Source organism: Cavia porcellus, unplaced genomic scaffold (genome assembly GCF_034190915.1).
Source record: "Cavia porcellus strain 051 isolate PalLab524CR breed Dunkin Hartley unplaced genomic scaffold, mCavPor4.1 scaffold_18, whole genome shotgun sequence".
NCBI classification, from domain to species: domain Eukaryota; kingdom Metazoa; phylum Chordata; class Mammalia; order Rodentia; family Caviidae; genus Cavia; species Cavia porcellus.
Window position 1 is genome coordinate 53,595,433 of NW_026947501.1, and position 114,924 is coordinate 53,710,356.

General features: G+C 50.1%; 5 protein-coding genes and 2 pseudogenes across 11 annotated transcripts; 5 read left to right on the plus strand and 2 right to left on the minus strand.

Moving 5' to 3' along the window:
- The first annotated feature begins 2,249 nt into the window (after window positions 1-2,249).
- On the plus strand, window positions 2,250-28,177 carry Snrnp200 (small nuclear ribonucleoprotein U5 subunit 200). The gene is made up of 45 exons (XM_003471745.5): window positions 2,250-2,440; window positions 2,916-3,079; window positions 4,084-4,255; window positions 5,259-5,451; window positions 5,997-6,052; window positions 7,346-7,444; window positions 7,959-8,111; window positions 8,218-8,317; window positions 8,467-8,603; window positions 9,089-9,172; window positions 9,265-9,438; window positions 9,730-9,867; window positions 10,080-10,235; window positions 10,799-10,969; window positions 12,651-12,844; window positions 13,086-13,209; window positions 14,234-14,383; window positions 14,619-14,729; window positions 15,260-15,391; window positions 15,555-15,743; window positions 16,002-16,199; window positions 16,507-16,659; window positions 16,769-16,849; window positions 17,158-17,241; window positions 17,599-17,705; window positions 18,002-18,120; window positions 18,411-18,565; window positions 18,650-18,839; window positions 19,018-19,191; window positions 20,367-20,527; window positions 21,036-21,263; window positions 21,536-21,727; window positions 21,810-21,988; window positions 22,142-22,293; window positions 23,189-23,297; window positions 24,080-24,188; window positions 24,626-24,815; window positions 24,905-25,069; window positions 25,222-25,343; window positions 25,515-25,658; window positions 25,739-25,915; window positions 26,141-26,301; window positions 26,387-26,468; window positions 27,559-27,651; window positions 27,747-28,177. The coding sequence occupies exons 1-45, from the start codon at window positions 2,396-2,398 to the stop codon at window positions 27,888-27,890; spliced, it is 6,411 nt and encodes a 2,136-aa protein (XP_003471793.1). The 5' UTR covers window positions 2,250-2,395; the 3' UTR covers window positions 27,891-28,177.
- A 1,806-nt stretch (window positions 28,178-29,983) lies between these two features.
- Ciao1 (cytosolic iron-sulfur assembly component 1) lies at window positions 29,984-33,964 on the minus strand. The gene is made up of 7 exons (XM_003471494.5): window positions 33,683-33,964; window positions 33,103-33,251; window positions 32,776-32,887; window positions 32,597-32,685; window positions 32,157-32,358; window positions 31,542-31,629; window positions 29,984-30,646 (listed from the first exon to the last, which is right to left on the minus strand). Exons 1-7 carry the CDS (start codon window positions 33,819-33,821, stop codon window positions 30,415-30,417), a joined length of 1,011 nt encoding a protein of 336 aa, XP_003471542.1. The 5' UTR covers window positions 33,822-33,964; the 3' UTR covers window positions 29,984-30,414.
- Window positions 33,965-34,142: 178 nt separating this feature from the next.
- Tmem127 (transmembrane protein 127) lies at window positions 34,143-52,342 on the plus strand. 5 transcript variants are annotated; one of them, XR_010040790.1, is made up of 6 exons: window positions 34,143-34,302; window positions 34,695-34,985; window positions 48,949-49,113; window positions 50,104-50,198; window positions 50,299-50,779; window positions 51,980-52,342. XR_010040790.1 is itself a non-coding variant. In XM_063229945.1 (6 exons), exons 3-6 carry the CDS (start codon window positions 34,742-34,744, stop codon window positions 50,563-50,565), a joined length of 771 nt encoding a protein of 256 aa, XP_063086015.1. In that variant the 5' UTR covers window positions 34,164-34,192; window positions 34,345-34,441; window positions 34,695-34,741; the 3' UTR covers window positions 50,566-52,342. The 5 variants fall into 5 exon arrangements, 4 of the variants coding, with proteins under 4 accessions (XP_013009738.2, XP_063086016.1, XP_063086015.1 ...); XM_063229945.1 differs by adding an exon at window positions 34,345-34,441 and having other exon boundaries at window positions 34,164-34,192; window positions 50,299-52,342; XM_013154284.3 differs by having other exon boundaries at window positions 50,299-52,342.
- Window positions 49,097-67,298, minus strand: LOC134471364 (uncharacterized). Of its 3 annotated transcripts, none has more exons than XM_063229949.1 (3): window positions 67,110-67,298; window positions 64,122-64,323; window positions 49,097-49,279 (listed from the first exon to the last, which is right to left on the minus strand). In XM_063229949.1, the coding sequence occupies exons 1-3, from the start codon at window positions 67,223-67,225 to the stop codon at window positions 49,187-49,189; spliced, it is 411 nt and encodes a 136-aa protein (XP_063086019.1). In that variant the 5' UTR covers window positions 67,226-67,298; the 3' UTR covers window positions 49,097-49,186. The 3 variants fall into 3 exon arrangements, with proteins under 3 accessions (XP_063086019.1, XP_063086020.1, XP_063086018.1); XM_063229950.1 differs by lacking the exon at window positions 49,097-49,279 and adding an exon at window positions 55,860-58,130; XM_063229948.1 differs by lacking the exon at window positions 49,097-49,279 and adding an exon at window positions 63,502-63,951.
- A 688-nt stretch (window positions 67,299-67,986) lies between these two features.
- Stard7 (StAR related lipid transfer domain containing 7) lies at window positions 67,987-84,581 on the plus strand. The gene is made up of 8 exons (XM_003471507.5): window positions 67,987-68,276; window positions 74,565-74,773; window positions 75,044-75,093; window positions 76,556-76,666; window positions 76,745-76,827; window positions 77,600-77,699; window positions 81,612-81,696; window positions 82,929-84,581. Exons 1-8 carry the CDS (start codon window positions 67,987-67,989, stop codon window positions 83,111-83,113), a joined length of 1,113 nt encoding a protein of 370 aa, XP_003471555.2. The 3' UTR covers window positions 83,114-84,581.
- Window positions 84,582-92,007: 7,426 nt separating this feature from the next.
- On the plus strand, window positions 92,008-93,909 carry LOC106028021 (nucleolin-like; annotated as a pseudogene).
- Window positions 92,801-93,909, plus strand: LOC111757309 (nucleolin-like; annotated as a pseudogene).
- Window positions 93,910-114,924: the final 21,015 nt, after the last annotated feature.

Here is a 114,924-nt window from a genome sequence, read left to right on the forward strand (position 1 = left end):
CTGCCCTTCCTGTCCCTGGTTCCCCCACTTTGCTATGAAAAGAAACTCTTATTAAGAGTCACTTACTTCCTCTCTCTCCTCATCTGCCACCTAGATGACCACTAACCTACTTTCTCTCTTGCCTACTTTGTACATTTCATATACACAGACAAAATCATATTCCATGTGGTCTTTTGTGACTCACCTTATTCATTTGTTATTTATTTTTGGGTAGCCTTGGGGATTGAATCCAGGACATTTGCACTGGGTTATATCCCTAGCACATTTTTTTGGTACTAAGACTTGAACTCAGGACCTTGGGCTTACCAGGCACGTGCTGTGCCTCTGAGCTATATCCCAGTCCCCTGTTTTCACTTTTGCAAGAGGGTCTTGGTAAATCACTATGTTGCCCAGGTTGGGTTCAGACTTAGGAGCCTCCTGCCTCAGCCTCCCAGAGTGCTGGTGTTTATGGATGGTGCAGTGTTCAGTGGTTCCAGGTTCTAGTCCCATTCAAAGAATTGGAGACAACTTATGAACATAGCAGGGTTTTTTTTTTTTTTTTTTTTTTTTTGTCTTTTTCCTTTTTATCGGTACTGGGGATCGAACTCACAACTGCCTGCTTGCAAGGCAGGCGCTTATGCCAGCTGAGCTAAATCCCCAGTCCCAAAAATAGTTTTATGTAGGAAATACATAGCAGGAAATGAGAGAGAAACAGAAGAAGAAAAAAAGAGGAAAAGAAGAAAAAGAAAAGACACGGATGAGTCATCGCCAGCCTCATATCATCTTTTGACATTAGATCTGAGCAGTCCCACACAGAGCTCTGAAGCTGCTCTACGCGTGCAGCTTGGTTATGATTTTTTTGTCTTTTTCCTTTTTATCGGTACCGGGGACCGAACTCACGACTGCCTGCTTGCAAGGCAAGCGCTTATGCCGCTGAGCTAAATCTCCAGCCCCTTGGTTATGATTTGACAGCTTTCCATGACTGATAGGTCACTAGGATTGTAGGCAAGTGACCATGTCCAGCTCTGCTTGATGTCTGGAGATTAGTCCGCACTGTATCATGTATCAGTGCTTCATACTTTATTGGCGTTTGTGCTGAAAATTACTGCATGGGGTGTGAAGGCCACATTTCATTTGCTCACTCATCAGTCAATGGACATTTGTGCTCCACGCTTTGGCTATTGTGAACAGTGCTGTTATCCTGTGCTGTTTTTTTTTTGTCTTTTTCCTTTTTATCGGTACCAGGGATCCAACTCACGACTGCCTGCTTGCAAGGCAGGCGCTTATGGGCTCTCAGCAGGGGAAGAAGTGACGTCACCGTCCTGCAGGATTTGGCCCTGCCAGGGCAGCAGTCTGCACGAAAGTTCTCCAAGTGCGGGGAAGGACTTGGCATGGGATGCATCTGACAGCTGGGGACAAATAGGGCGTCCCTCCCCTGCCGCAGAGAACCCGGATCTTGCGAACTTGGGTTTGAGATGGGTCGAGCGAGGCTAGTTCTTTGTAATTATTCAAGACAAAGAAGAAGCCCGAAAGAAGAGCCCACACACAGACAGCGGAAGGGCGAAGGGGCGCGGGAGGGAGAGACAGTGACACAGATTACGACAGAGCAAGAGCCGACGCGCACACACTTACACACACCGAATTGCTCCTTGTTTCTGAAAGAGTTTTGGCCTAGACAGGATACTGTTAGCTGGTAAAGCCCCAGGCGGAACCAAGGAGCTCCATCTCCCCACCCCTAGGAATTTACCTGTGACTCTATCTTCCCCACCCCTAGGAATTTATCTCTGGCGCCAAAAGAATACCAATGGGCTACCTGTGTATTCCTAATCCCTCTCAGACACCACCCTAACCTAAGCTACATGTATGCCTCCACTCCACGTGTTCCAAGGAGAGATCGCCGACCCTGAGGGGAGATGCCGCGCCCCAGGGGATAGGGGGTGTCTCTCCCCGCATTCTCAAAATAAAGGTCATTTATATTTCATACTTCTTATCTTTTCAGCCGCCACCGGTCCCCCACAGTTCTATCAGTTTCCTCCTCCAGAAATGGTGCTAACCCTCCTAGAGTTTGGGGAAAAAGCGGCAGAAAAAGGTTTTTTCGTTCTAACATAAAGTCTCGGTGCTTACGTCTTAAGTATACCAGTAAGCCATCGGAACCAGAGGGCTGGAGGGTGTGAGTCCGAGGACAGTTCCTGAGAGCACAGTCAAGCCCCGCCCACTCAACCCAGAAGGCCACAGGGGAGCGGGGGCCCGCTCACCGGAAATACGCGCTTTCCTCGCGCGACCCGGAAGCGGAAGGATCTATCTTTTTTTCCTCTAGTTCAGCGCGTTCCTACTGCGTTGTTCCTCCCTGACGGGATCGGTTCGCAGCGGCAGTTAGTAGTGTGCGGTGCTGTGAGGGTCCGGAGCAGCCGCAGCCATGGCGGATGTCACTGCCCGTAGCCTGCAGTATGAGTACAAGGCGGTGCGTGTGCTCTTGGGGGAGGATTCCGGATGGCGGGCAATGGGGGATGGGGAGGCTGTGCAAGGGGTTTTCAGTGTGAAGGCCTGCGACTGGGTCGCGGAAGCAAGGGGGCATCGGAAGAAAGTGCGATTACGTGACGTCCGAATAACTCCACTGAAGTTTGGCACAGGTGGAACAGACTTAAGGCTTTCTTTTGGTGCCAAACCTGCCTCCTTCCACTTGTTACACTTTTCCCAACTAGGGTTATTGTGGGCACTAATAGGAGCAAGAATTATTCAATTCTTCGGCGGCCCCTGGGACTTAGCCCTATGTTCATGCATGGCGTTAAATGATGCTACATCTTTGCAAGAAAAACCTTTTATTCTGATTAGTGATGGTTGTCACTTAGTTGTAAGGATTCTTCCATCTGGTGTCAGTGCGATGTAGGGATTTGCTCTACTCGTGGTGAAGCTGTGATAACGTATGATCTTTACAGAACTCGAATCTTGTGCTTCAAGCTGACCGCTCTCTCATCGACCGTACTCGCCGGGATGAACCCACAGGAGAGGTGCTGTCGCTGGTCGGGAAGTTGGAAGGGACTCGAATGGGCGATAAGGCCCAGCGGACCAAACCGCAGATGCAGGAGGAAAGAAGAGCCAAGTAGGTGTAGGGGGATACTGTGTTCTCTTCCATCCCAGAATTCCTCTTCTCTTTAGCATTTTTGCTGAAATACGTGGCGGCACATAAAACATTGGTTGCCTTAAAAGAGCATACTAAAGTTCAAAATATTTTAGAATTTAGTAGAACATGAGAATTTAAAAAGTCTTTGATTTTAACAAGAGCGTCTAAAAACTTAATGGTACTTTTTCTAACATGTGGCTCTGATTCATAGTCAGATCTTAATTTTCTTCCAGATGTTTACAGGACTTTGCTGTTCCCTTCCCTCTTCATTATTAGCTTCCCAGAATTACTGTTTATTCTTGTCCACTTCCTGTTTATTTATTATTACAAGCTAACTCAAGCAGCCACAGTATGAAAGTTTTTTTGTTATTTTACTTTATTTTTTACTTCTTGAGAGAAATATTTCAAAAGTTACATAATTGTTGAACTTCACTACCCCATTATCTTTTGAGATTGAGTCTTCTTCCATCTCCTGCAGTGAAGTCACAAAAATTCCAAGGCACAGATTAAGTAGTTATATTTGAAAGGAGTTTATGCAACATCCATCCTCCACTTTGTAAAATATAACTTCTTTTCTAATTTTGCTGTAATTTGTTAGGAGTCAGGAGAGTTTGGAGTGGAGGTTTAGTTTCTCTGGCTAGAAGAAGGTAGTGCATCTGAGAGGTGAAAAACTAATTAAAATCCTATTGTATAAATTTGTTATACAAAGTATAAAGGATTGTCTTTTAAAATTAAATAGGTGCATGTCACAGTTTAATATCTGGTACATTTGGTGAGAGATTTATTTTCTTCCTGTCAGTGTCCCATAACAACATGACCCTGTCAATGATTAAGCCTAAGTGGGGATCTTAAGGGAGTAGAGCTTTCAGTTCCCAACTATTAGCTGTGTGCAGGGAAGCTGAGAAGGAAAGGGAGTGGGTGTGGCCAGTGTTCCTTCAGCCAGGACAGATTCCTCCTTCAGCAGTGTACCCTGTGTCTGTCAGGCGAAGGAAGCGAGATGAGGACCGGCATGACATCAACAAGATGAAGGGTTACACTCTGCTGTCAGAGGGCATTGACGAGATGGTTGGCATCATCTACAAGCCCAAAACCAAGGAGACCCGGGAGACCTATGAGGTGCTGCTCAGCTTCATCCAGGCTGCTCTGGGGGATCAGGTGAGGCCGTCTGTTTGGGGTGGGGTAAGACGAGGACATTAAAAGAACCAAAATGCATTGTGTAATGTGTACCAGTTCCCCACAACAAATGTAATCATCATGTATTGCAAATATGTACTAATAAAAACCAAAGTTAAAAAAAAAAACCAACTTGGAGACACCAGAAGGACCTCATCTCTGGATTTTCCTGTGTATTAACTTCTGGTACTGATTTGCAAAAGTGGCCATTACTTACAGAACTGTTAGTTTATGTGGAAGTTCACATGGACTCTGTGATTGGGTGCTATGAATGTGCATTTTCCTTTTTACAGAAGAAAGATGTGAACCCGTAGAATAAGTAATTACTCCCAAGTCAGAGGTTGTATTTGGCAGGATATGAATCCAGGTAGTTTGTCTCCAGAATCTTTGCTTTAAACCTGTATATGTAGAAGATTACGTCGGGCCTCATGAGCCTTGGATTCTGTGGTGAAGTGGGTGCTAGAGGAAGTGTGCACGTAAAATAACAAAACTATAGCCTGATGGAGGGAGGTGGCTAAGGGCCCCTTCTACCTGGAAACATGAAGCAAACTGTTGCAGAGGCTGTGTCCTATCTCAAAAGCCACCTAATCTTTTTGTTTTTGTGCTAGGGATTCAGTCCAGGTTCTTAGGCATACCAAGCACAGAGTCTACCATTGAGCTATATCCCCAGTCCTCCTAATTTTTTTCCCCAGCCCTGGGCCAGTTTTGGTTTTTGTAATGTATTCTATCCTTGCCCACATAGGTATGTAACTTCACACAGCTGTATTGTGTGTGTACCATCATACTATTTGACCTCTTTTCTCATCTTAAAAATGGGTTTTCTTTCAATTATGTGACTGGGCGGCATTCTTTATCAGCATTAATGGAAGCAGTCAGAGCCTGGGATGCTGCCTTTTGAACGGGGTGGCCCTTTATGCGCTGCCTTCACCTAGAGCTGCTCAGTGATTTTCTGGCTGTGGTTCTGAAATGTGTATTTTGTCACCAGCCACGTGATATCCTTTGTGGGGCAGCTGATGAAGTTCTGGCTGTCCTGAAGAATGAGAAGCTGCGAGACAAGGAAAGGCGAAAAGAGATTGACCTGCTTCTGGGTCAGACAGATGATACCAGATACCACGTGCTAGTAAACTTGGGCAAAAAGATCACTGACTACGGTGGAGACAAGGAAATCCAGAATATGGGTAAGTGAGTGCTCTGTGTCCTGACCATATTAACTGGTTTTTTTTTTTTTTGTTTGGTCTTTTTCCTTTGTATCGGTACTGGGGATCGAACTCATGACTGCCTGCTTGCAAGGCAGGCGCTTATGCCGCTGAGCTAAATCCCCAGCCCCCTATTAACTGGTTTTTGTTTTAGTCACTAAGTCTCATTCATTTAAAGATGTGAGTGTCAGTGAGTTCCCATCACCTGTTTTGTGTTTTGTTTAGAGCTGTGACTGGTGGATACCTAATGTCCATCACTGATTTCTTGCTGAGACTCTTTTGTGTAGCATGGGAGAAAATCTGGGCAGTGCCTGGGGTCAAGTCAGCAGAGTAGGGCTGGGCCCAGGGTTGGCAGCTTGGAGAATGCCATGGAGTGGCAACACAAGTGGCTTTGTTACACTGATCATTTAAACCCTTCCGTGTCCATGGACCCTGACCTGAGGGGAAGCAGGTGGGATGCATGGGGAAGCAGTCGGCTCAGTACCTCTCCTGTTGCTAACCATTCACTGCCTTCTCCAACTTCTCAGATGACAACATCGATGAGACCTACGGGGTGAATGTGCAGTTTGAATCTGATGAGGAGGTGAGCAGTAAGCAGATGGAGCCTGTCTGTCTCCGCTTTAAGAACTGTTAAAGGTGACAGGGCTCCTTCAGATGTAGAGAAGTTCCCTTGCTTTTAAACTGCATAAATTTTATGGTGTTTCATGAGTGTCAAACTTAGAAATTTAGCGTTATTTTGCTAAAGAAAATTACTAATTATCTTTAGGTTTTCTAAAGCAAATTTAAACTAATATCAATTAAAAAGATGTAGATCAGAAGAAAGTAAAGTAGATCAAAAGGAAGCAAGTAGATCAAAAGAAAGAGTACAGTATATAGCTTGCCCTAAAATGAACCTCAGTGTGTATGACAGCGTTTTAAACTTATTGCAGTAATTTCCTACTTCTCACTGTGTGTTGCCCTTGGTTTCTGAGGAAAGCACGTTTGCTGAGGGGCATGGGCTGAGGCTCTGCATGGTTGATGCAGTGACAATTGCAGCAATCACTGAGGCTGCACCCACCAACGTTTATCATGATTTCTAGATCGTAAATAGGCGTGAGCGGGGCACTTAAAAACACTTTAAAGGGGCCAATTTGCTGCCAGAGATTTATAACAGGACAGGAAGTTGGGTCTCACTAAACTGAGAGCTAAAACTTCTGAATTTTGTATCTTGGGCAGGTCATTTAGTCTCCCACTCCCTTGTGTAGGATGTGAACTCAGGACCTTACACTTGCCAGGCAGGCACTGTGCTGCTGAGCTATATCCCTAGCCCAGGTGATTTAGTCGTGGTTTCTTTTTCCATAAAACGAGATGAATTGAGAGAGAGGATTACTCAGCTCCCCCATACAATATAGTTAATTGGACTTCATAGTTTTAAAAGCAACAAACCAATAGGAAAGTTGCGCATAGCGGTTCATTTGACAAGTGAACCTGGCAGCGTTCTGCGTGCACCCTGCAATGTGAGTGCGTACAGCGGTGAGCAAGCCGAGTGCAGCCTCTGCGTTTCTACAGCACCACCTGCTTTTCCACACCTGCTTTCACACAGTGTACAGCTGTCGCCTGTCAGCTACAGGGCTGTGTGCAGGTACAGTGTGTTTAGAGAGAGGCCGATGCAGGTGATGGCCAGTGTGCTGGCCAAGGTGAGAAGCAAAGGCAAGAGCGGGTGCATCTGAGAACCTGTGCAGATGGCCCCTTCATTAATGTAGGGGTTCTAGCAAGCAGGTGGCTTCACCCCAAATCTGTTGCTGTAACCTGAGCCCATTCGGATGACTTAGAGGAGGAGTTCTGTGGTGACACCGATGAGTTCCACATCATGGTAAGGTTGGGGCTGTTTCCACAGGAAGGTGATGAAGATGTGTACGGGGAGGTTCGAGAGGAGGCATCTGACGATGACATGGAAGGGGATGAGGCTGTCGTGCGCTGCACTCTGTCTGCTAATGTAAGTGCAAGTCTCCTGTTGCCACAAGCCTGTGCTGTTTCTGGTTGTAGTACTTCTTGCTTATGTCTCTGTTCTCTTAGTGATCACTTCCTGAGCCATATTTTGATAGCTTCTTAAGTTGCAGTGCTAGAAATCAAGCCCAGGCTCTTGTCATGCTAAGCAAGTGCTCTGCCACTGAGCTACATCCTAGCCCTTTAACTATACCTCTGAGATAGTTCTCACGAACTCAGCCGGAGTGGCTTTGAATTTGGTTTGAAGTCCTGCCACAAGTCCCCTGAGTAGCTGGAATTACCGATGTGCACCACTGAGCCCAGCCATCCTAAGGGTCCTGATTTGCTCAGTGTCAGAAGCGAAATGGGTTCGCTTCTGAACCCAGCGTAGCGGACTTCTTTCTCTTTGGAAACGAGTGGGGAAAGCCCGCTGCAGAATGGCGGGTGGTGGTGTTGCAGGCAGCTGCGGAAGCTGTTGAGGGGAAGCTGAGAGCCCGGTGAGCTGAGTGCTCCTCTGCTTTCAGCTTGTGGCCTCTGGGGAGCTGATGAGTTCCAAGAAGAAGGATCTGCACCCTCGGGACATCGATGCGTTCTGGCTGCAGCGGCAGCTCAGTCGTTTCTATGATGATGCCATCGTCTCACAGAAGAAGGCAGACGAGGTGCTGGAGATTTTGAAGGTATGGCCAAGATGGCATTGCTGTTCACGGCACTGTAGCAGATGGGACCGTGTCTGAAACAGCAGATGTCTGTATCCTTAATGGTGGTGTTATCTTCTCTCTCCAGACGGCCAGCGATGACCGGGAGTGTGAGAACCAGCTGGTCTTGCTCTTGGGTTTTAACACATTTGATTTCATTAAAGTGCTGCGGCAGCACCGGATGATGAGTGAGTAGAGGGTGAATGTGGGTGTGCACACGTGCAAGTGGCAAGGGTTTTGTCCGGCCCGTGTTATTTTTCCTCCTATCCAAGACTGAGGATGGTTCTGTCTCATCCCCTCTTGTTCACCTTCCCTTTCTTCTCCTTGTCCCTGGCAGTTTTATACTGCACCTTGCTGGCCAGTGCTCAGAGTGAACCTGAAAAGGAAAGGATCATGGGAAAAATGGAGGCTGATCCAGAGCTGTCCAAATTCCTCTACCAGCTCCATGAAACTGAGAAGGAGGATCTGATCCGAGTAAGGAGGGCCGGGGTGGTTTTGCACCTTGTCCCTCAGCAAGTGTTTTGCTTGTTTGCTTCGAAGAAGGGACCTTGGCTAGAAGCCTGCAGCACAGAAGCAGAATTTCTGCTGAAAGCGAACGTTGAAGTAGTGAAGCATTTGTCTGGAGTCTTCAGGGAATGTTAGCGGGTAGATTGGAATCAGCGCATCACATTAGGGGGTCCAGGGTCCTGATAGATTTTCACAGGAAAAGTGTGGTGTTTAGAGTTAGGCAGCTGTTGATGCCGACTTCCTGACAGCCCTGCTCGGTGCGCTTTGCTCTCTCACGGCTTCCTTTGCTCTTTCCGATGGTCCTTGTGGCAGGTGTTGGCCTGTAAAGTACTGTCTTTGTGTTGACAACTCAGTAGTCAGCATCTGTGTGCCCAGGGCAGCTAAGCAAGAACTGAAAGAACAGAAAGCCAAGACAGTGGTGGAGTGTTGTGCTTTGTATCTTTTCCCTGCAGGAGGAAAGGTCCCGGAGAGAGCGAGTTCGTCAGTCCCGCATGGACACGGATCTGGAGACCATGGATCTGGACCAGGGTGGAGAGGTGGGTACCAGGTCATTACACAGGCTGCAAGAGGACAGCTCTTTGCCCGGCGGGCTCACTTCCTGCATATGGCTGTTTTTTCACTTTCCCAGGCCCTGGCTCCACGGCAGGTTCTGGACTTGGAGGACCTGGTTTTTACCCAGGGCAGTCACTTCATGGCCAACAAACGCTGTCAGCTTCCCGATGGCTCCTTCCGTCGCCAGCGTAAGGGCTATGAAGAGGTTCATGTGCCTGCCCTGAAGCCCAAGCCCTTTGGCTCGGAAGAAGTGAGTGAATTATTCTCAGCTCTCTGCTCAGGTCACCTCCTTTCCTGTGTGATTTTGACCATTGACCAAAGCATAGTTTTGTCTTGTGGATAGTATATTCCAGAAACAAAACTGCTTCAGGGTTTTCCTGTTCTGGTTTTGTGTCTTCATGACAACATTGCTCTCTAAACTGGTCTTTAGTGGAGAGCTGTGCAGGAGATTGCCAAGAAGCAAAATCCTACAATTTCACAAAAAAGCCAGTGTGATCAAGGATGTTGTGAGCATGATGTATTTGATGTTTCTTCTTTCCAGCAATTGCTTCCAGTAGAGAAGCTGCCGAAGTACGCGCAGGCTGGATTTGAGGGCTTCAAAACACTGAACCGAATTCAGAGTAAACTCTACCATGCCGCGCTGGAGACGGATGAGAACCTGCTGCTGTGCGCGCCTACCGTATGTGCTGCCCTGCCTGCCTTTTCTTGTTGTTCTTTGGTGGAATATGGTCTAGTCTTCCGTTCACAAGGTGGTTCTTCGTCTGTACCCGTAACTCCATGGTTCTTTATTCTTTGGTGGGAGACATGAGAAGTACTCAGGACATGCATCATCCTTCAGGGCAGTGACTATGACCGGTTGAGCAGGTTGTCTGTCTCTGACTTCCCTCTCAGGGTGCAGGGAAGACCAACGTGGCCCTGATGTGCATGCTCCGTGAGATAGGGAAGCACATCAACATGGATGGCACCATCAATGTTGATGACTTCAAGATCATCTACATCGCGCCCATGCGCTCCTTGGTGCAGGAGATGGTGGGCAGCTTTGGAAAGGTAAGGCTGAGGACTTCGCTGTGCAAGCAGCTGGCTGCCACTCGAAGCACTGGGAGCGGGCCTGGGCATTGTTCCTGCTCCTCTGAGTGTCTCCTGGGCCATGTTTTCGCATTCCAAGCTGGACCTGGACTCTGGTAGTGGTACCAGAGTTTGAGAAGCAGGAATGGCTTGTACCTTCCTGCACAAGGCCTCAGGTCCTCTGTTTGGCAGTGATTGTCTGCATTTTGTCTGTGGACCACCCCATGGGCATAGTTGATGGGGACCCTGGAAGTGGTAGCCCAAGTTTGTTATCTGCGTTTCTATTTTCTTGATCTTACGGACTACGTCCTTCTTAGACGCGATTTGTTTTCCTGAGCAGAACAGGAATTTCTTTCTGGAGTGTGTGTTTGTCTGTTGGATGTGCCTGATGCTTGCCTGCTCCCGGTGCCCACAGGAAGGCCACTGTGTTTCCTCTTGCTCCCCCTGCAGTGGAGCTCAGGGTGTGATGCATGCCAGGCTGGAACCGTGCCCTGAGCTGCACTGTGCCCTCGGGTGCTCTTGCCTCACGAGCTCCTCCTCCCCAGCGCCTGGCCACATACGGCATCACCGTTGCAGAGCTGACTGGGGACCACCAGCTGTGCAAGGAGGAGATCAGCGCCACGCAAATCATTGTGTGCACCCCTGAGAAGTGGGACATCATCACCCGTAAGGGTGGAGAGCGCACCTACACCCAGCTGGTGCGGCTCGTTATCCTGGTAAATGGGGAGCACTGGGGTGTGCGTGGTGATGGGGTGGCTGGGTTCACAGCACGAGTTTCTTCATGACTACTGCAGGCAACTCTGCTATTCCATTAATTAAGATTCCAGAGAAAAACTTCCCAGTCAGCTCGTGGTGTTTGCCATACTTCACACATCTTCATTCACATCTGAGATGGTGTGAAGTGTATGTAAACACCAAGGAAAAGTGCTTTCTCAGAACACTGAGGGGCTTTACAAATCAGGGATCAAGCGGGGTGAAATAAAATAGGTGATCACTTCTCAGAAGCAGTAGTTAGGACTCAGGACAGTGGAGGATACTGTGTTCCCCCAAGGACACAGGAGGACTTTCTAGTCTGGGTTTCCTTTTTTTTTCTAATTTGCTGATCAATTCATTTATTCAGCAACACTGAGCACCTGTATTGTCAGCCATTGTTCTGGTCACAGGCCCACAGAGGCAAGACCAAGTCCTACTCTATCATTCCTTCTGAGGGTTCCATTTCATTCTCCCTCCTAATCTATTTTATTTCAAGGAGAAAAAAGGGAAAATAAACCTAAAAATTTCAAAACACATCACTTAGGGGGCAACGATGGTATGTACACTGCACACTGTCATCCCCAAATCAGAGCACAAGACATCCACATTCAGTTGTCTGAACAGTACTGGCACAATTGTTTGGGCTTTTATTGGGTCTGTAGTCCAGGCTAGCATTACACTTGGATTTGGAATCCTGCTGCCTCAGCCACCAGTGCTGGGATCACAGGCTTGTACTGTAACATCAGATGTCATCTCTCTGGGGTGTCTGGGAGCGTGAGACCACGCTGGTGTTTAGAGTCCAGAGCACAAGGTGGCATCTGTGGCTACTGCTTTTGTTTTACCGGAACACAGCTGTGCCTGTTTATTTATTGTTTGCAGTTGCTTTTGTGCTAAATATTTGTAAATAATAAAAAGGTTTATAAATATATGTAAGGTATCAGTAAATAATAACAGGGCCCATATGTCAAAACATGATTTTTAGCCTAAAATGCTATCTGACTCTTTAAAAAAAATTTAGCGGGGCCGGGGATTTAGCTTAGCCTGCTTGGCAAACCTGAGGTCATGAGTTCAATCCCCAGCACCAAAATAAAAAAGAAAAACTTTGCAAACCTGTTTTCAAGCCTTCCTACTCAAAATCTTAATGAGCAGCAACCTAGAATAGGAGCTTGTTAGGATTCACTCCACACCTCTGGCCACGTGCATGGTACCAAGCCCCCCAGGGCCTCTTGTCCCAAGCTGAAGACTGAGAGGCACTGCTGTAATCTGTGAACTGCCAGCAGACTTTCCTATCTAAAGTGTTCTAAGCCCCCAAGCATGGTGGCACTCGCCTGTAATCTCAGCACTGGCTGAGAAGGCTGAAGCAGGAGGAGTGCCATGGGTTTGAGGCCAGCCTGAACTGTGTAGCTAGACCCTGTTGTAAAAGTATAAATACTTAAATTGTTATAAGCAAATTAACTCAGAACTCACAGTGTGCTGTTTCCATGCAATGCTGTCTTCATCCTGAGTCTCTTTGACTTGAGATTCCTTCCTTTTTTTCTTTATTAGGCATCTTAGGTTACAGATATATAACTGGACGAGTCCCAGGAAAGCAGGCTGTGTATGCTCAGGTCCTGGAGGTAATTTGCTGTCCTCTCATTTTCTTAGGATGAGATCCATCTTCTCCATGATGACAGAGGTCCTGTCCTAGAAGCTTTGGTGGCCAGGGCCATTCGAAACATTGAGATGACCCAAGAGGACGTCCGACTGATTGGCCTCAGTGCCACCCTCCCCAATTATGAAGATGTGGCCACCTTTTTGCGTGTCGACCCAGCTAAGGGCCTCTTCTACTTCGACAACAGGTACAAGTAAAGACTGGGATACCCAGTGGCGCAGGAAAAAGACTGCCGGAAATAAAGCTGTAGCCATCAGCGTACCCACCCATTTCCAAAGAGTACTGCTGTGCTGTTTTAGAAAAACCTTTGCGTTTCAGTGTATGAATCCAAAAGGAGGAATAGTGCTCCCAGTGTTCCCAGTGGGAGACTCTTTGTTCCTGCACTGTTCCTTGCCAGAAGCCTCATATGTTGAATTGTTAACTTTTAGCTTCCGCCCGGTGCCTCTGGAGCAGACATATGTGGGCATCACAGAGAAAAAAGCTATAAAGCGATTCCAGATCATGAATGAAATCGTCTATGAGAAAATCATGGAACATGCTGGAAAAAATCAGGTGTGTTCATGGTCTGCTCAATTTTCAACTTTCTGGTAATATGGCACAACTGACAGAAGATAGAGTGCAAACACCAGAATTAGGAATGAGATAAATGGGTGACTTGATACCCCTCAGTCTAGGAGGTTGGGGATGCAGTCGGTGGTAGAACATATGCGTTGTGTGTGAGGCCCTGCAAAAAAACCCAGAGAGTACTCAAGAAATATTATAAACAACTTCACACTCCTAAATGGCCCAACTTAGAAGAAATGGACTGACTCCTTGACCACAGCTGAGTACTAACATGGCCTCAATAAAATGGATAATAATAGTCATCCTGCAACCACGAAGGATGATGCGTAGGTGGTTTTTAAAAATCCTGGAAAAGAAACCCCTGGGCCTGAAAATTCATTTCATCTACACTATCAAGGATCTTTAGAGAAAAGATGCAAAGTATCTAACACCTAATACACAAAACGGTAAAAATAGGGATTAAAATTAAAAACTAGTGAAAGGTGTTCTACTAGGAAGCTGGCATGATAAGGGAACTAAGCATAAGGGAAGGGCCAAGGTGTGCATTTATTTGTGTCTGATAAAGAGCCTGTAAATTTATATGAAGAGAAGTCTCGGTACACATACTGGGAGGACTTTTATTTCTTGCCGTGAGATACTGATGATCTCAGACTTCCTTTCTGTGTTCTGATGAGTAGTATATTACGCCAGCTGTTAGCTTGCAGTTTATCTGCATGTGGCCTGGCCTCTTGTGAGGACCCTGAACCCAGCGTTCACAGTAAATTAAACTCACTTTCTGCTGGAAGGTCCTGGGGTCCCAGCTATGAGACTGTCTTGTGCTTGGTGGGCACCTTCCTCTGGGTCTTACAGGTCCTGGTTAGGTCTCTCTCTGCCAGACCAGCACGCATTCTTCTCATTGCTCCTTTGTCTGTGACCTTCACTTCTGGTTATAATGGTACAGTCTGCGCTGCCTCCTGCTGATGCCTGTGGCCTTGAGAGAGGCTGTCCGTGGTCAGCTGTGTGTTCTCCTTAGGTGCTGGTGTTTGTCCACTCCAGGAAGGAGACTGGGAAGACGGCCCGGGCCATCCGGGACATGTGCCTGGAGAAGGACAGCCTAGGTCTGTTTCTCAGAGAAGGCTCAGCCTCCACGGAGGTTCTGCGGACAGAAGCGGATCAGTGCAAGGTGAGGGGACATGGCCTATTCTCTTGTTCCTGCCTTGCAGCTACTTCTGTGTTACCAGTCCGGCCATGAACAGCTCATAGGGGACCGCGCCAGGCTGCTGCTGTTTGCCATGTGTTACAGTGGTTGTCTTGGGTGTGGCCAGGGTGAGGAGTGAGGAGCCTCATGGGAGGTTCCCTTCCTGTCTGAGATCCCATAGGAAACCTCATTCTGCGCCCTGGTCTTTCTCTATTCACAGAACTTGGAGCTGAAGGACCTGCTTCCCTACGGCTTTGCTATTCATCATGCAGGCATGACCAGAGTGGACCGGACGCTGGTGGAGGATCTCTTTGCTGATAAACACATTCAGGTGAGGGCAGGCAGAGCCTGAGGGAGCAGGTGCCGCAGGCTTCAGAAGACCTGAGGGTTCAGCAGCGATGCCATAGGTGTGCTTCTGACACCGCTGGCCCCGTCAGAGGGCGGGTACAGTAAGCACAACTCCGCGCTGTTCTCTCGGGTTCTGCACATTGCAGGAGGGAGGATGGTGAGGTCAGGAAGGCGCTGAGGGTGAGAAAGCAGGCACTTCAGTGAGTCCTTGAGGTCAGGACTCATTCATTCCTGCTTCACGATAGCAGGGATTCTCTTGGAACTTCACGTAGATTATTTGTATAGGTCTGTACTTCAAATAATTGGTTGTCTCTGGAACATTGGAATGTTAATTCTTGAGCAAATAAGGAACTTGGAAAACCTTTCCTCACCTTCTGGTGTCACATGGACCAATCCTGGGGTATCTCTTTTGCCACCGCCTGTTCCACTAGAAGCTCTGGGGTGGAAGAAGCCCAGTGTTCGCCCTCTGGTGGCAGTGTCTGTTTTCCTCAGTACCTTGCTTTGCTTCCATAGGTTTTAGTTTCCACAGCAACTCTGGCCTGGGGCGTGAACCTTCCCGCCCATACAGTCATCATCAAAGGCACCCAGGTGTACAGTCCGGAGAAGGGGCGCTGGACAGAACTGGGAGCGCTGGATATCCTGCAGGTGCTAAGCTTTCGAGTTTGTCCCTGCGTGTCGGTGGCCTGGGCCAGCAGGGCACGGAGGCTGGCCAGGCCCCAGGGCAGGGCTGAGGCTGCACTGGGAAGGCCCAGAGTCAAAGGTGGGAGCGCCCCTGCCGCAGCCATTCTCGTTGCCATCCCTGATGCAGATGCTGGGCCGTGCCGGCCGCCCGCAGTACGACACCAAGGGCGAGGGCATACTCATCACGTCCCACGGGGAGCTGCAGTATTACCTGTCCCTCCTCAACCAGCAGCTGCCAATTGAGAGCCAGATGGTGTCGAAGCTGCCTGACATGCTCAATGCAGAGATCGTGCTGGGCAATGTCCAGAACGCAAAGGTAGGGAAGGGCAGGCGCATAGTGCCTTCCCATGGTGCCATGAGGGGCCCGTAGGTCAGCTAGGGCCCTCCATGCTCCACTCGTTCATCTCCCAGATCTTTGGAGCCATTGTTCTATTAGTGAAATATGAAGAACACTCAGAAGGTGATGTGATACAAACCCTTGCAGTTGGGAGTTAGTTTCTAGCTCTTTCTGAGGGAGCTTTGCACTGGACATCAGTACTTCCCCTTGCCAGGAACCATAAGGTGTGTCTTGTAGGATGCAGTGAACTGGCTGGGCTATGCCTACCTGTATATCCGGATGCTCCGGTCCCCAACCCTCTATGGCATCTCTCACGATGATCTCAAGGGAGATCCCTTGCTGGACCAGCGCCGACTAGATCTGGTTCACACCGCTGCCTTGATGTTGGACAAGAACAATCTGGTCAAGTACGATAAGAAGACAGGCAACTTCCAGGTGGGTGGCGTGAGGGCTCTGGAGCTGTTCTCAGCAAAGCTGGTAGGCCCAGTGAAACATTTCAGATTGCCCTGCACCTGTGAGCTTCTGAACCGCTAAATGGCCTTTCTGTCTTTGTGGTGTGGGTAGGGGTGGGTCTCACAGGTGTTCTGTGTGTGTGTGGACAGCAGATCTTCATAGGTCAGTTCATTGCATTGTCCTTTACGTGCTGAGTCGCATGTTACTGTTACTGTTAGGACAGTAACCCGTGCAGGTTAGAGGTTGGAACTCCTCAGGGCCAGCACTGATTACATGGAATCTTCTCTAGGTGACAGAACTGGGCCGTATCGCCAGCCACTACTACATCACCAATGACACGGTGCAGACCTACAACCAGCTGCTGAAGCCCACCCTCAGTGAGATCGAGCTCTTCCGAGTTTTCTCGTTGTCCTCAGAGTTCAAGAACATCACCGTGAGGGAGGTGCGCCTGCATGGCTTGCCAGAACGGGAGTTGGTATCCCTGGCCAGACTGCTAGATGGCTTCTTTCCATGGCCACTTGGCTCTTCCTGACCTGTCCCCTTTGTGGCAGGAGGAGAAGCTTGAGCTGCAGAAGTTGCTGGAGAGGGTGCCCATCCCGGTGAAGGAGAGCATTGAGGAACCCAGCGCCAAGGTGAGCCCCTTTCCTCTGCGCTCTAGAGTGTTCGTAGTCACCTGGAAGGAGCGCCTGGGCTCTGGGCTCTTCACATGTCATTCCTGAGCTTCCTCCATGGCAGGGCAGTTTGCTTGGGATTGCAAGCAGAGCCTTGCAACATGGTTGGGATGCTGTACCACCCCTGGCCACACCCCACTCCTGGCTCCTCTCCTCCTTCTCATGTGTCCTGTTACATGCTGTAATGGGTGTAAAGAAGAGCTGTGGGTGATCTTCGTGGCATAGGTGTCTGTGGGCCTTCTTTGGGCTGACCATGCTTCTTATTCCAGATCAACGTGCTTCTCCAAGCCTTCATCTCCCAGCTGAAATTAGAGGGCTTTGCGCTCATGGCCGACATGGTGTATGTGACACAGGTGAGGGTTCGGCCTTGTCGGGTGTGCTGTGTGTGTCTTGGAGAAAGGAGCCCTGGTCCTAGCAGGGCAGGGACTTCGGTGCCCGTGTGCTCAGCTGCTGTGCCATGTCATTCCTGAGCCTGTGTGAAAGGCAGGCCTCAGGGACACTGGGAGGTCGCTGGACCAAGAAGCAATGTCCCACTGTGCCTGCAGGGCTCACGGATCCAGAGATGGCAGAGGGTTCTGTTTTTAGCTCTCTGGTTCCACCTGCAAGCATGGGGGACAGGACTGACTGTGGAAGGGACTTGCCTTAGGGTTGCGCTGATTAAATCAAGCATAGACAGCCTGGGGCTCACAGCAGACCCCGTCTTTTCTCAGTCGGCTGGCCGGTTGATGCGTGCAATCTTTGAAATTGTCCTAAACCGAGGTTGGGCACAGCTCACAGACAAAACCCTGAACCTCTGCAAGATGATTGACAAGCGCATGTAAGCATGGGCCCAGTCAGCTGGCCTTGTCTGGGGTCCCCATGTAAGGGTGTGGTGGGAAAGCCTCCCGATGCATCTGAAGTGTGATGTGAAGCTGAGTGAGAGCTGCGAAGCCACTGGTGGCACTGGGAGTTGGGGGCCGGCCTCTATGGACGCTCTGGCCTCACTGCCAGCCTTGCTTCCAACACGTCCTCTTGTAACCTTATCTTGTGTGATCATGGCTGACCTGTCAGAAGCCATGATAAAGGCAGTGTGTTACAGTGGCACAAAGGACCAACAGCAGTGTCTTCTGACAGGTGGCAGTCCATGTGTCCCCTGCGCCAGTTCCGCAAACTCCCTGAGGAGGTAGTGAAGAAGATTGAGAAGAAGAACTTCCCCTTCGAGCGTCTGTATGACCTAAACCATAATGAGATAGGTGTGTGCAAAGCCCTGGTCTGGCCCAATGGCCCAAGGGTCTGCCTCAGCCACCGGGCTCTCCGGGTCCTAGGCCTGGTGCGCCAGTAGCCTGTGTCACCTCACATGTCTCCCCCTAAAGCACAGGCTCACCTGGGCCTCAGAACCTGAGTCCCCAGGGCTCCACTGCAGGACTGCAGGAAGGAGCTGCCTGTGGGGTGGGTTCTGCTCCTTTCCTATGGTGGCCCAGATCCCAATGGCAGCTGTGCTGGCTGTATGGGTGCAGCCCCACGCCCTCTGGTGTCCTCCTAGGGGAGCTCATCCGAATGCCGAAGATGGGGAAGACCATCCACAAGTATGTCCACCTGTTCCCCAAGCTGGAGCTGTCCGTGCACCTGCAGCCCATCACGCGCTCCACCCTGAAGGTGGAGCTGACCATCACACCGGACTTCCAGTGGGACGAGAAGGTCAGGCTGTTCTGGGCAGCGGGTTCCAGTGGGAGTGTTGGTGCCATGCGGGCTCACGCTGTGCTCCCTGTGCTTGGCTGGCAGGTACATGGCTCCTCAGAGGCCTTCTGGATCCTGGTGGAGGATGTGGACAGTGAGGTGATCTTGCACCACGAGTACTTTCTGCTCAAGGCCAAGTATGCCCAGGACGAGCACCTCATTACGTTCTTTGTGCCCGTCTTTGAGCCGCTGCCCCCTCAGTACTTCATCCGAGTGGTGTCTGACCGCTGGCTCTGTGAGTGTCTCCTCTCAGGGTCCCCTGGGGCAGGCTGATGGGGACAGGGGAGGCACCGTCCGTGTGTGGCTTTGTGGAGGGAGCTGTAGTGCTTCGGGTGCTGCCTGCCTGGTTTCCAGCGAGCATGCAGTGGCACTCAGACGCAGGCGTGCTTCCTACTCTGTTTCTTTCCTGACAGCTTGTGAGACACAGCTGCCCGTCTCCTTCCGCCACCTGATCCTCCCGGAGAAGTACCCGCCTCCTACCGAGCTGCTGGACCTGCAGCCCTTGCCCGTGTCTGCACTGAGGAACAGCGCCTTCGAGAGCCTTTACCAGGATAAATTTCCCTTCTTCAATCCTATCCAGACACAAGGTGGGCCTTCAATTCCCTCTGGAGCCTCTATCAGCAGGCAGGGGTGCTCTGGGACTCACTTGGTGGGCCTGGAGCTCCTCAGCCTGGCCCCTGGCCCAGGGCAATTTGCTCTTGGAAATTGCTGCCTCCTGCAAGGAGCTTTGGCTGCCCTGCAGCTCTCCCTGAGGTGGCCTCTCACCAGAAGAGCAAGATCCTCTGTCATGTGTGGTCCTTTCTCAGGCTTCAGGTGCCTGTCCTGTGTTCCTGTGCACCAGGGGCTCACTGGCATGTGTGCCATCAGTGGCAGCCTCTCCCACTGTCACTGTAAATCGTGGCTGTTGGTAGAGCAGGAACTGTACCCTGAGTACAGCTCCGACACTGTCCTTCTTGTTCCTCCTGCCAGTCTTTTGAGGGGTTGCTGTTGACCTAGACATGGTGGCGCAGATCTGTCATTCCAGCACTCTGGAGGCTGAGACACAATAATTACTGCAAGTTTGAGACCAGTCTGGGTTACAAAATGAGCTCAAAACCAGCCTGAACTGCATAGTGAGACCTTGTCTCTAAAAGACCAAAAAAAAAAAAAAAAAAAGGAAAAAATTGAAGGTTGCTGTTGGGATGTTACAATCATTGTAGGCAGTGCCTGCCCTCTTTTGCAGTACTGGGGACCAATCTAGAATCTGCACTGACTTACATCTGCACATTTATTTATTCATTCATTTGGAGACAAGAGTCTTGCTAAGTTGCCCAGACTGGGTTTAAACTTGTGATCCTCCTGCCTCAGCTTCCCATAGTGCTGGGATTAGAGGCATATGCCACCATGCCCAGCTAGTGTCCCACTTTATACTTGGGGAAAATTGGGCATACAGAGGTGCCCAATTGAAACAGCTGATTAGCGGCAAAACTTGGATTTTCACGGTCTCGGTGCTGGGGTTTGGGCTCTTGCTGTTTTGGTTAAACTGTTTGGGAAACACAGCCAGATGCTGCAGCAGTGGGGAAAGGCGTCTTGTTCTGCAGCCCAGTGCCTGCTCGTGGCAAGTGTGGTTGCCCCACCAACCGCCAGGGGCCCTGTGAGGTGGGCTCCGAAGCTGTGTTCCTGGCTTCAGGCACCTGACTGTGTCCCCTGCTGCCCTCCCTGCCGAGTGCTGCCATCTCCTGGTCGGTCTCCCTGGCCTCATGCTGCTCCCCTTGGTCTCCAGTGTTCAACACGGTGTATAACAGTGATGACAACGTGTTCGTGGGTGCCCCCACGGGCAGTGGGAAGACCATCTGCGCGGAGTTCGCCATCCTGCGGATGCTGCTGCAGAACTCAGAGGGGCGCTGTGTCTACATCACTCCCATGGAGGCCCTGGCAGAGCAGGTGTGGGATGTGTCACGGTCCGGGGCTCCCGAGGCTGTTTCCCTGGGGATTCCAGATGAGGGGTTTTCGTTGTTACCGGTTTGAGACAGGCCTCACTGTGTAGTCCTGGCTGGCCTGAAGCAGTGGTGGTCCTCCTGCCTCAGCCTCCAGCTGCATTACTACACCCCACCAGGCTGTTTTCTAAACCCTCGCATTTTCACAGTCCTTGATAAAGAGAAACTTGCCCATTACTAGAAGGCTGGTGTGGAATTAAATGTGACACAAGCTGGACTTGGCGAGGGGCAAGTCCTCCGCTGGACTTGGTGATCTCCGCTCCTGGGGAGGCTGAGGTGGAAAGATAGTTTGAGCCCAGATGTTCGGCACCAGTTTGTGCAGTACGGAAACCCTGTCTCCAGAGAACAAAAGTGTAGGCCCTGCAGGGCAGCAGGGCTATCTGCCCTGGGTTTCTCTGTGACAAGGGAACGACGCCTGGCGTGGCTGCCGTCCTTAGGCCCTGCCTTCCCACCAGGTGTACATGGACTGGTACGAGAAGTTCCAGGACCGGCTCAACAAGAAGGTGGTGCTCCTGACAGGCGAGACCAGCACGGACCTGAAGCTCCTAGGCAAGGGCAACATCATCATCAGCACGCCCGAGAAGTGGGACATCCTGTCCCGGCGTTGGAAGCAGCGCAAGAACGTACAGAACATCAACCTCTTTGTGGTGGACGAGGTGCACCTCATCGGTGGCGAGAATGGGGTAGGTGGGACTACGTGAGACCTCGGGCTGGCACTGGGCCAGAGACTGGGCTTCTCTGTTGAGGGTGCTGCCTGCTGCCCTATTCCACAGGGTGGCAGGGGCTTTTAGTAGAAGGCTTGTAAGCCAGCACTGTCCCAGGGAGGTTGAGCACGTTGGGTGCTGGCACCCTAATGGAAGAATTGGCACCTTTCAAGGCCACCGGGCAGTTGACACTGAAGAGGGGGGCTGGAGGCGGGGTCTCGTGACTTAAGTGACACCCTCCCCCTCCCCAGCCCGTCTTAGAGGTGATCTGCTCCCGGATGCGCTACATCTCCTCCCAGATCGAGCGACCCATCCGCATTGTGGCCCTCAGCTCCTCACTGTCCAACGCCAAGGATGTGGCCCACTGGCTGGGTTGTAGTGCCACCTCCACCTTCAACTTCCACCCCAACGTGCGCCCCGTGCCCTTGGAGCTGCACATCCAGGTGTGGTCCGCGCTCCCTGTGCTGTGCGACCTGAGGTGCAGTGACCCAGGTCAGCAGCCTTGGCGTCTCCCTTGGTCTCCAGGGTTTCAACATCAGCCACACACAGACGCGCCTGCTGTCCATGGCCAAGCCTGTGTACCATGCCATCACTAAGCACTCGCCCAAGAAGCCCGTCATCGTTTTCGTCCCATCCCGCAAGCAGACCCGCCTGACCGCCATTGACATCCTCACCACCTGTGCAGCCGACATCCAACGGCAGAGGTGGGGCCTGGTTCTGGGTGGGCGGGGTGGGATCAGGTCAGGAGGCCATGAAGGGCATCCCACTGATGAGCCAGGCGAGCCACGTGGGGCTCAGAATGTGGGGTCCCTGCAGGGGCACAGAACCCTGCACTGAGCTCGCACCCATGCTGCCAGGTTCCTGCACTGCACAGAGAAGGATCTGATCCCGTACCTGGAGAAGCTGAGTGACAGCACGCTCAAGGAGACACTGCTGAATGGTGTGGGCTACCTGCACGAGGGCCTCAGCCCCATGGAGCGGCGCCTGGTGGAGCAGCTCTTCAGCTCTGGTAAGGGCCTTGGTGCTGGAGCAGAGTCCAAGGCCTTCAGACGGGGCGCCCTCTCCCTGCAGAGTATCAGTCTTCTTCCCTGCTGTTTAGCGCCAATTCATTACCTTACTTGACCCCCCAAGACTTGTGATGTAGGTCTACAAACCTTAGCTCAGCTGGTAGGTGAGTGAACAGGCAGGCATTCGGGCCAATGCTGTTTCAGAACCTGATTTTCTTAAACAGGTATGCTAGCACATTCCTGTAATCCTGGCCATTGCGGGGCTGAGGCAGGAGGATCATCTTGAGTTTGAGGCCACCCTGGGCTACACAGTGCAAGGCCAGCCTGACTAGATAGTAAGACTTTGTCTTAAAAAAAAAAAACAACAAAGCCTAGGGGTGTTTGGCCACTGCCCAGGTTGTGTGGACACCAGACTCGTAGGGTAGGTAGCTTGTTGGTACTTAGTTCAGAGGAAAGGTCTGAGCTCCCTCAGGCTGGCCCATGGCTCTCTGTCCCTTGGTGACCCATGGTATTTCCTGCAGCGTGGTAACCGCTCTGACACTGTTTGTGGGAGCCTGAGTGTGGATGCTCCCCGAAACCTGCCTGCACCCACTGCTGGATTTGAGGCTGCCTGGCACAGGGTGTGGTCATGGCAGGCTCAGTTTTGCTGCCATGTGGAGGCTGCTGGCGATGCTGGGTGACTTTCGTTCTCCCTTTCAGTGCCAATTTGCAGGTTTTGAATTCCACCACAGGAGAGGCCCTGAACCAGGCGCCCATAGTATGTAGTGGCCTCCACTGTTCTCAGTCCCGGCAGTCCTGTTCCCAGCATGCCTTGCTGAGCTGTGAAAGGGTCCCTCTGGCCCCCCACGGAGGCCATGACCTGCCTCGCTCAGTGTGCCTCTCCTTTCTGCTGCCCAGGGGCCATCCAGGTGGTGGTGGCTTCTCGAAGTCTCTGTTGGGGCATGAACGTGGCTGCCCACCTGGTGATCATCATGGACACACAGTACTACAACGGCAAGATCCACGCGTGAGTGTCAAAAGCGCAGTGGCAGCACAGCCCTCCCTCCATCTGCAAGTCAGCAGGGGCAGTACATGCAGCTAGGGCGCCGCGTGGCCAGGTCTGGGCTTTGCAGTCAGCATCTCTCCCAGCTGAGCGGGGCGCACGGGTAGGAGGTGAGACCCAGAAGGGACGGCAGTGACTGAGTTGTGAACCTGTCTGTTTCACAGGTTGGGAAAAGCGAGTTGGTCACTGCGTGGTGACAGATGTCCAGTCCTTCTCAGGAAAAGCCTCAGTAATTTAACTCCTGATGCTTCCCTGCGATGCAGAGGCTTTAGTCATGAATTTGGGTTCATTTCTAATGTCCAGGCCTGCTTCTTGGTTTTCCTTTAAGTTAGGCGACAACCTGGCACACACAGCTCCTTTGGCCACGCTTGGTCTGCACATTCGCCCTTTTCTTTTGGGTCTTTTTCCTTTTTATCGGTACCAGGGATCGAACTCACGACTGCCTGCTTGCAACGCAGGCGCTTTATGCCGCTGAGCTAAATCCCCAGCCCACACATTCACCCCTTTAATGGGAGTTACCTCGCTCTCAGCTCAGGTGGATCAGTAGTTTTGGTTCCAGAGCCTTGGAATAAACCCGAGACCCTTTCCCATGAAAACTAACCTGATGTGTCGGTCTCGAGTGGCAGGGGTTGGTAGCTGTTTTGCTGTAACCTGATGGTGTGTGTCATTTCTATACCTCTTCTCCCTTGGGCGCGTGAGGCCATCCTGCGTCCTGAGTATGCCATCTCTTCCTCCTCCTCCTCCAGCTACGTGGACTACCCCATCTACGACGTGCTGCAGATGGTGGGCCACGCCAACCGCCCCCTGCAGGACGACGAGGGCCGCTGCGTCATCATGTGTCAAGGCTCCAAGAAGGTCAGTCTCGGGGCTGTGACACTGATGTCCTGAGCCTCCATGGGTTCCTGTCTTTTTTGATAGATGCCTTTAAAACCTTTCAGTCTTTTTCAACTTCTGCTACTTTGATTTTGATTTGCCTTTTTGCAATATTTTGTGCTTGATTTTTTTTTTTAAGGGCATAAAAAAAAAGACAATAACTCTTGCAAAAACAAGACAGTAGGAGATCCGCAGTAGTTACTGTATTGCATGTTGTTATTCTCTAAATAGATGCTTGAGACTAAGGGCTTTAGGCCTGCAAAGCCAACCAAGCAGCACAAGCATGAAGTCCTTCACTTCAGTCACTGTCATCTCAGCCTGGGTTCTTTCAGATCGGCCAAGTGCTAGACGGGAGAGTGCTGCTGCTTCCTCTGTCCTTAATTCTTTATTTCTATCTTCTCCCAACCCCCAATCCACAGGATTTCTTCAAAAAGTTTTTGTATGAGCCATTGCCAGTAGAATCTCACCTGGACCACTGCATGCATGACCACTTCAATGCCGAGATTGTCACCAAGACCATCGAGAACAAACAGGACGCTGTGGACTACCTCACCTGGACCTTCCTGTACCGCCGGATGACACAGAATCCTAATTACTACAACCTGCAGGGTTGGTGGGCTCGGGAGCCCGGGCCCTGTGGTTCTCGGCGTTCCTGCTGGCTGTCTGCCTGAGCAACCTGCTGCTTCTCATCCCCACAGGTATTTCCCATCGCCACTTGTCTGACCACTTGTCAGAGCTGGTGGAGCAGACGCTGAGTGACCTGGAGCAGTCCAAGTGCATCAGCATCGAGGACGAGATGGACGTGGCACCTCTGAACCTGGGCATGATCGCTGCCTACTATTACATCAACTACACCACCATTGGTGAGCACGGGCCCACAGCTGCTGATCTCCCTGCCTGCTGGGGCAGAAGCTGCTCTCTGGTGGGGGTCGGGTTCTCAAGAGCCCCCATGTGTCCTAGGGATGGTACTGCAGGAGCGCTGCACTGCCGAAGTGCTCATTGTCTTCCCCTGCAGAGCTCTTCAGCATGTCGCTGAACGCCAAGACCAAGGTGCGTGGGCTTATCGAGATCATCTCCAACGCGGCGGAGTATGAGAACATTCCCATCCGGCACCACGAGGACAACCTCTTGCGCCAGGTGAGGCTGTCCCCTTGATGGGGCCCTGGCCTCCATGTCAGCACCCCCACAGCTCCTCCCCCTGCATCCTTGTCTCTCCCCACCTCCCTGTCCCTGGGGAGCCTGGCTGTGCGGGGCTGCCACGGTCTTGGACAGGGTTCCTTCGCATCACCAGCTTCTCCTCCCACTCAGTTGGCTCAGAAGGTCCCCCACAAGCTGAACAACCCGAAGTTCAATGACCCACATGTGAAGACCAACCTGCTACTGCAGGCTCACCTGTCCCGCATGCAACTGAGCGCCGAGCTGCAGTCGGACACGGAGGAGATTCTCAGCAAGGTAGGCAGGGCTCAGGCCGGGGGGCAGAGGCAGCCGGGGAGGACTCGTCTGAGCCGCCTGCTCTCCTCTGCACCTCGCAGGCAATCCGGCTCATTCAGGCCTGCGTGGATGTGCTCTCTAGCAACGGCTGGCTCAGCCCTGCCCTGGCAGCCATGGAGCTGGCCCAGATGGTCACCCAGGCCATGTGGTCCAAGGACTCCTACCTAAAGCAGCTGCCACACTTCACCTCAGAGCATATCAAGCGCTGCACAGACAAGGTGAGCTGGGTGGACTCCATGCTGGGTGGGGATGCCTGGGAGCTGAGGCTGCTAGACACCAACAAGGGCCTGGGAGAGATGCCGACAGGCGGCTGGATGTGAACAGTGTGCTCCTTGGAGCTGCCTTTTGTGAGGTGACCTGGTAGTGGTGGAAGAGGTATTAGCAGCTTTTCAGAGCCGGGCCACTTGCCAGCTTTCTGTCCTGACTCTGTCTGCCCACTGCAGGGAGTGGAGAGCGTCTTTGACATTATGGAGATGGAGGACGAGGAACGGAACGCACTGCTTCAGCTCACGGACAGCCAGATTGCAGATGTGGCCCGCTTCTGCAACCGCTACCCCAACATCGAGCTGTCCTACGAAGTGGTGGATAAGGACAGCATCCGCAGGTGAGCCGGGCGCCGGCAGGGGCAGTGCGAGGCTGTGCCGAGCGCAGCGGCCACTTCCCTCACGGCTGTCCTGCTTTCCCCACAGCGGGGGCCCGGTCGTGGTGCTGGTGCAGCTCGAGCGAGAGGAGGAGGTCACAGGCCCCGTCATTGCGCCGCTCTTCCCTCAGGTACAGCCTGGAGCCTGGCTTTCCCAGGCTCCTTGGGGCCACCCCCTGGCTAGGTCCCTGGTACCTGGTGCATTTCCTGTGGCGGGAGGGAATTTGAGTCATAATTAATCGTGAGGCTGTGAATTCTTTTTTTTTTTCTGCTTATTATTAGATAATTTGTTGTTGGTCTGAGCGACTGTTATAGCACATATGTCTTGAAATAGGTCCAGGGCTCCGGCTTTTCTAGTTGGTGTGTTTGCGCAGTCTCCTTGGTCAGGTACACTGTACCGAGCTTTGGGCTGGGGAATGTTTATCACCAGCAGGGAAATCTGAGCTGACTCATTGCAGGCTGGCAGCAGATACTGTGATGCTATAAACTGGGTTCTGTGGGTCTGAAGAGCGTGCGCTAGGCCAGCACACATGGGCATTGTGGCAGTGGAGTGGCCAGCAGAGGAGGCCTCTTACAGACAGGGTTTCAGCAGCCTCGTTGGGCCTGCTTGGGCCCTGCTGCTGGCTCTGGCTGTTACAGTTTACTCAGCTGGCCTGTGTGCCTTCTGGGCCCCAAAGGTTAGCTCTCTAGGGTGACAGGGACTGAATGATAGGGACCTTGGGACAAGGAATGAGCCACAAACAAGTTAAGGTTAAATCTAGGGCGCCTGGGATTTAGCTCAGTGGCTTAAGTGCTTATCTGGTGAGTGCAAGGTCGTGAGTTCGATCCCCGGTACCAAAAAAAAAAAAAAAAGATTAAATCTATTGAAATACTTTTGACAACTTCAGAATCTTAATATCAAGTTGTGTTTCCGGGAGGAACATGGGAGAAGCTTCCTGACCTCTGCTGTCCTATATGACCATGCTCACAGTCGCCTATGGCGTCGGGCTTTGTATGTTTTTTTTTTTTTTGTCTTTTTGAGACAAGGTCTCTGTATGCATTTCAGCTGGCCTTGAGCTCACTTTGTAGCCCAGGCTGGCCTCGAACTCACAATGATCCTCCTGCTTCAGCCTCCTGAGTGCTGGGATTACAGGCGTGAGCCACCATGCCCGGCTTTTTAATTTTTTGTTTTTTTTTGTCTTTTTGAGAGTATGCTGATATTTTTATCTTTGGCCACTGCAGAAACGTGAAGAGGGCTGGTGGGTGGTGATTGGAGACGCCAAGTCCAACAGCCTTATCTCCATCAAGCGGCTGACCCTGCAGCAGAAGGCCAAGGTGAGCATCACGGCCCTGTAGCTGTCCCTGGCGGGGCCGGGTGATGGTGCAGTCCCAGGCTCCGAACTGCCCTGACTCTTGCCTGCTCCCTCCAGGTCAAGCTGGACTTCGTGGCGCCAGCCACCGGTGCCCACAATTACACCCTGTACTTCATGAGTGACGCGTACATGGGCTGTGACCAGGAGTACAAATTCAGCGTGGACGTGAAGGAAGCCGAGACAGACAGTGATTCAGATTGAGTCCCAGCCTGGTCAGAAGTGGGTTGGTCTGGAATTGGGAATGAGTGCAGCTGAGGGACGCTGGTTACGGGAGACGTGTCTGTTGGCCCAGGACCCAGCTTCCTCCGCTCTGTCTTGGTGGTGCACGGCCTGGGTCCAGCACCCGTGGGCGACCAGCAGACATAACTCTGTATTGCATCCCTAGGCAGGTTCTTTGTAGCTCCTTGTACCAGTCATGCTCGTGATACCTTGGAGGACCCCTTTGTCCTCTCAGTGATTCCAAATTAAATGTTCTTTCTCCAGCCTAAGGCACTGTCATGAACCTCGCTTGTTGAGTACTTGTGGAGACATAGCTGTTGGTGGGGCTTCCGTCTGGTGGAGGGAACATGACAGATCGTCTCTCCTGGGGGACTTTGTGCTTCAGCCACCTTGTTACCTACTTCACCTCCCCTTGGTTGTGTGGACTCAAGTTAGGTGTTCTCAGTGAAGAGTGCTAGCTGAACCTGACCCAGGCTTGGTACACTCATTTGTAACCCCAGACTCCAGGTCGGCATGGGATTCCTGCCTCCCGTTCTTTATGAATGTACTTGCACAAAACCAAAAGGTTAGGCTGGTAGTCTTCATGTGATTTAATTTCAGGACCCCTTCACACTATAAAAACTTAAGACTTCAAGGAATTTTATTATCTACATTATATAGATACTGCGTTAAATTAATCAACTTCATGTTAACATTTTTTATGAAAAATAACTTCCAAAACGAAAGAATCAGGGAGAAGAGTAACCTGTTAACAATTTTGCAGTCATGTTTTTGAGTCTAGTAATGGCGTTTATATATTATTTTTTCTTAGTGTATGTTTGCAGTACATAAGGATCCCATTCTTTGTGAGGAGTCTTTAACCAGTCTTTTCAGGTAGTAGTCATGGCTGTTCTTGGATACTGCACCAAGCAGTTGCTTAAAGACAGCGGTGGACCTAAACCTTGGCTCATGTGCCTTGTATGGTTACAGTCAACCCACTGGCTTCACACTGAATCTCTTGCCTAAGTGATTTGTGACATTTGGAAAATGCTGGTTCACTGGGTTACATGATCTTCCAAGCGGCAGAGCATCTCATCATCTAGATCACACTGGCAAGCAACCACTAGCAAAGCTCAGGGTGACACAGAAATTCTAATTCTGGCTTTTAGCTTTATCATTGGCAGTGAACACCTATCAGTGAAAGGTTCATTCTGTTCGTTTCCCAGCAAGTGTGAGGGCCAAGTTTGAAGCAGAACATGCGGGAGGACAGCTAACTCGACTGCCCTGCTGCCCACCTGCTTTTCCATTCCTCAGTGCAGGAGTATCCACACTCCTCACTTTCTCAGCGTATTAGAAATGTTCTCAGGCTCAACATGTAAGCACTGTCATTGTAGGTGTGTGGCAGCAAAGTCTTAGGCTACAGTTAGTTTGCTGTCACTGCCATGATGACTCCAGTGCCACTCCGAATGGGTCTCAAGCTGCCAGGGAGCTCTGGCTCATGCGAACCACTGCTCTGGGTGCTGGGCTGGCTGTCCCCAGCCTAAGGAGATGGTTCTTGCAGGGCAGAACACGCAGTGAAGGCTGTTGTCTTGGGGATGCCCTTACTCCCCAGCCATCTGTTGGGAGATGAAGTGCTGGGCACACAGGCAGCATATCACTGTCCTCCTGAATGGCTCCCCAATGGATGCCAGACTGGTTCTCAGGGCCCATGCAGTCTTATGTTTTTGCTCCCATGGAAGAACCATTCTGCAACCTTGCTGAGAAAGACAGCCTGTAGCTAGTAATTCCCTTTTGAGGCTCATCTTTCTGGATTATTTTCTCATAAGCCCCTGGTTGTGCCCATACTGTACAGGTGCAGGCAATGTTTGAGGGCTTGTCCTTTTATCCTACATAAACCTACACCAAGAAAAATTCCTTCAGTATTAAAGGTCTTAAGCTAGGCAAGCTGGTGTATGCCTATAATCCCAGCACTTGAGAAGCTGAGGCAGAAGGGTTGCCGTGAGTTCAAGAACAGCCTAGGCTATGTAGTGAGTTCAAGGCCAACCAGAGCTACATAGTGAGACCCTGTCTCCAAAAAACCAAAAAATACTAATAAATGTCTTACATACAAGGATTTATCTAAAGAACTGGGAAGATCTTCAGACAATTTGTGATGGAATTCCCAAACACTGTCTATTGACAGAACTTTGGATTCAGAGGGATTATTTCCATACAGCCTACAATTTCAGAAACAACTGAGACATACTCTCCTACATACATAGAGCGGTCCAATCCTATGTTCTCTGCCCCAAAGTACAGCGCCATTAGTGAGCAAGCGAATCTCTGGGGGGACAGTGTACTGAAGTGAGGCTCTACAGGGCCCTCATGTCAATAGGCAAGTGGCCCTGGCAACGCATGCGGGTGGCCAAGTCTAGACTGGAGTGAGCCAAGCTGAAGGTAAGGATGCTTCTCCACATCTTCTCAGGCTGGGGAAGATCAGAACATTTCTGGGAAACCAGGATGCTCCCATCAAGGTGGCTCAGGGTCCTTAGGGCCGGTGATACTTCCAGAAGGCCACCTCCCCGTCATCACTGCAGGAAGCCAGGAGCCCTGGCTCCTTGGGGTTCCAGGTGACACAGTTGACGTCCTGGGAATGGGCCTGGCGCAAGTGGGCAGTCAGAGAAAAGGTGGGCTGCTGCGGGTCTGAGCTAGGGTCCTCCTCAAACACGCGGATGGCGTCATCCCCACATGCGGTAGCCAGGGCACCCGTCAGCTGACACCTGGGGGAACACACAGTCAGAGGGAGCTTTTCCTCCGTCCCTGACAGGAAGGGCACAGACCTTGCCTCCTGAGCCTTCAGGCGCTCCACTTAGTCCCCATGTAACTAACCTGAAACAGCATCCCCCTGTTGGCATCTGACTGTGTATGTTTCACACAGCATAGACAGTGGCCCACACCTGCCGTGAATTTCTTTTGTAATACTAAGGATCAAATGGGGGACGTCAAGCGTGCTAGACAAATGCTCTGCCATGGAGCTACATCACAGCTCATAAAATATTAACTCCAAAACAGCAAGATAACAGGCAGGGATTGAATGTTACTGTTAAGTCAACTTCTGTTGGATACATTGGTTGTTCTCAAATGTTTGCTAATATAAACAAAGCTTGTACATGCATCAACTTCTTTCATGGCTTCGGATTATTTTCTAGATCCAATGTGCAGAGCTGCCCTCTGATGTCTCTCCTGTACAAGTGTACAGCTTTCCTAGCCCTACAAGGATGGCTAGAAACTATAAGGGCCCGGGAGTGTACTCAGTAACAGACCACTTCCCTAGCATGCATGAGCCCTGGGTTTGATCCCTCCTGCCAGAATGAATGAATAAACCCCACTCAAGAACAGGCAGATTTCATAGTCACACAGCTACAGTGCTTTGTGAACCCCAAGGTCAGCTGTTGCTGTTGCAGGCTAGGATCTTAACTCAGGGGTTGGCCTTGGCCTAGGTCTGTTCTCCATTCCTGTCAACCCCAGGCCAGCCAGCTCTCAGCCGGCTGGACAAACAGGCCTGATCTTAAGAAATGGGGTGGGTTGCTTTCAGATCCTAAGATGGCAGATGGCAGCATGGGGGTCACGACATCTCTAAAGTCCCTGAATATGGTGGATTTGTGCAAATCTTACCAAGAAACATCATAAATGGTCCTGGAGTGGAAGCCCGACAAAGTGCAGATGCATTTCCAGGTGGGGTCAGAGCCACTGCATGCCACCCCTGCATGACAGACTCCTCTTAGGCCCAAGATGTGGCCATGTCTTGGGCATCTCAAGAACAAAACTACCACTGCTAAGGAAAACCTCACTTGCACTCCTCTACCCTCACTTTCAACCAGCTACAAGTCCTGGTCTCCGACTAGCCCCATCCTCATTATCTGCCTCACACACTGTGGCCCTGCTGACCTTCCCAAAGCTGTGCCCACCCACCAGCCGGCCCGACCCACTTTACTCCTCCCAAGCCCTCTCTCCCCACCATCCCTCACATAAGCCTGGGCATTTCCTACTGGGCTTTCCCTAGACTTCTCCTTGTGTGAAATTCTTTTCCTCCTGTTAACCTCCTTCAAGCCCTTTCCAATTTGAACAAAAGGGCTCTGCTCCACAAACCCTTCCCTGCTCTTCCACGACTCTGAACTGGAACCCTTGTGGTCTGTGTTACTTCTGATCCAATTTGCTGTGATTTACAGACATCTTTGTAGGCTGCAAAGCCCTTAAGAGTCTCTTTCAGCCCCACAACTGGACCCTCACCTTGTTCGTTGCCTGGTAGATACTGGCGCCAGATGCGCACAGTACGGTCATCACTGCAGGACGCCAGGCGCTGGCCACTAGGATCAAAGGCCAAGCTCCACACAGTGGATTCGTGGCCCTCGAGTGTGGCAAAGCATACCCAGTCATCATCTTCTTCCCGGTACAGCTTCACTGTGTCATCATAGCTGGCAGAGGCCAATAGCTGGGAGAGGGGGAGGAGACCCAGCACTTGTCTGTAAGGCCCAGGCAGTACCTGCGGGTCCAGTACCTCCCCTACCAGGAATCTATTTTTATAGAGGAATCATGATTTCCAGTCACAAAGATTCCTATATGCCAGGAATATATTCCTATATTCCCATATGAGGGGAAACAGTAGAAGAAGCCTGGCCAAAAGCTTCCATACCTAACTTTCTTCCATCAAGACCTAGTCCGACTCTTACCTCCTGGCTCGGGTGCCAAACCACATGCTTGACATCCTGAGTATGGGAGTTGAGGACACTGACACATTCATACTCATCTTCTTCATCAACTGTGGGAGAAAACAAGAGTCGGCCCTGTCTGGGATGCAGGAAGGTCTCCGAGCTGGTTTTCCATTTCCCCCCGAAGGCCATGGACTCACCTTCCCAGACCCACACGCTCTTATCTCGGCTGCAGGTGGCCAAAAGGTTGCCAGATGGGGCCCATGCCACGGACTTGACCTCATTTTCATGGCCCTCCAGAGTGGTTACACACTGCAAACAGAAGAGGAAGAAGAGCTAATGGCAGCTTAAGACCCCCTAGGATTCAGCCAAAATCCAAAGTCTCAATTTGCACAGTATTGAAAGTGAAGCAGAGGGCGGGCTTCTCACAGGTCCCGCAGGTTCGTGTGCCTAAACCAGCCCTAATAGCAGCAGGCAGCAGAGGGGAACAAACAGCTAAAAATCCGGGTCCCATTCAGCTTGATTACCTCGAAGTCATCCTGGTGCTTCTTCCAGATGCAAGTGGTTGCATCAAAGCTGGCAGATGCTAGGTAATTCCCACAGGGAGACCAGGCCACCTTTCGGACTGTGCGCTGATGGCCTTCGGAAAGCACAGACTTGCAGACCCAGCTGTCACCTACAGGCATAGGACAAGCTCCGTGGGCTCTGGGGCTGGGATCACAAGAAGATGATCCAGTACCATCAATGCCATTCAATCGAGAGGGCTACAACTGGAGCCCAGTTGGCGGCCAAAGCTCAAACCACCATTTCAATAACACAGTAGGCACCCTTCTAAACCAAATCAGAGGTGGCACCTTCCGGATTTACAACTGTCAATGGCTCCCACATGCCACAAGACACTTTGCGGGCCACTCACTCTCCTGCCTCACCAACCAGCCCAAGTCCTGCAACAGTCGCAGCCTGGCTTCACGTTTTGTTTGCAGGACGGGTCGATTGCTCTGCCTGAAGAATCCTTCCCAGAGTGGCTACCGTGCCCGTCCCTCGGCTCTCACACTGTGCACCAGCCGAAGCTTCGACGCCAGGTCGCGCAGCTGGGCCAAGCCTTACCCTCGGTGCCCCAGATACGGATTCGACGGTCGCCACCGCACGAGGCCAGCAGGGTTCCGGCGGGGTTCCAGGCCAGGAACCAGCAACGGGAGTCGGGATGCGCCGCAACACGGCTCAGCAGCACCAGTGAGTCCTTCATGGTGGGTGGCACAGGGTGAGGAGGTGGGCAGAGTCCACCCGCGGACCGCTGGTCCACCGCAAGTTCCCGTGACGCCCGCTCCAGGTTCCCGCGGCAGACAGGCTCTTGCTTCCGCTCCGAGCCCGGGTTGTCCTGGGAACTGAGTCCCTCCACCCCCGCGCAAGCTGTGCTGCTCAGGCCTCTGGGAGTTGTAGTTTCTCCACTTATCCTGCCACGGGAAGCGCCACGAGACCGCCTCGAACTACGATTCCCACAAGACCCTGTACAAAGGGCCGGAAGCGCGTGCAGGTTGCGGCGCGGGCGGGGCATGGGGCGGGGAGCCGGAGGAGGCGGAGGCAGAGGAGGAGGAAGCCGGAAGTACATCTGTCCGGGTCGGTCTGGGCGTTGCGGAATTGGGGCCTGGGATCGCTCAGCCCCGGGCAACTGAGAAGCCCGTGACGGGGCGGAGCGGCGCCATCCCGGCCCTGAGGCCTGCTGAGTGGTGAGGAGCAGGGGCGGAGTTTGAGGGTCTTTTTTGCCGCAGGTCGCACCCCAGAGTACGGGTCTTAGATCTTTGGTCCCGGATCCCTGCGGCCCAGCCTGGTCCTCCGCCCTTCGTCACCCTCTGGCCAAGACTCCAGGTTCAGGTTCTCCCCTCCCCCAGTGGCCGATCCCCAATATCTCCGCGACCCCCCATCTGGTCTGCACATACTCCACTTCTCCCCCATCGCCGGTCCTTGTCCCGCACCCCTAATTCTGAGCCCCGGTCCCCGCCCCCTAATTCCCGCAGTCCTCCGGTCTCTGCTCAGCTCTGGGTCCCACCGGTCATCCTCCGCTGCCGGCCTTGACAGCCCCTTTCCGGCACCCAGGGCATTGCTTTCCTTCTCGGGACAGGCAGGCGACCCGCAGCGACCGTACAGTGACGGCGGGCGGCCCGGGACATGTACGCCCCTGGAGGCGCAGGGCTGCCCGGCGGGCGCCGGCGGAGGAGCCCCGGAGGCAGCGCTCTGCCCAAGCAGCCCGAGCGTAGCCTGGCCTCGGCCCTGCCCGGGGCCCTGTCCATCACGGCGCTATGCACTGCCCTCGCCGAGCCCGCCTGGTTACACCTACACGGAGGCACCTGTTCCCGCCAGGAGCTGGGGGTCTCCGACGTGCTGGGCTACGTGCACCCGGACCTGCTGAAAGGTGAGAGCGCTGGGCTCCTGTCCTCCGGGCCTGAGGGGCCGTCCGGCGTGGGGGACTGGCTGAAGCAAAGCTTAAGGGCCTTTGGTTGAAGCAGACAGCCCCTGTCCTGCTTCATGCCCACCAGGTGGCTCTGTTTGGGGTCCAGCTCCTCATTAATTCTGATGTTATTCAGCTAAGCACCTACTTCTCACAGCCATGTTAATCCTGTCTGCTGCTATTTTCGGATTCTGCCTGCCTTGTTTAGGGAGAAGATAAGGGGTCACTATCGCCATCCTCTCCTAAGGGACCTTTGGGATACAGCAAGCTGCTCTGGGGCTGCCTGACTGATGGAAGAAAACGAAATTTTAATACAAATAGCTTTTAGAGGATGTTGTAGAATTCTAGGGTCATTGGACTTTTATTAGAGAAAGGGGATGTAGCGTTTTAGGTCAACCGAAGTCACTGTCGTTGACAGCAGGAGCTAGCCTGTCCCTGGGAGCCCCCAGCTCACCTACTTCCTGTCACCAGTAGTGAGGGTACAGGCTCTGGTGAGAGCAGGACTGCACTGTCTGGTTTTGAACCTAAAAACAATCAATAGTCCCCCAGACAGTCTTTAGTAAGAGCAGTTTGGCACTCCAAGATCTTTTGAACCATTCCTAAAGTTCTTCCTATTGCCTCCGGTGTCTCTGGCAGTGATGCATTCCAGGTGTCTGCGGCCCCACCCATCAGAGCCCTGCTAGATTCCCACCAGGAATCCACATGTTGCTTCTTGAAGGGTTCAGACCCGGGGATCTGGTGAGAAGGGCACAGCTACTTGTGCACGATGACTCAGTACCACTTTGCAGGTCTGGGCCGAGAAACCTTAGCCTGTGGTCTATTGTTGTTGAACCTTCTCTCCATGGTTTGCTTCTCGCTTGGGTTTCAGAGGCCTTTGGGATGGTTTTGTAGAGAACAGTATGAGGACTTCTGGTTTGTTTCCAAATTCACACTCCTGATGCCCATGGTGCAGTTGGCTTTTGCAAACTGAAGTTGTCCACCTGGTGGCCTTTTGCTGGGCACATAGCCCATGGTACAGAGGACTTCAGGATGAAGTGGGTGCGGATGGTTCTTCCCTCAGCACATTACCTCTTGGACTGCCTCTTGGACACACAGCTGCCAGCTTCCTGCTCTTCTGCCAGGCCTTTTGCACTTGCTCCCACCGTATTTCGATGTTTCAGGAGCTGAGTGTCACATGCAAACCAGGAGTGAGCTAGCCGGGTCCTCTGCAGCTCTCTCCTGGGGTAGAGGGTTCATGGAAGTCTCAAGACGGAGAGAAGGCTATCAGACCCCACTTCCTTACTCAGGAAACTGTGGCCCTGAAAAGTAAAGCGCTTTCCCCACGGCTGCCTACCAGACAGGGTCATAGCTGAGACTGGCGCCCGTTTACTGATGCAGATATCAAATGGTTCTTTCTTAATTATGGTTTCTATCCTGTTTTAACTCAGCAGTAAAGAGTAATCTCGTGAGATTGTTGTGTGGTGTGCTTCCTTGTCAAAGGCGTGTGGAAATAAAAATGTTGGTGCACCTTCTCCTTTGTTCATATGTGTGTTTGCCCTTTCTGAGAAAGGACTCAGCCCAGATTCTGTCTTTTGTAAAACGAGTTACCTCAGGGCTGCGGATTTAGCTCAGTGGCATAAGTGCCTGCTTTGCAAGCTCCAGGTTGTGAGTTTGATCCCTGGTACCTAAAAACAACAACAACAACAACAACAAAACCTCTGTTACCTCAACCCTTATATTCCATTTGTTCTGTGTTTAGAGAGCGTTGGTGATGATGCAGTACCAGGGGACTGACCCAGGGCCTTTGCACTGAGCTGTATCTGCGGCCCTTTTTTATATTTTCACTTTGAGACAGGGTCTCTAAATTGCTAAATTGCCCAGACTGGACTTGAACTTGTGATCCTCCTGCCTCAGCCTCCCAGAGTGCTGGGATTACAAGCATGTGCCCCCGTGTCTGGCTACTGCTGGGAAATCTTAACCCAGGTACCATTTCTGTTCGCTTGTCCTGGCTGTCTCCCTGGCCATTGCAAGTTGGGAACATTTGGTGCCTGTTACTAGGAGAGTTGGCAGTGGTCCCTCGGGAGCTATGGTAAGAACCAATGAATCAGTAGATCCCCATTGGTTCCCCTCTCCTGTCTCTCTGTACCTGGTCTTTTGGTCCTACTGGGCCTTCACTCTTGTGGTATCCTGTGTGACGGTGTGACCTTCTGGGACCAGCAGTTGTGACCTGGAAGCCTTGTGCATTCCCCATTTCCAGAGGTAGCAGAGCTGGGGGCATAGGCTTGGTGCTCACAGATCTTCAAGAGGGAGAACAGAGCTTGTGGGTCCCAGCAGGTGACAGGTGCCATCTCTTAGCACCTGCCTGAGTGCAGTTTCTCATGGAGATCTTGGCTCAGGGAGGTTGGGCAATCTACTTAAGGACACACAGCAGCCTGAGTGGCTTTGACTTCAAGGTCCACACTCTCGATAATACACCCCACTGCTCTCTGTGTTTCCTTTTCTTTTGGTCAGAGTGGCCCATTTCCCTACCTTTTTTCTTCTTTTGTGTGCCCTGCTAGAGTAGTGGGTAGAATCCAGGACCTTCTCACTGAACTACGTCCTCAGTCCTTTAAGAAACTACTTTTGGGGACAAAGTCTTGCTAAGCCTGCTGTATTCCCACCTTAGTGACTGCTAAGTTGCCTGGGCTGGGCTTGAACTTGAGATCCTCCTGCCCCTGCCTTTTACCTCTAGTTGAATTTTTGTCACAAGCTGTGCTTCTTACCCCACAGTGCCTTGGTGGGTAGTCCTGAGGCAAACGAAATCATTCATCCTCTCACCATCACTCACAGAGCTTTTGGAGGTTAGCAAATGCAGATCAGCACGGAAGATTCTGCCCAGAATTCTTCCACTTTCCAGAGGCTGCCTGCTTCTCGTGTTGTACTCCACTCAAAAAACAAGGCCCCATGGTGAAAAACAGGGCAAGACCCCAAGATGACAAACGGGGTAAGACGTCTTTTTAAAAGAAGCGCTTTTATTTTAGCTGGCCCAGCAACACAGTGCAGATGGAATTTGCAAAGCTGAGTTTTGACTGATTTTTATAGTTTATTTATGATTAGCTCATTGACATTAAGTACATAGTGATGAGAAACAGAAATAAGGTGGGCCTTTGTTCCCCTTTGCTTGAGGTCAGAGGCATTTCATAGTGGGTAGTTAGCCAATTCATAGCCCTTGGTCTGCCAATTCCAGGAACATTTGTCTCTCATAAAGGGAACAATGGTTGACACAGCATCATTTATCTCTTACAAGGGGAACAAAAGTTGACATAGCACACAGGCCACTAAGGTGGAGGGGATGACACATTACAGAACAGCAGAAAGACGCGGTCAGTTAATTTATAACTATGTGGTTGGTGCTTGGTTACTAGGGTAATGAGCTCAGTATAGAATGACAATATTACTAATAACTATCTTTTTAAGTAACTATTTTTGTTAATTATCTTTTAATCAATTATTTTAATTTTTAGCATCTTAGTATAACATTCCCCGCTGATTTTTGTCAGTGATCCAAATCATTGGCTCATGGAATTTTTAAGCAGTGGTATTTGTTCATAAATTTGTGTCCTTAAAACCATGAGTTTTATTGTTTGAACCTGGTCTTTGACATAATTTACTAATCTATTTATAATGCAAGGTCCAATTGTTAAACAAGTAAGTAAGATTAACAGAGGTCTGGAGGCTGCTATGATTAACATTGTCAACCAGGGAGATAGAGAAAACCATCATTAAACCAATTCTGTTTAGCTTATCTGGCTTGTTCTCGTTCCTGTAGCCGCCTTTTAAGGCTGGCCATATTATTATCATGTCTGATAACCCTAAAATGATTGGCATACAAACAACAATTTTTTCCTAATGCCAGACAGAGGCCTCCTTCCTTTAGGAACAGGAGATCTAGACCCCGCCGGTTTTGTAAAACCATCTCGGTCAGTGAACTTAAAGAATCGTCTAATTTGGAGGCAGAGTCACTAAGGGCTGCTAAATCTTGGTCAGTGAGTGTACGTGTCTATAATTTTGGTCTTTTGACTATTAGGCTGGACACTCTTAAACCTATTGACCTTGTTATCTCAATTTTTAGTAATACAGGTAATAATACAGGATTTTTTTGTTTGTTTGTTTTTACTGGACTCTTTAAGTCAAAGCTAGGGAACAAGTGACTCCTACCATTATCTCTAGAGTACCAATACACTTGGGGAAAGATATGGACTAATGTGTAAAGCTCAGGGCACTGGGTGAACAGGTGATGCATGGAACAAGGAATTATATTAGAAGTACAGGCAAACCAGGCTCCATTGGGAGCAACAAGGTGTTGACTAGCAGGATAGGAAAAAGTATAAATCAAAGCCAAAGAGGTAGGATTACACAGTGCAGCATAAGGGGAAGTGTGCAAGGAGTAGGAGGCAGAGTAAACACAGGTTCCTGAGCACCCTGTACATTGTCCAGTCTGAGCAGGGCCTTAGTATCCCACCAACAAAAGGTGTCATCTGTACAGGAATTTAAAAGTTGATTTGCCATAAGCAATGTCCAGAGGCAAGAAGGGGCTAGAAATGGCACAGAAATCGCAAAGGGCAAAAAGGTCTCAGGAGTAGGAAGTCTAGTGGAGGAGAACAGAAGATTGGGTCTCCAGAGTGAGGAAAAAGGTAACTACCCCCTTTATTTTTTTGTCAAGGATATACAAATTTACAACCTCAATGTCTACAAAAATATTTCGTCTCTACCGACTGTGAACACCTATGATCAGAGGCTGGCTGTTGGTTTTGGGGGCAAAGATACCAGCCAGTGGACTGTAATTTCTTTTGAATACATAAGTCCCTGTAAGTCTCCATTAGCAACCAATCAGGCAGCATGGCATGCAAACCCAACATTTTTTTGTTTAATTTTTGCTGGGATGTTATCTAATAGGGAACATAAATCTATCTTAATTATCTCATAGACAGTAGCATTGGCTACCAATAATTTACTAGTGAAATAGTAATTTTAAGTTTTAAACAGTGGGTTACAAGGTATGTCCTTGGGGTATTCATGAGGAATAACACCTAAGAACAAGATTATCAGATACATTTGGCAACTTAAGCTTTAAAGAATCCTTGGAGGGAACAACAGTTCACTTATCTGTAGGTTGATCACTGTCAGAGGCCAGAACTGGCTGAAGTGGCAATGATGAATCCAGGCAGGCTTTTTCGTAACTTCGACGGCAGTCAGAGTGCTGAGAACCACGGTGTAAGGGTCTTCTCACCATGGTTTGAGAGACTCACGGTGATGTCTCTTGATGAGTAGTGTCCTAGGTTTCACGGCAGGACGTTCATCCTCAGGATGGGTTGTAGCAGAGGTGGTTGTTCTCGGAATAACTGGTGGATGGAAGTCAGAGCTAGCTGAAGGGCCTGCAGGAACTTAACAAGATCTTGATTAGCCAGATCAGCTAATTTTTTTTTCTCAGAAATCCTAGGAATAAGAGGAGGAAGTCTCCCACATAGAACTTTAAAGGGGAAACAATTGCAACATAGGGGGTACATTGCGCACGCAAGAGGGCAAAAGGAAGGAGACTCACCCAGTTCTCACCAGTTTTTAATGCCATCTTTAATGCCAAATAGTTATTACCATTTTTAAAGTCTGGTTTATCCTTTTTACTTGTCCTGAACTTTAAGGCCGGTAAGCACAATGGAGTTTTCAATCAATCTGCAAAGCTTGGGTTAGTTTTTGAGTTATCTGGGCTATAAAAGCCGGGCCATTGTCAGACCCCATGGATAAAGGGAGGCCAAATTGGGGAAACTGCTATCAGGGCTGACTCAAGACTTAGTAGGAAAAGCTATCTACCAGTACTCATTCCCTTAAAGTCCAGGCTTTTTTATTTTTGTGAACTCTATTTCTCAATGTTTTTCAGGCATAGTCCCACGATACCAAGTGGTTTCCATTTGTTGTGGTTGCTTAGGGTTTATCAACTGGCACTGCGGGCCTCTAAGGCTCACAGACTGAGTAAGCTTCGATAACTGAAAGATAAAGAAATGATCTCAAAAAGAGCAGCGAGTTTTGATCCTCCCATGTGAGTGGACTGATGAGCTTGTTGGATGAGTTTCATCTCAAGGCCTCACGGAAGAGGACTCGATTATCAGGCAGTTGGTACCAGCCCCCAGGGGTATCAGACTTTGCTTGGAGCTGAGTTGCCAAATGTTAAGTCTTTTTGAGTGTAAAAGGGCTCTGACAGAGTGGGTGGAATCAGTAGCAATGCCGGGATTGTCTCAATTCCCACTGATTTTGTGGCTGTTTTTTGGGTAGCTGCGTCTGTTAGATTATTTAGTAGCCATATTCCTTGGCATCTAAATGACAGCTAACAAATTTAAAACTTGGGGAGCATTTTTATCTTTTGGCCCCCTTAAGTCACTGAACCTCATTCCTGATAAATGGCCCCATGAACATGGGCAGTAGCAAATGCATATCTGCTATCAGTCTGACAACTTGAGGGCCTCAGTGAGGGCAATGAGTTCAGCCCATTGGGCTGATGTTTTTGGCTCCAAGGTTTGTTCCCATAGAATCTGAGAGTCTGTGACAGTGGCTCCCACGACCTGCTTACCTTGATAGATGTGACTGCTTCTATCAGAGAAAAATGATGGAACTCCGGACAGTGGCTCATCTGTCCAAGTCTGGTCAAAGCCCCATGAGATGATCAGAGAGGCAAGGAGGGGTCATCATCAGGCAGCTGAGTATCTGGGTTTAAAGACACTGTCCCCTTGAAACTGATGGTAGTCAGATCCAGAAGTAATGACTGATAGTGCATGACTCGGGAGTTAGGCAGCCATCCATCAGGTGAAGCTTTGATGAGAGTCTCCAGTGAATGAGAGGAGACAATTAAAAGTTTTTGTCCAAATGTCACCTTTTGGGCCATTTTCACCAGGAGGGCCACCGAGGCAATCATCTGCAGGCAAGGCAGCCATTGGGCTGTCACATTATCAAGTCTCTTGGAAAGATAGGCAATAGGCCTTTGCCATGGTCCTAAACTCTGGGTCAGTACTCCTTTTGCTATCCCTTGTTTTTTATCAACATAGAGGGAAAGAGGTTTTTGCAACTTTGACAGAGCCAGAACTGGAGTTTCTGTTAAGGCTGATTTTAATTGCTGAAAAGCCTGGTCTCGTGAGTCTGTAATCTAAAGCAGGCAATATCTTATGGCTCCTAGAAATTCTCATATTTGCTTTTTAGTCACAGGAACTGGAATCTGTTGAATGGCTTGCACTAGCTGGGAGGAAAGAGTCAGTTCTAAGCAAACTCTAATAACTAACTGAGGGGCATTTCTTCAAATCTCTCAAGCCTTTGCAATTTTTGCTTAATATCAGGTGCCCACAGTTACAAAGGTATTATTAATGGCCCTTGCCTTTTTAGGTGCTACCAGATCTACAGGTGTACAAATGTAATAGGCCTCTAGCAATCTCTCCAGAAACCCCGAGGGAGACTCATCATCTAATTGTCTCACCTCTGCTACCTTGGACAAATTGGTGGGTTTTCTGGCAGCCCTTAAAGGCTTCTGAGAACAACTGGCGATACTGAATGAGAGCCTTCTTACCTCTGGTTGTCCGATCGGGGCGGGACAAAGGGAAAACAAGGTTCTGGCATTCAGGATCAGAGGACAGGTTTTTATTTGGAATGCACACTGCTTTTTATCCCACAACATGAATGGTTTTCTCTCTCTCTCTCTCTCTCTCTCTCTCTCTCTCTCTCTCTCACTGTAAACAAAACCTGCAAAATCTGCTGGCAGTCATCTCAAGTGGGGTGATGAATGGCGAAGACAAATTCCAAAAGAGAAATAAGGCCCTGAGGGTCCTTAGAAAAAAGAGGGGTGAGGAAGAGGAGTCCAGTAATTCTGAACGCTGATGGCTTCTAGTCCAGATGGGACTGAGAATTACAGTCCTTTTTAATTTTTATTTTCATAGGCAAATATATTTTATATATGGTCAACACTGACTTTTTACCATTATATAAACTTGGGATGACAAAGCACTCCAGTTTGTCCTCCCCTTTTTAGAATATAGTCTCATTTTAATGGAAACATTTTGCAGTAAAGGTTTATTGATCAAATACTGTCAAATTCTGAACACATTTGTTTTTCTATTTTTCTGTTTCTGTTTATTACCAATTACCTTTTTTCTAGCTTTTTAGACAACATTAAAACTTTTAACAAAATCCTTGAAGTGACTTTTTTAGTAGTCTATATTAAATCATTTTATGTCTTTTTACCACCTTAAAATGTTACACTTTAAAAACTGTAACTTTTTAAACTGGCTCAATAACAGTATGACCTGGCTTTAATTGGTAAAGCCAATATGATTTTAAAAACCATAAACATATATATATGTGTGTGTGTGTGTAAATATATATGTATTGTTACATATTTACATTTTAACCAGAAAAATACTTTTAAAGGCATGCCAAGGTTGTACATAATCAGTTGAGAACTAAAACATTAAACAAGGTGCCACAAAAGACAAGACCAACATTAAAGACACAAACAAAGGATTTTCTGTCCATGGTTCGGCGACCTAAAGGGAAATAAATTTTCATTATGACCCTTAAGTCCAATAAGCCACATGGAACCTGCAACAGTAGTTTAAAAGAAAAAAGAAATCTAAATGTTAGTACTGAGGTAACAGATTCAAATGAACAAATGGCTCTACTGTAAAAATATACCAAGCACAAAACTAAATGGATAAAAAAAATCCCAAATCACAAATGGGCTAGAAGCCCTGTCCCAGAGGGCATCCTGCTCCGGTGCAGAAGGAGTCAGCCAAGCTCTCTACAACTTCAAAGGTGCGCACTCAAATTACAAAGAACAAAAGATCCAAATACTTACAGATGTTTCAAGCCGATCAATCGGTGAAAAAATGTGGGGAGGGGTCCCCATGTAATCCCGGACGAGCCCCCAAATGTTGTACTCCACTCAAAAAACTAGGCCCCATGGTGAAAAACGAGGCAAGACCCCAAGATGACAAACGGGGCAAGATGTCTTTTTAAAAGAAGCGCTTTTATTTTAGCTGGCCCAGCGACACAGTGCAAATGGAATTTGCAAAGCTGTGCAACTGAGTTAGAGATTTGACTGATTTTTACAGTTCATTTATGATTAGCTCATTGATCATTAAGTACATAGTGATGAGAAACAGAAATAAGGTGGGCCTTTGTTCCCCTTTGCTTGAGGTCAGAGGCATTTCATAGTGGGTGGTTAGCCAATTCATAGCCCTTGGTCTGCCAATTCCAGGAACATTTGTCTCTCATCAAGGGAACAATGGTTGACACAGCATCATTTATCTCTTACAAGGGGAACAAAAGTTGACATAGCACACAGGTCACTAAGGTGGAGGGGATGATACATTACAGAACAGCAGAAAGAAAGCGGTCAGTTAATTTATAACTATGTGGTTGTTGCTTGGTTACTAGGGTAATGAGCTCAGTACAGAATGACAATATTACTAAAACTATCTTTTTAAGTAACTATTTTTGTTAATTATCTTTTAATCAATTATTTTAATTTTTAGCATCTTAGTATAACACTTGTACTGCTCTTCAGTCTGGACTCGGGTCCAGACATTTAGTGGTCCTGGGAAGAGGTGCCCAGAATCCTTTCTGCCTCCCTGGGTGGCCAACAAAAGGCATCTCTGCCAGCAGCCTCAAGAACCCTCGTACCAGGATGAGGAAGCTCGGATTTGAGGTCCAAGTGAATCACCGATGGTAGACCAAGGAAGCCCAAGAGCCTGCCAGGAAGGGCCGGGTGGTGGCCGATGGCAGTTCCTACGAGCCCTGTCCTCAAGTAAATCGGCAGGCACCGTTGCTTTCTGTGGGGTAGCACAGCTGGGCACAAGAGGCCCCTGTTACTGAACTTCCTCACAGTGCCGCCTGCAAGCCAAAAATGGCACAGTAAGGAGGGGTTGGGCAGGCAGGGCAGCACTAGAGGGGACTGGGGCAGTGCTCGGGAAATGAGTGGCAGGGAGGGGCCTGCAGCCCACGCAGGTAAGGTGGGGATCAGAGGATGACAGGCAGGTGGACAGGAAGAGCCCAGGCCTGCAAAACAAATCCAGCTGGTGACTCACCTCGACCTTGGGCAAAGTCAGTTCCTCCACTCCTGTTACACGGCAGCTGCCTCTTCCTGGTGACTCTGGGGACAGTCAGGCAGTGTTTACCCCAGTGAGGAGGCAGGGCACAACTGTGGGGTCTGAGTCGCCGGGTTCTGCCCTGAGTCCTGAGTGCTGTGGCTTGAAGCACTGTTTTGGATTTAAAGTTGGAGCCTTGTTCTGTGTGCCTTGTCTCCCACAAATAAAGCCAGCCTTGTGTGACCCTGGGACTTGTGTCTCTCTCTACCAGTCCTCCCTAGGGAGCCCTCCCTACCAGAGTGATGCCTTGAAGGGAAGAGAAAAAGATGCTGAGGTGGTGGCCCACGTGTCTGGGATGACAGCCTGTCTGAGATCCCCTAGTGACAGTCCACCCAAGACGTGGAGCAAATTCAGGGTAGCCAGTAGCATCGTCCAAAAGGACAATCACATTTTCAGCTTTTCCACTAACCTGAGGGCTTATTCCCAGCTTGGTTCTGGGGAAAGGGAGTTGAAGGCTGGGGATTTAGCTCAGCAGCATAAGCACCTGCCTTCCAAGCTTGTGGTCGTTAGTTCGATCCCCGGTACCAACAAAAAAAAAAAGGGAGTTGAAACAAAATCTGGATTTTGGTGATGGTGGTTTGTTGGTTTGTAACAGTCTCCACATGTAGCTCAGGTGGCCTTAAACTTAGCGATTTGTCTGCCTCAGCCTGCCAAGTGCTGGGATTAGGAGCATGCGTCACCACGGGCAGCAAAACAAAACCTGTTTGTGTGTTGGGTCAAAAGACCCTTCTCAGAACCACATTGTCACCCTGGTGGGGTGGACCCTCAGTCTGGCTTTAGCAGGTGCCACCTCTGCTGTCAGAGAGTCTCAGTGTAAGAAGGAAAGGTCCAGCTAAGTGTGGTGGCACATGCCTGTAATTCTAGCCTGGGGAGGCTGGGGCAGGAGGATTGCTGCAATTTCAAGGCCAGCCTGGGTCACCTAGAAAGACCCTGTCTCAAAAAAATAAAGCCAAAGGAAAAATGCACCAGGGCGGGGGACTGTGGCCCAGTTGAAATAGCTGCTTACTAGCAGGGAGTAACAGCCCAGGTGGCTTCCCTTCCATGGCGGTGGAGCGGCGGCAGCAGATCCTGAACCCATGGCCCATGGGGCAGGAGCTGCTGCTTGCAGTGATCCCTGAGGTGCAGGCTGAGGGTGGGCAGGTGACCACTCAGGGTAACCCAGAGCCCGTGTAGCCTAGGAGTTGGTGCCAGGTCCAAAGCCTTTCTGATGTCCTGGGTACTTCCCAAGCTGGACTGTGAGGCTGCAGGGCTGCAGAGTCCTGACCGCCACCCCCAGCAGGTCTTGCCCAGAAAGTCCCCGTGTGAGGCTTCCTGTTGCTGAATGACCCAAGCCTCTTTTGTTTTTCTTGGCTTTTTTTTTTGGTTTTTGTTTTGGAGATTTCATGCCTCCAGCTGGTCTGCCTGCTAGCTTAGCAGCTGCAGACTCTGCAGCCGGTGCTGCCAGCATTCCTGTTAGCTCTAACCCTGCGCGCACCTGCACCTCCTTTAAGCATGATTGATTGTCTCCATCAGGAGAGGGAAAGTGACTGGCTGCTGCCCTGCGAGTCCACGCAGCATAATGCAGGGCTTGGGTTCACTGTGTGACCTGCAGGAAGTCACTTCGCTTCCCAGGACCTCTGAATCCGCAGCTGAGCTGTGTGATGAATCCCTCATGTCGCAGCAAGGACCAGCACTTGGCCCATCTCTGCAGGGGCTGCTCCTGCAGCGGTGTGTGAGGCTCTGCCAAGGACCTGTGCCCTTGGGGAGTCCTCTGAGAAGCCTGCCATCAGGTGCACGTCTCCCTTGATGCTGTTGTTGTTGTTTTGAGACCGGGTCTCACTGTAATTCAGGCTAGCCTTGCCCACTATGTAGCCCCAGTTGGTCTTCAACTTGCACCGATCTTCCTGCCTCAGCCTCCCAAGTGCACCACCACAGCCCAGCTTTCTTATTATTAAAATAAATGTGTTGTGAAATGTATATAACAGGGGCACTTTATATGGGAATGTATATAACAGGGGCACTTTTTTAAGAATAAGAAAATGGCTAGATGTGGTGGCACATGCCTGTAATCCTAGCACTTGGGAGGCTGAGGCAGGAGGATCAGTGCAAGCTGAAGATCAGCCTGGGTTACATAGTAGGTTCAAGGGGAGCCTGAATGGCATAATGAGACCCTGTCTTTGAGAGAGACAGAGAGAGAGAGAGACAGAGAGAAGAAAATGGACATCCAGTACACAGCATCCGGCCAGAGAAACACAATGCAATGTAGTCTCTCTGTGTTCAGAGTGTCAGGCCATGCTGAGTGGTGTGGGTGGCATCTGACATGGCTGCTGCAGGGCTGCCGTGCTGCCAGCCCTTGCATCTTGCCTCCAGCAGTGATTCCGGATCGAATAGACCCTGCCCCATCCCTACCATGTGCCATATGAGGCTGCCTGCTTTTACAGTGTCCTGGTATCGATGGCCTCTGCTCACAGAGTTTTTGCTGATGGGACTTGCTGATGCCATGGGCTTCCATGCCTGCTGTTCCAGTGCCAGCTGCTGGCAGGACTCACGCAGGCTGGGTGCTCAGCCCTCGAGCAGATGGCCAGCAGAGGAGATCTAGACGGATAGCTCTGAGGGCAGCCCACCGGGTGACCTGGAACCAGATGGAGGCACAGGAGCCGTTGGCCTAGCCAGCAGCTGCCTGCAGAATTTGTGTTTTGTTTTGGTGGCACTGGAAATTGAACCCAGGGCCTTCTCACTGAGATACCCCCTAGCCTTTAGATACATGCTCAGCAAATGGTGTACCCCACAACCCAGCACCAGCACCTTAACTTGTTAAATGCCTTCTTGTAGTTACACATTTGTCTACACGGCTTCAACTTTTTTTTTCTCTTTCTTTACTTTTGTTTATTCATTTTTTTACTATAGTAAAACATAGTGACATAGAGTTTGCCATGATAAGCCATGTATGGTGGTGAATGCCTGTAATTCTAGGACTTGGGAGGCTGAGGCAGGAAGATTGCCCCAAGTTTGAGGCCAGCCTGGGCTACATAGTGAGTTTAAGGCCAGCCTAAACTGTACAGAAAAACCCTGTGTCAAAAAACTTTAAAAAAAATACCATATGAAGTGTCCAGCTTGATGTCATTAATTATGTTCACATCATTGTACAACCATCACCAGTGTGCTTCCAGAATTTTCCCATCACTCCAACTGAAATTCTGCACACATAGAAATAACACCATGGTAATGATGCGGTAAAGCCATTCCGCTGACTGTCTCTGTCACTTTGACGCTTCTGGTATCTCGACCAGGTGGAGTCAGGCAGTGTTCATCCTTCTGTGTTTGGCTTCTTACTCAGTGCAGTGTCTTCACTTTCTCTGGGGAACAGGAAGGGAATGGGTGAACTGAGGAAGCTGAGGACGGACACTGGTTGGCCGCTGGCCTTCACTGGCCCAGGGGTCTCTGCTCGGGAGTCAGCGGGGTTTCCCCGGCACCCTGAATGTCCTGTGGCAGAATGGGTTAACGTGCAGACCGAGTGATGGTCAGCATCTTGGAGAATGGCTGGGAGCCTGGCAGACAAGGAGCGGGAGCTTGAGCACAGACTCCTCTGGTTGAAAGAGGAGGACAGGAGGTGCGTGGGAGGAGCGACCCCAGATTCCCTCTGCTGGTGTGCCGGTGGTTGCACACACCCCTCTGAGGACCACCTGGCCCTCACCCGGATGGTGAGGACGGTGGCGGCAGAGGGACTGGATCTCTAGGCACAGCCAGCCCGCACCAGGCTGTCAGCTGGGGCTCTGAGCTTTGGTTGTTCCTCATTCCTCCCACCCCAGATTTCTGCATGAACCCCCAGACAGTGCTGCTCCTGCGGGTCATTGCTGCCTTCTGCTTCCTGGGCATCCTGTGTAGCCTCTCCGCATTCCTCCTGGATGTCTTCGGGCCCAAGCACCCAGCCCTGAAGATCACTCGCCGCTATGCCTTCGCCCACATCCTGACCGGTAAGTCTCCACTGCTTGTGTAAGAAAGGAGCTGCCTGGGTGGGGGTGCTGGAGCGTCTGCGGGAGTGTGAGCCTAATCTGTGAGCCCCTCACAGCACATCGGGCACGTCTGCAACCTGCCCAGTCCTTTGTAGTTGTCCTTGCCAGGCTCCCATCCTGCTGAGCCCTGTGGCAGAGGGGGAAGGAATGTTGTTGAGTTCAGCCAGGAATTTCACAGCTTTGCTAGGTGTCATTTGAAGCCCCCTGGAGCTCAGGTTTTGGACTGAGTGGGAAGGAAGCTGCCCTTCTTCCTGGGTGTGTGGTCCAGTTGTTCCCTGTGCCCCTCGTGCATGCCTGCACACCATCCTCTTCCCCCCACGGTAACCAGCCTGGTGTGTCAGTGTGACTTGTGATACCAGCTTCCTCCAGCTCCCAGACTGCAGGGCCTTATCTGTGCCTTAGGTACCCATTGACATCCAGGGCCCTTAATGTACCACCCCCATTTTTTTTTTTTTTAATGAGACTGAGGATTGAACCCCAGCCTTTACACTGAGGTAAGGCCCCAGTCCTTTTTTAGTTTGTATTTTGAGACAGCTTCTACTAAGTTACTAAGTTGCCTGGGCTGGATTTGAATTTGCAGTTCTCCTGGCTCAGGCTCCCACGGTGCTGGGATTACAGGCCTGCACCACCAGGGCCAGTTCCCATTGCACACCCTTAAGACAGAGAACACCGGGCTGGGGATTTAGCTCAGCGGCATGAGTACCTACCCGGCAAGCAGGCGGTCGTGAGTTCGATCCCTGGTACCGATAAAAATGAAAAAGACAAAAAAAAAAAAGACAAGAAAACACCTGTCTATCTCAGGGAGGTCAGGCAGCTGTCCCTACCTGGCCAGGCGGGACAGACAGAGGCCAGGCAGGTTCTCTGAGAATCTGGTGAGAAACTGATTGGTTCCTCAAGTGTCCCGGCTGCAGGGTGCCTACTAATCCCGTGTCCTGTCCCTCTGTCACCTAGTCCTGCAATGTGCCACGGTCATCGGCTTCTCTTACTGGGCTTCTGAACTCATCTTGGCCCTGCAGCAGCAGCATAAGAAGTACCATGGCTCCCAGGTCTATGTCACTTTTGCCGTCAGCTTCTACCTGGTAGCAGGTGCTGGTGGAGCCTCCATCCTGGCCACCGCAGCCAACCTCCTGCGCCACTACCCCACAGAGGAGGAAGAGCAGGCACTGGAGCTACTGTCCGAGATGGAGGAGAACGAGCCCTACCCAGCTGAATACGAGGTCATCAACCAGTTCCAGCCGCCCCCTGCCTACACGCCCTAGTGGAAGCCAGGGCTTCCTTGGGCGGCCCCCTCCCACCCAGGGGAGCGGCTCCCCCTGCAGTCCTCACCCTCCGGTAGGACCCAATCACCTTCATCAAACCCTCCCCAGGAGAGACTCTGCCTTAGGGTTGTCCCCAGTCCCTGCTCCTTTCTAGAAGCTGGGACTCAGATTTGACATAAAGCCCCTGCCTGCCACCCTCTGCTCCCTTCCTGCCCATGAGTCACTACCAACCAGGGATGGGCCATATCTTTGGGACCAGGACTTTGCGTGGGGAGCTGCTGAGTGTGGACAGTCCCAGAAAGAAGTGTCAGCAGTCGGTCGGTGTGTGTCTCACAGCTGTGGCCCTGCGCCCACCCCGCCTTCCCTCTGTGAGTGCCGCAGTCCCAGGCTGCCGGCTCCAGGGATTCTCTGCACTTTAATCTTGGCCTTCTCCCCACGAGTGTTCTAGTTTAGTGGGGAGCAGAGCAGTTGCTCGCCCCGCCCTGCCCTGGCTTCAGGTGGATGGTGCTGGGCAAGGAGAGCGAAGCTGGGCAGGAGACCAAGGCCTCCTGGTGCCTACATTGGACCAGCGTGAAGGGGACTCAGTCTCCCAGCCCCTTCGCCTTTTAAAATGTGAGCAGTTTTAAAAGGAAAAACAAAACCAAGCAATGGCAAGCATATTCTGTTTTTAAAATAGGTTGTTGTTTTTCAGAAGTGCGTCCCGTCCCTTGGGCTCTGCAATATTTGGGACCACAGTTCCTCCTGAGCCCGTGGTCCCCTCCCCCAGGTCCCCCATGCAGAACTCAGCCTCTCTCCCTACAGCTGTCTTTCCCCAGCTCCCCTGGCCCCTGTGGCTCCCCAGGGCCTCCCTGTGGAACCAGAGCCATGTGGTCCCCAGCGGCTGAGGACTGTGGCCTGGCTGGCCGGCCAGTGTGGTGCTCCTCAGACTGCAGCTCTGAGACGTAGCCTGCCTCAGCTCAGGATCGGGGGCCACAGCAGGGCAGGACCCTCCTCATCTACAGGAACTGCAGCCCACGGAGCCCCCGTGTGTCAGGGTCACACTACAGGCCCAGTGGTCCCTTGACTTCACCTGGGGGCCACAGCCTGCTGCATGCCTCTGTCCCCTCTCAAATGTCCTCTGGCCAGGCGTGTGCTCCTGGTTCCTTCCCGCCTGCCTGTCACTCTGGTTACCCCATCTGCTCTGGGTCTGGCTGAATTTTCTGGCCCAAGACCTGGGGCATAAAGTAAGCAAAACTCAAGAGATCTTCTGTGGATCCAGATGGCCAAATTGTCCTCGTCCAGTTCCTGGCCTGTCTGGAATCTGTCCAGTGTCAAGCTAAGGAGGAGGCCTCTTCCTGTGTCTCCCACCTGCAAGGGGGTAGGCGGTTTCTGCAGGAACGGAGAATGGCCGTCACCACTGCACTGTGGCTGGAAGGGGACTGGGGTGTCCCCATCCGCCTTGGGCTGGGTTGACCCAGGACATCTGTCCAGATGCCTGTGTGGAGACCATGTCGGCACATGAGCAAGTGGCTGCTGGAGTTCACCGCTTGATGCCAAAGTGCGCCCTGACGTGACCCCCACTCTTCCAGACCCTTGTCCTAGGCAGGAAAGGCTGCCGGATGGTATCTGAGCACAAAGCCAAGGAGCCGAACTATATCTTTCTGTGAAGTCTCGAGTCCGTCATTGGCATCCGGATGTCTGAGCAGGCACCCAGCAAGCATGCCAAAGGGAGCGGTCACTCACCAGGGCCCGCACACACCCCTGGGACCGTGCCATGTGATTCGGAACCCTCTTTTTACTAGGTCCCCACGCCTCCTGCCTTTCTTCCTCTCTCCCCCTGCCATCCTGACACCCATAGTTTGTCATATAAACCCCCTTGGTTGCGTTTTTCTTTTCTAGGAACAAAAAATTAAAAAGTAAAACAATGAAAAACTTGAAACTACAAATAAGAACTTTGGTGCCAGTGGCTGCCTGTCATTTTTCTGTCACAATTTTTCCAGTTTGGTTTGTGCATTTCCTCTGAGAGAAGCAGGAGACATCCATGGGAGAGCAGCCTGTGAACTCCAGACCCCAAGGCTTGCAGAAGAACCCCTCCCCTTTTTTGAAACCGTGGGAAATGATCCTGAGGTGAGGCTGAGAGGAGAAATGGTTCTGGGAGCCTCAGCCTGGGCAGAGCCGGGTTTCCATGGTTGCCCAGATCTCCATCCATTTGGCCCTGGTGCTGGCCCCAGGTGTACAGCACCCTAGAAAACTTGGGCCTCCTTGGAGGAACAGCCCATTTAGGCGGATTTCTCAGAGTACCCGTCTTGCTCTGGAGTTGGGAGTGTGCTCTCAACATTTCTTCACACCGCTCTGTGAAGGGCCTCTGGGTTAGGTACAAGGCAGCTCTGGGCCCTGTGAGAGAAATGGCAGCTGGCAGGCCCTGTGGGATTTTATGTCCTTAGTTCAGGAGATGATGGCCTCCTCTGCAGGAAGGCAGATGAAGTGTCCCCGGACACCTAGGACCAGTGCTGTGTCAGAGGGCTGGTGACCCGAGGGGTTTGCAAGGGCTTCTGGGAAGAGGCGGCTGGTGCCCAGCCTGATTTGGGGAGGAAGGGTTCCCAGCAAGGAATGGCACACTGCGGGCCTGGATGTGGTGAGAGGAGGAGACGACACCCACCTGATGCACTGAAGCAAGGGGACCCTGGGAAGGGACATGGGAAGGGAAGGGAAGGGGCCTGGCTGTCTTGACTGGTGGCCATGGTGGGCTGCTTGCTCCCAGGAAAGGCATCAGGACGGGGCAGTGGGGGACATGTGGGGCACGGTGCAAGGACCTGCGACTGGTGGAAGGGGAAGAGCAGTCGCAGCCAGGTGCTACATGGGGACTTGGACAGCACTGTCCCCACTGCTATCATGGGACATTTGGAAGGAGGCCGAGGCATGTGAAGGGGGGTGAGGAGGAGACACTGAGACACAGGAAGTGGCCCACTGGCCCTGGGGATGGCCAGGTCTCCCCGGGTGACCAGCATCTCACCCACAGCGGTCTACCCTCTGGGCCACTGCATTAAGGGGAATCAAAGTTCAGGATGTGGGGGACACAAAGGGACCAATAAACTCTGGCCCTTGTTTTCAAATGGCCTCTTGCCTGTCCCTGTGCATTTTTGGTGGGGTGGGGCCGTGTGTCAGAGAAAATGTCTGTTTTTGGACGAGTCTGCCTGGAGTGAAGGCTTGCTTTTAGGGACAGTGGCTTTTAAATCAGGATGTTCCTTGTTGTAGGATTTGAGGATGAGGTTTTTTCCTGGGGACGGGGTTTGCTGGTCCTGGTGCTGAAGGACTGTGGTGGACTGGCCTGCCCCAGCACCCCACCACATCCAGGGTTAGGGAATGAAGGGACCCTCGGGGACACCAGCACCCGTGTCTTGTGGTCCTAGGGATCTATGAGAGTGGAACCTTGGTGCAGAAGCTGAATCCTGTTCAGAAGGCTCCTGTCCTTATCCTTGGAGAAAATGGCAGCTGACCCTGTAAACAGCCATCTCTTCCTGGGCACGTGGACTGTGTAGCCAGGGCTCCCCTGTTCCACCTCTATTTTGGGAATCTCTCACCTGAATTCATAATGGCGCCACTGTTGAAGGAGAATTCCTTCTGGAATAATCTGGAGTTGGTGCATGGGTTTTAAAATTTTTTTTCAACTTTTTAAAAAGATATTGTCCCATTGTTTAGTACATGCTGACCTTGAGCTCACTGTGTAGCCAGCCTGGCCTCAAACTCATGGATCCTCCTGCCTCAGCCTCCTGAGTGCAAGATTACTGGTGTTTGCCACCACACCCAACAGGGTTTGTTTTTATAAGGGGAAATGTGTGCCTTATTTTTTCTCACCTCTGCCTCAGGATCTCTGAGTGAAGGGAAACTGGCACATAGGCGTGACCAGTGACCACTTTACACCCTCAGGCGGGAGTCATTCTTGTTTCTGTATCCACTGGGCCCCTGAATGTCAACTGGGCCCAGGACCATGGTTTTCATGCACTATTCATTCACGTATACTGCCCTTTAGAGCTTTCCGCAGCAGCTTCCTGGAAGAGACCCCGTGGGGCAGAGCCTGGCAGGCAGGGAACCTTCCTGAGCCCTGAAGAATGGGCGAGAGTGGTGGGGTCAACGCCCTCAAACAAGCCAGGGGCCCGATTTTTTTTTTTTTTTTTTTTCTTTTTGAGACAGGGTCTTGCTATGCAGTTCAGGCCTTGAGCTCACTTTGTAGCCCAGGCTGGTCTCGAACTCGCAATGATCCTCCTGCCTCAGCCTCCCCAGTGCTGGGATTACAGGCATGAGCCACCACGCCCCGCTCAGGGACCCGATTTCTCTCCCTCTCTTCACTCGTTTTCCTGCCCAGCTGCCCCTGCCCCGGGGCAACCCTGGCCCCAGACTCGCACTGACTTAGGTGAGGTACCCGGATGACCGCTGCCAAGCTCCGGTCTGCCCCTTCCCTGAAACTGGCTGAGGACGTGGAGGGGCGTCCCGTGGCCCAGAGTGAGGGTAGTGACCATGTCTGGGATTCAGGACCTGCTGATCCTGTTCCCGCACCGGAGCCCAGCTCCATCCACCCTGCGATGCACAGACCGCTCCGCTGTTTTGCTGCTTTTTGCGGCGCTGGGGATCGAACCAGGGCCTTGCATGCTAGGCAGCTGCTCTACCCCGAGTTACACTCCCAGCCCTCTGCTGTTCCATCAGGAGTTCCTGCTCCCCCGCTCTCAGGGGACAAACTGAGCCTTGCTGTCGCTGCTCCCCCACCCTGTCTCGGGAATCGCTCCGCCCCTCTTCCCGCTCCCAGTCTGCACTTCTCATTTTGTTTTCCGTTTCCACACTGAGCTCTGTGCTTTGCCTGAGTAGCGCTTCGTGCTCCCAAAGGCCGCTTGCTCACCCTTGGCTGTTTGGGGTGACCACCCCCTGATCCCATCCCGCCCCTACCACTACAAAAGCAAAACAAAATACAACAAAAACAGCCTAAATTTTTTTTAAAAAATGGTTGTTTGAAGCACACTTATAATCCTAGCACTCGGGAGGCTGAGGCAGGAGAATCACTGCAAGTTTGAGACCAGCCTGGACTATACACTGAGCTCATGACAAAAAGAAAAAGAAAGAAAGAAAAAAAAAGAAAAGAAAAGGTTAGAATTTTGCCTGTGTTCACCAAAGCTCAAGATGAAAGAAACAGATACTGGAGACTTGCTTTGACCTTACCTAAGGGAATATTAGTATACTTACACTTTTAGCTGCAAAACAACTAAAAACAACTCAAATTAGTGATGCAAGAAAGGAAATTTAAACCGGGCTTGGGGGTGCCTGCCTGTAATCCCAGCATGCAGGAGGCTGAGGCAGGAGGATCACTTGCAACTTTGAGACCAGCCTGGGCTACAAACTGAGCTCAAGGCCAGTTTGAACTGCATAGTGAAACCCTGTCTCAAAAAGACAAAAAAAAAAAAAAAAAAAAAAAAAAAAAAAGAAAGAAAGAAAAAGGAATTTATTGGTTTATTGGCTATCAGAAAAATCAAAGACTGAAGTGAACTCGGGGCTCCCGAAATGCTCTCTAGGCCCAGGAACTCTCTCGTCCCTCCTGTTCTTCCCTTTCCGAGCCCAGCCTCCCATTCCCAGCAGTCGGAAAGCTGCTCAGCCCCAGGCTTTCCTCAGAGCTCATGCTCTGCACCGGAAGAAGCCATCTCTTTCCATGCAGGCTACAAATGACCCAGGCGCCCCGGATTGGCCCACCCCGGCTGCACTGGAGGTCGTTTGCCCAGATGATGGCATCAGATCACAGGGAGGGGGCAGAGGTGGGTGGGTGGCTCCTTGGATGACATCCAAGGCCTTTACCCCAGGGAGGAGGGTGGAGGACACCCCTCTGGGCACGCTCCTTGGTCACACGGGGTCGCCACTGTCCGCGCCCACACCAGTACCTAGAATGTCTTCTCCGACATGGAAGCTAGCAAGGAAGGTACGCTGGCCACCTACATGATGATAGCCACACTACAGCTAGGTCACATTTGACCAACGGAAGTCTGAAGGGGTGGGGGTGGGGGTGGTTTTCTAGGGTGTCTTTTTTTTTTTTTTTTTTTTTTGTCTTTTTCGTTTTTACCGGTACCAGGGATCGAACTCACGACTGCCTGCTTGCAAGGCAGGCGCTTATGCCGCTGAGCTAAATCCCCAGCCCCTCTAGGGTGTCTTTGAGTCTCCTCAGAAATACAGGAGCGAAGTAAAGGGCACACTGGGTCTGGGTCTCCCCTTTATTGTTGGCAGACATGGCTTTCAATCTGTTAGCTACATAGGTGACCGATGCAAATCCCATGGGATAGAGAACCCTGGGGAGCAGAGCCCCTTAGCAGAGCAGGGATCCTTGAGGAGGGAGGCCTGCAGGGGACCAGGGTCCCCATCCAGACCCCCTATTGGAGTAGCTATCTTTTCCTTTCCCTGCAGCAAAGTAACTAAAGGGACAGAGAGGACCGGAACGTGACCAGCACAGCTCCCTGCAAATGGAAGGGAAGTGGTAAATTTTCCAGAGCCTCCTGGCGACTGTGGCATTGAAGCTTGCCTAGGTCCAGAGCAGGAGACTTCAGGCGGACACTCCTAGGTGCAGTGTTTTGGCGACCCCATTGTGGGTATGGCCCCCGCCCTTTGCTCCTGTTCCCGTCCCTGACTCTCTGTACTGCCTGCCCGCCGGGTTGCTGTGGTGTGAGGCCCCTGGCGCTTGGTCCCAGCTTGCTTAGCCGGGGTTGTGTCTTTGTACCTGAAGCCTTTTCTCCCATCACAGTGGGCTTTGCTTCTCTGCACCTGCCACACTGCAGTGTGCCAGGTGCCCCCCCCAAGGCCTCTTCCCACTGCGTCCAGACTGGGCCAGGCCCTGGTCATGTTGACTAAGCTAAGCCACAACTGCAGAGCCTGCCGGGGAGGGAGGAAGCAGGAAGGCGCCCCATGTCTTGTGGGCACCTCCTGCCTGCTGGGAGAATGGGGGTGGGAAAATCTTGCTCCCCAACCTGGTGTTCTTGGAGGCTGCTGACACCCTCCCCCTCCCTGGGGACTCTGCCTGTCTCTGTGAAGGGGTGACCCGAGGTGTCTTTCTTTGGCCTCGAAGTTCTACGTGGGCTGACCACAAAAACAGATGCTTTCCTGAACTGTTCGGAGGTTCCGCATCAGGAGGAAGCTGCCTGCTACAAGACAAGATTTTGCTTCCCAGGAAGTAGATGAAGACTGAGCTTTTCTGAGTAACAAATGGGTAGGGCTTTGGATTGTAAGTACATCTGGAAGGAAAGGAAAGGTGCTTATTGTTGCTTTTTGATACTATCATGGGAGCCCAGGGATTATATCAGACTTGAGTATGTGGGGGACAGGAGGAGATGGAGGCCTAGACATCAGGGTGACAACAACCCGCTTAGAGTGGGCCCGGTAACCCTCCACAGACGCAGCCCTCCGGTTACTGCCTGAGAAAGGACTTCCACCTAAGACAATGAACAGGGCTCCCTAATTTCTCTGGGGGAGATGTGGTCTGTAGTTTGGGACCACAGCCTGCAGGCCCTGAGGAGGGGGGAAGAAGGCAGGGCATCGGAAACAGGTGGCTAGAGACAGAGCAGCAGAGCCTGAGGTCTAAGCCCAGCTCAGTCAGGCACACAGGGCCAACCCACAGGCTCCCTGGTCATCTGTTTCTGTTCAGCTTCCCTGGTGGCTGCCCAAGGTGGAGATGATGGTGCGGGCCGGGTGTTGGGATGTCCTTGGGTTCCATACCACCTATGGGGGAGGGGAAAGAAAGGGTCTTAGACTGCAGATGGTTTGCAGAGTACCCTGGGCAGCACCTCAGCTGAGCCCATGGAGAGGCAGCAACCAACATGCAACGAGGGGCCAGATCCTTGTATCCCAGTCAAAGGAATGCACACTGTCCCTAGAGAGGGGTGCCACCTTGGGGCGCCTCTTCACTTTGGGACAATTTCTTGCTTTCCTATTTATTTATTTATTTTTTGTCTTTTTCCTTTTTATCGGTACCGGGGATCGAACTCACGACTACCTGCTTGTAAGGCAGGCGCTTATGCCACTAAGCTAAATCTCCAGCCCCTACTTATTTATTTTTGAGACAGAGTCTTACTATGTTCAGGCTGGTTTTGAAATCATTATGTAGCTTTGGCTGGCCTCAAACGCTCATCCATCCTCTTGCCTCAGCCTCCCAAATGCTGAGATTACAGACCTGCACCACTACACCTGGCTCATTTCCAGGCAGTTTCTTTCTTGTTTTTTAAAACCGGTACCAGGGATTGAACTCACGACCATGCACTTGCAAGGCAGGCGCTTATGCTGCTGAGCTAAATCCTCCAGGCAGTTTCTAAAGGGAGCTGACAATGGAGGGCTGTCGGCCCATAGTTCTGTAGCAGCAAGGGGGAGTCGTCCTCTGTCATGAGAGGGACATGACTGGTCTCTCAAGGTGACAACTACCCCTTGCTGTGATCGGCTATGACGAACTTCTAGGAGCTTTTTTTCTTTATTTTTGTTTTGTTTTACATTTTTATTGTCGTTGTTCCCGATAGGTACTTGCAGAAAGAACAATATAAAAGCCTTGACTGAAACAGAAACATGAGGACTATTATCTTGATTTTTCCATATCAAGCAGGAGGGTTGGGGCAGTCATTCTTATACCCACAGAGGATCCTCCACTTTACCGTGGACTTTTTGTTGTTGTTGTTGCTTGTGTGAGGTATGGTTTCACTGTTTACCCCAAGCTTGTCCTGAATTTGTGGTGATCTTCCTGCTTCAGCTTCCTGGGTGCTGGTATTACAAGCAGGTGCCACCATGCCGAGCTCAGTTTACCAGGTACTTTAATTTGCACAATCTCATTTGAGCCCAATCACAACCTGTGATCACCAATGACGACGGGGCTGGGATCATTACTTGTGATTTAGAGACAAAGAAGCTCAGTTTCAAAGAAAATACAGATTGTACTTAATTGGAAAATGAAATGTAAAGACCAGAAGATCAACCACATAATCAATGACTCACAGATAACAGGAACAGTAGACAAGGCTGTGCTGCCTTCCAGGAGACCAGAGCTCTGTGCTCAATGGGATTTTTAAAATACAGAATGGGCGACTCCTATTGAATTCCCACCCCACTTAGCTATCCAGCCTGCACCAATCCAAAATGGGTCTTGGAGAAGGACGTGGACTGTCATAAACTTAATCAGGTTGACTCTAACTGCAGCTGTGTGCCAGATGTAGTTTGAGCTAAATCCCTGGCCACCACTGTCAGTGTTGAGTGGGGACCAGGACAGAAGGCATCATCAATTGTTCTGCCCGCTGGGCACGCTACTCTGCCACTGGGTCCAGGAGCCAGCGGAAGGGGTGGTTCTGGAAGTGTCGGTTCTGGAAATGTCAGTGGTAGGATGCTGCCATTTCGGGGACCACAGTGCAGATGCAGTGCACTGCCAAGCAGTCAGGCGTGGTGGCACATGCCTATGATCCTAGCACTTGGGAGCCTGAGGCAGGAAGATTGCTTTGAGTTCAAGGTCAGCCTGGAATACACAGTAAGTTCAAGGCCAGTCTAAAATACACAGTGAGACCCTGTCTGTTACGGCTTGTATCTAGATGTCCCCCAAGCCACATACAGTCATAGTGGGGTTTTCTGAAGGTGGCTGGATCTAGTGTGTGATGCTGGGACTAACCACACCCTGGGAATGTGCGCTACCCACACTGAGGGCAGGTAACATGGCTTGAATATAAAGAACAGAGAGGGCTGCTGCCATGCTTGTTGCTGCTGCCTCCCGCCCACCCTGCTCTGCCATGAACTGGTCCTTCCCTGTGATGTCCCGTGCAGTGCCACCCTGCCTTGGAGTCAGGCGATTATAGACTGAAACCTCTACAAACTAGGAGCTAAAATATACCCTTTTGCCTTTGACTTTAGGTGTTTGGTGTTTCAGCAATGAGAAAAGTAACTAAGACACAGAAAGAAAGAAAGAAAGAAAGAAAGAAAGAAAGAAAGAAAGAAAGAAAGACTTTGAAGCTAGACCATTTCCTGGATTCTGAGGTTTTTACAAGGCTTCATCATCCAGGCTGAACTTTAAGCTGATACCAAAAGCAAGGCTTAGTCACACGATGCAGTTTACTTTTTTTTTGGTACCTGGGATCAAACTCATGTCCTCACCCTTGCCAGGCAGGCACTTACACCACTGAGCTAAATCGCAGGCCCTCATGTTGGTAATTTTATCTTTTGTAGTTTGTTACTCTTGGTCAACCATGGTTCAAATATTAAATGGAAAATTCCAAAAAAAAAAAAAAACAAAAAAAAACCTTTTGAGTTTTAAGTAACTTTTGTTATGTCATCATAATTGTTCTATTTTACTGATCGACTACAGTACTTGGAACTGAACCCAGAAAGCAATGAGCCACCTCCCCAATCCTTTTTATTTTTTTTAGGTACTGGGAATTGAACTCAGGCCCTCACGCTTGCCACACAGGCACTAAGTTACCCAGGTTGGCTTCAAACTTGCAATCATCTTGCCTGAGCCTCCTGAGCAGCTGGGTACACAGCTGTGCGCCACTCCTGGTTCTATTTTATTTCTGCTGTTGATCTCTTACTGTGCCTTGTCTGTAGGTTAAACTTTATCACATATATATGAAAAAATGTAGACTATTAAAAGGCCAGTGCTACCCAGGTTTTCAAGGGTCCATGGCTGGGGTGGAGGTCATCTTAGATGCACAGTGTCTGGTACAGATGAGGGGAAATTTCTATATTCTCCCTTTTCTAATTTTTTTTTTTTTTTTGTACCAGGGATCAAACTCACAACTGCATGCTTCCAAGACAGGCGCTTATGCCGCTGAGCTTAATCCCCAGCCCTCCCCTTTTCTAATTTTGAGGCAGGGTTTTATGAAGGTGCCATGGCTGATCTTGGAACTTGCCATTCTCCTGACTCAGCTTCCTGTGGACTGGGATTATGCATGTGTCACCATGCCTGTCTCTGTATTCTTTTGATACAGCTCTTAGCAAACCGCTGGGCGTGCAGAGATTTAACACAGACCAGTATGAATGTGACTGATGCTGCAAGACCTCAGTGCCCAGCTGGGCTCCACAGGCAAGCAGCCGGCCACCCTGCTCCCTGCCACTCCCTCAGCCTGCGTCCATGGGCTCATGGGGAAGTCCAAGGACCAGATGACCAAAGAAGGAAAAGAAAGCAGGCCAGACCCTGGTATAATCCTACTCACAAGCAGTCCTGAGGACAGAACCCTTCAGGCAGGGTGGTTCCCAGTGTGGGGGAAGTGTGGCCAGCAGGCAGCACTGTGGTGGGGAGTCCCGGAAGGGCCAAAGGCTGCATGATTTCCCCTTAAAACTGGGAAGGAGGCTGGGGTTTAGCTCAGTGGCATAAAGTGCCTGGCAGGCAAGCGCGAGGTCGTGAGTTCAACTCCTCATATCAAAAAACAAAACAAAATCAAAAAGAAACCCAAAAACACTGGGAAGAAGGTAAGGGCATCGCTCTCAGCACTGCATCCAACACTGGGTCAGGGTTCAGGACAGTGGCGAAGGCAAGAAAAAGGAACAGGCACAGCTCAGAGAGGAAGAAGACTGCATGACTGCGGATGCAAGAACTTCAAAAGCATCCACAACAGTAAGCTATCAGAACTAGGAGGTTTAGCCGAATGGCAGGATGCAAAGTCCCATGTAAAAAACAGTTGAAATTTTCAAATTAAAAAAAAAAATTTCAAGAGTGTTAAAAATCAGAAAAAAACACCCAGGGTAAGTTTAACAAAAGCTGCATATTTGGGGTTAGGAAACTGCTCCCTAGTTAGTAACCCTCCCTAACCCAGAAGCATGGTGAAAGCTAAAAAACAGGAGGAGAAATGAAAAGGAGAGATCAGTGGAGACCTACGGCTCCATGCTCACGGACTGGGAAGAAGCCACACTGCTGGGACATCGTTCTTCCCCAGTGATAAGCATCCCCAATGCAAATGCCACCAGGCTGCTTCTCTTTTCTTAAAAATTAGGAAAATTGAGAATTAATAAGCCAATTCTAACTTAATACTGGAAAGAGGTGAGCAATGGTTTCAAAAAAGGTGCCAAGACATTTAATGGGACAGCAGGGCGGTGTGGGGTGGGGGACAAGTGGTCTGGGAATACTCGGACATCTATGTGGGGAAAAATAAAGGAACCCCAACCCTCATCGTTGTCAACACAAAAATTAACTCAACATGTACTGTGAAAGGGCAACTAAAATTTCTAGAGGAAAACAGATGATCCTTCTGACATGTGGATAGGCAAAGACTTATTAGGACACAAAAAGTACAAACCATTTGGGCTGGGGATTTAGCTCAGCGGCATAAGTACCTGCCTTGCAAGCAGGCTGTTGTGAGTTTGATCCCCGGTACCGATAAAAAAAGAAAAAGACAAAAAAAAAAAAAAAAAAAAAAAGTACAGAAAGTTTGATATACTGGCCTGTATCAAAATTGGATACTTACTTTCTTTAAAAGATACGATTAGAAAAATAAAAAGGGAATTTGAGGGAAAATATTTGCAAAACATGAATCTGACAAACAGCCTGTATCCCGAATACCATCTATAGATCTATTTATTTATAGGGTCTTGCTATGTAAACTCATGGTGACAGCATTACATGCATGTGCCACTGTGCCCAGTCAGGATACAATTTAAGTAACAAACGGCAATTTAAAAATTTTTAAGTAGTACTATATTTTAATACAAATTTTAAAGGGTTTTTTTGTTTTTTCTTTCAGACAGGCTTTCACTTTGTGAACTCACTTGTCACCAGATCTTGTCAAATTCGAAGTGATCTTCATGTCTTAGTCTCTCAAGTGCTGGGATTACAGGTGTGCGCCACCATGTCTGACTTCATGCAAATTTTTATTTTTTTATTTCTTTTGGTTCTGGATATTGAACTCATGCTCATGGAAATTTTAAAAATTTTTCAGTGCATAAGATAGTTATGTTGATGGGTGTTACATGCCTGTAATCCCAGCACTCGAAAGACTGAGGCAGGAGGATCATTGAGTTCAACGCCAGCTTGAATTACCTTCAAATACTGTCTCAAAAAAAGAAAAGAAAATTATGTCGACACTATATTGTAATCCAATGAATGTACAATAATAACATCTGTCAGTAATGTGAGTACTTTGATTAAAAAATACTTTATTGCTAAAAAATGCTACCAATCATCAGAGGTGTTGGAAAAACTGCGCTGACAGACTTGCTTGACACAGAGCTGCCACAAATAAGAAACTTTGGCAAGCAGTTTCCTAAAGGTTCACGTTGACCATAAAACTCAGCAGTCCATCTTCTGTGTGATTACCCCAAAGACTTGGGCACAGATACTCACGGCAGCCCAGTCAGAAACAAGCATTAAGGAGACAAATACGAGTGCATCCCTGCAGGGAACACTAAGCAACAGGAGCAAACAAACTCCTGACGGAACAGTGTGACTGAACCTCCAAAGCATTACGCCAAGGCGCAGAAGCCTGAGGAAACACACCCATGCTGCAGTCTCCTCGTTTACACGGGGTTCCAGAGAAGGTGAAACCACAGTGGCAGGGGATCCGCAGTGGCTGAGGGGAGGGACTGGCTGTGAAGGGCGCAGAGAGGTGAGACGGCTCAGCGCTGGACTGTGTTGTGACTCTGTGACCGAACCAGTTTACAGCACCGGGAGTTTCCAGCTTGCAGTAGAGGGAGGGAAGCAAAGGACAAAGGGACCCCAGAAGACTCTTTCAAGCTGAGGATAGGCCTTGAACTTACCATATAGCCCAGGCTGGCCCCGAACCTGCGGTGATCTTTCTGCCTCAGCCTCTTGGGTGCTGGAATTATAGGCATGTGCCACCACGTCTGTGGGCAAAATATTAGGCTGCAAGTCTTGGAGGTTTGAGATGCTGTTGCCTCTGTGGGTCTGCGGCCTGGTGGCTGGTCTGGCACGCTTCCTGTCATGGGACAGGAAGAAGTCCTGGGAGGAAAGTAAATGAGAGTGAGAACAAGCTGGAACCCATCAGTTACCTGTGCTTTATTGCCTTATGTGACTGCAAATTTCAGAAAGTAACGTCCTGGCTGGGTGTGGTGCACAGGCCTATAGTCCTAGCACTCAGGAAACTGAGGCAGGAGGATCAACGTGAGCTTGAGGCCAATCTGAGCTACACAGTAAGACCCTGTCTCCAAAACAACAAAAACCAAAAAAAAAAAAAAAAAAAAAAAAAAAAACCACCACCACCACCACGACCACCAAAAAACCACACATGGTGGTGCACTCCTATAATCCCAGCACTCATGAAACCGAGGCAGGAGGATCGTTATGAGTATGAGACCAGCTTGGGCTACAAAGTGAGCTCAAGGCCAGCCTGAACTACATAACAAGACCCTGTCTCAAAAAGACAAAAATAGAAATGGGCCTGCTCTACTTCTGCCTCCCAGTCTGGTGTACATTTCTTTTTGGCCAACTCTTAAAATTGATTTGTCCTCTATGGAAAGGGATTCTGGGTAATAGCCAGCTTGAGTTGAAAATAATACAAGATAGCACACAAACACACAATTTCAAGAGTCAGTTTTATTACTTTTTATGTGACTAAGTTTTCTTATTGTTATCTAAATAAAAATAAAAAATAGGTATAGCTTGGTAATTAACAGTGTATGTTTAGCTAAGGGATAATATTCAATCAATAATGTCAACTGGAAAGGATCAGTCTTTTTTTTGAGACATGGTCTGGCTATGCAGCTCTGGCTGGCCTTGAGCTCACTTTGTAGCCCAGGCTGGTCTCAAACTCGAAATGATCCTCCTGTCTCACACCAGGATTACAGATGTGAGCCACCATGCCCAGCTAGGATCAGTCATCTTTTACTGTGAGATGTGTCCAAAAAATTTTGTATAATGACATACATACATATATATATATATATATATATATATATATATATAAACATAAAGCATATATGTTGTTTTAATCTTGCATACTAACAGAAAAAAAAAACTTAAGAGGCTTATAATCACAAGCAGTTTAAATTTTAATTTCTATCCTGTGTGTGCGACCAAAGCGTATGATTAACAAAGATTTTGTACTGGGGGTAGGGACAGAGCTCAGCAGGATATTTACCAGGCATGAGGCCTTGGGTTCAATTCCTAGCAACCCTGCCCTCAAAAACGATTTTTTGAGCCGGGCTCTCCTTACAGAAGTTCAGGCTGGCCTGGAACTCAGTGTACGTGCACTTCCTAAATTCTGGGGTCACAGGGATGCACCACCACGCTCAGCTAGTTTTCTTTTTTAAATTAGGAAATCTACTTTTATGGCGGTCACAGTGGCCTGAATGAGGTACAGCAACAATTCTGGAGGTAACCCCCACCCCAGGTTTCCAGTTACCATAACTATTCTTTGTTGAGCTCAGCTGAAAACCCTGACTCAGAGAAGACTGTACTTCTGGCAGTGTAGGAGGGCTTTTTAGAGGCAAAGACAACTTTGTCTTCCCAGAGGACAACTCCTCCGCTTGGCTTTATGAGGCAGATAGCAACCCCAGGCCACACAGAAGGCCAGGACCTGCGCAGGCCTCAAGGTTGCTTTCCACAGAGGAGGCAGGGGCTAGGGGAGGTGGGCTCCCTCCCTGTGTTACTGAAAAAGGGGCGCTTCACAAAGTGACAGATCCTATTTTCTGCTGCACCCATATTTTCCTTTACTGCTTTATTTATTATCTTTATTTATTTATTGTTTTTTGAGACAGGGTCTCACTATGTAGTTCAGGCTGGCCTTGAACTCACTTGTAGCCCAGGCTGGTCTCGAACTCACAGACATGTCCTACCTCAGCTTCCTGAGTGCTGTGATTACAGGTGCGCACCACCATGCCTGGCTCTTACCTGCTTTCAGGGGGAAATAAACATAAATACCAATCTCCATAGGAAAAACCTCCATCCAGGACAGGATAGGAGAGATCTAAATTTCAGTTTCCAGCAAACATGTTTCTTTCTTTCAAAAAATATCCAACTTTGGGGCTGGGGATTTAGTTCAGCAACACAGTACCTGCCCGGAAAGCATCAGGTCGTGAGTTTGATCTCTGGTACCAACCCAAGCCAAAAACCGCAAAGAAATATTCAATTCTGCTAAGAACATGTGAAACTGCAAACGTGTTTACCTACAGTAAATGCCTAAATTCCTAAATGCCTCAAGGGAGCACAGCTCCTTTTAGAGCAAGACATCCTGTTAGCTGCTAGGCGGGAATTTTAAGGGCTAATTACTTGAGCTTTGGAGTAAGAAGCTGCTGCCTGCCTGGGGACAGTAAATGCCCCTTAGCTGTCTGTTTCAGAAAAGGCCCTTCAGAGAAGACCTCAAGGAACAGGTTTACATCAGCTCAAGATGCCAATTCCTCCTCGCGGACCCAGGGTAAACTGCTGACTATGCTAAATTTTCCAGCCTCAGGTGGTTTTGCCTGCTGTTTTTAAACACGTGCTGTATGAACCTTGATGTCCAACTGACCTTGCCCAGCTCCTGTGTGTCTCCACAGTGTTTCGGGTAAAATTCCCTTCTTTACTTGCTGGATGTGGTGGCGCACCCTGTAATCCCAGCACTCAGAAAGCGGGACCAGGAGGATCCCGCCCCACCCTCGCCCCGTCACGAGCCAAAGTTCGAGGCCAGCCTGGGCTACCAGTGAGTTCAGATCCAGCCTGAACTACATCACGACTGGCTCGGCTGTAATGAGGTGGTACGATCAAGGCGGGTTTAGGAAACCTATCCACCTTCAAATGAGGTCACTCACCGAAGTGCTGCCGCGTTTCCAGGCTGCCAGGCTATCTGCGCACGTGGCTCACGGTGGTGTCCGGGTCTCTCCCGCAGGTGGCACCGGCTCGCTCTCGGGGCCCCGACGCTCGGCATGGTTGGGTGAAGACCCGGCCGCAGCAGGTCGCGTTAGCCCTGCTGCTAGGCGTTGCCTAGCAGCCCTGCCTGGGTCGCCCCTCACGGAGGGCGCAGGAACCTCGCCTCCGCATGGTCGGAGCTCTGAGCGCCGACCCCGCCTCTCAGAGAACTCACACCACGTGGGATTCCCACTGCACCCCACTCCTCCATGGGGCGGGGTCAAGGCGGCAGGACATGGCGACAGCGGCGGGTGCCGCGGTCACTTTCCCCGGCGCCCTTGACAGATTCTCTGGCGTCGCGCAACCTACCTTGCTACTAGGCGGTCCCGGGGCACGGCGCTAGGGGCGGGAGGTAGAGGGACGAACCCTGGGTCTAGGCCAATGAGCATGCAGGTGTCCGAGCCTCATCCAATGAGAGCTCGGGAAGCGGAAACCGGGGTAGGTTACGCTCGGACTGCGCGTGAGACGGAGGCGGGACGCACGGGACCTTTTCTGCAGCCGGGCCGGGGTCGCCCTCCCGGTGGCTTCTAGCGAGCTAGGTACCACAGGACCCCTGGCATCGGCTAGCTGTACGGAGGAGCCACGAGGCCGAGCCCGCTAGGGCCTGGTGCATCGGAGCAGCTCGCAAACGGAGACTTCCTCAGCGGTCGCCGCGAAGAGACATGAGGTTCGGGGCTTGCCCGTGGCTCCGTGAGACGGACTCGGGGGCGTCCTGTTAGGGCCTCCTCGGCCGGCGCTGGACCTTCCTCCTGTAGCCCGGGGGTGTGCAGCGGCGGCAGCATGTTCCCACGAAGGCCTCTGGCCGCCTGGCTGGCGAGGGCGCGGGGCGGGGGCCTGCTGCGCCTGCTGGCCAATCAGTGTCGCTTCGTGACGGGGCTGCGCGTGCGGCGCGCGCAGCAGATCGCGCAGCTCTACGGCCGCCTCTACTCTGAGAACTCGCGCTGCGTCCTGCTCGGACGCCTGTGGCGTAGGCTGCGCGGCCGCCCGGGCCATGCCTCTGCCTTGATGGCGGCGCTCGCTGGCGTTTTCGTGTGGGACGAGGAGCGGATCCAGGAAGAGGAGTTGCAGAGGTGAGTCTTGCTGCGCCGCGAGTGGGGGACGCTGGGAACTTGGGGTCCGCCCTGTGGTTGCCCGATATCCCCTGCTGACGCGGTGGGGCGGCAGTAGGTGGATGCCGTTTTAACCATCTGCGGTATTCCTTTTCTGTGTTCATTGCTTTTGTCATGTTGAAAATAACTGCGAGTGTAGGTTAATCCAGGAGGGAGACTTCAAATGGGTAGCAAGCATGATGTTAAAGAAAACAGCATTGCAAAACATACATTAGATGTTTTAGGTATGGAGCCAGAGCTCGCTCAATTTTTATTTTTGTTTTTTTTATTTTCACCTTAACACACCCAAAAAAACACGTTCAAAACGCATTTGAAACTCGATCTGAAGGTGTCGTTCTGCCATTTGCAAAATAACTGCCATCCAGATGGGACTTGGGCGTTGTGAGAAATGCCCGGAGAGCTCCCTGTTATTGTGACTTGGCGTGTTGGCAGAATTAAGAGGCTGGAAGGGATTTTTGCCCTGCTTGCACAAACCGGTAGCCTATTTCCTTGTAACCTGTAAAGTTAGGTTGGATTTTTGCTGTTTTAGAGCTTTGAGAATACTGTGCTATTAGAGTTTGTATCACTGCTGTCATTAAAACTTCTGTGGAAAAACCCAGTAAGGTATAGTTCGTTAGACCTGTTAATCTGTCGCTGAGTCTTGAGGCTTCATCATTTTTCGGTACTTCATAGAGAAACTTTGCTTTAGGATTTGCTTTACAATGTCTCTACTTTCTGTTATCACTGGTATTATTATTACAATTCTGGGGATTGAGTCCACAGCCTTGCACATGCTAGGCAAGTGTTGTATCTCTGAACTAGCCCTTTTAGTTTTTCCATTTTGAGATAATCTCGCTGTTACCCAGGCAGGCCTCAAACTTGCTATCCTGCTTCAGCCTAACGAGTAGCTGGCATTACAGGTGTGCACCTTAGGGCCCTGCTCTATTTTTTTTTTTTTTAAACAAATGTTCTTAAGCTGCACAGCTCTGCCCTCTGCCCTCGCCCCCCAGCATTCTGCCTCTAAATTCTAAAAACTATGATTTCAGGAACAACCCCTCCCCCAATAGATCCCACAGAGGAGTTGTTGTTTATAGTTCTTCAACAGGGAGACACCCTGTTCTTCCACATTTTTGATTAACTCCAGAATAGTAATCCACCAAGTTACTACCATGGCCTGTTTGGGATGTGTAACACTCAGATGTCAGGCAGCTATTTGTGTAACACTATGAATTGTGGGAAATGCAAGTCTATCTTAAGAACTAGGAGCTGTGGACAGTTGTGCATCCATGTCTCAAAATAAATATAAAGGACTAGGGATGTAGTTCAGTGGTAGCATACCCCTAGGTTCAGTCCCCAGTACCACACTTGCTCTTGCAAACATGCTTGCGTGTACACACACACACACACACACACACACACACACAAGATTCCTCTGGGAATTCTTTTCCTCTCAGGAAAGAATGCTTTTTAAAATGTAATTTAAAATCATAACCAGAAACAACCTTATTCTCCAAAAGAGTTTAGGTATTAACAGTCTTCTGTGACTTTGACATTTGTGCTAATCAGTCTCTTGGAAGAAATAAAAGAATGGGAGGAAACTTTAGGAAATTGCCAAGCTGGGTGTGGTAGCACAGGCCTGTAATCCTAGCAGTCTAGGTGATTTGACACAGGAGGACTACACTTTTGAGCCTGCCTGGGGATTTAGTAACTTGGGAGGCCCTGTCTTAAAATAAAAAGGGCTGAGGCTGAGCTCAGCGTGGAGGCCGTGGCTTCACATAGTGGTGCAGGTGAAAGAAATCTTCAGTTGGGTTTGCTTAAGGAAAAAGATAAGCACTCTGGGTGCAAAAGAGGAGTTTTAGAAGAGTAGGATTTGAATCATGTTGGGGTGTATGTGGTAGATAGCACTCTTAGGCTTACTTCATACATTTATGTGGATAATATGGCTAAAGTCCCTTTTTAGCAGTTCTCCCATTTGTGGGAGCTGGATGGGAAGTAAATGTAATAAGCATTGGATTTAGTAGGCACTCGCGGTTATGGCAGAGATGGGACCAGTTGATGATGAAGCCAGATAATTACTTTGTTTTGCTCTCTCGTGGGTGTCTCCAAAATGTGGGAGCAGTTAAAATACTTTTGGTTTAATCCAGCTTATACACGGAGAAGTTATTCAGTGTTACCCAGCTTCGAAACTTCAGAGTTTAATGAAAAGTCTAGTCTCATGTGGTTGGCGGAGTACTGGGAATTGAACTCTGTGATCTTGCCACAGGGATAACAGCCCTAGCCAACAGACTTTTCTGGTGATCTTTTGATGACATCTTGGGGTTATGATAGTGAAGCCCCTTGTTTAACACTTTGTCAGGTTCATGCTTAAACTCAACTTTTCATATATTTGAGATATGATCAAGTTTTCCATCTTGGAGATGTTTCTCTTAAAATGTTTGTTCTCGTGATAAGAAGGCAAATTTGCTGTTTAACAGCTACATCTTGGTCGTACAGTGGTTCTTTGGGTCATTGTTTAGAGACAGTTTCCCCATGTAGTCCAGGCTGGCCTTCAGCTCACTGTGATCTTTCTGCCTCAGCCTCTTGAGTGCTGGGATTATAGGTGTGTGTCACCACGCCCAGTTTACATTTATATTTTATGGAATAAAATATTATGATTTTTTTTTCTTGATGTTTATTCTTTTTGCTATAGAGAAGCACTGCGGGAGAGGTTGTGTTACAGCTAGGGTAGAAAGAGCTAAGTCTTGAGTTTGTTTATGTTATGAGGTAATTTTGAGTAGTGTCCAAGATGAAGCCCAGCTGTCTCTCAGGTTAAGCACATTTCTCTCGTTGTTAATGGACAAAGATCCTGATTGTCCCAGGTCCCTAAATCACAGCTTGTGGCTCACCTGCGTGGTGCTTCTGTACCAACTTGCCCTGATCCTGATGTTGCTGTCTTGGTTAAACAGGTTCGCAGCATGAAAGGTACCTTTTAGAATGTGAACTTTAAAATGGCATGTGACTTTCTTAGATTATTTTAGTTTCTATCACAAATGAAACAGCATAATCTTTCTTGACTTTTGTGCTAAAGAATTTTTTTTTTTTTTAAATGAGAAAGAGATTCACTATGCCATTCAGGCTGGCCTTGAACTCTGTAGTCCAGGCTGGCGTTAATCTTTCTGCTTCCACCTCCCAAAAGCTGGGATGATAGGTGTGTACCATCATGCCTAGTGTGTTTAAGAAGGTCTTAACAGATCAGATTTGTTAGATTTAAATAATTTTAATTTTATTTGAGCAAAGTAAACCCATTCATAGTGGTTTTGATTTGCAGTTGAGTCCAGATGCACAAATGAGATCTTTTGCTTAGAGGCTGAGGTAGGAGAATTCTCAGTGGTTTTGCTTGTGCAATTTAGCAAGATCATGTCTCCAAAAAAAAGAAAGAAAGAAAGAAAGATGGAAAAAGGGCTTGGGAATGGTAATTTAGTGCCACACCCACATAAAATTCTCCGTACCACCAAAAAAACAAAAACAAAAAAACTCCACACCCCAGACGTTTCTTTTTTCTTTTTTAAAAAGAACAGATGTTTCAGTGCTTGTGCTAGTATTCTCAACCTGTTGCCTGCAATTAAACAATCACTGTTTTTGGTACATTTTGTGAGCCCACGCCAAATGTTATGGAAAAATTCAGTAGTTTTTTTTTTTTTCCACTTCAGAACAGTTAAAAATAAGTATAGGAACAAAAAGAGGAAAGATGTTAAGAAATCTGAAAGTCTTTGGGAGTATATTTTATTTACTTCCTCCATCCTATTTCAGTTTCGATTCATTGTTTTAGAAACTTGAATAAACAGTGCCACTAAAACTTAACAAGGAAAATTGGCCATTTTCCCATTTTTGTATTTTAGAGGCTTTTGAGTATATTGAACTTCCGTGTGTCATTTTACTAGATGAATACTCGATGTTAAGTCGTTTTGGGTTAAAGGAACTTTTTTGGAGAATCCACTGTTGCTGCACTTATTTTACCTATTTTATTTTACTTATTTTACCTATCAGCCTTTGATCATGATTTTTAACTATCTTCATTGTTTTACCTTAAGTGTTACCCCAGAACTACCATGAACTAATTGGTGTTTGTTATTTCAAAAAACATTCCAAATCAAATCAGTAGTACCTGAAAATTGCTAGCTTTGGAATTTGAGGAGGGGGTTGTGGGAGGTAGGGCAGTTGTTCTGAGTTCCTTACTGAAGGGTTGTCTTGTTTGATGAGTTTTTGGGACCTTGCATCCCACTCAGTGCTGTGGGCAGGGCCCCAAGCCTAATCGGACACTGGTGTAATTATTTTGTTTTTATTGTATGCCTTCGGCCCTGCCTTTCAAACATTGAAGTGATTTTCAGAAGTTCAGACTGTCTTTATCTGATCCCTTTGCTGGGGATCAGATAAAATCACTAATCTGATTTTGTTACTATTTGGGGAGTAATCTCTTGTCCTTATGCTCTCTCTCTTCAGTTAGTTTAAGTTCCTTAGATAGGGAGATTTAGGCTGTGAGTGGTGGTGCACCCCTTAATCCTAGACTGAGAGCTGAGGCAGGAGGTCCAGAATTGGTGCCCAGCCTTGAATCAATGCTGAAGCCCCACTGGGTTCACACCCCAGTACCACAGAGAGGAAAGAAAGAAAAGGTTATGACTGTTTAGATATCTGTCCTGGCCAGACAAGATTTGGCAGGTTAGACTAAAAGAAGTGTGACTTGTCCCTCCTGCATGATGTGTATGATAGTACTTGTGCTCTGGTGTACTAAGTGTGCAGAAGTTGAAACCCTAGTGAGCAAGGTGTGCACACCTGTAACCCTTGCACTCTGGGAGGCTGAGGCAGGACTGCAAATTCAAGCCAGCTCCAGCAATTTAGTGATTTGGATCCTGTCTCAAAATAAAAATTAAAAAAGGCCTGGGGATGTAGCTGAGTACACAGGCCTTGGGTTCGGTTCCCAGTTTGGCAAACAAAAATATAACAAAAAATCCTTTACCTCAGTAGAACATGTCTGTAATCCCAGCATTCAGGAGGCTGAGGCAGGATAATGAGTTAGAATGCCAGGCTGAATGGCATAGAGAGATTTAGGCTCAAAAAACCCCTCAAAACCAAAAAAATTTAGGCAGCAAGGTACAGTACCACGAAAGTGAAAAAACAACTCATAGAATAAAAGCAGATATTTATAATTCATGTGTCTGCCAAGGGATTAACTTCTAGAATATTGTACAAAGAACTGTTAAAAGTCAATAGAAAGACTAATGACCTGATGTATGATGGGGCAGAGGATTCCCACAGACATGTCTCCAAAGAAGTTTCACAAAAGGCCCCTGCGCACATGCAGAGATACTCAGTGTCATTAGTCATCAGCAGAGCAGACCTCATGGGATCTCACATCACACCCACTGGGACGCAGAAAGATGGGCAATAACAGATGCTGGCTGGGATACGAGTCTTTGGGATCTGGTGTGAATATAAAGTGGTGCAGCTGCTGTGTGAGATGGTTTGGCAGTTCCTTAGGGAGTTAAACATAGGGTACCGTGACCTAGCAAATTCAGTCTGAAAAATGAATCTATGCAGGAGAGCCGAAAACATGTCTGTGCAAGAGACCTGTGCCCAAATGTTCTCAGCGGTATTATTCACAGTAGCTCTGAGTGGGAACAACCCGATGTCCTTGACCCAGTAAACCAAAGGTGACATGTCCGTACGATGGAATGCTGTTCAGCTACAAAAAACATAAACTGCATCAGTGGAAGTATTTCCAGCAAAGGAAGTCACCTGTAGTCACGTATTATGATTCCATTCATGAAGTGTCCAGAATCAGCAAGTGCATAGAAAACAAGCAGTGGTCAGCCTTGTGGTTTCCAGGGCTGGCAGGGAGGCAGGCCTTGGGAATGACAAAGGATGGGCACAGGTTCCTTCCAGGGAATGATGACAGTGATATCTCAGTTTGGAAAGGAGGAAAAACAAATAAGTACCCTAAGCAATATAGAAAGAGGAAAACTCACAGAAATGGGCAAAAGATTCCCAGTGGCATTTCACAGTCATAGCTGTGGCGGTTCACTCGAGGGCTGTGTGCCCGGAAACGGTGGGCACAGAAGCCTGCTCACGCGCCCTTACGTGAGCGCTAGGCTGAGATTTTAGCCCGGGAGCTGCTTCCGGCCACCACACTGCGCTGTGGCACACCCATGCCACCCCTCTGCAGGGCTTGCGTGGGCCCTTGGGGGCACAGGGCCCGCCAGCCATCTCTACCGTGCCTCTGTTTGTCCTTTCCAGGTCCATTAATGAGATGAAAAGGCTGGAGGAAGTGTCAAGTATATTTCAGAGCTCTGGAGTTGAGCACCACACTCCAGAACCGAAATCCCAGATAGAAGGGCCCGAAGGCTCGGAGGACGGAGCGCAGCAGTGGGAGATGGTTATGGACAAGAGGCACTTCAAGCTGTGGCGGCGCCCCATCGTGGGCACCCACCTGTACCAGTATAGAGGTGAGTGGCCACCACCTTGGTGCCTTCTACGCCGCTTGGGTGGCTTCTTGGAAACTACCATGCTTATGTTGTTGTTGCGTCCCCTTGCAGATGACCTGCTTCTCAGCTGCTCCTCACTGCAGCTGTCTTTGTCCTTGCCTGGTCTGGCTTCTGGCTTCTGTACCTGGCCTTGGTCATCCGCCCCGCTCATGAGCCACAGTGCAGCCAGGTGGTGGGAAGGATGAGGCGCAGGGTGTGGCAAGCGTCCCTTATTTTTTCTTGTCATTCCAGTGTTTGGAACCTACACAGATGTGACACCTCGGCAGTTTTTCAATGTTCAGGTGAGTTTCTGTCCAGATTCGAAGCTTCCCAGCAAGCCTGTTAACCACTGTCCACACAACATTTATGTAAACAGGATAGGAGTGTCAGTTTTTGTGTGTGTGTGTTGCTGGAATTGAACTCTGTGGATAGACATGGGCTTACAATTTCTTTACCTTTCCCACGGGGATGAGACTGATTTTAGCCATCCCTACTCAAAATCCCCAACTGTTGGGAAGATGGGTGGATTTGAATGCTTTAATATTTTTATCAGGCTTTGTTTTTTTTTTTTTTTTTTTGTACAGTTTGAAGGTAAGGTCCATATGTCTCGGTCATTTATTCCTGTCTTTCACTGTATATTTGCTGACACTAGGCCTGATTTCTGCCTTGGGTTGCTGTGGTGCTGTTGTTAAAGGCAGTGACACAGTGACTGAGACTGTGATTTAATGCGGCCTTGTTTGTGTCCCAGTTTTACTGAATAAAGTCATAGCATTTTCCTGATCCGCACAGACGCAGACTGGGTTATATTTAATTACTGCCCTTGAGCTCTTTTTAATCTGAAGCATTTCCCTGAGAAGATATTTACTAAGTGAAGATGAAGAGTAATCTGTTCAAGGGCTGTTGTCCTTGAGGTTAGGAACACATGCACAGCAGTGAGCAGGGCAGGTGGGAACACCCAGAAATCTTCTTTTCTAGTGTTTGCTTTGCCCGACTTCTAGTGACTGGTCTGTTGTGTGTGGCATTGTCTGTGGCGTGAAGTGTCCCTTTACCTGAGCACCAAATTGTGTCCGTCTGCGTTGTATTTTGTTGATTGGGATGTATAGGGTATGTCTCTTTGAAATTCCTTGATTACTGGTGGTATCAGAAATTCAGTCTGCTTCCTGCATTTCTTTGCAAAACGTCTTCTCATACTTTGGGATTTGTTTTGTCTGTTTAAGGTGTTTAGAATAATAGTGAATTTGTATCATCAAGTGATGTCTTCCCCGGATGTGTCTATTTTTCTTTGGTTTGCCTTTTATTATTGTTGTTTGGTGAGACAGGGTCTTAGTCTATAGTTTAGGCTGCCCTTGAACTCATTATGTAGCCTGGGCTGGTTTTGAACCTGTGGGGATCCTCCTGCCTCAGCTTCCCTGGTGCTGGGATTTCAGGGGTGTATCACCACATCTGGCTTTCATTTTCTTTTTTCTTTTTTTTTTTTTTTTGGTCTCTTTCATTTTTATCGGTACCGGGGATCGAACTTACGACTGCCTGCTTGCAAGGCAGGTGCTTATGCCGCTGAGCTAAACCCCCAGCCCCTCCATTTTCTTTTTAAGAGTCCATTTCAGTGGCTGAAAGGATTTAAAGAGTTGGCTGGAATAAATACAGTCCTGTCACTCACAGAGGGCAGCCTTGGGTCCGATCAGTGTTTCCCGTAGGAAGTCAGAAGTCCAAGTGTCTAGAGCAGCGTTCTGCACTTCTTGGTCTTTATGGTCTTCTCCTCCACAGCTGGACACGGAGTATAGAAAAAAATGGGACGCACTGGTGATCAAGCTGGAGGTGATCGAGAGGGATGCAGTGAGTGGCTCTGAGGTCCTTCACTGGGTGACCCATTTTCCTGTGAGTAGTTCTCCATCTGGGTTTGCTTCCCTTGAGCCCTTGGGTGCAGAGCACTGATCCTGCCCTTCGTTCCTTCAGTACCCGATGTACTCTCGGGATTATGTGTACGTGCGGCGATACAGTGTGGATCAGGAGAACAACGTGATGGTGCTGGTGTCACGGTAAGTGTGGCTGCGGTGTCCTTACCTAGACCCTTACCCGAGTGGGGTTCCCAGCACCTGGGCACCACCCATCCCAGCTGTAAGCAGAACGGCCCAGGAAGGTGGAGGCCTGTGGGCAGATTTTATCTGCTTGGGGTACTCAGGGTTGACCCCAGGCTTTCACACAGAGCTACATCCCCACCCTTTTTGTTGTTGTTGTTGTTATTATTATTATTATTATTTTGATTTAGAGACAATCTCTTGCTAAGTTGTCCAGGCTGGGCTTAAACTTGTGATCGTCTTGCCTCAGTCTCCCAGAATTCTTAGACATATAAACATTTAATTAAAATTTTCCTTTGGTTTCTTAATGTTGGTAACTTAAAAGGGAAGTCATCTTTGACATACGACCTAGTGAGCTGCATGTTACCAGTAGCCAAGGGACTCACTTGATGCTCAGAACTTAGTGACGCTTGTGTTTCTTTCTTTCTTATTTATTTATTTATCTATCTATCTGTCTATCTATCTATTTATTTATTTATTGAGACAGGGTCTCGCTAAGCAGCTCAGGCTGGCCTTGAGCTTTGGACTTTGTAGTCCAGGCTGGTCTTGAACTTGTAACGATCCTCCTGCCTCAGCCTCCTTAGTGCTGGGATTACAAGCGTGTACCACCATGCCTGGCATGTTTCATTTATTTTAAAAGTAGGGTGAGCATCATAGGCCCTGTTGTCACCCTTAACTCACCTGCCTTCTGCATAGATCTTACTGAACTTGGCTTCACCTTTCCTCCTTCCAGTGCTGTGGAGCACCCTAGCGTGCCAGAGTCTCCGGAATTCGTCAGGGTCAGATCGTATGAATCCCAAATGGTCATCCGTCCCCACAAGTCATTTGACGAGGTGAGTTTACTCCTCCACGCAAGAGGCAGTGAGTCATGGAAGTGTCGATTTCTCAAAGCCTTTTATCTAATGGGGCCGTTGAGCTGGTTGTGGCAGGAGCCCTGGAGTTGTTGGGACATTGCAGGGACCCAGCCTGTATCTTGCTTGGGAGGTGCCGGGTATGCCTTGGGTGGAGGCTCAGGCTGCTGCTGTAGGGCGTGCGCGTGGGCCCTGCTGTGGAGCGAGGGATGTAGCTGGAAGAGGGGCGGGGTGGGTAGTGAAGAGCCATGGTCACCACGGCTGCGAGTGGGAGGAGGTGGTGCTGCTGACCTTGTGGCTTCCATCTGGGCATCCTCCAGGAGCTAGCAGGAGTGCCCCCTACCAGTGTCTCATTGCAGTGGGCAAAGCACTGGAATCCTCTCTATATTTCTGCTTCCTTGTCTGTACAGTGGGAGGATTAGACATTAAAATTCTGACTTATCTTAGGAAAGAAACCTTGTTTCCACTTAGTGGGGTGTTTGCTTCTAAACCAGATCTCTGCTGAGTGCACGAATCCTGCCAGTGGCTGCCAGCAGTAGCTCTGCTTCACTATCACAATGGCTTTGTTTCTCCTGTTGTTTTTGTTGGTTTTTTAGCTGTGTGGATTGTGTTCTTTGTAGTTCTCTTCATCAGAGTGTTTTATCTGCCTGAAGTAGGATTGTGGCAGGGGATGAGGTTGACCGCAGAAGACATAATGTTTGACTTTTTTTAAAAACTGGATGATTTTTGTGTTTATTTGTGTGCTGTTTTTAGAACAGTATTTTTCAAGTCACAGTGATACCTGTTAGAGGGAGGCATAATTAATGAGAAAGAGAATAGTAATCATACCTTGTGAAACTATCGTTGATTACATATGAGCATGCAGGGGGGGGAGTTTGCAATGTAATAAAGATTATTTACAGTGGGGAGTGGTTAAAAATGTTTGAAAGACGCTTGCTTTAGGAGATAAAGACACAAGGCTGCTTTGAAGACTGGTTACTTTGAAGGGGAAATTGAGTCACGTGGAGAGCAAGGGAGCGATGGATCTAGTCAGACTGAATTTTTTTGTTACTGTTTTATTTGAATCAGGATGTGAATATGATGCAGATGCTGAAACTTGTTCACGCAGTCTTCGAATAGCTTTGCAGTTGTTTGTTGAGAAATAGGCCCCTTTGTCCTGGACTTTGCTGATTGTGCCCTCACAGTCTGCAGTGTCCCTTAATATGATTTTCTGTCCCCTTCTTGAATATTGGTGGGTAGATTGATTAGAGGGTGGAAGAGCTTCAGATTGGTTGGTTGGTTTAGATGGGATCACTTCATTCTGAGGCAGATAATGTCTGGTTGGCTCTTTGTGAATGTCGAAGCTATTTGATTATTTCATTAGGAATTACTAAGTTGATTTTGTAATTTCTTCTTTCCAATATGTTCCGACTGACAAATGAACTCTGTTTCTGGAGAATACTCGTAAGTCAGATTTGTTTGGAAGTCTGACAGTCTTACATACCTGTGACAAGCACACCATGTGAAGCATAAAAAAGTTAAACACACACTCATGCAGTAGGTCCCTGGGCGTACTGTGCTACAGGGCACTCTCACACTGCAGTGAGCACCCAGCACACAGCTGTGCCAGTGTCCAGCGGGAGCTGCTTCTGTGGGTGTTCCTTTTTTTTTCCTATACATTTTTTTAGTGATGGTGTTCCTAATACTAGGTGAAATGTGTTAGAGGAAATGTTCCCTGCCAACTAGCTGGTTTCCATTAGTTCTGTAGGAAGAGAAACAGGAGAAATGCTCAGCTTGTTGCCTTTGCTTACTAGTTTATAAATGAGTTGGTTCATTCAGTGAGGTATTCTCAAAGGTAAGTTTTTGTTTCGGAAGTACCCTGGAAAGCTCAGGCTCAGCGTTCTGGGGCAGCTACTTGGCAGAGGAGGCTTTTCTGGCCAGTGGGAGTCTGCCATCCTGACAGAGTGGGCGACCTCCTCCTTTCTGGTATTACAAGATGTTTCAAGATCTTACTGCATAGTTTCAGCTCTGAACTGGAAAGCAACAGCATAAGGAGTCCTGGTTCCTTTAAGTGGAAAATGACCAGTTTTGCTGCTGTTATTTATAGCTATTAGGTTATTCTTTTTTAGGCTTTTTCAGAAGGTAGAACTAAGTAACGAGTTTTGTGTTTACTTTTTATTTTTTTGCAGTATTGGAGATGCAACCCGGGGCTTCATACATGCTAAGCACTCTCCTACTGAGCCGCATCCCTAGCCCCTTGTTTATTTTCTTTTGGTTTTCTTTTTTCTTTTTAATAGACTCATAATGATAGTAATTACTCATACTTGCGGTATATAGCGTGATGTTTCGGAACATGTGTACAATGTGAAATGCTCCTGTCAGGGTAATGGGCACATCTGCCCCCTCAGACATGTGGTTTCTTTGTGTTGGGAATGTTGAAAGTCTCTTAACTATTTTGAAATATACAGTTAATTATTGTCAGCTGTGCTGCAGGGTTGGAAATTACTCTTTCTATCCACCTGTGTCCCATATAGTGTTTATTCTCCATTTACTTTGGCGTTTTAGGCATCGCTTTTTAAATTATGGAAAATATTCATTTCCCAAGTTAAATCTGTAAATGAAGAGTGCTCAGAGTCGTTTACAGTGAGTCTGTTTCTTCCACCCAGTTCCTTCCTGCTTCCTGCAGTAACCATTGCTTTCGTCAAATAATGTAGTCTTTAGGTAACTCACTGCTTCCTCTAAGCAGCCTTTTGGGGGGGCATACTGCTCCCCTGTCAGCAGGTTTCCCTCCCCTCTGTACACTTCCAGTGCGGCTGTGTCTGGCAGGGACCTTTCATCCTAGTGACATGGACAGGGACTGAGCACGTTTGTGACCTCACCACACCCAGCACAATGCTGGGTGCATAGCGGACAACCACACATGTGTTAAGTAAATGAATAAAGTTTTCAGCAGTACACCTTGCAAGGGGGAGAAAATGGACTTTGGTGTGAAAGCCGGAGTCGAAAGCTGGAGCTCTGCCAGCTGCAGTCTGCTGTAAAAATGCACGTGTGTGAAAGTGGTGGGCCCAGTGCTTCCGACATCCCTTAGGGTTAGCACACAGGGACTCTCGTTCTGTCTGTGACCTTTGCTGTGTCACACGGTGGAGGTTGAGCTGAGAGGCTGGAGATGGCATGGGCTTCACAGTGCCCTCGGTGCGTTTGTGGCCGACACTGCGCCAAGTTACTCAGGCTTTGTGTTGCAGCTCATCTGTAAAACGGGTTGTTGTGCCTGCAGGATTCCAGGATAGCTACAGGTTGAGGCCATTCCTGGCGTGTGGTGCTGTACTGTTCTTACAAAGAGAAGGAGTGGTACAGGTTCAGGTCTGTCAGCTGGAACACTGGAGCTGTACGTGGCAGGCCCCCAGGGTACTTGCAGCTGTGCAGATCTTCTGGAAGGACTCACAGGACTCTGTGGGGCTTTATAACCGTGGTGTGGGCAACACACAGTGGAACTAGTCTGGAAGAACCTGAAGGACCTACATAGGCCTGCCGTGCGTGGCAGTGAGGTGCGTGCGTGATGTTTCTGGCAGGAAGGCCTGGTGAACTCAGCACCAGAAGGTTTTCGTGGGAGGTGGTCACATTGCCCCCTCACCTGAGTGGCTGCTGACATTCCAGGTCCCCAGTGGGAAAGCCTGTGGTGAATAGGAGCCCCTGCCACTTCACTGTTGCCTGGGAGCATGGCCAGCCAAGTGGGCCAGAGCCAGCCTGGCCAAGTGGCCTTTGCACAGTGGTCTCCCTGGCCTGCAGGGAGGCTGCTCTGTGCAGGGTGACAGGGAAAGCACTTCCTGCAGTCGCCTCCTGATCGTTGCTTGGTGCTGGCTGTGAGTGGTGCTGCTGGAATCTTGTGCCCTCACCTTCGTTGTTTTTCTTCTCCAGAATGGATTTGACTACTTGTTGACATACAGCGACAATCCCCAGACTGTGTTTCCACGCTACTGTGTCAGTTGGATGGTTTCCAGTGGTGAGTAGAGATGTGTGTATAGGGCCTGAAGCCTGGGTCAAACATCTTGTTTTTCTTGATATTTTTTTGAGACAGGTTTTTGCTTGTAGTTTAGGCTGGCCTTGAACTCACAGGGAGCCTCCTGCCTCAGTCTCCTGAACTCTGGGATTGCAGGTGTGCGCCAGCCACCATGCCTGACTTCTTCTTCATCTTAATGACATCAGGAGCATGTGTCCTTGCCTCGATAGAGTCCTTTTGGGGAAATTTCTTGTCCCCCATGATTCACTCTGGTCTCTGGGTGGGACTTGAAGGGATGAGAATTACAGAGTACCAGGAAGTAACTTGTACCCAGAGGAAGAGTTTTAAAAACCTTTGCTGGAACGCCTTAGATGGAGACTATGTACATTAGTGTTTTCAGATTGCTTCTTGCTGGGTGTGGTGGTGCCAGCCTGTAATCCCTGGAAGGATGGATGAATGGGAGGCTGAGGCAGTAGGATCACAGGTTTGAGCTTAGCCTGATTAATTTAGTGAGACCTGATGTTAAAGTTAAAAATAAATACAAAAGGACTGGGCTATAGCTGAGGCCCTTGGTTCCCAGTAGTGTTTAGAGCTGTGACATGTAGTCTGGAGATGTGGCTGTGGGGCAGTCACAGGGAGCAGCTGCTGCCCGCCTCAAAGCTGCCTGTCACAGCTGTCATTCACCTTCCCCTCCCAGTGTGTTGTCTTACAAAGTGTCCTCCTGTGATCTTTCTTCTGGTTTTCTGCATCTGGTGTCTTACACTTGGGGGGAATGAAGAGAATATTTGACACTTCTGTTTGACTTTTGTCTAAATTAACTTGGCAGTAGTTCTGACTATGTCACTGGTCAGTAGTGTTTCCATCACTTTAAAAAGAGCAATTTGGGATGTAAGTGGCCTTGTGACAGTTCCTGTTTTCAAGGGATTAGAGGTCGTAGTGGTTTTTAGAAATTAAAAACCTGATAATACAGGGCAGTGCCTAATGATTACATTCATCAAGTAGAGTTGGCATGAGCCTGTATAACCTCTTTTTTTTGAGCCTGTATCACCTCTTAAGGACATCCGTTTGCTCCTCTCCCACTTTGGTTTTTATAACCCATGCATGGAGGAGATTTTCTGGAGATATCTGTCACTTGCAGGCTATCATTCAGGCTTGTTCCTAGGGGTAGGGCCTTTGTTCAGAGCCTCCAGTCGATCTGGACAGCAGCCTGACCAGCTTGTGGTGTCTGCCCACAGGCATGCCGGATTTCCTGGAGAAGCTGCATACCGCCACCCTGAAGGCCAAGAACATGGAGATCAAAGTGAAAGACTACATCTCTGCGAAGCCTCTGGAAGTGAGCGGCGAGGCCAAAGGTACTGCCCAGGCCTCCGAGCGGAAGAATGAAGGCAGCTGTGGCCCAGCTCGCATCGAGTACGCCTGAAGGGTCTCGGCAGGAGAGGAACAGGGTGCCCAGCCCTGCCTCGGACCCTTCTCATACTGCAGCATGGGGACGAGCCAGAAGTGGTGGAAAGTGCCTGCTGGGATGCCCGTGCAGGGCCATCTGGTGACTGGTGTCTTGTGTCATTTGGAGCCCTGTTGTGCTCTGCCAGGGAGAGGGTGGCATCTGTGGAGCCTTGTCCTGTGCTCAGGCTAACCACCCTGAAAATCATTATTCCACTGAGCTCACCCAATGCCACTCCTGCTTCTCAGGCCGTGGGTTGCTCATTTGCTGACCCTGAGGAGTCCTGCACTGACATTCCACACCCTGCAGCGGCTGCACGGCACCAGGGCCTCCTGCAGGGAAGGGTGGCGGCGGCTCGACGCTCAGAGGGCCACGGGCAGTGCTCTTGGTAACAGTCCTGGCATGAAGGGGTCTGAAAGAGCCAGGGCCAAGCCAAGTGCCTTGTCCTTACCTCACTCTTACCTTGGGGACACGAAGTTTGTACAAGGACGTTTCTCCAGTGAGGTGCACCTCACCGACCGAGTACCCGAGTTCCCGCACTGCCCCCCACCCAGCCTTAGCCAGTTGGCCAGAGCACTGGAGCTGCAGCTCCCAGACAGGGGCCTCTGAGTCAGTGACGGTGACAGTGTCACATCTTAGCCCAGTTAACTTTTAAAATACTGGTGTCGGCAAGGAATTGAGGAAGGGTTTTCCTTAGTCACCGTTAGAAGAGTTTTGGTTGGGGGCTACTTTCCCTGAGGGGTTGACTTGCCCTCCTCAGCAGAGGGCTCAAGCTCTCTGAGCTAGGGACGCACAGATGAAGTCTCGCCCAGACAGTGACAGTGCGAATGTGGCTTACGGGACCCCCTCGTCACTCTAGAAAGTTCTTTCTCTGGAGCCGACACAAGGCAGAAGACCACACCCACGTGGTACTGGCTTTGCTTGTGCTCCTGTCGCAGTCTCCTGGGAGAGTAGGGATCAAGTTCAGAATCTTCCCTCTTTTCTGGAACTTAAATGGCTGAATTTCCCCTTTTTTCCTGCTTGCTATCCTGTTGTGTTGAAAAGGGATTCTAAACAGAGACTAATTTCAGGCCCCCTGGCCCCGCCCGCCCCGTTGCCTGTTCAGTTTCGTGCCAAGGACTGAGTAACCGCCCAGCATCGGATCCTACCGGTGTGCAGGGCAGAGCAGACCTACGCTGGGTGTGCTCTGCTCCCCAGGACCTCACAGAAGTCGAGGCAGTCATCTGAATGCGGCACCTATGGTCACGAGTGTGTGTGTGTGTGTGTGTGTGTGTGTGTGTGTGTGTATCTGTGTCTGGGCGAGTGTGTGCACAGGTGCTTGGCAGGCGTGGTGGCCCCGTTCTCACAGTCACTTTGATCGTGTACAGTTACTTCTGTCGTTGTCATGATTTACCCTCAGTGGTAACATTTTTATCAGATGTGTGAATAAACATGAAGATTGGTACAAGAGAGTCTTTGGACGAGTGGTGGGGAATCCTGTATTCTGGTGCTCGTTTCTTCCTGGTCCCAGGTGAGGAGGGTGCCGGGGCGTGGGCCTGGGGAGCAGCCGGGCTGCCACCAGCAACCACATCCTCTGGACTGAGGGCCCTTTCTAGAGGACCGCTTGGTATCTGGAAGAGGGTCTGTTCCAAGTCTCCGTCCACTGGCTTACACGTGTCCTGCGTGGATACGGCTTTGCTGAAGTGATGCCTGAAATTGCCGCAGTCTTTGTGTGTCACCAAGCAAGCTTTTGATGCTGGGTGCCCAAACCTGTGTTTCCATAAGCCTTGCAGTGTTGTTTGGTTTTGTGCTGTGCAGTTAGGAAGTGGCAGCACTGACTGTCCTCGAGCTGGAGGACCATGGCTGCATCTGAGAGCTTCAGGAACTTTCAGAGCTCGGGCCAACAGCATCTCTCTCTGAGCCAGTTGTGCCACCTGGGGTGAGCCTTTGCTGAGTGTGATCAGACAGAAATACAACATGCTATATAGCATTCCAGAGGTGCAAATTCCCCTCATTTTACATTGAGCTCAAATTAGCACTTAGTGTACCACACTCTGAGCACTCAGTGTACCAGGCTCTGTGCTTCACACTTTTTTTTTTTTTTTTTTTTCTTCTTTTCAGTTTTTTGAAAATAGGGTCTCACTATGTATTGTAGCCTGGTTTTGAAGTTACTGGTGATCTTCCTGCCTCAGCTTCCTGAGTGCTGGGATTACAAACCCATATCACCACACTGACTATTTACACTTTGATCAATCAAATCGTACAGCTCTGTGAGGGCACAGCAAGTCTCGTGTAGATGAGGAAGTGGAAGCCGAGGTTAGGTAATTTTCTTGCTCAGAGGCACACAGGAAGTGATGTGAGCCGGGGTGCTGACCTGGCTTTGACCTCTGAAGACACCTGCGGCAAAGGTTAGCTAAAGTTAGTTGCTAAAGTTTAGCTGCGGCAAGCTAAAGTTAGTTGCTCATAAACAGGGCTGGGTTCTGTCCCCCTGGCCGGCAGCTTGTTTGGAAGCTTGGGCCGCAGCTGGAGTGGGAGGCTCACAGGCCTCCTGCACAGCGTCTCAGCACTGCTGCCCCACGAGTTGAGGTGCCAGTGTTTTCTCCTGAGAATTGCAGGACGTATACACTTTGGTGACACACGGTGTGACAGAAGGGGATGGGAGGGTGCACTGAGATATCTTGAAATAACATTTTCTAAAACTAGTTAATTTCAAAACCAGCCAGTCTCTGGAGAACACAGCATGACAGAAGCCTGAAAATTCTCAGAATGAAACCGCTCTTCATAAAATTGGAGCGCTGATTTCTAATGAAAACGTTTAAAAGCCTCAAAACTGTTGCGGACGGAGCATCAAACAACCCCAGGCTGTAGTCACAGCTGTCACTTCACGGCGGACTGTGGCCACAGCTTTCATAACAAATAAATGACCCAAGTTTACCGCCTGCTTCTAGTGAGTCTCTCCACACTTAGGAGTGGTTAGTGCTCCTTGAGTGTTTCCACAGTTGATGGGAGTTGGGTTTCTGTGGTGCCCCAAGGGATAAAAACCAGAACTCTGTAAGGATGAGTTGCCTCCATGGGGCTCCTGCTCCTGCTTGCCTGTAACAAATGTCCACCCAGGCCTCCAGGGGCAGGACTCCAGCACGCTGTGTTCTAAAAGTTCCCAGTGACCCAAATCTGCCATATTCAGGAAGCACTGGGGAAGTGCTCAGTCTTGGCACGAGGCAGTGGACCTGTGTCCTCTTCCTCTCTTGTGAAAGGAATATGAGTGTTTATCTGGTACGGTTGCTGTGGAAATATTGTACAGTCAATCTTTTATTTATTTTTTTGGTACCAAGGATGGAACTCATGACCTTGCGATTGCCACTGAGCTAAATCCTGGGACCTTGTACCATTGGCCTTGAACAACTTCAGATTAGGGGCACTGGCCACTCTGCAGTTGAAAACCCACATGGAACTTGACTCCCCTAAAACTTAATAACCTGTGGTAGACCAGAAGCCCTATGGATAGCAGCACTGATGAACACCGAGTTTGTACATGCAACACAGATGGTGAAAACCCACAAGAACTACAAGAAGTCGCTCTTCTGCGGTACACCCTTTCCTGGAGAGACCCTGCTCACTAGAGACCAGAGTCCCAGGGCGTTTCAGGCAGATACAACCCCGGGGTTGCCTGCATGGCAACAGCAGGTGGCAGCAGAGTCACGACTTGAGTTTTTGCAGCTGCAATTAAATACTACGTTGTCCCTTTTGCTTTGTTACATTTCTGTTCACTGTGCAGTGTTGCATGTGTACTGCGTGCATGGAGGTTTTGATAAATTTTAACTTTATAACTTGTGTATCTTACAGCGGTAAATATGATATATTAGTTACTTTTTACTCTTGCTGATACAAAATACCTGATGCCCAAAGTTGGGAAAGGAAAGGTTTGTTTCTTACCGTTTTTGGAGATTTCAGTCCATACTCAGTTGGCTCCAAGGCAAGGTGGCGTGGCAGGGCCGCAGTTCAGGGCTGCTGCAAACTGCAAGCAGAAACCAGCAAGCAAGAGAGAGACACCTTCTTCCTGCCATTACATTGTCTGCTGGCTCCACCCCTACGTGGGTGTAGTACTGACACCATCAATCCAAGCACTAGACAATGAACCAATCACAAATGCATGTGCAAATGCATGTGGCCTGGGGGCTACCAACATAAACCATGACATATGACTATATATTTTTATACATTCATAATATCTCTCAGTTTTCAGTGTTCCTGGGCCACGGATTTCATCTGTGGGTAATTCAAATTGTCCCTAGTTCTAACACACAGCCATGCAACACGTGCAGACCTGTACAGCCTAGATGCATACGCAGGGGCCCGGGGTGCTAAACCGGTACTGAGACGGGAGTACTCAAGACAGTGTCTCTGTCTTCTCTTGTTGGTGTGTCTGGGTGGGAACAGTGTGACGCTGTCCTTCCACAAAGGTGGACTCTCTGTCCCCTGGGAAGAGGGACAGCTGTGCTCTCAATGTCCCTGGGATATGCACACCATCTGGGTCTCTCTTTGGTCCAGAGACCACCTCCAGCCATTGGGCAATGGAGTTTCTATTTTGAGCAGCTGTGTGCTCAGTTAAGATTCGAGGTAATTTTGGTGGAAGGAAGGGGACAGTAGGAATGGGGACAACTGGCGGGCTTTGCCAAGTAACAGAAGTTTCACTTCAAAAGATTAATGGTTTCAGTTGTAAGCAGCAAAGATGCCACCAGTGTCAGCAAATCACCTAGTAGATATTCTAGCATCTTCAGCTGGGGGTGATGGTGTAATCCTGTAATCCCAGCATTTGGGAAGCCGAGGCAGGAGGATCCTGTAAGTTTGAGACCAGCCTGGGCTACAAAGTGAGCTCAAGTCCAGCCTGGTGAGACTGTCTTGAAAAGATAAAAAATAAAAACCTAGAATCTTACTCGGCGCCCAAATCAAGCCAGTTGCTATGCAATTCTGGGTTCACCCCATCTTTGAGAGCCCTAAGAGCCCTGATCCATGGCTGCCTTCTGTTCCTCAGGACCAAGCCTTGCGTGGGAGTTGGACTCTCAGGCCTCTTCATTTTTGCCTTGTTTCTGGCTCCCCTTTGTGTGTCACTCGTGTTTGTATCTGTTTCTCCTTTGTCCTGCTTCTGCTTTTTGAACATCACCTGCCCCATGTTTCTCTCGCTTGCTTTGACCACTCTTTCTCAGGGCACACACATCATTAGCACAGTGCCCATATGCTCTCGGTTCCCATCTGGAGCAGCTGTGGCTGCTGGGGGCACCTGGGGTGCAGTTCCACAGCTGGAGCTCAGGACTCATCTGAAAAGTAGGAGTGATGTGGGAGCACAGAGCACAAATATTTGGGACTTCATGGTTTAATGTCCTCTGTTAAAATGTCACCATCTTCCCTTCCCATCAGAAGAGACAGATGTGGCAAAGTGTGCAGAAGCTTTGGGATAGGTTGGGGTGCTCTGAAACCCATCTTGGCAGAGAGCAGCTTTGATCGGTCTCAGCTTCCCCAGCTCCCTAGCAAAAGATACATTTATGGTTCAAATGCTTCAAGAAACGGGCCAGAATCATGAGCCAGACCTTGATGGCTAGTTCAGGGTTAGCTTTGCTGTAAGTCAATAAAATACATGGGAGTCCAGTGTCGTGGGGCCTGGGGTGATGGTGTAGTTGGGGGGCATCTGCTTGGCCATGTTTCCCGTTACCTCCCCGAAGCTCATCAGTGAGCGCCTGGATGGCCAGATGGGCTTTCCCCTGGACTGGGGGCCGTTCAGCATGTGGGTACCAGTGTGTGTTTCAGGTTGCGTCTCTAACGGGGATTGCAGGTGCTATTTGAACAAGTGCTGTTCTAACGGGAGTTACTGCAGCATTGAGGGCTCCAGTTCTCATCTATGAGGTTCTGAGGCTTAGGCTTTGCCTGCGTCACACAGTGCTTCCCTGGTCTACCTGGGTCCAGCACCTTGATCCTCTGGGATCCAATCTGTTTTCTGTTCCACTGCAATTTCTCGACATCTTTGAAGTTCACAATGTGCGTCCTGAAAAATGCTTCTAATTACTCTAAAGGCCTCCTGAGAGGTGTGTTAGGTACTAATTAGCTGCTGCTGACAAAGCACTAGAGACCGAGGGGCTTAAATGGCAGAAATTTGCCATTTCCCATGCAGCATGGAGGACAGAGTTCTGAGATCAAAGAGTGGGACCTGGTGGTTTACTCGGAGGACAGAGAAGAATATTCCAGGCTCCTCTCCAGCTTCTCCTGGTTGTTGGCAGTATTTGGTAAGCTTTGGCTCCAGAAGCGTTATCTGGTCTCTGCTTTTATGGCCCCTGTGTATGTGTCTTGTCCAAATTCAGCTTTTTATATGGACATGAGTCTTCCAGGATGACTGTCTTATTTCGTTTTTTTGTCTTTTTTGAGACAGGGTCTCGCTATGCACTTCAGGCTGGCCTTGAGCTTACTTTGTAGCCCAAGCTGGTCTCGAACTCGCAATGATCCTCCACCTCAGCCTCCCGAGTGCTGGGATTACAGGCGTGAGCCACCACGCCCGGCTATGTGTCTTAGGTCTTATGACAGTCTCTAAATGAGATCACATTTTAGGATACTGGGGGTTAGAGCTTCAACATATGGGTTTATTGGGAATACAGTTCAACCCATGGAATGGGAAGATCTGTAGAAAACCTAATTTGGGAAAAACACTTTTCAAAATAAATGTCTGGAGGCTGCTCTGCCAACCCGAGTCATGAAAGACTGCCCACCGGCCACCTGGCCTGCAGCTCCAGTGTGGAGCAGCAGAGGGCAGTGCCGTGCCACAGCTGGGCCGCCTCCCCTCCCAGGCTGCTGACAACACAGGTTCCCGTGGGTCTGGGGCCTCCGGTAGTGCCCTGCGTGTGAATTAGTGCGAGGAAGCGGGTTAGACAGCCGCAGCCTGAGTGGGTGGAGAGGATGTTAGTAAAGAGGGTTTGTCCCTTTGGGCAATTGGGACATTCACGGGCTCCCGAAAGGTGATCAGGGTATATTTATGGGGGACAGACAGACAGACAGATGGAGATAACAAGGCATAGCTTCGATCTATCTTCCTGCCTCTGGTGGCAGCAGAATGTCCAGTGGAGGTGGCTCATCTGGATCTGGCTGTACTGGTGGTCAGAGACAGGAGCCAGCCATGCCCATCCTCCTGGCGTGGCAGTGCCCATCCGCTGCATTTCAGTGCCTTGGACAGGACACGCAGGGAGGGACCAGTCAGCAGGGGTTGCCTGAGCACCTGCAGGTACTTGATGGACTTCAAAAGGACAAAGCAGCAGGGAGATGATATTGAAAGAAACTGAGTCACACAGCTCGGCACCCTTGACTGGTGGGGCCTCACCATGGCCAGCTGGTGTGGCAGTGGCCGTGTTCACAGGCCGGCGAGCCACTGCCAGCACGTCCACCCCAGCTCTGACCCCTGCGAGCTCCCTGCCTCCCCAGCCTTTGTTTTCCCCAGTGATGATTCGGTGATTCCCATGCATTTCTGCATTGATAAGACGCAAAAATGTACAGAAAAGCTGGATACGGGGTCATTCCCCTCATCCCAGCCTGAGGCAGGAGGATCACAAGTTCAAGTCTAGCCTGGGCAATTTAGCAATTTAGGTCTTGCCTTAAAATAAAAATATTAAAAAGGGTCTGGGGATGTAGTTCCCTGGGAAGTCCCTGAATTCAATTCCCAGTACTCAAAAAATAAATAGAAAAGGAAAGAAACGTTTCATCCATACAACTAGAGAATCAATGTGGTTTTTTCCTATACTCGTATCTATCTGTACACATCTCTTTTTCCTTGTAGCTTTATCCAGAGATTCATATATATATATATATATCTTCTTTTTGTTTGTTTTTTGAAACACTTCAGGTTGGCCTTGAACTCAGTCTGCTTGAACTCACAGCGATTTTCCTGCCTCAGCCTTCAGAGCGCTGGGAGTACAGGTGTGGGCCATTGGGATTGACCTTTGTTTTAGCGGTGACTGCCCTGGGCAGTTGACACAGGCATTAGAACCGGGGTCTCCCTCCTTCCCCCTCCCCCAGGTCCTCGAGCTAATCACACCACGGTGGTTCAGCGCTTCCACTGTGACTCACAGGCTAGACAGACACCAGGACTCCTGCCTTGTGCAATGCTTTGTTTTTCTAGAACAGTCCTTGGCTTCTTACTTGTTTAGTTTGTCGTCTTGCAACTAATCCAACCCCACCCTCTTGGCCACTTGGAATCTCCATTCTTTAGGGGCAGCAGGTGTGACGGTCCCACCTGCTGAGGACCTCTGAGCAAATGGTGGCCCCTTCCTTCCACCTGGGGCTCCTTCTTGGCCCTTCCATGCTCCCTGGGTCCCCTCTCTTGCTCTTTCTTGGTGTGTTTTCTCATCGATTGCTCAGGAAGAAAGGGATTACCAAGGCCCCACTTGTGAGCATAGTTCAGCTGCATACAGAAGTAGCAGGTGCAGAGTCTCTAGCTGCAGCTGGCTCCCAGGTGCATGCACTCCTGCACCCCTCGTCCCTGAGGCTGCCATCAATGGCACTTAGGTTCCCCTAGGGTCACCTGCACACCGCCTGCTAAACTGCCACCATAAACTGCCATAAACCACTCATGATGAAGCTCCACAGGCTGGCAAAAACCAACATGATTCCAAGAACATGGCACCTCCCTGAAGGAGGCAGAAGAAGGTAGTGACAATGAGGAGATGCCAGAGTGACAGCAGTAGAGGAAGCTGCCATCCCTCTGAAAAGAGGCAAGAAGGGTGTCACCACCTCAGCAAAAAGAATAGTGGTTTCTCCAACTAAAAAGGTAACAATTGCCACACCTGCCAAGAGAGCAGCTGTCACCTCAGGCCAAAACCAAGGTGGCAGCCACAGCAGCCAAGAGAACGGTGACATCTGCCATGGCGGTCACATCACCTGGCAAGCAGGGAGCCGTGCTGGGCCAACCTGCGACAGCAGCCATAGGCAGGAGGGCAAAGAACAGCAAAAAGGAGGAGGAGGAAGGCAGAGCTGAGGGAGAAGCTGTGGAGAGCGCGCTACCCAGAGGAGGCGGGGAAAGCTCCTGCTAAGCCGCTCTTGGAAACGCCGAGAAGGTGGCTGAGGAGGGGGATGAAGATGAGGGTGAGGAGGAAGATGATGGCCATGAGGAAGAGGAGGAAAAGCCCGTCAGAGAAGCAAAGAGGGAAATGACCAAACAGGAGGCGGCTCCTGAAGCCCACAGAGGGAACGTGGCAGGCCCAGAGCCAGCCGTGGCCTCCCATCTCTGCTGGAAATCCGCACGCTAGCAGATCTGCTCCTGAATTAAAAGCTGGGATCAGCGAGGTCTTTACTGAGATGATCTCACTGCTGTGGATGTCAGGATTGGTACAATTCAGAAGTTTGGCTGTGTGGACTTGGAGTCTACCAGAGAGTTAGAAAAGGCCTTGCAACTCACTGGTTTAAAAGTCTTCGGCAGGGAATTTAAACTAGAGAAACTCAAAGGAAAAAACAAGAAAAATGGAAATCCAGGAATACTTTTGGCCAAACGTCTCCCCTCCAAAGTCACTTAGGGTGAACTAAAAGAAGTGTTTGAAGACGCCACAGAGATCAGACCAGGCGGCAAGGATGGGATGCGGACAGCGATGGCTTATATTGAATTTAACACGAGAGCCAGGGCAGGGGAAACCTTTGAAGAAAAGTAGGGAGCAGTGTTTAATGGGAAAGCTCAACGTCAAGACTTCAGTGGTGGAGAGATTAGCAGACGGAAGGGACTGCAGGAAGGTGCCGAGAAGGTGACCTGTGTCAGTGTGGCCCCGCACCAGCAGGACCAAATCTAAGCGTGAGCGTTCACAGAACTCACTTCAGGTGAAGACGCGAAAGACGCTTCAAACCCCAGCAATTAAAGGGAAAGTGAGGGCAGAAGGGTCACACTGCAGGTGCCGAGACCCAGGAGAAGCCAGTCACCCCAAACCTTGTCGGGGGCGCTGTCTGAGGAAGCCACCAGAGACCTAAAGGAATCATTTGGCAGCTCTGTGGGAACACAGAGAGCCCCTGAGTGGGAAACCAGCTCCTCTGAGGGCCTTGGCTTTGTACACTTCAAAAGTGAGGAAGACCCCAGAGCCACCAAGAGACCATGGAACATGGTGAAATCCGTGGAAACAAAGTCATCTCAGGCTGGACCCAGCGTGAGGAGAAAGGGGGCTTCTGGGGCCAAGATGGCGGCCAAGGTGGCTGAGGTGGATTTGGAGGCAGAGGCTGGGAGCACTGAAGGGTGAGGCGGCTTCTGAGGTGGCAGGGAAGGAGGAGACCATGAGCCACGAGGAAAGGAGACAGCGTTCGAATAGTCCCTTGTGTCCCTGTTCCACTGGAAGGAAAGGACTAGGGTGTTACTGTTACCTGTGGATGGCAGGGCCTTCTGAGGATATTCCAAGGCCGTGCGCGGCCTGTGGTCTCCTTGGGAGGCGGAGAGCTGAGGTTTCAGGAGGGTAGACCCAGTGTACCCTGCTGGTTTTCACGGAAAGGTCATAAACTTTTTAAAGAGCTGAGTGATAGAGCAACCCCTGGTCTATAAGTTTTGAATTTATATCGTTTCATCCATTGTACAAAACTATTTTTTCCCATAGGTGTGTGTGTGTGTGTGTGTGTGTGTGTGTGTGTGTGGTGTGTTGGGGGGGTGTAAGGAAAAGCAGAATATTTTATGATTTTTGTGTCAGTGATTTTAGAACAAATTAAGTCCAAGACTCTGATTCCAGGCTTGAAAGAAAGAGAAACAGCGAGAGCGAGAGCGAGAGCGAGAGCGAGAGCGAGAGAGAGAGAGAGAGAGAGAGAGAGAGAGAGAAAAGAAAAGAAAAGAAAAGAAAAGAAAAGAAAAAGAAAAAGCAGCTGGAAATTGTTTTCCTTTAGAATTTTGGGGAAGTTAAAACAAGCTCCAGGGGCTGGGGATTTAGCTCAGCAGCATAAGTACCTGCCTTGCAAGCAGGTGGTCGTGAGTTCAATCCCCCATACCGATAAAAAAAAAAAAAAAAAAAAGCTCTGTGGTGTTCACCAAGGGACCCAGTACTCATGAGGCTGAGTCAGGAGGGTTGCTTGAGCCCAGCCTGGGCAACAACATCAAGACTCTGTCCTAAAAATTTTTTTAAAAATCTGAAAGAAGTTCTGATTCCTGACCTTCTGTCCCACCTGCCAGCCCTGAGATTGTAGGATGTCTTTGTTTCCAATATTTTGCCTGAGTGGCTGTCAGTCTTTCTTTTTGGCAGAGGGTTGGGCCCTCATTTATGAGTTCACATGTCTCACTTCTGGATGGTTTTCTTGAACTTTTTTTGGTGAGTTCAGCCTGATGTTTTTCTGCTCTGCTTTCTGGGAGTTTCTTTCATCTTTATCTTCCAGCCTTTACACTGATTTTTCAGTTTCTGTTTTGTAATTTTTAATACCAGCAGATCTGTTTCCTGGGTGTTTCCTCACTGTGATAATGGTTATTAATTTTCGGGTGCATGATCTTTCCTCTTGAAAGATGCTCATAATTTCCATTAATGTTCTCTCCTTCCTGTGCGTGTCTCTTCCCGGTTGCTCGCTCCTGTGAGGTACCTGGGGCCTCCCTGGGATGCCTGGGGTAAGCAGCAGCAGCAGCAGCAGCGACAACTTCCTGCAGGGTGGCCGGGAAGTCGCGGAGGCCCCAGCCTACTCTTGCGCCACCCCTCCCTTCCCCGCCCCCCACGCCTCTCAGCCCTTGGGCCGTCTCTGCTGCTGCCTGGGTCCTTCCCGATATCCAGAGCTCTTTCCTGGTCTGCTCTTCTCCTCCTGATCAGGGTTCTGCCCTCATAGTTGCTCCCTTGCCTGAAGAGGATTCAGGAGCCAGTGAAAGTGACCAGGCAGGGCTGGGGACGCAGCTCAGGGGTGGAGTGCTTGCCTGGCACGAACTCGACCTTGGCTTCCATCCTCGGCACCATGAGAAAAAGACACGTAACCGGGTGCTTTCAGTCTGTTCACCTAGGTTCTCGCCTTTATGTTTAAGTGGTTTATACCTTTAGCCTTATTAAGATGTCGTCGGAGTGTAATAAACTACACGTACTTAAGACACATGGTCTAATGCAGACCGGATGCGTGCATACCCATGATGCCATTCTCTCAGTTGAGACAGCACTTAGCTGGATGTGCTGGTGCACATCTATAATCCCAGCTGTTTGGGAGTCTGAGGCAGGAGGATTGAAAGCTCAAGCCCACGGTTGGCCACTTAGTAAGGCCCTGTCTCAAAATAAAAAATGGCCTGAAGACGTAGCTCAGTGTGAAGGCCCTGGGTTTAATCTCCAGTACTGAATAAATAAAGAGATAGGTAGGTAGAGCATATTTTATTACCCACGACAAGGGCCAGGATATAGCCTAGAGGCACGCTGCCTGCCTGGCAAATGCAAGGTCCTGAGTTCCATTCCTGATACCAAAAAAAAATCATTACCCACAACAGCTCCTTGTGCGTGTCTCTCTGTGCCTGTTCCTACCCAGCCCCTGGTCTGTTTTCTGCCACCAGAGAACCTGCATTTTATTTTATTTATTTTCTTTTTACCTGCATTTTCTAGAATTTTTATATAAATGGAATCTGACAGGGTGTGCCATCACCTTGTTTTTTTGAGACACAGTCTCACTCTGTAGCCCAGCCTGGCCTTGAACTTTCGGGAATCCTCCTGAACCAGCCTCCTGAAGGCTGAGATTACGGTGTGTGCCACCACGCCAGATTTGTCTCTTTTTAAATCGCTTCTTTTCACTCAGCATCACTGGGTTGTGATTCGCACATGCTGGCTTTTCAGCGGCCCCTTCCTCTCTAGTGGGGGCTGGCTCCCGGAGCCGTGTACCACAGTGCATTTGTGTGTGCACCTGGTGGGGGACAGTTGGATTGGTTACCAGTGGGGGGCTTTTGCAAAGACATCTGCTCTACACATGTCTGTGTGGCTTCCTGCGACATAAATTTTGGGGTTTTGGGTAAATACCTAGGGATAAATGGCAGGTTTTTTCCTCTTGTTTGTTTTTGAGACAGGGTCTAGTTGTGTAGTTCAGGCTGGCCTTAAACTCACTATATATCCCAGGCTAGCCTTGAACTCATGGAAATCCTCCTGTCTCAGCTTCCCGAGTGCTGGAATTACAGGCATGGGCCACCACCCATAAACCTTTCTCAGGAGAAATCGCTGGGTTGTATGGTAGAAGACTGTGGAAGCATTTTTAAGAGTCTGCCAAACGACCTTTTAAAGTACTAGAGCCTTTTATGTCCCTGAAAGTGACATAAGTGAGTTCCAGTCCCTCCTTACGGTCAATGTCCTCATTGTGGCTTGGGCGAGCATCTCTCTAGTGACTGATGACGCTTAGGGTATTGTTATGTGTTTACTGGCATTCATAAATCTTCTTGAAGCATCATTTGAAATTTCTTGCTTTTTTTAAAAAGGAAAAATGATTTATTCTCAATTTGCCTAAATTGAGATGGCTGCAGCTCCAGCCCATTTTTAATTTTGAGACAGTTTTGCCAAATTGCCCAGACTGGATTCAAACTTGTGATTCTCCTGCCTCAGCTTCCTAGAGTGCTGGGATTATAGCCACATATCTCCATGCCCTGTAGCATCTTACTTGTTTTTTATTAGGGTGCTTGTGCTTTACATTGTAGATATATTTCGACTTCATCTTATTTTTTGAAAAATTGAGGTATAATTCACATACCATAATATTCATCCGTAACTGATTTTTGAAGTATATATGCAACATTGTGCAATAGCCACCACTATTTCTTGCCAAAGCGTTTTCCTGACCTCTCCAAACCCCTGGAAGTGGTCGGTTCTTACAGAATGTTCTGGACACTTCCCATGGATGAGTCATATGATGTGACTGTCTTCTGTGACTGGAATATTTTTTGTGTGTGTACCAGGAATCAAACTCACGACCTTGCACTTACCAGGCAGGCACTGTGCCGCTAAGCCTTATTCCTGGCCTTGTGACTGGAATTTTTTTTTACTTAATGTAATGTTTTCAATATTTATCTCTGTTGTGGCCTATATGAGTACTTCTCCCTTTTTAGGGCCGAGTAGTACTCCCCATGACACATTTTATCCATTCATTACCAGTCATTAACTGCTGGACTTTCAGGTTATTTTCATTTCTTGACTATTATGAATACTATCATTATAAATATTCATATGCAACTGTTTATATGGACATGTTTACAAAACCCCCTTGATATAAGCAGGAGTGACTTGCTGGGTCATGTGGTTATTTGGTATTTAACTTGTTTATTTTTGAGACAGAGTCCCAGTGTGTAGGTCAGACCTTGAACTCATTCTGTAGCCCAAGCTGGCTTTGAATTCGCAGTGGTCCTCAGCCTCTCAAATGCTGCAATCACAGGCACGCACACCAGACCCAGCTTTCTGCTGTGTTGAACTTTCTGAGGACCCACCAAAGTGTTTTCCGTCTATACCATTTTACCAGCAGCTGACTTGGAGCAATTTATTTCTCCATATCCTCAATAACAGTCATTATTGTTTTCTTTCTTTTTTCCCCAGCTCTGTGTGAAGTAGCATCTCACTGTGGTTTTGACTTGCACTTTCCAGATGACTAATGATGTTGTCTTAGTTACTTTTCTTGTTGCTGAGACAAAGTACCTGACACCTAAAGTTAAAGGGGAGGTTTATTTTGGCTCACAGTTTGTGGAGGTTTCAGGCTGGTCAGCTGAAGCAGCAAGCCTTCCCTTCCCTTGTATTCCATCCCAGCTGCAAGCCTTTTTCCATGGGTGCCGCCCATGCCTAGATTGGAGCTTCCATTATTCACACCCTGTGCTATGATAAACCAACTTAGTTACCACATATGCTGAATCCCAGTACCACAGACCCTCATTCCGTATCGCACATCAATGGTCCAGCCACCTCTCCCCCCTTTCCATGAACACATGAGGTTTTGGGAGAACGTTTGGATATAAGGCATAACAGAGGTCAAGTACATTTTTGTGGTCTTATTGGCCATTTGTCTGTCTTCTTTGGAGCAATGTCTCTTCAAATCTTCAGCCCTTTTTTTGTTTTGTTTTGTTTTGAGTTGACATCTTGCTATGTTGTCCAAGCTGACCTCAGACTCCTAAACTTCAGTGATCTGCCTGCTTCAGCCTCCCCAGTGCTGGGAATATAGGCGCAGGCCACCACATGTAGCTCTGCTCATATATATATATATATTTTTTTTATCGGTACCAGGGATTGAACTCATGACTGCCTGCTTGCAAGGTAGGTGCTTATGCCGCTGAGCTAAATCCCCAGCCCTCTTTTTTTTTTTTTTTGGCTCTGCTCATTTTAAAATTGAATTACTTGTCATTTTACGTTGAGCTGTATATATATATATATATATATATATATATATATATATATGTGTGTTTTTTTTTTGAGGTGAATTTTTTTTGACCACCAGGAATTGAACTCAAGACCTCACGCTTGCCAGGCAGGTGCTGTGCTGCTGAGCTGTATCCTCGGCCTTGAGAGGGAGTTATATTTTTAACTACTGTTTTGGTTTACAAAATGACCGATAACATACATAATCTTTTCTCTAAATTGCTTTCTTTTTAAAATTTTATTTTGTTTTATTTTATGAGACAGGGTCTTGCTAGGCAGTTCAGGCAGGTCCTGGCAACCTCCTTCCTTAGCCACCCAAGTGCTGGTGTTCTAGGCTTGAATTTTATTTTTGTTAGGACACGATGGTAGTTGCAGTTATTACATTCACCATGAGGAATTTAGTCAGGTACATGGCACATCTTACGTATTCATATATTTTGAAAGGAAGTCTTTTGTGGATAGATGTATTGGCAATATTTTCTCCCTCTCTGTGCTTTATTTTTTAGTGTTTTTTAATGGTGTCTTTCAAAAAGCAAGTTTTTGTTTGGATGAAGTCATTTATCAATTTTTATGTCTTGTGTTTTTGTCTCCTAAGAAGCCTTTTTCTAAGTTAGAGATGAAAATATTCCCATTTTTATGTTTTTCTTGTGTGTTCTTGCAGGTTTGGCAGTAAGGTGAGCAGTCTGTCCTGGTAGTTTTCATGTATGGGGGGAGGTAGGGGTCACAGCCGGCATTGGGGATGCTGCCAGTTACCCTGGTCTGTGTTTTGCCTGTTTATTCTCATGCCCTCTCCCGGGGCAGAGTGGGCGTGTGATTCTCTTTCTCCTGCTTTTCTCCCTTCCCGCTCCCATTCGCCCCATGGGAAAGGGGCCCCATCTGTACACTGTTCTTCTCATATTCTCACCAATGCTTAGTACCATCTATCTAGACTTATTAAAGGGTATCAGAGCTTTTGGGATTTTTTAGTGGTACTGGGGGTTGAGTCTAGGACCTTCACAGTCAGCGCGTCCTTAGTTCATTTTTGTTTTTTGATAGCAGGTATTGAACTCACGACCTCGCACGTGTCAGGCAGGCACTTATGCTGCTAAGCTAAATCCCCAGCCCCCTACTTTTATTTATTTATTTATTTATTTTGAGGCAAGATCTCACTAAATTACTCAGGCTCAGCCTGAATTTACACTCTTCCTGACTCGGCCTACCAGAGTGCTGTGTTTACAGGTGCACACTCATTACTTGGCTTAGTTACTTTTTTTGATTTGCGAAAATTTCTTGTATATGCTGGAACAAAATTCCTTAATAGTTCATTTATGGACTTCAGTATATATAATAACCGTGGCCAGGTTTGGGCCATTACAAACATTTTTCTTCTGATGCATCACCTGTCTGTCCCTCTTGGTTTTGTGGTGTTCAGGAACGAAGACCTTTGATTTGGTGTGGTCACTGCTACCCTTTTCCACCTGCTAATCCCATACTGTGATCACTTTTTATGCTTGCTATTCATTCTCCTAGGGCAGCCTTTGTACACTGTGAGGTCGGTGCCCAGCGCTACCCTTTCCATCTGATACCTTTTGTCTCCCGGGCAGGGCAGCACAGCGGCCTTGAACCTGAGAGGGGTTCGAGGAAGGAAGGTGTGTGCAGTGGTGGTTTTCTCTGAGGGCATCAGTAGCCTGGTGTAAGGCTAGTGCTAGGCTTTTCCACAGTATCAGTTTGGAAGGGCGAGGAGGGAAGGGGTTCTGGGCTTGGCGGGGGCCAGGTAGCTGTGATGGGCCATGGGTGTGTGGTCAGGAGCAGGGGCCTGGTGCTCCTGAGAGTAGATGCATGAGCCACAGGACCACACTTATATCCCACTGGGTTAAAACAACCCAGCACTCAGGAGGCTGAGGCGGCAGAACAGCTTGGGGTCTGAGGCCAGCCTGGGCTACATGATGGGTTCAAGGCCAGCCTGAACTACATAATGAGGTCAAAAAATTGAAATAAAATAAAAATAACAATAGCAACAAAAACTCCTGGCCAGGAGTCAGGGTCTGGGGAGGTACTGCTACTCAGTCTGTCTCTGGACTGGCCAGGGCCTAAGAGTGGTGACTGAGGTTCCTCCCACAGGGACAGCAGCCATCTTCCACCCCAGGGGCTGGGCTGCCCTGAGGGTGCTGGCCTGGAGCCAGACGGCAGCAGGAGTGGGATCATCAGGTACACGTGATCGTCTGAAGTCTGAGACACTCAGGGTTTGGGTTGTGGGGAGGTGGCCAGTGCCACTTAATGGGCTTTAACAGATCTAAATTAGGACAGAAGTTGGGCAGGTGGCATAGGCCACAGGACTGTCCCCAGGAGGCAGGCTGGCTGTCGAGCTGCTGTGTGGCCTGGGGACACTGAGGCTCGATAGCCACACAGAACCTAAAGTCCTGCACCAGGCCTTAATGACCTCGGCCGGAAGTGGTGCTTCTTCCACAGCCAGACCTACTCACCTGGCACTGCCCAAGTCCACGAGGGCAGGGGTGGGATGGGTGGTGGTGTCGCAGGCCTCTGTGCCTCCGGTGGGAGGTCTGGGGCCGTGACAGGATGTGCACTGCTCTGTCCTGTCAGGCTTAGACTTGCTTTCCCTTCCTGTCCTTCTGTAGGGACCACAGGGCAAAGGGCTCCTGCGTGGAGGAGGTGGCTCCCAACTGGGCAGAAGACTGAGGCGAGACTGTGCCCCTCCTCCCCTCTTTCTATGATTCCCAGGGCTTCACAGTGTGGGTAGGGAGAGACTTCTGGGTAACAGGGATGTTACAAGCAGCCTGTGGTGTGGGGTGGGTGCATGAGGCCCTTGCCTGACTGGGTGGCGAAGGTCTTCTGGCCCGGCCTGGGGATGCCCTGACTGCTGGCTTGCACCGGCAGAGCCAACTCCTGGGGTCACAGGACCCCATCAAGGTAGGACCAAGCCACTCTCCGGTCTCACCCAGCGCTCGTCCTTGACCCCAGGTCCTCTTCTGGGGAGGACCCAGTGCTGGGTTTCACAGAGGGAACACCTTTGAAACTGTCCCCTGAGGAGCAGACTCAGTCACCAGGGAGCTAAGAACGAGAGGCCTGTGGCCCACCCCGCACCCCAGGAAGGGCCAGGTGGAAACCCAGGAGGCGCAGTGGGGGTCAGGGGCCCACGGTGTCAGAGGGTGGAAACAGGATGTGAGAGGCAGGGGTGCTGGTGGGGGTAGAGGCAGAGTGGCTCCCGCAGAGGCGGCCACCTGGGACGGTGTGCTCTGGGTGTCGGAAAAAGACCCAAGGCTGTGTGGGCGTCATACTTCCTGCACCCGGGGCCTCCCGCTATCCACCTGGCTCCCCGCTATCCCCCGACGGAGCTGGCTCTGAACCTGGGTGGGTGGCAGGCAAGGATGGACAGGATGTGACCTTTCAGAGAGAGAACATTAAATTTTTCTTTCTTTCTTTCTTTCTTTCTTTCTTTCTTTCTTTCTTTCTTAGCTTCTTTCCTTCTTTGTCTTTCTTTCATGTAGTAATGACTAGAGGTTGAAACCAGGACTCTCATACTAAGCTATATCCTCAGCCATTTGTCAATTTAAATTTTGAGCAAGGGTCTCCCCAAATTGCTAAATTGCCCAGAGTGGACTCAAATTTTGGATGCTCCTGCCTCAGCCTCCCAGAATGCTGGGATTACAGCTGTGTTCAGCTGAGGTGAACTTTTAATGAGGGCTCCTAGCTCCCCCAGCAGAGGCCTGCTACTGGGGAGAATGGACCCCAAAATGGAGGAGTAGCTGGACAGGCTGCTTGTGGGTGTTCCTCCTGCCACCACTGATGGATGCCAGGGCCCTGCTGATCCCTGAAGCACAAGGATCAGCACGGTGAAAGGCAGAGGTGAAGTGGGCCCCGTGGGGCCTGTAGAGAGGGCCTGTGCAGCCTGGCATCCAGGAAGACTTCCTGGGGTTAGCCAGGCCCAAGGGGAGCCTGGGAGGAGGGACAGCTGTGGGGAGGAAGGCGTCCGGCAGCGTGCCATGGGGAGTCCCTTGGGCCTGTGGTCCTCCCTCCCAGAGCCCTGCGCCGCCCACCTCTGGCCTGCCCAGGCTCGTGACCACCCCCACCCTGGCATCCACCGCCTCTTCTCTGGGACCCCGGTTCGCCTTCCTCCACAGCACCACTGGCCTCTCTGTTGTCACCAGGCTCCGCCCGCCACAGAACTTTGGTAAACACTCGTGCCTGCATGCCACATGGTGCTTTCACTTTTTAACTTTTATTGAAGTGACGTCTCCTGGCAGGCCTTATTTTGCAGCTCACTCCCCCGCCCTACTTTGGCTGGGAGCTTGTTTTAGGTCATCATGCACAGCCTGACTTCATGTCTTTCATAACTCAGGTCGGTAGAACCGGCCACATTTTGCAGGTCACCCGCCGTGCTGTGCTAGAAATCTCTGAGCAAGTTCCTGTTGTCACCTGGAGAGGGGCTGTGGGTCAGGGACTGCATGCCTGCAGCGGGGATGGGTTCTGCCCAGTTGCCCTCTGGAAGAAACGCTGCCAGCCCAGGGGCCGAGCTGACCCTTCCCTGGCCCTCGGGGTACCTGCATGTCTGCCAACCTGGTGGCTGAATCATCCAGTTGCGCTGTGTTAGTGGGTGGGCAGTGGGTTCTACATGTTTGCTGGACAGATGCATTTCTGGCCTGCGTGTGAATCTTTCTGTGGGTAGTGCTGGGGATGGAAACTTGAGCCTCACACATGCTAGGCAAGTGCTCCCCGCAGAGCCACACCCTGGCCTGTGAGTTCGGTGCTGCTGCTTTTCTCTGTGCCTGTTTTTACTGTGTGGTTGGACTTTTTCTTTTTCTTTCTTTTTCTTTTTTTTTTTTTTTTTTTTTTTTTTTTTTGAGAGAAGGTCTTGCTATGGAGCCCAGGCTGGGCTTGAACTGAAAGTGATCCTCCTGCCTCAGCCTCTCAAGTGCTGGGATTGCTGGTATGCACCACCAAGCCTACCCACAGGGAATGTATTTTTATAAATGGTAGATGGACCAAAGTTTTAGAGAGTAGATGGCCAGGGTAACTTAATGATAGCATGGGAGCTTAGCATGCATGAGGTTCTATGTTGAAACCCCAGTATCCCCCTCCCAAGCAAAGGAAAGAATTTTTTTCTTATTTGGTACTGGGAATTGAACTCAGGACATCATGCTTGTCAGACAAGAGCTGTATCGCTGAGCTTATCCCTGGCATAAAAGACAATTTAAAAAGCAGATAATCATTATCAGAACTTATTAACATTAGTGTCATTAAAGTTGGTATACAAACCCCCCGCCCCCACTGCTAAATTTGACTGGCTTAAAAAAAAAGCAGATAATCGCACCACTGTTATATAATTGAAGAGTCTGATCATTGTTGTTAATTTGAAACACCGCCATGGTGGATTAACTAGCGGTCAATTTGGGACACCCAGTGGAACTGAATCAGCGTGGTGCTGGGCGTGGAGGGTCCGCCTGAGGATTGTGGCCAGCGGCATAAAGGGAGACCTGGAAGGGAAGGTGGTGCTGTTGATTCTCCTGGAGCAGCTTGTTCAGCTGGCTTTCCTGATAGGGACTCAGTTGTTCTTGTCATCAAAGGAGCTCAGGTCCTCGTTGTCACTGAGGATGGCTGTGGTTCTCTTTGGGGGAGCCCTGTTCCTTGAGTGTTGCTTCCTGACTCCAGTGAGATCCTTTGCCTGCTGGCACAGCTCCTCCACCCCACTGGTGCAGACTTTCTAACTTCCACCGCTGACAGTTGGGCCTTCCCAGCACAGATCCTTGATACAGATCTGCATGAGACATTGCTATGGGCTCCAGGCCATCAGCTGGACTTGTGGAGGGCATTGTCATTGGCTCTAGGTCTTCAGCTGAACTCATAAAGGACACTGCCATGGGATCCAGGCCCTCTGCTGGATTCTTTGGGACTCCAGGGTGTGGGCAGATTTCCTGCTCTCTTCTGTATTTGACTAAGCAAACATTATAAAATAATCCTATAAATTATATCTCTCTTATGAAATCTATTCTCTTGCAAACCTGGATTGCAATAGCCATCTTTATCAGTGCTGTGGTTGGGGCTGGGGATTTAGCTCAGCAGCATGAGTGCCTGCCTGGCAAGTATGAGGTAACGAGTTTGAACCCTGGCACCAAAAAAAAAAAAAAAAAGCATCTATCTGTGCTGTGGTTTTGGACTCTTAGTTGGTTCTGCTGGTCTGCTTGTCTTTTCTCATGTCAGAATCACACTTTAAAATCCCTGATTGAGTGTAGATGCCTGTTACCATGCCTGGCTGTCATTTATTTCTATACCAAGCAAGACATGTTCTCACGTAATTTTATTTGTTATTTTGTGTGTTTTGTCTTTCAGGTGAATTGCAATACCAGCTTGTCAGGCCTGGTAGAGTCTGGATTTTAAATGTCTCGGGGGAGGCCATGTGTGAAAGGCTTGTTCCTCAGGGTGAGGTCATTGGGAGGCGGTCTGCACAGGAGGTCCTCGGGCAGGGGAAGTCCTTTCCTCTTTCACTTCCCAGAGGCCGTATGAGCACGTGTGCCTCTCTGTGTGCTCCTGGCATGCTGTGCCACTCCAGGGCCAAAGAAACCAGGCCAGCCACAGCCTCCAAAGAAGTGCACCCAGACGAAACTTTTCTCCGTATAAGCCAATTTCCTCGAGCATTTGCTCCAGTAACAGAAAGTTGACAAGCACAGGGCTTGGTAAACAGCTGGTGTCTCAAAGGGCTGGGTGGTAGAACACAGGAGCCCAGAAAAACATCCTGTGACTTGAGTTGGGACCGCTTTGACACCTGAGGCCTGGGGGGCCGTTGCCTTTACTCTGTCAGATACTCCCATGGCTGCACAGGACGTAATGTTCTGCACCTTCAGCTCATCCGTTTCCTGAGGTCTAATGCTACCAGCCAGCTCTGCGAAGGCCTTCCACATACCTTAAGATGGTTTTTGCAATCTTGTAGCTTGTGTTGTATTGTAGTCAGGGTTTGCAAGGAAACAATTTAATATAGGACACATAATTTATAGGATTATTGTATAACAGTCACCCAAAGAGTCAAACTCAAAAAGTGTAGGTAATCTGTCTGCACACTAAAGACTCAAAGAATCCAGCTGAGGGCCTGGACCCCACAGCAGTGTCCTTCATAAGTCCAGTTGAAGAACTAGAGCCCATGACAGTACCTCCCACAAGTCTGACTAGAGGCCTGGAGCCACGACAATGACTCATGCAAACCTGTTTCACGGATCTGCACTGGGAAGGCCCAAAGGTCAGCGGTGGAAACTAGAAATACCAGTGGGATGAAGGATCTGTGCCAGTGGGCTGAGGTTCCACACTGGAGCTAGGATGGATGCTCAAAGCAAGGACCAGAGCTCCCTCCAAAAGTACCACAGCTGTCCTCGGTGACAGTGAGGTCCGGAGCTCCTCTGACAACGAGAACAGTGGAGTTCATATCAGGAAGCCAGTGTGACAAGCTTCTCCTGGAGATTAAGTGGCACACATTTTCCTCTCGGAGCCAGAAGTGATGCTCAGTGTAAGGACCAGAGCTCCCCCAAGGTGAACCACAGCTACTCTCAGCAACAAGGTCCCGAGCTCCTCTGGGGATGAGAACAGCCAAATTCATATCAGGAAAGAAGGTCGATGAGCTCCTCCAGGAGAACGCACGGCAACAGGAGAACCAACAGCACCAACAACAGCTCTTCCTCTCCAGGTCTCCTTTCTATGCTGCTGAGAACAGTCCTCAGGTGGGCCCTCCACACCCAGCACCACACAGATTCAGTCCAGCCAGGTGTTACGAGCTGACCATCAGTTGTCAGTCCAACACATGTTGCTACTGTGAATGTGAAATTCTTTACACTTTCTCATCAGGTTTTTCCTCTGTGTAGAAAGCAATGATTTTTGTACGATCTTGTAGGTGGATACCATGCTGACTTCTTGCATTAATTCTAGAATTTATCAGATTTTCCTGACAGGAAGTTATATTTTCTCCAAATAATGGTTTGTTCCTTTTTCCTAATCTCTTGTCTCTGCCCATGTACTTGGGTACCACAGAAGGCTTGGCTGTGATTGGTTGTCCTCCAAAAGGTTGGTGTTGGAACCTTAATCCCTCAGTGTGGCAGTGCCTGGGGTGTTTGCACCGTGGGGGATGCTCAATGCCTTTTCCTGGGAATGGGATCCCCCTCCCACGATTTGCACATGTCAGCTTGTTCTTCTGAGTTTAAGCAGCACAGCACAAAGCCCTTGCTGGTGTTAGACCCATGGGCTTTTTGGTCTTCAGAACCATGAGCCAACTCTCCCCTTCTTCTCCATCTCCTCCTCTTCCTTTTCTTTTTCCTCCTCTTCCTCCTCCTCGTTCTCTTTTATGGGCCTAGGGATTGAACCAGGGTCCTTTACACTCTGCTTTATCTCCAGCTCCATTTTCTTTTTATAATCTCTAGCTCTTTAAAAAACATTTTTTTGAGCTAAATTCTCTCTAAGTCACTAAATTACCTAGTCTAGGCTCAAATTTGGGATCCTCCTGCTTCAGCCTCCTGGGATGCTGGGATTACAGGTCTATCCTACCATTCCCACTTTAAACCTCTCTTTATAAGTTCCTGGTCTCAGGTACTTTGTTATAGGAACAGAAAAGGGACTATGGCACATTTCAAGCAGGGGAATGTAAGATGTCCTGCACCCCAGAGCTCATTTGGGTGTCAGGTTGAGATGGGGCCCCCCTTCAGCCTGAGACCACCAGAAACACATCTACGTTAGAACAAGCCGGGCTCGGGGGCTGGGGATTTAGCTCAGCGGCATAAGCATCTGCCTTGCAAGCAGGCAATCATGAGTTCGATCCCCAGTACTGATAAAAAAGAAAAAGACCAAAAAAAAAAAAAGAACAAGCCGGACTCATCTGCAGGGAGAGAGGACCTGGAGCACAGGAAACCGTGGGTGTCTCGATAAGCGGGTGAGAAAACCCCATTGCCGGATTTGGGCTGTCCCTGTGCCTTCTCCACAAGGTGTGGTGAATTAGACTCTGCCTCTGTGCATAGAAGGGCGGGGGCTCTACACTGTACTTTACTGTGATCCTAACTCAGAGGCTGGAGAACGAGGAGCAGGAGGAGGTGGTCCTTGCCACAGCTGGGGCTGTGGGCAGTAGCTGTCCTATAGGTGCCGGAGTCCCAGGCCACAGGGGCAAGGCATAGGCACTGGGCACCCTGTCCTCCTTTTCCCAGTGGACTGATGCAGCCCTGCCTGGAGGGAGGAAGATGGGGAGGTGGGCAGGGACAAGGGCGGATGCCCAGCCACCATACCCCGGAGCCCAGGTTGGTGCCTAGACCCAAAGGTCCCTCCAGAGCCACACACTGGTGAGCAACTCTTGTGGGACCTGTGTCCTAGGCTGGGCCATCTGTGGTATCTCACAGGGAAACTTCCTGGGAATGACAGAGGTCACGGGACATGTCAAAATCGGGGTGAGGACCCAGGGACAGAATAGGTCCCCTCCTCACACCAAGACCCTCCTTTAACCGCCTTGGGCCCTGGCATCCAGGGACCTGAGACGACCTCTGGTTGGGGCACAGAGGGACAGTGCCCACCAGCCCTCCTGCCCCCTCCACCACTTTCCCTGTAGGTGACCTGGCTTCTGCCATCCTGCTGTGCCCTGTCAATCATCCTGGAGCACATCCCCCACAGCGGGCTCAGGTGACTACATCGCCTTTGACCGTGATCGACAGGGGTGGGTTCTCCCCTGTGCTATGCACCCCTAGAACCTGCCTTGGTCCTGGAAAACAAGTCACTGTCAGCACAAACAGCTCAGAGTGAATGCAAGAAAGTCCAGCGAGGCTGGGGTGACATAGGTATGCTGTGCCCTCATGCTGAAGGTGACCCCATGAGGCTGCCCCTCTCAGACTGCTTTCGCCTGCCCTGCAGGAGCCAAAGGAGAGGGGTCGGGTGCTCAAAGGCCAGAAGGCAGAGGGCAGCAATGAAGGAGGGTCCCCAGGGCAAGGCCTGTCCTTGGGTACCCAGGAGAGGAAGTCACTTGTGGGGCAGGAAGAGGCAACCCATGCCTGGGGGGGGGGGCACCGGGGCGTCCTGGAAGACAAGCCTGTTGGGTCTCTGCAGAGGTGGGGGCCGGCTCACTGGCTGCTGTTCTTGAATTATGTCAAGTTTCCAAAGCGCCTTCCCGGACGGGACAGTGGCTCACTGGGTTCTCACAGTGGCCAGTGAGCTGGCAGTGGCTCAGCATGGTCCCCGTGAGGAGGCTGAGGCTGGGGTGACCTGACTCACCGCCGCGGGATGGGAAGGAGCAGTGCCTGACACACTGGGGCGAGCAGTTTCTACTTCCCCAGCTGACGGGGCTGTGGGCCTTTCCTCTGCCGGGACCTGCCACCCATGCGGGGCTTGGCGTGGGGGTGGCCGATGGAACTGGGACACCACTGAGGACAAGCCTGGTGGCTCTTTGTGACCTGTTCCTCCTGCCCCCGAGGAACGCTGGCTGCTAGCAGACCAAGGGTCTGAGCTGGGCTTTGCTGAACAAATGAATCAGAAGCGGGAGGAAGAGTTGGGACCTCGACCGCCCTGCTGGGATTAGGTTCACCCCAGAGGCGGCAGGGGGCCGTGGCTTGGCCAGGCTTCCTTCTTGGGAAGGAAGAGGCTTTTGACAGCAGTGTGGGATGTGTGTGGAATGGGATGGGGGCTTGTGACCTGGGGTTAGGAGAGGCCAGGCCTGGTGAATTCAGAAGCTGGCTCCATCGTTTGAGAAAACCCCCTGCCTCAGCCTCGATGTTGTGTCACCCGGAGGCTCCCCTCGAGGTGTGGCGGCTGGTGTGTACTAGGTCCTAGATCCCTTCACACTGTGGAGTTAACTACCCCTCCGACTTTTGGTTTAGAAAAATTGCTTTTTCTCCTATTTTATGTCCTCATTCCAAACACATTCCCAGTCAACTAAGGCATGTAAGGGGTTCCCCAGCCCCTGAAAGGGGACTCTCAGTCTTCATATGTAGCTGCATGTGAGGTTGCAGGAGGGGGTCCTGGCAGCTCCCCACCCCCCACTGCCATCTCTGCTCTGCTCCCACTGGGTAGGGAAGGGGACACTGAGGGCCAGGCAAGGCCAGGGGCTGCCAGGGCACCTGGGGAAGCCACAGGGGCTGCCGCCTGTCCCAGGGTGGGGGGCTCTCCTATCCTGGGGAGCAGGCAGGAGCACAGGGAGCCACCAATTCTCCCATTCCACCTGGCGAGTACCTTGTGGAAGGGACTGTGAGGTCAGGGTGGCCGTCCCCTGCCCTGGGGGACCTCAGGCCCGAGGAAGAAAGTGCTCCAGGTACTTGGGGCACCTGAGCCAGGCTGAGTGGCAAGCGCCCCTGCCTTCTACCCTATCCCTCCCCACCTGGTTTCTCCTCCTTCCTTCTGCCCCTGGACAGATGCCTCTGGCCAGGGAGCCCTGACCCGGCATAACACAGCGATGCCTGGGCTCCTCAGACAACCAGGCATGGTCACCGAGCACCTCTTCTGGCCTCGAGCTGTGGCCTGGAGTGGGTGTGGGGCACAGGGCAAAGCTTGGCTGGGGATCGCTGGCTCCAGGGCTGAGGTGGCCCTATGGTGCTGGGAACCCAAGCACAGAGGGGCATGTGAGTGGGAGGGTAGAGAGTCGTCACCACTTAGGACCTCTGAGCAGAAAACATGGGCTCTACAATGCTTTGGCTCAGGTTGAGGGCCAGCCTCAGGGCTGCCAACCCTTACATCCCCAGGAGGAGGCTGGGGCTGGCCAGGTCACCACCGAGACCAGCCCAGGATGTGGCAGGACCAACGTCCCAGGCCACCATTATGGGGCTTCCTCTTAGCACCCATCCGCCTGTAAGACGGACCCAGCTGGCCCTGGACTGCAGGCCCCACACCCACGGCACACGCAGACACCTCGGTGGGACGGGATCCTTAGTGCCTGACAGGGCCTCCCAGGATGGGCACTTGGATACCGGGCACAGCCGGGCACACCTGTGCCATCTATGCAGACACACACAGCAGAGGCATACGTCCTTCACACAGGCGTGCAAGGCAGGGAGGACCAATAGATACAGCAAATGCTTAAACATTTAAAAAGCTTATTACGTGGGGCTGGTGATTTAGCTCAGCGGCATAAGTGCCTGCCTTGCAAGCTCATGGTTGTGAGTTCCATCTCCGGTACAAAAAAAAAAAGCTTATTATACATCTCCAAGTATGATGGGATGGGTATGTCCAGCGGGAAGGGGAGGGTTCTAGTATGGGACGGGGTTAATGACAGTGTGTCTTATCCTGTAATCAATTTTTAAATTTAAACATCCACTGTATGTTTTGTTAACACCCTATTAATCGAACATGTATGGCCATTTCTACCAAATAAAATGTGACAGTACTTCCTCAGCCACCTTGTTCTCCAGAACCGGCACCACGTGAATTTTGGACTCTCCCCAAAGTCCAAATGACCATAAAAAGTAAACGTTTTGAAGCCATTCAGGATAGCAAGGCAGCCACTGCTGTCTAAAGACACTGAGGAAAGAGGCTTCCGGGGCCTCGAGGGAAAGGGGCAAGAAATACGACAGTGTCTGCAGTGAGGAGGGGAGGACACTGAGGGTGATTCATGGCAATGTATTTTTTTTACTGTTAACAAATTTAAAAATATTTGATGTTCATTGCATTTTCTGGTCGCACTTCATACACGCACCCACGCATACTCGACAAGGTGTGGACCTTCATCCTCAGTGCTGTCTCTGATTCAGTGTTCTATGGGAAGGGCCCCTGTGTCTGGTGTCGGGCTCTGTTCTGGTGCCTCAGGGACTTTCTTCTGAGATGGGCACTGTCACCCCACAGACACATCCCCGAGCCATCCTAGGGGCCACACGTGCCACATGCTTGGCAGGCCCTTCTCAGATGTCGCCACCAGGAACAGGTCACCCCCCACTGTCCCTGGCTTCCTGCCAGCCTGACTGACCTGCAGCAAGGCCTATGTAAGAGGAGCCTGCCTCAGTTTCCCCACAGGCAGGGGCAGTACTCTAGTTGACACAAGTGAGGTCCCTGGAGAGGTGGCTCTCAAGGTGGGCAGGGAGTAGTAGCAATGACCTAGGTCTGCCTTTTTGGAGCCTGCAGGGGCCAAGGACACGTGGCATCTCAGCTCTCATGGTGCAGAGGGGCTGGGACAGTGAGACTTCCCAGGAGTGGGCCCGGAGGAGGGAGGGCAGGAAGCCCAGGGTCCATCCCAAAGACACCATCATCAGGTTGGAATCCCAGCCGTCTGGGGCTTCTGCTGCCTGGGTGCTGCGGGAGAGGGAAGGCCCAGAGGACAAAGGTGGGAGGGTGCTGTCCATGCCTGGCTCCACACTGGGGCTCATAGTGCCTTGGGGAGGCTCCCCAACCTCCGAGTGCCTGTCTCACCCCTTGGCCAGTGGTCAAGTATGAGGCTCTGAAGGGTGCAGGGTGAAGGCAGGCACATGTGCCAAGGGGGGTACCCTGTTGGCCTGGGTGCTGGTCATGGCGGGCTTTGCTAACCATCCTAGCAAAGGGCCTGGCCACCCATGTGGTCTGTGACTTTGGTCCTGGGGTGGGCTCTCCAGAGTCCTTTCCTCGTGGCCATGCCTTCCTCTCTCTTTATGGGAGACCATGTCAAGAGGGTGAGGGGAGCCCCACACAACAGCGCCACAGCTGGAAAGAGCTCAGGGGACTCTATGAACGTGTCCCCACTCTGACATCCCCACCTCCATCATGATGCTTAAGCTATTTAGAGACTGTGCCATTATCTTCCTAATAGTCCTCTGTAAGTTGACTAAGTTTTTAAAACGTAAAACGTATTTTAAAAGGAAAAGGTAATCATTACTCTGGGTGCTAACTAGGGTCACTTGGCGTGAACACACCAAAGCCTCAATCATGTTAGTGAAACAGGGGATCAGCTCCTGGAGGGCAGTGCTGTGGGCTTGTTTCAGGATCCCTGTACCCCAAACAGTACCTGGCATCTAACAGTGCTTGGAATATATTTTTTTTCAAAAGGGGCTGAGTCAAGGAATAAGTGCAGAGTAGGAACGGGTGACCCGGACAGGGCGGAGGGCATGAACTTCTGTCAAAAGGAAGAAAAGAGACTGTTAGAGGCATCAAACCACACCAGCCTCAAGGGAAGCCTTCGTGACATCATATGGGATTGAGGGAGAGAGATCTGAACATGGGGGGACTTCCTCTCATGGGATTTGAAAATGGCAGGGCTTTCTCCCATGGAATTTGGAAGTCTTCAGGGCCTCCTCTACATCTGGGGCACCACTGGGCCTCCTGCTGAATGGGTGCAGAAGAGAAGGGGACCCAGAATTCAGTGACACATGGTAGGGGTCAGGATGTGTTGACCATAGTGGACAGATCCCTTGAAGAGACCCTGCTGTGTCCAGGAGAGCTTCCCAGGCAGGGCCACCCCGCGTGTGCTCCTACTGAAAGACACGCAAATGCCACACAAGCACAAAGGAGCAGACACCAGCCCCCTCTGCCATGTGAGGGCCACAGTGAGCCAACCTTCAGGGCTTCCTGCTTCACCCACCCAAGGAGAAAGCTGGACACCCAAGGTCCCCCCATGCACCCCCACCTCACTGTGCAGGGCAGTGCTGTCACTGAAGCCTGGCATGGGATGTCTGGGTCCTCGCCTAGCAGGAGCCTGTGGGGGTGGCAGGCGCCTAGCTCAGGAAACCTGACGTCACCCTGACTCACTCTTGGCGCAGGCTGGGGGTGGCAGCCACTCTCACCTCCATAACTGCTCTGTCCTGAGCATCTCTGGCGCCAGCGCCTAGGCGACAGGGTCTGCTGCCTCCTGGGCATCTGCCTGGGGTGTAGGTTTGGAAGGAGGAGGTGCCATGGTGGAAGGGAAATGCACGGGGGCTGGGCAGACCTACCGGGAACCCCGAAGCCAGAAGATGAATGACATTTGCACAGCTGTCAAAATAGTTATAAAAAGGATAACACAGAGAATCATCATTTGTTCCACTTGAGCCCCATAGCTTTTCAATTAAAAAAAAAAAGCTGATCCCCAAACTCACTTGACAGAGTGAGGGACTCCCTTCTGTAACCGGAAAAGCTCAAAACAAAACCAGCATGGCCCCCACCAGGGCTGTCCTTCCTCCACCAGGAATGAGGAGTGGGGTCCTCAGTCCAGAACCAGCAGCCTCGGGGCACCCCAGATTACAGGGACCCCTGATGTCATCCTCCCTATGTGCCCAGAGCCCGGTCTCCCCTCTGCCTGGCTCCTAAGATCTGCTCTGGTGCCCAGGCATCCTGGGAGATGGCGAGGGAGCAGGCATCCTTCGATACTAATTGTTCTGGAGCAGCACGCAAGGGTGGGGAACCCTTAGAACAAGAGTAGGGTACAGCGTGAGCTCTCCTGGCCCAGCCTTGGGCTTCTTCCCAGCTGTTAGGAGCGCAGGGGTGGAGGGGCTCCTCCCCATTTGGGAGCAGAGGAGGGAGGCAGAGGGGAGCCCCTCCCTCACAGCCAGGTCAGGCCTGCTTAAATGGCAGTGCCCTGAGACTGTGCTGTCAGGTTAAATACAACTGTGCCCCTCCAGAGAGCAATGTCTGACAGAGCTGGGTCCACTCCCCCACCCCCCCCAGGAAACTGCGCCGACAGGCCCCCCCACAATGGAGCTGGGAGGTTGTGGCCCCCGCACGCGTGGCAGGTGACGCAGGCCCCACCGGTCAGCAAGCCTGGGCCTGACTGATGATCTTGCTGTGTGCTCTGTAATTTGCCCCCAGAAACAGCCATTAAGCCATTTGTCCAGTTGATGCCAAGGATAAGGGCCGCTATCAGCCTCCAGGATCTGCGGCCCAGACTCCACGGCTCTGTTGTGGGCTCTGCTGCCTCAGCCTCAAGACCGGTCGGGGCAGGGAAGGCCAGGCTTCAGCTGCAGGGACTACACAGCCTCCCAACCAGTGGGGATGAACAGATAGGGACACTGAGGCACAAAAGGGTGGCACCGTCCTGGGGGCTTCTCTCCCCTGAGTCCTGGGCCTCCAGCACAATAAGTTCCAAGTTCCATCTAACAGAGGAGGCGAGGCCATCTCCCACACACAGTCAGAGACCAGCACCCCATTGGGAGCAGCTCTGTGGGGGCTGGGGGTCCACAGAGGCAGAGAGGTCTTAGAAAAAGCAAAATGATAACAGGGTGGGGGGGTCGAGTTCTGAAATCCCGTGCAGCTGGGGCACTCCAGCTCAACACAGCGTCCCCACCCACGTGAACTCTGTTTTGGGGTTCAGCCACCCACGAACATGTCTTGGCCCCAACCCCAGGGGCCTGGATCCCCCACGCACACCTGGGCCTGGCCACATCCGCACCTGTGCTGGGTGGGGGCGGGCACACGGAAGTGGATCATTCAGTTCACAGTCTAATTGCTCAAGTGGGGTCCTGGGCTGCGCAGGAGATGGAGGAGGGAGGAGGGGGAGCGGGAGAGGGAGGAGGAAGGGGGGAGAGGGAGGAGGAAGGGTGGGAGGGTTAGCCGTGCTCCCTCTTCCCCCTGAAATTCCCACTGGCCAGGCCCGGGGAGAGCCCGGCAGCACGTCAGCAGAGTTCCCCT

Coding starts and splice junctions, on each gene's coding strand:
- Snrnp200 (XM_003471745.5), top strand. CDS start 2,396: ATGGCGGATGTCACTGCCCGTAGCCTGCAGTATGAGTACAAGGCG. Junction 21,989..22,141: donor GCCGACATCCAACGGCAGAG/GTGGGGCCTGGT, acceptor CCATGCTGCCAG/GTTCCTGCACTGCACAGAGA. Junction 24,816..24,904: donor TAATTACTACAACCTGCAGG/GTTGGTGGGCTC, acceptor TCATCCCCACAG/GTATTTCCCATCGCCACTTG.
- LOC134471364 (XM_063229948.1), bottom strand. CDS start 67,225: ATGCCGAGCGTCGGGGCCCCGAGAGCGAGCCGGTGCCACCTGCGGGAG. Junction 64,324..67,109: donor GGAAACGCGGCAGCACTTCG/GTGAGTGACCTC, acceptor CTTTCCTCCCAG/GACTTCTTCCTGTCCCATGA. Junction 63,952..64,121: donor GGGCCAGCCTGGGCTATATG/GTAAGTTCAAGG, acceptor CGCCCTTCACAG/CCAGTCCCTCCCCTCAGCCA.
- Tmem127 (XM_013154284.3), top strand. CDS start 34,742: ATGTACGCCCCTGGAGGCGCAGGGCTGCCCGGCGGGCGCCGGCGGAGG. Junction 49,114..50,103: donor CTTCGCCCACATCCTGACCG/GTAAGTCTCCAC, acceptor TCTGTCACCTAG/TCCTGCAATGTGCCACGGTC. Junction 50,199..50,298: donor AGAAGTACCATGGCTCCCAG/GTCTATGTCACT, acceptor ACTACCCCACAG/AGGAGGAAGAGCAGGCACTG.
- Stard7 (XM_003471507.5), top strand. CDS start 67,987: ATGTTCCCACGAAGGCCTCTGGCCGCCTGGCTGGCGAGGGCGCGGGGC. Junction 74,774..75,043: donor CCACCTGTACCAGTATAGAG/GTGAGTGGCCAC, acceptor TTGTCATTCCAG/TGTTTGGAACCTACACAGAT. Junction 81,697..82,928: donor CAGTTGGATGGTTTCCAGTG/GTGAGTAGAGAT, acceptor GTCTGCCCACAG/GCATGCCGGATTTCCTGGAG.
- Ciao1 (XM_003471494.5), bottom strand. CDS start 33,821: ATGAAGGACTCACTGGTGCTGCTGAGCCGTGTTGCGGCGCATCCCGAC. Junction 33,252..33,682: donor CCGTATCTGGGGCACCGAGG/GTAAGGCTTGGC, acceptor CTATGCCTGTAG/GTGACAGCTGGGTCTGCAAG. Junction 32,888..33,102: donor AGCACCAGGATGACTTCGAG/GTAATCAAGCTG, acceptor TTCTGTTTGCAG/TGTGTAACCACTCTGGAGGG.